The 144,179-nt window shown below is 36.1% G+C and overlaps 1 protein-coding gene and 1 pseudogene across 1 annotated transcript; both read left to right on the top strand.

Moving 5' to 3' along the window:
• Nucleotides 1-10,308, top strand: part of LOC147391310 (uncharacterized) — a 25,742-nt pseudogene extending 15,434 nt beyond the window's left edge.
• Nucleotides 10,309-47,980: 37,672 nt separating this feature from the next.
• Nucleotides 47,981-95,771, top strand: EMF2 (VEFS-Box of polycomb protein). Its single transcript, XM_086459047.1, has 25 exons — nt 47,981-48,123; nt 52,260-52,434; nt 59,014-59,182; nt 59,445-59,500; nt 64,940-65,054; nt 65,355-65,514; nt 65,609-65,680; nt 65,956-66,077; nt 66,378-66,537; nt 66,632-66,703; nt 73,690-73,829; nt 75,289-75,351; nt 75,486-75,595; nt 75,923-75,987; nt 79,988-80,040; nt 80,156-80,209; nt 80,301-80,360; nt 80,742-80,788; nt 80,900-81,123; nt 81,393-81,687; nt 83,345-83,393; nt 85,398-85,481; nt 91,960-92,039; nt 94,312-94,401; nt 95,265-95,771. The coding sequence occupies exons 2-25, from the start codon at nt 52,400-52,402 to the stop codon at nt 95,386-95,388; spliced, it is 2,499 nt and encodes an 832-aa protein (XP_086315173.1). The 5' UTR covers nt 47,981-48,123; nt 52,260-52,399; the 3' UTR covers nt 95,389-95,771.
• Nucleotides 95,772-144,179: the final 48,408 nt, after the last annotated feature.

Below are 144,179 nucleotides of genomic sequence, written 5' to 3'. Positions count from 1 at the left end.
ACTGCTTTGAAGAATATCAAAGACCCTGATGATCTTAATCTTGGATTAGGGGCAATGACCTTGTTTCCCATAGTCCGTCTGCCAGAGAAGTTCACAATGCCAGATATGGAGAAGTTTGACGGTATTGGATGTCCTAGGACTCACTTAAAATTATATGTCGGCATAATGCAATCTCAGGGTCTAAGTGAAGAACAGATAGCTCAACTTTTTCAAAGAACCCTAACAGGTCCTACACTACGCTAGTTAATGTCATTAGACTCATCTCGGGTAAGAACATGGCATGAATTGATGAAGGAATTTATTGGTCGATATTCATTCAACACGGATATTGAACTCACAAGAAGAGACCTAGAAACTACTAAACGAAAACCCGGAAAAACTTTCACTGAGTTCATTGCTCGATGGAGAGCTAAAGCCGCTCAATTGTGGGACCGACCTCAAGAGAAGGAACAAGTCAAGATTATCCTCAGGAATCTCACTCCAAATTATGCCAAGTACTTGATGCCTCAGTACCTTCCTACTTTTCAATCCCTCCTTGAGGCTGGAAATCAAGTTGAGGATGCCTACTCTTCGGGATTTTTTGGTAACCCGTCTGAGTCAAAACCCAAACATTTCAAACATAATGTCAATTCCTTACAAGTGGCCAACACCACCTTCGCACTATCTCCTCAAGCTACTCAGCCTTCACAAACTAAGCCTAGGAGACAGTTTGCCAATCTTGGAATATCTCTTAGTGTTGTTTATCAAAAATTGATGAAAAGAGGATTGCTGATACCTGGGCAATTCTGTGAATTCCATCAGATGCCTGGTCATGTTCTTGACAGGTGTATTACTCTCCGACATACTATCCAAGACCTTATTGAGCAAGGAAAAGTCACCATACCCACTCATACTACTCCCAATGTTAAGACTAACCCTTTGCATACTTTTCAAAATCATCCCCCTCCTACTCTGAACCTAATATCCATATCCAAACCCGAATCAATTGACCCAATTTTCTTCATTCACCCAATTGGTCTTAACAGTGCATTCGCTCCATGCCAGAATGAGCTCAACTACCCTAAGATAGTAACAGAACTGAAGAACAGAGAAATCATTGAAGCAACGGGTTGTCTCGCATATGACAAGCTTGAATCGGAATATGAAGAGATAGTAAAAGTAGGCAAGTTCAAGTCATCCATTGAAGATAACTGAAGTAGCATAGACTCTAAAATTATGTCCCTCCATTCAGAATGATGTCGTCTTTTAAGTCTTATTTTTTTAGTTTCAGTTGCGTCAATCTTTGAATTCAGTTAGTCATCTTTATTTTTGGGTTTTAGTAAGGTTTGTCAGTCTATGTTCTTTTCAATTCCAGTAAAATAAAGAAGCTTTTGATTATCATGTGTGCAATAATGATATGAATATAAAATCTAACATGAGAAATGACTTAAAGCTCACTAACCAAATTTGATAAATATTAGAATTAAAGAGTACACTCAAGAAGTGCAAATTGGTAATACGTTATCCTCAGGAGAACATGAGAGAATAGTAAACTTACTTGAGAAATTCAACAATGTTCTTGTATGGTCTCATAAGGATATATGGATGAATTACACAAAAACATATATCAAGTCAAGAGTGATTTCAAAGTCAAAGATTATCGGTCAAAAATGATATAGTTGAAAGCATCGACAAAGACGCTAAGACTTACAAGTGGATCTACCATGTTTCTCACTCAAAAGAGGAGGGTTTCAGTTATAAGAGAATAAAAGATTTTCTCGAAGTTTTAGAAGAGTTGAATAATCAGAAAACTCAATCATACTCGATTTCACAAAAGAAGACTGAAGAATATTCATTCTCAAAAGAAGACCTTACTCGACAGAGCAATCCAGATATCAAATTCCTGAAACTTTGACCAAGTCGAGCAGCATTCATCAAAGGAGGCCTCCTTTGGTCGAATCATTTTCCTATCTTACCAAGAAAAATACAACCTTCTAGCCCCTCGCAGCTTTTAAAAAATTAATAGCATCTTCTTTCTAAACCACACCAACCAACCTCGGGAGGGATATCTTAGCATGAACTACGTTCTGACCTGATCCCAAAAGGAAAAAAGAAATATTTGGGGTACATAGGCAACCTGAGAAGTTAATTCAGGTTCGGTCATTAAAAAAAATGTATTCTCTTAAGGAAGTGTCATCCAAAAGAAAAATCCCCTATTAAAAGGTTCAAAAAAAGACAATGTCAAACTAAAGGCATTAAAAAAAAGAATCAAAAGAATTGATAAAAAGAAAAGAATGTCAAACTAGAGGCATTTAGAAAAAATCAAAATAATTGATAGAAAAGAAAGAATATCAAACTAGGGGCATTTTGGGAAGTTGAGCCTTATATCTTTTCTTTCTAAACCATATCCTAAGCCCACCTATTAAGTCCTCTTGAATACTAATTGATTCGGTTAAGGTGCAGGGAACCAAGAAGTTGTCGAGTTGGTTATTCAAGATCATCAAGAAAAAAAGAGAAGCCCGTTAAGTCGAAAACCCAAAAAGATGACTTAGGCAAAATTTAGGGCATAGCCATAAAAAAGAAAGTCTGCTAGGTTGAAAACCTCAAAAGGCGACCTAGGCAAAAATCAAGGCATCTTCAGAAGAAAAAAAAAAACAAAGTCCGCTAGATTGAAAACCTGAAGAGACGATCTAGGTAAAAATTAGGACATCATCAAATAGGAGGAAAGGTTCTATCAAGAAAAAAAATTCAGAAGGAAGCTTGTGTAAAAACTAGAAAATACAGAACCATTCAAGCCACAATATTCATTTTTCAGCCAAGAGCTCATGTCCGACGAAGACAATGTTGAAGTCGAAAAAATCAGAAATCATCTTGAATATTGTAGTATCTTCAAAAGTATGTTTACTTGTTCAGGTGTTCACTAATGGAAGATGTAGAGTCATGAACCACTTTGAAGAGAAAGATCTTTTGTTCTAATATTTATCAAGATTTTTTAAGTCCAGCTCAAGCATTTTTCAAAAGAAATTCGAAAAATAATGATCAATTCTTTATTGCACATATGATAATCTTAAAAGTCTTAAATTTAAGAGAATGTCAGTTCTTCTATCTGTCATACATCAGAGTCCATATTTTTCAAGCGTAATCCATTCCATCAGTCTCGTAGTCAAGTTCCAGTTAAAGCCAACCTTGAAACTAGGGGTATTTTTGAGTTTTTGTTCTTAATCACATGATAAAAAGAAAATCTTACAAAAGCTTAAAAGTCCGGCGAAGCCCACTGATAATTATGAATCCAGACGCATGATAAGCCAATAAAGGCCTGATCTTTCAAATTTTGAGCTCGATTTTGAATTATAGAATGAATTAATAGGATTGTTTAAGTTCCTATAAATCTAAACCCGAGAAACGTGGCTTAGTAAGTTCGAGTCCAAGAAACGAGACTCCAACTTTTTGAATCATAGAATGAATAGGCTTTTTGAAGTGCCTACAAACCTAAGTTCGAGTCCAAGAAACGAGACTCCAACTTTTTGAATCATAGAATGAATAGGCTTTTTGAAGTGCCTACAAACCTAAGTTCGAGTCCGAGAAACGAGACTCCAACTTTTTGAATCATAGAATGAATAGGCTTTTTGAAGTACCTACACACCTAAGTTCGAGTCCGAGAAACGAGACTCCAACTTTTTGAATCATAGAATGAGTGGGCTTTTTGAAGTGCCTACAAACCTAAGTTCGAGTCCGAGAAACGAGACTCCAACTTTTTGAATAATAGAATGAGTGGGCTTTTTGAAGTGCCTACAAACCTAAGTTCGAGTCCAAGAAACGAGACTCCAACTTTTTGAATCATAGAATAAATAGACTTTTTAAAGTGCCTACAAACCTAAGTTCGAGTCCGAGAAACGGGACTCCAATTTTTTTAATCATAGAATGAATAGGCTTTTTGAAGTACCTACAAACCTAAGTTCGAGTCCGAGAAATGAGACTCCAACTTTTTGAATCATAGAATGAGTGGACTTTTTGAAGTGCCTACAAACCTAAGTTCGAGTCCGAGAAACGAGACTCCAACTTTTTGAATCATAGAATGAGTGGGCTTTTTGAAGTGCCTACAAACCTAAGTTCAAGTCCGAGAAACGAGACTCCAACTTTTTGAATTATAGAATGAGTAGGCTTTTTGAAGTGCCTATAAACCTAAGTTTGAGTCCGAGAAACGAGACTCCAACGTTTTGAATCATAAAATGAATAGGCTTTTTGAAGTGCCTACAAACTTAAGTTCGAGTCCGAAAAACGAGACTCCAACTTTTTGAATCATATAATGAATAGGCTTTTTGAAGTGCCTATAAACCTAAGTTTGAGTCCGAGAAACGAGACTCCAACTTTTTGAATCATAGGCTTTTTGAAGTGCCTACAAACCTTAGTTCGAGTCCGAGAAACAAGACTCCATATTTAATAAGATTGTTTATGTTCTTCTAAACCTTAGTCAGAGTCCGAGAAACGAGACTCTAGCTTTGCTTGAATCATATTGAATTAACATGATTGTTTAAGTTCTTTAGCCCAAGAAGCGTGGCTACAATAAGCTCGAGTCTGATAAACGAGACTCAAACTTTTTCGAACTCTAAAAAAGAATTTCAAATAGGATTTAACGAAGTTCCTACAATGTTATGACTCCAATTACCTCATTATTCAACCTTGTCATGATTGTTTTCGTTGCATAAGCGCATCTCAATTTTTGAATCGTTATTGTCAGCGAGAGAAAAACTCTAGGACCTGACACATTTTTACTCAGTAAGCATCACACCATTGCACACACGTGCACTTTTGCATTAGTCAAGGAGAATTTTTTAAAATTCGAGGATCTGACATCGTCAGTGAGAGTTCAAGCTCGAAGACCTGACAAACTTGTTCGGGGAGAGTTTTACCCTCAAGGATCCAAACGTCCCAACGAATTGCTAAATCAGGCTGCAAAATGAACTATCACTAGCTTTGCCATTCAGATATCGCACTATCTACCAAAATAGATTTGCTATCTACTTTGCTTCAACCCTCTGCCAAAGAGGGGCATCTGTAGACACCCCATTTTTGCACTCGCCTGATTAATCAACTCGTCAACCTGATCGCAAGGATTCCCAATGATAGATGTTTATTCCATTGCTTTATTTTGTTACCAGATATGTTTCAGAAATCCGGATGAGGTATCTTGAACTGAAAAAATCTTAGAAACCACGCTACGCTAGGAAAATATAATCCCAAAAACTTAGAAATCAACATTTTTCAAATAAAAAGAAGCTTCACGATAAAAATCACTAAAAATTGACCAAATTACCAAAATATCCCTAACATCAAAACAACCCTAGAGCTTATGTTACGTTTAGGAAAACCCTTTCAAACACATAAAATAACAAATCGAAATCAAATAAATCATTTCGCCAATTTTCATAGAATTTGACAAAATTACGAAAATGCCCCTCATAAAGTTCACGACCATTTCACACAAAAAATTTCATAAATGATAAAAACCAGCATTCCCATTGAATTCCTTACGAAAAATTATTTCTAAAACATCCTAAAACATAAAAAACTGACTTAAAACGAGAAAAGTTCTCTCCGGGGGCAAAACGGTAATTTCATAATTTTTATAATTAAAAATTTTGAAATTAATAAATAAAATATTAAATACTTAAAGTGAAACATTAATGAAATTAATTCAAAATTTTGAACTAAAAAAATCGATCAATCAGGTTCTCAGGCAAAATTGTTGAGGGTTCGCAAGATATTTCTTTAAGGACCCCTCCATTTGGGGGTCCAAAGAATTAAAGATATAATAGAAGGGGATTCTCCAAAAAAATTAAAGTCAATCAAGCAAGACTAAAGTCAAAGATATTACAGTCAATCAAATAAGACTAAAGTCAAAATTAAAGTCAATTAAATAAGACTAAAGTCAAGATATTAAAGTCAATCAATTAAGACTAAAGTCAAAATCTTAAAGTCAATCAAATAAGACCAAAAGTCAAGACCCTAATAGAGTTCTAATTAAATAATAACACTATTTAATAGAATTTTAACTCAAATATAACTCTACCTAAAATAATTCTAATTAAAATACAACTCTACCTAAAACAATTCTAACTAAAATACAACTCTAATTAAAAGAATTCTAATTAAACACTAATTCTATCTAAATCAACCCTTAAAAAAATCTATAAATAGGGGTCCTCACACCCTATTTTAATATCAAATCATAAACCCTAGGAAAAGTAGGTCAAGAACCTCCCCAACCTTCCCAAAACCCTAATTTTGAAGCCCTAACTCCTTACCTAACATCCATACCTCAACTTTAGCTCAAAAAACACCCAAAAATCCTTTCAAAACACCTTCAAATCCATAAGAAAAATCAGAAAACTCACAAATCTAAGAAGAAGATACCTCAACCTGGAGATCAGAAATCAAATCCGGTGACGGGTGAATAGCAAGGAAATACATACGTAGATACTCTTCGTTGGTGCTGAGGGAATAGTTGTAATCGGCAAAGTAACTTTCTTTTATATTTTTTTTATTATAATTATTTGTTATTTTTGGTCTATTTTACAATGTAACCGATTTTTGGGAAGAAGTAGAGACCGGCACTTGCCGGGCGGGGTTGGTGCCTAACACCTTCCAACCCAGTAACGTGATCTCCGGACCCGTATTTTCTTTCGTAGATTAGTTGTCTTTGTGTTTAGAGTCAGTATTCGATTCCTAGACTGTAATAACTAGGTGGCGACTTCCAAACCTCAAAGGTCAAAAGTGGATCCGCGCACCCCACGGATCGAGGGCGCTTTCAGCGCCACCTAATGCCTCGAGGTGACCTTGGAATTTGTGTTAGCGTTCGGTAGGGCGCCACACTGTCGAAGCCTCTTGGATTATCCCCTTGATTTTACATACAAATAATTCTCTGTATTTTCTGTTTGTTATTATTTACTGTATTTTCTTTTACTGTTCTATTTTCAGTTTCATTAAAAATCAAATTAGATTTAAAAAAAATTTAATCTAGGTTCGAGGCTTCCTAGTCGGGTAGTAAAGCTCACAGTTTGTGTTCAGTAAGACAAGTAGTAAATCCTTAACCAGCCACTAGACATAAAACATTTTAAAATCCTTATTTGATTTAAATGGAAATGATTTTAAAACCTTTTAAAAAAAAAATACAAATAGACAATACCTCTTCCCAAACATGACCAATAAGAACAATATCTATTAAACAAAATAATGAAATCTCATATGAAAATATAGAACAATCTATAAAAAAACTGGACTATTCCAAAAGTACCTACAAAAGAAATTTATAAAAATAAATTAAAATTAAAAAATGATTATATTATAAATACAATAGAACAATCTATGCATATTGCTACAAAATTAGAAAATATATCTTTACTTCCTCATGATCTTATAGAAAAACTTCAAAATAAAAAGTATAATTATATTCATTTTGGCCTAATTCAGGTAGCAAAAGTTTCTTTAACCAGAATAGGCGTAAACCTGTGTTCTTTAACTATTTCCCAAACTTTTATGTCTCTTTCACAGACCCAACCATATCAAAATCATTAACTTTAGGAGTACAAACAAAAGGGTTTAATATGCCAAATTTAGTAAATATTGCTATAATCTATAAAATCTACTATACATCTATGATGTCTCTAATATCAAATGTTGCTTATCAAAATCAAACCAAAGGTTTAACCACCCTATTTCTAACAAATTTTAGGAACACAGTTATAACACCAAAACAAATTCAATGAGATACCATTGATTTAAACAGCTCTTGGAAAATAGAAGAAGCCCAAAAATTAGTTCCAAAAGAAGAAGATCAAATAGAAAGCATAGTAGAGCATTCTGACAACACTGTTGAAATTAATTTTGACACCGTCAGTCAAAAGAATTATATGATCTTTAGACCATCTACGAGTTCATCAAGAAAATCATTTGATCAAATGTCAAATAAAACTTACAATACTATTCCAACTCATATATCTTATCCAATTTATACAAAACAAATGGAACCAGAAATAGAATACAATCCTACTGAATCTGATTTCAGAAGTCCACCTAGAGAAGTTAATACAATAAGTCTAGAAAACAATAATTTTATTATAGACAAATAACTATTAAGAGAAGAAATCTTGAAAAATCCTTTAAATAAATGATTTTTTAAGAATTTCTCTAATATAGAATAAAAAATAATATAAAAAAAATGGTTTTAATAAATGAATAAGAAACAAACCCATATTCCCTTATTTATATGGTTAAAAATACAAACAAATTCAAACCAAAAGATTTCAGTAAACATGTTAAAATAAAAAATACAAATATGAGAAACTACAAAAAATGAAAAAATTGAATCAACATTCCTCCATTTTAGAGCAATAAAAACCTTAGGATCTGTTGCGACTCCCCTTAAAGTAGAAATACAATTTCGAAAAAAATTTCATGTTCACAAAAGGATCTTTCTTATGTAATAGAACAAAATAATTATACAAACATCTATTGAAATCGCCTCGACCCATTTTCACTAAATAGTTTAAAGGAGTCCGATTGATAAATGAGGATTTTTGAAAAATGGGAGTCGCCACTTAATTTAGGTCTAGGAACCAAAAAAAACTCCAAATGGATATGAGTCGATCCACGGATCTGAGAGATGGGTAAGGGGTCAGGTTACGGGTTTCGAAAGGTGTTAGGCACCGAACCCGCCCGATTAACATGATCGATCTCTATTATGATCCAAAACTAACTTATGATCAACAGGAAAGACTACGATCAAGATTATGATCCAATCATCATCATCAATTTATATCAGATTTACCAAATGAATCCTATGGCTAAGATCCTTTAATTATTACATGATTGCTTAAATTTCGTAAAAAGTAGAAGGATTTGAAAAGCTTAATTTCGCTCCATGATCTAAAATCAATTAAGAAATTCACATGCAAATATTTGCCAAATCGTCCACAATAGAAACTCATGAGAATCTTCTAAATAGGAAGATTACAAATATAAAACTACCAAATTGGGACTTATGATATTTCCAAATTAGAAATATAAAATTTCCTAAATTAGAATTCGAAAAATATATAGTGAGCCCTTAAATTAGAAGTTTATAAACTAAATTCTCCCAAAATAGAAAGTTTCCAAAAAAAGATCAAATTTTCGAATTAGAAATTTCCAAATTTATGAACATGAACTTTTGAATGGAAAAATTCAAAATCTTATAAATTAGGAAATTGTCAAAACGTGAAATTTCTAAAGTAGAATTTTATAAATGTGTTTTCCCAAAATAGAAAATCATGCAATTCTTAGATTAGAACATTCCAAATATCGATTTTCCAAAATAAAATCATGAATAGGAGTTTTCGAATTAGAAAACTATGAAGTTATGACGAATCACCAAATTAGAAATTAACACAATAACAATGAAAAACTCCGCATCATTGTACTTGTCAAATTGGAGATCAACCAATACCAATGCATACAAAATTTTCAAGTCAAAGAAATTCATATAATTCTTAAATCGACCCGAACAAGCATGCATCAATAATTCTCAACTTTTCCAAAACAATTATCATTTAACGACATGCATGTCCATCAAGTTAGGGAATGCATTAACCCCATGGAATAATCTTAAAAGAACACGAAGAGCTTGAATAAATTTAATCCGAACGCAATGATCATAATATTTAAAATAAATCTCCTAATACTATTATCATGCAAAAAATAAACAAAAAAAACAAAATAAAAATAAAACAAAATAAAATAAACAAGATGCTCAAAAAATATTCTCCTAACTCTATCAATATACAAAACGAAATGTAAAGAAACCCCTAATCCTATCAATATACAAGAATGAATAAAAACATTAAAAAAAAAAAAAACTAAAATATATGTATATTCTCCTAACCCTATCGATATGCAAAAAAATAATAAAATAAAAAATGAATAAAACATAGAAAAGATTACACACAAAAATTATCCTAACCTTATCAATAATAAAAAAACCGTAAAAATCTATATAAAATAAAATAAAAACACCCTCCTAGTCCTACCTCTATAAAAAAATATAAAAATACATTAAAAAAAACTATTGGATCCTATGCGATATGCAAGAATAAATAAAAAATAAAAGTAAACTTACCTATTGAATTGAGAATAGTGGGTTGATTCCTTCATGTAGGACTCAAAGACCTGTGAATATTCATTGATGTGGAGATGGGAGAGACGAGGGCAGAGAGTGGTGCTTCTAGGCGTTTAGCAGAACGTAAGAGAGAAGAAGATGAGCTGAAAAGCATGGTTGGAAGAACAGGGCTCTGAGAGAGAAAGGAGGGCTGAAAGATGACTGTAACAGCTACGTTTGTTAGAGATGAGAGTCGTGAAAAAGAAGCTGAGAGGGAAGTTAGGCAGCAAGAGTTGTTAGGAAAGGTGCAGGGAGAATTTAGGACGTTGAGCAGAGAAGGATGTGTTATAGGCAAAGAGTGAGCGACCTTGGGTAGAGAGGAGTGGACTGAGAGTAAGAGAGAAAAAAAAAGTTGGTGGTGTGCTGTGGATACTGTAATAGAGATAAGGCAACAAGGGATGAGGACATTAAGTGGTGGGCTGGAGAAGGCTGCTGTTGTAGAGGATGAGGGTAGCAGTAATGGACGAGGAAAGCTGTTACAGGTAGAACGTGAAGAAAATAAGGGTTGAGGGTGAAAGAGGGTATGAAGTTGCAAGGATGTAAGGGAGGTTGGCTCAGCAAGGTTGGAAAGGAGATAGATTGCAGCAAGGCGTCCTTCTCTATTCTTTTCTCTTCTCTTTCTCTTTTTGTTTTATTGAGATATTGTAATGGAGATGTGATAGACATGAAGGAAATGAAGTCGAGCTCAGCCAAGAAGTCGAGAAAAGCCACGTTTTTAAAAGAAGAAGCCCCTCTTCACTTGGAGTAGCAAGAGGTTGGCTATTTTGCAGAATGTGAGGGCTGAGAGTTGGGGCGTTAATAGAGTGGACTGTGTTACAAGTAAGTGGAGGAGATGAAGTGTAGTGGAAGGGATGGAGTGCAGCAAAGAGAGAGGCAGTGAGGAGAAGACGTAGAGAGGAGAAGAGCAGGGGGAGAGATGTGATTTTTAGTCCAGCCAGCCCCAAGAAAGAGAGTGTTGTCTCTCTTTATATAGAGGCTATTTATATTTTGTTTTTCTCTTTCTAATTCTTTTGTTTTTTTTTTTTTTGAATTAACACATCTTTACTTTCTTACTTTTGATTCCCTTTTGGAGAATAATGGTAGGGATTCCACGCTAATCGTACTACGATAGCCCTTTATTGACGGAATGTGATTGGTAAGTTTAGTCTTGATTCTAACTAAGTTTGATTAATTTTTTCTATTTTGGTTTTTTATTGATTAAGTTTGTTTTGAATTTTATTAGTTTAAATTTGATTTTAATTTTTAGTTTGAGTTTTAATTGGTCATTTGATTTATATTTTGTTTTGTCGATCAATTTGAATTTGTGATTGAGTTTCATTTTCAATTTAATTGGTCTATGGGAATCTGATTTCAATTTTAATTTGCTGGTCGATTTCATTTTGATTGGTTGAATGATTTTTAATTTATTTTTTATTAAGCTTGATTGCTTGATTAAATTTTAATTGTTCGATTTTAATTTTTTTCTTAATTTGAATTGTTTCGTTTTAATCATTTGGAATTTTTAATTTGAATTTTATTTTTAGTTTAGATTCGATTTTTATCTGGATTTCGATTTTTATTACATTTTCCTAAGGATTGGGATCTCTAAGTTGAATTTGGATGTTGAAGGGCATTTCGGTTATTTTTATGATTTTTTCTAAATTTCTCTGTTTTCATCGATTTGGATTCCGTTAGACTCGAAATCCTATTATGAGTGCAATGGAAGTTCTTTCGAATTCTTTTGGAGGTCCGAAATTTATTAGAGGTATTTTTGTCATTTAGTCAATTTTTGTAGATTTTTACAAATTTTAGCGTGAGGTTTCTTTCGGTCCCAACGTGATTATTTCTAAGTTTCAAAGTCATGTTTTCCTAGCGTAGCGAGGTCTCTAAGTTATCGAACTGTGTAGCGAACCTAAAATGCACGGGCTTACTAAAATTGGATGTAACGTGTAGCAATCCTAAACATGTATAAATTTCTATGTCGACTCGCAATGAGTAGAGGAGGGTGGAAGGATTGGAAATGGGATAAGTCAGAAACAGTACTCACAAGCCTTTGAGTTCTTTGCGATCATCATTAGGAATTCACAGTAACCAGGTGACGAATTATCGAATTAGGTAGATGCAAAAATGGGGTGTCTACACCTATCTTCATCAATTAAGACATCAGATATGATCAATATCTAATAAGCCAAAAATAATGTAAACAGACCAACATCAATAAGTTCATCATCATCATCAATAACTATAAAAGTAAAAAAATCATTTTCATCTACAACACGAATTACCTCCTGTAGTAACAACATCTTCATTCTTAGAAGAAATAACAAAAAAATATAAGGAAATATAAAAATAAATGTCTTAACAGAAAATCCAAATATGAAAGACATAGAAAAAAGAGCTGAAAAAGAACAAGAATTTTCTGAAATATCTTTAAACAATTCAATAAACAACATAGAATCCCAATTTTTAAATCAAGAAAATCCTCAAATAAATAAAATTAAAAGATCTAAATATCCAAAAAAAAATTATTCTAGACCAAATTATTATAATAAAACAAAAAATTATTATAAAAGACCAACACCAGTTGATGTCCAATTTGAAAAAATGATAAATCCAACTAAACATTATAATGGAAATGAGTTCTATGAATGGAACATTGATGGACAAACAGACTATCAAATTATGAATACTCTATCTCAAATGATAGTTTTTGAAAATGCTTATACTCGATATAATCTATCAGTAAAACATATAACCAAGGCCGTGGTTGGTAGTTTCACTGGTCAATTATATGGTTGGTGGAATAATATGTTAAGCGAAACTGACCGAAATGATATATTAAAACGTATCAAACTAAACGAACAAGGTGAACCAAAATTAAATAAAGATGGAAAAGAACAACCAGATAGTTTTATAACTTTAATCTCAACAATTTGCCTCCATTTTAATGAAAGGATAGACGAATTAGGACAAAAAGATAGAGAAATATAAATGAATTTAAAATGTCCAACATTAACTGATTTTAGATGGTGTAAAGATGTATATTTGTCAAAACTATATTCGTTAATTACCGAATGTAATGATATATTTTGGAAAGAAGAATTTATATCTGGATTGCCAAAACTATTCCCAGACAAAGTAAGAAAAAGTCTCAAAGATAATGAAGATAACATAAACTATTATCAATATTCATTTGAAATGCTTATACAAAGAGTCAATATTGTAGGATTAAAGCTTTCTTAGAATTAAAACTCAAAAAATAATTAGAAAAATAAAAATCTTACAAAAAATTAGGAGATTTCTGTTATCAATTTGAAAAGAAATGTTTAGAGCACCTTCACAAAAAATAAATAGAAGACCTAAAAAACTCAATAAGTTTAAAAGAACTTCAACAAATGATCCTCCAAGATTTCAAAGAAAATTTTTAAAACAAAAAAGAGATTTAAATACCAAAGTTAACATAGAAACTGAATCTAAACCAATAATTTGTTACAAATGTGGAAAATCTGGACATACGACAAACAGATGTCATTTAAAATTTATTAAGAAAAAGATAATTGAATTAAAAATATTTTCTTCTGATGAAGCATGTACTTCTTCAAAAAATGTGTAATACCCCGGATTTTCAACTCATATCTCAAAGAAATCAAAGGGTGATATTTTGAGAAAAATGTCAAAGAAGGAAATTAAAGTAAAATACTCGACTATTGTTCCGATCATTTTTAATAAAAATTGACTTCGCCATTGAATTTAAAGAGGTCGAAATATATACTTTATCCTGTAAGCAAGTTCGAATTCGAGTTCGGATGAAAAAGTTATAAAATCCTCGAATTTCGTGTTAAGTAGGACCCAAAATAGTGAAATTTTGTTAGAGAGAGAATTAGAAAAATTTGACGTCACCATTAGGTCCGCAATGAAAATTATTCGAAATGAAATACTCATGTGTCATTTTTCGAGTTCGAATGGTCAGGATTTCGTCGAAAATAAAAATAAGTAGAAAATGTCAAAAATGCTTCCAGCCCTTATTAAAAAAAAGATAACTTTCTTTTATTTCATTTCTTCTTTTCTTCTCTAAAGAACTCAAATCAACCATTTTCTAAACCTAGGATTTCAACCCATTCTCATCAAGATCTATCCTAATCAAGTCTGAGTAGAACATCGATGAAGAAGGTAAAGTCGTCGGCTTTGTCGAGCTCTACGTGCTCACCCCATCCAACCTTTATTTCCTTTTCGTTCTCTTGAGTTCTCACCAAAAATCAGCAAAGGGATTTTGATTCTACCCTCTTAGAGACTCACCCATTTAGGAGAAGGGTCGTCCATCATCAAAAGAGGAGGAAGAACACCTTCATTGAAGGTTTCGCAACCAACCCGATTCGTTTGGCATTCATGTTCAACCAAATTCGATGTTCCGGACCACCGATCCTTGAGTTTCAAGCTAGTTTATCGTGTCCAACAACTACAAGAGTAAGGGACTCTCAATTCTTATTAATAACCATAGATTTCAAAAAATTGCATTTAGGGATATTTCTAAACTTGTGTATGTTTTAAATTTATAGAATGTCATTTAAATTACTTCAAATTCATGTTAGAAATCGTTATGTTTGATGTGTTTTATCGTAGTTTGAATATTTAATTCATGAGTGGGATAGTATAATCGAAAACGAGTGAAAAACTCAAAGAAAAATTGAAAAATTCACGAAATTGAAGTTTCTGTCGGTTCCACCGTGAGCCACCGTGCTCCAGTCACGGTGCCACCGTGAAAACCAAAAAGTGTCAGAAATTTTTTTTTTTGAATTCCTCGTGCTTTTAACATACCAAAACGACTACTTATGAGCCCTGTAATTCCTTCAAATGAGTCGGAAAAAAAAAATAAACAAAATTTCATCATAACAGGAATATTTCAATAATTCGTGGATATCTTTTGCATTACTTTGAATTAGGTTACAAAATTACATGGCCCTTTTTATGTTTCCGAGGGCCTTCATTTACAAAAACCCATTTTCAATTTCGACAAGTTTAAAAAATTGAGTTTCTAACACTTAGCCAAATTTTTATCAACTTTTTCCAATTTTAGCAGTTTGCCTTCGCATACCTATTGGGAATCCATTTTAACGAAAATTGGATAGTTTTTTTATCAAATTATCAAAGTGAATTTACAAGTTTGAAAAAAAAAGAAGTATTTAGTTGGAAAAGTTGAGAAGTAGAAACACGGTAAAATAAGAAAGGGATGAATCAGTAAAATGTCAGAATCATACAGAGGGGTGATGTTTGCATTTTACGTTGTATGTTATGTGTAGGTTGGTGAAGAGATATCTAGGGATAATGAAAGGATTGCATGTTTATTTAAATTTATGTTGGCGCAAAGGCTCCGAGTACTGTTATTTATTTTAGGCCAAGTGGCCACAGTTGCATGGTAGGAAACTGGATATCCATTCTCAACCTTGTTTTGTTAATTTCTCTTTTGTTTTGAAATAAAAATGATATATATATATATGGGTCGCGTTCGGGCGACAACTATTGATACTCACGTCGCGACAAACTATTTCAATCGTTCGATACGCGCTAGATCGACTACTCAGATCGTGTGTAGCGTCACAATCTATTGTAAAATAACGAAAATTTCATATTTGCAAGCGCCTCCCCGTAAACAAAAAAAAAAAAATAAATCGTCTTCTTCTTCACTCTCTGCCCCTGCAATCGAAGACACAGATCTGAGATCAGAGATCAGGGATCAGATCTCTTCTTCTTCTTTTTCACGTCTTCCTCTTTGACAGATCGATCTCCATCTTCGTCTTCTTCTTCCTCTTCTTCGTTTCTAACCTCATTTCAGCACAAATCGATCTCCATGTTCTTCTTTCCCTTCTCATTTCGATCTGTTGGAAATGCAGATAAAGACGAGTAGGAAGACAGTTCTTTATATCTCTCTCTCTCTCTAACTCGCATTCTCTCTCTCGATCGACAATAGACGGCGACTCACAGACTATTTGCGACGGCGACGAGCTAGCATTCCCTCTCTCTCTCTCTCAACAATTTGCGATGGCGACTCATTGAAGTGCGTTTTGGTGCTTTGGGAGATTTTTTAGGAAAAAAAGAAATAAGAGTTTTGGATTTTCAGGGGATGTTGAGAAATGTAAGGATTTTGAGAAAGGTGAGACATGGGTTGTAAAAAACATGGGTGTTTCTAGATCCAGATCTGTAGGTTGTTTCAGGGGTGGTTTTGATAATTCAGAAGATGGTTTTACTATATAAGATAGTGGTTTCAAGGGTATTAAAAAAGGTAGGTTTATTGACCTTGATGATGGTGGATTTACTGGTGTGGGGATTTAGGTTTTATTGATTTAAAACTTGATTCTTCCCCAGAATCAAAACCTGAGTTCTATAGTGTGAAACATGGTGATTTCTTAGAGTCAGAATCCGGTTTCAGAGTTTCCAAAGATAGTAATTTATCAGAACATGAATCTCAGGATGCCGCTCTCAAAGTCATCGATTTTGGCTCGTCTGTGTTTTACAAACCAGGTTGGTTGATGAGTCTCTTCCATTTTTCTCTGTTTTTAGTTCTTGATTTTACGTTCTGTTGAATTTTTATTTATTTATGTATTTATTTATCTTTTTGGTTTTGATGAGTTTTCATAATCTTTTTGTAGGAATTAGTTTTTGTTCATTTTGGTTTGATGATGCTTCCCATTCTTTGAATGGGGAGGTTTAGTGGGTAGAATCTTGAATCATAACAGTACTAAATTCGCAATTGATTTCAATGATTGTTTATATTGGCTTCCATCATCTGTTAATTCTTTTTTCTTGTGCCGCATTCTTTAATTACTTTGGAGTTTTTTGTGGAAATCTTTTAGCAGGAATTGATATTATTTTTTATGAGTCGACATTAGTAGAGTTCTGTTTTGGAGGAAATAGGATTGGTGATGCTTGAGATCTTGGTTTTCAAATTTAGAAGTTTAGTGCATTGAGTCTTGAATAAGAGTGTTATTTAGTGCACATGTAGGAAAAGATTATGTTAACAAGTGACCGAAAGATTGGTATATGCTGGCTCGTTTTATCACACAGAGGTTATTTAAAGGGGTTCTTTTTCGAAGACTTTGTGAGGAGATGGGACTGGGTCTGTAATCTTTCTGTGTAATTGTCTTTTGTTGTTCTTTTGTCATTCCTAGTTTGTTCTTGTTGTTTTGTTGTGGACATCTCAACCATTCTTTCTATTAATAAAGTTCAGTTATAAAAAAAAGAAAAATGGATTTGAGATATCAAGACCCTATGACCTTATCAAGCCATCTGAATGCAAAATCTTTGAACCCATAGAAAAGAAAATGTGTGTTTTATCTTCAAAGCTTACAGAATGCATGTACCCCATATTTTTTCAAAAACGCATCCATTTCTTTCTTTCTTTTTGAAATGGCTTAACTAATGGCTGAAAGAAATAATTTTCAAAGAGTCCCTCCTAGCTTAAGGAACTACTTCTCAAGCACAAAATGAAACCATTTGGTTGCAATGTTCTTTAAGTAGTCTTTGTTTTTCACATATTGAATTTAGTATGGTAAACTTTTATAAGCATGCTATTGAAACTCTCATTTCTCTTTATGTTTTAAGGTTGCTGATGAATTCATTTCATTTGCAATTAGGCTGATCGTAGTAGTAAATACATAGTTGGAAAGCGAAGAAGAAAAAGAAAACTCATTAATGGTTGAGAATGGCATAGAGTCTGTGTGGTGAACTGATGTGATCAATTGTAAAACTAATCTGAGCCTTGACAAAGGGATTTCAAGTAGAAACCAGGGGAAATTTTGGACTTATCATGCTTTCTATACCTCCTCTATGGTATTATAACATGCTAGCTACATTTCTTCTTGGTCACTATGCCTCATGAGTTCCTTAAGTGTGTGTGTGTGTTCTACAAGCTTAAGTGTGTGTATGTGGTCTTCTTGGTCACTATGCCTCATGCTAGCTGTATTCACAGTGATATTTTCTTGAATATCTCCAGATGGATATGGATATGGATTGCTGAATAATCCTTATATTCTTTCAATCACAGATTGCAGATTCTACTCCAATGATGACAGAAGTGGTGGCTGAGGTGTGTGACATTGTTGTAGAACGTGGGGGGTTGTCTTCCTGGAGCTGGCATAGTTGCTATTTTGAAGAAGCTAAGAAGAATTGATTCAAAGCAGAGAAGTGGGGTTTATCAATACTATCGATTTTTCAGAAACTATTTGCATAGCGGCGTATGGGAGATGCTTGGGAGTGACTTTCCTCCTTTCTAACTCACAGATCCGGTTCAGATTGGAGGTTCATACAACATATTTCAGTGTTGTGGGAAATGCCTTGGACTGGATATGCTACTTCTCTTCTTAGTATTTGTAACTAATTGGGGAATTTAACTCCTACATTTCGAGTGATGCATGAATGTGACATGTCAGATATAATGTGCTCTTTGCAGTAAGGCTTCTTGGTAGAAAACTAGTTGGTGAACTTGATTAATCACTCTTTGTTCAAGCTGAATGGTTTCATTTTTTGTAATTTTCTAGTCGTTCCAAAATCTGATTTATTAATAATCCTGCATAGATTTTTAAATATTTGATAGCATATTTGTTTAATTGGATGGAAGTGATAATACCCAAAGACATGCCCCTCAACTAATGATATGTCTCTTTATAGAGTTGAATTGTGAAATTCGATTTGTGTTGCTAAACCCAATGCGAAATTGGTTAACAGTGTTATATTGTCTTCTACAAGAATATTAGACTTTTGCTTAAAGAAAGAAGCATCAAGAACATAATGAAGAAGTCAAAAGAGATTAAGCACAACATAATATGTCTACAAATGCCACAAATCTAATGGATTGGGAGTATGTTATGGTAGGTCCTCCCTACAATGTGGTTTGATTGGCCCAAGATGAACCTATTGAATGTCCTCCACATTTTTTCCTAAATAATATTGCCTCCAAATAGTAAGACAATAAGATGGTGATCATCCAATCAGGTAAGATTTATCTAAAGAAATCAGGTAGGACCAGGATTGGTGGGTCCCACCCCCTAATCCAACTTATGTGCATCACTTAAGCACAAATTGACCAAATCAGATTCTTGTAACCACCTAGTCGTTCCTGCTTCATACAGACATTAATAAAAAATTACTCACATTCATTACCCAAATCGATCAAAATTATTTACTAATTCAAGCTCCATTTAATGACAAAAAAAAGGATATTATCCTTTTTACAAGTTCCAAGTTTTTCTCACATCACACACTTTTAAATGCTACCATACGACAATAAAATGATAAGACTACATACAAAATGCCACATTCCTATGTAATAAGGAGCCCCAAAAGATAAGGAGGTTCATATTATATTGGTCAGCTACATTAATTGTCTAGCTTTGTCCTTTGGTGGTCTTCTTTCCTTTTTTTTTTTTTTTCAATTGGGTAAGGCCAGCAACAATGATCTTCACATTGCAAATTCTTGCAGCCACCAACTCTGGGTCCGTACATGCTTTCATCAATTCCTTTTCCCTGTTTGTTGCTTCTAGCATGTGACTAAAGCCATACTGTTCATGCAAACCAATAACAAACCCCATTATAACGATATTAAGTGTCATATATACCAACATAAGACATGTATATTGAATAAAAAATAAAATAGAAATTACTTGGAAACACCTTGATTGGCCTCAAGATCACCCACTAGAAAGCTTACACCCTTTCCTTTGTATTGCTCAGCAACGTCATGGAATTTCGATTTCAAAGCATCAGCAAGATCACTGTTGAAGTTCAAAAACAGCATAGCCTATCCCAGTACGAAATTGCCATTACATAGAATATTTTTATCAGTAAAACCATTTAATGGGGGACTAGGACAAAATACATCCCAGAAATGCATCAATTGATCAATCAGCAAATACTAAATGTTACACGAGAACAAGTTTTAGCTTCCAGTGAAACCACAATGAAGACCTTGACATCAATGCAGCAATAAAAAACAGGAACATCTATTGGACCTTGCTCTAATGGTAATTCTTATATCCAAAAAGGGAACAATTAAAAAAAAATTTGAACCAGTGATGTTACTCACAGCCACTAAAGCCATTCAAATTTTTCTTTCTTCCTCATCCTGTTCCGCGTACTTCTCCTTTATCTTTTTCAGTTTTCCATGTTTCATCATGGCCAAGTTATTCACTTAGAGGTGTCAGCATATCACTATCACAATTGAACATAACATGAATGCTAAGTCAAGGCTCCATTATGCTAAGTCAAAATCTCTGTTCCAACCTAGGAAACATCAGTTAATACAATTCCTAAATTAGCAGTGGTTTATCTTAACCTTCTTCCAAATGCTACAATCACTGATGATAAGATAAAACATAAAATGAATTGAGGACAGAGCTTGAAGAATACCCATTGTCATAGAGGGAATCACAAGCATGCAGACACTCAGTAGCATAAGAAACTTGCAAGGTTACCTTTACAAACCTCACTTAGGTTGATGATCACTTTCTGCTCATTGGGGCAACTTGGGATTGCTGCAGTTATCTTGTATTATAAAGCTCACAACTGTTGCTAGAATTTTGGATGGAATCAATGTTGACCTTATTAATCCCACCATTTGGCTTCCACACAAACAATTGGACATATATCATACACTTACGATTTTGACTATTGCTAAGTATATGGTTTTCTGTTCACATTTCCTGTAAAAACCCCAACCCTTGGACAACATTCTATTTGTTTTTAGAAGATTTTTTTTTTCTTCCATTGCTGTTTTGTTATGTTTACAAGTGAGTGTTTTCCATAATTAATAGTAAAATCATCTTTATTTCCTCAAAGTGGCTAGGTCAACGGTGCTTTAAAGAAATTCACAACTATAATTCAGACGAATTGAAGTTCACAGATTCATACTACCATGTGAGATGCCCTATAATTTACCCATGCAACATCGTCAAATTTGATACTTCAAAATTAGGATCTGGATTCTGTGTTAGAAAACCATTGAAGTGAAGAACAAGTGAAAATAAAATATCACAAAAAATTGTACCTCATGCATATTTCTTAAGAATGGCTCTTCATTGAAATAATCTCTGTGAACAAAGACAAATGGTAACTTGTATGCTACCATTTGTCGACGCCGTCGCAAATCACTGAAATGGAGCAGATCGCCGTCGTAAATCGTTGATGAAGAAGACGCTGTCGAAGAGGAGCAGATTTGTCGACGCTGTCGTTGTCTTCGTCTTTGTTTTCAGAAGAGGAAAAGGAGTTTGTTTGTTTTGCACAGGAACGAGGAAGAAGAGTTCGTTTGTCTTTGTTTCTATCGAAGAGGAAGAGGAAGAGCAGTTCGTTTGAAACAAAGACGAAGAGTTTCGAAAATGGACAGATTAGTTCATACCTTGCGATACAGATGAAGTTGGAAACGAAGAGAAAGCAGTGATTTTTTCGCGTTCGGTATACACCCAAGTCTTGAAGAGAAACGAGGAAGGAAGAAGAAGTTGAGATCTGATTTCAGATCGATTTGTTCTTGTTTGTTCACGGGGAGGTGTTAGCAAATTTGAAAAAATCGTTTGTTTACAATCAATTATAAAGTTACAATAGATCTAAACCGCAGATCTAACGTTAATCGGACGGTCTTTACAATTTGTAGAGATATAAGTTGGTTTGTGTGTCTTCCGAACACAACCCTATATATATATATATATATATATATATATATATATACGTAGCTATTTTGTGAGCTGTTAAAGAGTCCGTGAATGCTTAAAGGGATATTGCATCATATCATCCGAAGTGGTGTACTATCCTAAGATGTACGGTGGGGACCACCAAGCTTATACGTGGTATGGGATTTACGGTAGGGACCACCAAGCTCATAGTGTATTCTCTATTTTCAAGTTTGATATTGAATTTATTCCTAGTTCTCAAAACAGTCTCCCTGATTTTTTAACTAGAGAATTTCTTCAAAAGTCACAATAAATTCTTCTAAAAGTCAAAAGGAAATGAGAAAATTCCTATCGATATTCAAATTTTTCTTTCTTATTTTTTTCCAATAACCCCAAAGTCTAAATACCTTTACAAAATAAGTCAAGTTCTATTTTCGTTATCTCAAAAGCAATTCGAATCTTTAACGATTCCTCAAATTCAAAAACAATTATTCCATGATGGTAATCTTTTCAATCCCAAACAACCAATTTATCCTCTAAATATTATGAAGTAATTCTTTCTCAATCTCAAAGTGTCATTATTTCTCATAATCTTAATCAAGATGGAGAAATAACATATTCCAAATTGAAAATTCAAAAAATCAACCCTTATCAAGAATGGGGTTCGTCTTTCTGGACCTTAAAATATATCAAATCTCCAACCAATCAGCAAATTTCATATACCTATTGGAACTAAAAAAATGCATGGGAATACGTTCTCTTAATTCAAAATACAAAAGAGTCTCATTCATGGTTTATCCAATTTTGCAAAAAGTTTAATAATCAAATTCCTTATTGATTCTTCAACCAATGATGACAAAATTATGGTTCTATCCCTCAAACTCTCCCTTGTGAACAAATTTCTCTTTTTGAGGAATTTGTAAACAGTAACAAATTTGAAATTGATGATTTAAATTATCAAAATATGTTGCCCTTTGCCCATTTAAGTTACCCTTGGATACTTAAGTGGAATCACTCAAAAGAATTATTGGACAACTTTCCCAATTTTTTCAAAAATACCTATGTTAAATGGTGGGATAAATATGATCACACAAAAGTGGGTCCTGAAGCATCTCAAAAGACACAAAAGACTTTTTCTCTTAACAATTTTTCAAAATTATCAAAAGTCTCAGCAAAATCTGTAAAATCTTATGCTCAAGAAGTTGCTTCAACAACTGCTACACCTATAACACCTCTTGTAAAAAAATTTACCCAAGACTTTGTATTAGCCATTGAACAAATGCAAAAGATATCCAAAGAACTCAAAAGCCTCAAAGATGCAATGTCAACTCAATGGTCTATCGCCAAAAAGTCATTATCATCAAACACTCTTCAAAATATTTCAGATAATGACGAAGAAGAACAGTTTTTATTCTAAAGATATATGAAAGTCTATAGAGTTGTCTGTAAAAATAAGTTTGTAAAAGAGTTTGTAAGTTTGTATATCTAAAATAGTCTATATAAGTATATTATGCAACAGTTCGATTTGTCAAAAAGTCGCGATTTAAATAATAGTAAAATACTATTTAAAAATGCATAGCAAAAGTCAAATAAAACAGTTAAACACTGTTGAAAAATGTCAAATTTACTATTTATCAAATAGTGTTTTAACCGTTAAGCCGTCAAAAGTCGTCAAGCCGTCAACACTCACTATAACAACCACATGTGTCACCACAACTATAGCAATGTCGGTCAAATAACAAGTTGGCACGTGTATACTTCACATGCTTCACATGCTCAAAAATGTCGGCAAAATCCCAACTGAACACGTGTCCCTTCTCAAACTTTTCCAAACATCAACCAAACACCTGTCCCTTCTACACCCTTCTGAAATCTTTATAAAAACCCAGGCTCTTTCATTTAGGAAGGCATTCAAAAATAAACACCTTTTCCCACCATTTTCTCCAATCAACCTCCGACCACTTTCTCATACCAACCTCCTATCAAAATAACTGTTCAAAAAGTTCAAAAGTTTTAAAATTTTACCTGATCCTGAAATTGGTATCAGAGCAACAATTTTTTACCAATGTTTCCTAAAAAAAATTTTTACCAATGTTTCCTAAAAAATTTTTATTTTTATTTGTAGTTTCAAGTTATTAATATCTTATTTTATCTTTTGAAAAAAAATTTCTTGATTTACAAAATCAAATTGTTTTCTTTAAATTGAATCAGGTTTATTAGTAATTCGACTTGTCCAAAAGTGGGAGGTGATATGAAGTTAAAGAGTACTTCAATATCTTCTATTTTGCAGAGGATTCCTTCTGGAGTCATTATGAATAGTTATATTTGATTTAGGAAAGGATTTCCTAAGATTGCTTTTTGTTGAAGATTAGGTACAATAAAGAAGGGAACAAGAATACATATTTTTTGTTTACAAACAAAAGCTTCTGTCAATTTATACTTAATGTACATACTTTTTTCATTTGTTGTCGTTAGAGAAATTTGAAAAATACTGAAACAAAAAATCTAAAAACTAGAAAAATAGATTTCAATCTAAGAACATAGAGAACAAATACCACTTTTTTATAATTATTTTTATTATTAACTCAACGGTTGAGAATGAATGTATTAGTAAGGTCAATTAATAAAAAAATCAATTATTAATCCAATTTTGTTTGAATTATGTTTCTCTCTAGAATTTGTTTGATATTGAATTTATGAATTTGACATTTTTTATTTCTTTTAGAAATGCAATTTTTTTATCGAGTATTAACCTTTTTATTTTTATGTATTAAAAATTGAATCACGGAACATTATTGTTGATTAATTTTTTCAAGTTGCTATAGAAATTCAAGTCATATTGGACCATCTGACTAGATGATTACCAATACTGTTTTAAATTTTGAAAAAGTTACCAAAACAACACACTCTACAATTTAATTCTGAAATTAATAATTTAAAATTTTGCCTATTAGCACTCCAATTATTTCTTATTACACACCAGTTTCTTAAATTATTTGTCACACCCTAATTAAAGATTATAACACGCTCTTCAAACGTTACAAGTTTAGCTGAAATTATAATCTCAACAATGCAACACAATATAACGCGTTTAAATTTAAGAAATTGAGGTGTGATAAATAAAAGTTGAAGTGTCTAAACAACTCTTAAATTTTATCCTTTGCGATCATGTTTTTTTACTTCACAAGGCCAGGTCAACGACTCTTAGTAAGATTCAAATCTTACTAAATTGGTAAGATTAGTCTTACTTCAAAAAAGTCAAAAATAATTTTGTGTGCGTCAACACGTCAACAAAATTGCACTTGATTTTGAATCGGTGTCCAACAAATAAATCTCAATTTAAACATGGCACTACACACATCAGTCCCTGCTTCTCCACTTTATTTTAAAATTTATCTAAAATCTCAATGTAAATTACTAAAATATCATTATCTTCAAATAACCACCAAAAATCCTTATTTCTTCTTCAGAATTTGTTTTAACACTCCAAAACCAGTCACAAAGCTCTTCAACCTTAATGTAAAGAGAGGAAATCTGAAAAATGAGTTTGAGTTTGATATTGAAATCGACATGATTGAGTAGATCTAATGCTTAGTAGATTTCTTAACTTTTTTATTAGTAGGTTTCTTAATTCTTTTTTTTTATTCTTTTTTTATTATAAAAAGTCAGCCATCTTATACCCTTTAGAAATTAGAATAAAGAAATAGCATTTCCAATCTTTTTTTTTTTTTTTTTTTTTGAAAATCAGCAATCTTCTACTCTTTAATTATAGTTTCCAACTTAATATAAGAATTTTTCAAAAAACAAAAAAAGATAAAAATCATCTTGTACTCTTGAATCATAGTCACAAGCTTAATAAGAAGCTATCATAAAAAAGGAAAGAAGATGAAGAAAAAAAAAATCATGTTAAATTTTGTTGTTGATGAACAAACTTACTTATTCTATTTGAAAATAAAATTTTAAAATAAAAATAAAAATATGAAATAAGAATAATAGGAAGAGATGTTGCTTCTTGAGTGTTACTACATCTTCATTGAACTGCTGATATGCGTTGGCCTCCAATTTGACATTGGCGGGATTGTGGCTGATGAGACGGGCATACCTGACTCAAGTAAAATCAAACGTGTTCAATGTCACATTTACTTGTTGAGTTGTTATGTGTTCGATTGTCATGGGATGCCGAATCAACTACAATGTTAGGCATTGTCGTGGTGCCACGTTTAGAGATTGATTGATGTCACCAATCCAACATCTGAGGCAAAAAAGGTAATATTAAAAAAATGTATTTTGTCATTTTCACCTATTTAAAGTCTAAAATATTTTATAATTGATGAAAAATATCTATAAAAATATAATTGAAAAAAATATTTAAAAAAAAAAGGATTTTGTCGTTTTCACATATCTAAAGTCTGATTTTTTTATAATATATACTAAAAAGAAAAAAAAAAGCAGGTGAAGTAGGTCGATAACAAGGAAAGGAAATTTGTCCTTTACGATTCTTACAGATATAAGGCATATATATAATATCTGGATCTTGACAAATCTAGGGATTAATCCATATCCAACCCTTATTCGAGTCAAATTAAAGGACATTAAACCATTTTTCTTTGATTATCTCTTGTTTTGTCTGTGAAATTTTAAAAAAAAAAACCATTTGTTTAAAGGATTTTTTTAAAATTTATTCTTTTAATAGTTCTTTGTTTATTATGAAGTTTTTATTTTCTAAACTAATCATATTGACTTGCCTAGGTGGGCTTCTGAAGTCAGATTCGATAGGGTTACATTCAGTTTCAGCTTATTTCTGTTTTATATGAATAGGGTAAAAAATATAAGTTGGAACAATATTATAAGTTTTGTTTGTCATTTGATCGAACAATTTTTTTGATGATGAACTCGTTGATGGTTAAATTATAACATAATTTTTTTGACTTACTGTATCAAAGTTGATTTCGATAGTACTATCTGAATCTTTGACGATACTTTCTATTTGATCTTTTTCTTTTGGAATCGATTCTTGGGCTTCTTCTATTTTTCATGAATTATTGAGATCAATAATGTCCCATTGAATTTGTTTTGGGGTTATAACAATGTTTCTAAAATTTGTAAGAAATAATGTTGTCAGCCCTTTGGTTTGACTTTGATAGGCAACGTTTGGTATTAGAGACATCATAGATTTATAATAAATCTTGTAGATTACTGTGATGTTATCTGAGTTTGGCATATTGAACCCTTTGGTTTGGACTCCTACGGTTAAGGATTTTGAAATTGTTGTGGTATGTTAATGAAATAGAGAAGTTTGAAAAATAATTAAAGAATACAAGACCATCATGTAATAGTGCCTAGATTATTCCTATTAACTAGTCAGAAAATGGAGGTATCTTTTATCTCTAACATGAGCCAAAGCAGATGTATTTAGGTCTATTCTGGTCAAGGGAACTATTGCTACCTGAATTAGGCCAAAATAGACATAATTGTATTTTTTATTTTGAAAATTTTCTAACAGATTATGATAGAGTAATGAGATATTTTCTAATTTTGTTGAAATAGACATTGATTGTTCTAATATATTTATGATGTAATCATTTTTTAATTTTGATTTATCTTTGTAGATTTCTTTTGTGAGAATTTTTGGAATAGTCCAATTTTTTATAGATTGTTCTACGTTTTCATAACAAATTTTATCATTTTGTTTAATTAATATTATTTTTTTAGGTCTATTTGATAAGAAGTATTGTCTATGTGTAATTTTCTTTTAAAATGTTTTAAAATTATTTCCATTTAAACTAAATTAGATTTTTTTAAATTTTTGCTTTCTAATGGCTGGTCAGGGATTTATTACTCCACTTACAAAACTCTAATTGTGAGTTTTACTACCTGAATAGGAAACTTCGAACCTAAATCTAAAAATTTAAAAAGCCGATTTGATTTTTATGAAAAATAAAAGTAAAACAATTAAAAGAAAAGTACAGTATGCAAGATTGTAAATAGAAGATTTAGAAATTCATAGAGCTCCAATAAAGTATTACAATCTGAAAACGTCCTCGATCCGCGGGGTGCGTGGATCCACTTTTGACCTTTGAGGTTTGGGAGTCGCCACCTAGTTATTTTGGTCTAGGAACCAAACATTGACTCGAAATGGATAAACAAAGAACTAATCTACTAAAAAATACTGAGTCCGGGAATCACATTACGGGGTTGGAAGGTGTTAGGCACCAACCCCACCCGGCAAACGCCGGTCTTTACTAATTCCCAAAAACGATTACATTGCTAAAAAGACCTAAAAAAATAAAAAAAAAATTTAACTTCATAAACGCAACGGTTTTATTCCCTCAGATTTGATAGAACAGCTTCTTGTACAAAACTCCTTACTTCGTTCTGTTACCGGATTCGCTTCAAATCTTCAAGACGAAATATCTCCTTCTTAGATCTGAATTTTTCTGGTTTGTTTATGAATTTCTATGATTTTTGAAGGATTTCAAGGTGTTTTTTGAGCTAAAGTTGGGGTATAGGTGTTAGGTAAGGAGTTAGGGTTTGAAAATTAGGGTTTATGAGAGGCTAGGGAAGTTTTTCAACCTACTTTTCTTAAAGTTTATTTTTTGATACGAAAATAGGTTGTAGGGACCCTTATTTATAGATTTTTTTACGTGTCTTTTAGATAGAGTAAGTGTTTAATTATAATTCTTTTATAGAGAGTTATTGTTAATTAAAATTGTTTTAAATGGAGTTAGTGTTTAATTAGAATTGTTTTAAATAGAGTTAGAGTTTGATTAAAATTGTTTAGATAGTTTTAGAGTTTGACTAGAATTCTTTTTATGGTTTTGACTTTTAGTCTCACTTGATTGACTTGACTTTAGGATTTTGACTTGAGTCTTACTTGATTAACTTGACTTAAAATTTTAATTTTAATCATGATTTCACTTTTCATTAATTAATTTTTTAATTATTAATTTCAAAAATTTTAATTATTAAAATTGTAAAATTATCGTTTTGCCATCGGAGATGACTTTTTGTGTTTTAAGTCATTTTTCAATGTTCCAGGATGTTTTGGAATCGATTTTTCATAAGGAATTCAATGGGAATATTGGTTTGTATCATTTATGAAATTTTTTGTACGAAATGGTTGTAAACTTTATTAGGGGCATTTTCGTAATTTTGTCAAATTTTGTGAAAATTAGCGAAATGATTTATTTGATTTTGATTTATTGTTTTATGTGTTTAAAAGTATTTTCCTAAGCGTAATGTAAGCCCTAGGGATGTTTTGAAATTAGGGGTATTTTGGTAATTTGATCATTTTTAGTGATTTTTATCATGAAGCTTCTTTTTGTCTGCAAGATGATGATTTATATGGTTTTGGGGTTATATTTTCCTAGCGTAGCGTGATTTCTACAGTTTTGTTTACTTGAGATACTTCATCTAAATTTCTGAAACACATCTAGTAACCAAATAGAGCATTGAAATAAACATCCATCATTAGGAACCGTTGCAATCGAGTTGACGAGTTGATTAATCAGGCGAGTGCAAAAATGGGGTGTCTACAGATGTCCCTCTTGGTAGAGGGTTGAAGCAAACTAGATAACAAATCTATTTTGGTAGATAGTGCGATATCAGAATGCCAAAGTTAGTGATAGTTCATTTTGCAGCCTGATTTAGCAATTCGTCGATACGTTCGGATCCTTGAGGGTAAAACTCTCCCCGAACAAAAGGTTGTCAGATCCTCGAGCGAGAGCTCTCAGTAACGATGTCAGATCCTTGAATTTTAGAAAATTCTCCCTGACTAAAATATGCAAGTGTGTGCACTTGAAATCTCAAAAGGTTTGAGCAAAATCTAAGTAAATCTGAGCAAAACATAAAATCTAGGAAAACTTGAAAAAAAATTTAACTTTAAATAAAACTTGAAAAAAAATTTGAGGTTTGAGAAAAATCTGAGCAAAAGTTGAGAAAAAGTTGAATGTTATACTCTACCTACCATGGGTGAAAGAGTAATTAACTTATTTTTTATGGGAGTCCTCCTATACCTGCTCGGGGTGAAAGAGTAATGAACTTCTTTTTCTAGGAGTCCTGCTCTACCTGCTCGGGGTGAAAGAGTAATGAACTAATTTTTTTGGGAAGTTCTAATCTACCTACTAGGAGTGAAAAAGTAATGAACTAATTTTTTCGGGAGTCCTACTCTACCTACTCAGGGTGAAAGAGTAATTAACTAATTATTTTTTGGAAGTTCTACTCTACCTGCTCGAAGTGAAAGAGTAATGAACTAATTTTTTTTGGGAAGTACTACTCTACCTACTTGAAGTGAAAGAGTAATGGACTAATTTTTTTTTGGGAAGTTCTACTCTACCTACTCGGAATGAAAGAGTAATGAAATAAGCTTTTTGGGAGTCCTACTCTACCTGCCCAGGGTGAAAGAGTAATGAACTAATTTTTTGGGAAGTTCTACTCTACCTACTCAGAATAAAGAAATAATGAACTAATTTTTTTTGGAGTCCTACTCTACCTACCCGGGGTGAAAAAGTAATGAACTAATTTTTTTTGGAAGTTCTACTCTACCTACTTAGAGTGAAAGAGTAATGAACTAAGCTTTTTGGGAGTCCTATTCTACCTGTCCAGAGTGAAAGAGTAATGAACTAATTTTTTGGGAATAAATGGGGGATTTACACCGCATTTGATTTTTTTTTTAAATAAAAAATGGATTTTATGAAAGTCCGGTAAACATTTTAACTCTCTTTGAATCTTAGGAGTTTTCAAAATTGCTATCAAGGGGGTAACCTTTAATTCAAAGTTAACCTTATCCTTTAGAGTTGAAATTGACTAGGCTTCAGAACCAAAATGCCCCTAGTTTGACAGGGAACATTGCACTGGGGATAATTGAACATAATTTGAAAACGAATGCCCCTAGTGTAAGGGGGAAAATTGTATTCTTTAGAAAATAAAGTGTCTTTGTCATGAAAGTTTGAAATCCTTGATTACCACAAGCGCAATAAAGGTTTAACTTTTAATTTTGACTTTTTATATCAAGATTTTGAATTAGGCTCAAAGAAATTGGAACAAAATATTTCTTTCTGAAATTCATCATAGAATTTGTTATTTCTCCCCGTCGATTCACTTAGGGACATGAAACTCTTCAGATCAATCATAGACAAGATATTTGTATCCACTGAGTCTATATTTCGTTCAAACTGGGTATTGAAACTTGATCATTCGGACTTCTGATGTTTCGGCTCGGACCATTTTTTCAGCTTCTCAACTCAACAGAGATTTTCTTTTATTTTTTGGTTGCTCTAAGTTTTGCCTAGATTGTCTTTCCAAATTTTCAATCTAGCGAGCATGCTCTAGCTTTTGCCTAAATCGCCTTTTTAGGTTTTCGATCTAGGGAGCTTACAATTTTTTCTCTTTTCTTTACTCTGATTGTTGTTAAGGTCATCCTATTAGATTTTCACCCTTAAGAGTTTGCCCTAATTTTTTCCTAAGTTTCCCTTTTGGGTTTTCAACCTAGCAAGCTTCATTTTTCTTTTTCTTCCATTTTGAACTTCTGAAGTGACTGTCTAATCATGTTATGCTACCTTCCTTAACTTTTTCGCACGGTACTTAGAAGGACTTTTATGGGTAGACTTATGACTGGGCATAAAAAGAAAGGAATTTTGAGGCTCAAAAACCCAAATGCCCCTTGTGTGGCATTTCCTTTTAAATTGTTTTCTTTTTCCTTGAATTTTCTTCCCCATTTTGAATAATATTTTTTCTCTTTAGATTTTTTATTTGCCGGGGAATCTATTTTTTTATTTTGATGTGGTCGAGCCTGAAGTAACTTCTCAGGTTGCCTACGTACCCCAAAATTTTAGGATTAGACCAAGATGTAGTTAGAATTTTCCCTACCCTAGGTTGGGTGATCTGGCTGAGAAAGAAAAATGCATTTCTTTTTTATTTTTTGAAAAAGGCTACAAAGGGCTGAGAAAGAAGATATTGAATTAGGTAGCAGGAAAATTAATTCGACCGAAGATGGCCTCCTTAAATGTAGTACCACTTGATCTGGTCAAGGTTGGTTGGTTCTGGTAATTCGATTCCATCATGATCTTGAAGTCTGACAGTTTTTTCAGATAGTATTTCTTTAATGATTGAATATTTCCAATTGAGTTCAAACTTTCTCCTATGACCGAGGAAGAGTGTTCAATTTTTTTGGTAGTCTGATGGTTAGATCCTTGACTTGTAAGTGTTGAACTTTGATTTTTTTGTCAAACATGCGAGTGACTCATCTCCGTTGACAGACCCAATCTATTTCTAACAATTGACTTCCATCAAGACCTTGAGATACAGGGTTTTTCATTTTAACTGGTAAAATTGCTTCCATATCATACACTAGAGTGACTCTAGTAGAAGACTGTATTGAAGTGTAATATATCCATAGCGCAAATGGTAACTTCTCTAGCCAATCCAAGTATGATGTGTGATTGACACATTTTCACGATGATTGTCTTGAGATTTTTATTGGCTGCTTCAACTATTCCATTGATTTGAAAATAGTAAACTTTTTAAAAGTCCAGCACTAATACATTTTGTAATCTCTCCTTTGACTATGTGAGTCTATTCTAGTTTGTACATGTGGTGTTCTCACAGGATGGGTATATATTTCATGTTAAACAACACTCCAAATTTAACCGACATATCCTCATAAGACCATGTAAACAAGTATTTTGAATTTTCTGAATAAATTCATCATCTCTTTGTGTTCCTCTGGGGATAAGTTAATTCTAATATGAATTTCTTAGGAATTATTTTTTGTTCTGAGGTCAATGTTCTTTACTTTCTTGATTAGAGGTTGAGCAAGACATTTATCTTCTCATTCAGGAGAGGGTTCTTTATTAGAGGAATTTCTCCTTGAAGCCGTTTATTAGTTAAATCGTTAATGCGCTCAAGGTATTCAGAAATTTCCTTTATTCAATTAAATTCAGATGGGGCGACTGACACCATTACAGACTCAACAAACTAATTTGACTAGAACAAAATAAGAAATAAAAAGACAGACTTGATTATTGAATTGATAGAAAGAACTGGACTCAAGACTCATAAACAACTAAAGACAATTACCCACAACGGGCTTGATTATAGACTGAGAACTCGAGAAACTGTTTCTAAGCGGTTGGACTAAGCCTTCTTCTTCAGATTCTTTGCATTTTTCAGACTTACTTCTTCTCTCTTGGCCAAGATTGCATTTGGTGGCGAAAACCTCATTAGGGACCGTCACTCTAGTAAGAGGGGTGCTAGGAGGTTTATGATTGAATGAACAGATGAGAAGGATTGGGTCAAATGAGAGTTGAGTATTGGATACCATGTTCAAAGTCTGAGGAGGTTGGTAAGTGGGAAGAGGGTTGGTGGTAACATTTGGGTGCTCAGGGGCAGGGACGGTAACTTTTTTGGCATGAATAAGGTTTTGAACTGTATGATGAAGAGCGACGCAACGTTCAGTAAGATGACTTGGATTTTGGTGAAACTCACAAAATAAGTTGGGATTGTGAGAAGTGAGGAGTGGATTTGGTAAAGGTCGAGGTAGGAAAAGTGCAATAAGCCCTTTACTTAATAATTTCTGAAAGACAATGCTTAATGGCATACCAAGATTGGTGAATTTCCTACGTGGTCGAGGTTGACTAAGGTTAACTTGGTTACTAGGCAGGATAGTAGATTAGACGGGTGTAGTAGACGTATTGGCTACATAGGCGTGATCAGCGCTAGACTTGGAATTGGTGAAAGGCTTTTTGAACTTGTTGTCAAAAGGATTGTAAAGGATTCTGGAAGCGAAAGCATCTTCCAATTGGCTACCAGCTTGCTATAGAGACTCGAATGTAGGAAGGTATTGGGAGACTAGATGTCAGGCATACCCTTGCGAGAGGTTTTTTAAGATAATAGCCACTTGTTTTTTTTCTGAAGTTCTATCCCACATTTGTGCAGTCTTGGCCCTCCAACGACCGATGAAATTAGTAAATGTTTCCCCATTCTTCTGTTTAGTTGATTCCAAGTCCCTTCTTGAAGTTTCAATTTTGGTACTGTATTTGTACTGATGCCAGAAAGCCTTTGACATATTCTCCCATGTACCTACTGTAGCTGGATCTTGAGACATCAGCCATCGTAGAGCTGATCCTGACAGAGTTCACTGAAATAGTAATGTCATATGTTCGTCGCTAAACCTCATAGTGCGCATGTTAGTGACATATACTTTGAAATGGGTTCTTGCACAACCCACTCCATTGAACTTATCCATTTCAGGCATCACAAATTTCTCCGGCAATTGAATCTTAGGGATACGATTCAAAGCTTCAATGCCTGCTGCAATTTTATCAATACCCTTTATAATCTTCAAAGCTGATTCTAATTGAGACATCCTGTTGGCTAACACAGGATTTTCATCAACAAAATTTTCATCTCCATCAAGTTCAAAGACCTCATGTGAACGTCTTGTTGCACTTTCTTCTACCTTCATTCATTTTGGATTTTCAAGGGGATTGCCGATTGATTCTGAAATCTGTTCTAAGGCTTCCATATTTCCTTCTATATTGTTGATATCATTGGCAAAGGCTGCCAAAATCTTACGAATTTCTACAAGCTCAGATTCTGAAGCCATTTCTACTGTTGACTTGGTATTGACGTTCGTTCTAACCGACTGGACTTACGACACCAACTAGGAGATGGACGTTTGAGTTTGGGTGCAATGATAACCTTGAAAACCCCATCAAAGGTGGATTACTAGTTACAGACCCTAGAGCAGACTTTTAACAAATAGAAGTTCCTCTTGATAGCATGGGTTAAGTTAACCCCTAAATTCAAAATCTCTAACCAATAAAATATTTCGATTAAGAAATATTACATGAAGATGATTTACTGATCTTGTTAAGTATGAAATATTCAGTTCATTGAATTAAACTGGCCAATGCAAGGTGATTGGGACTATGTACCCATTTGAGTTTGGGCCGGTTCGACCCAATGGATCTGAATATTCCACCTCCATCACTTCATCTAATATTTGTTAAGCCAATTAGTTCAACCGATCCATATGTTGATCCATTTACCAATTGGGCTAATTGGTTTAACTTGATATTGACCAGTATGTCTTATCAATTAAGTTTACTGGGTTGGATCGGTATTGCGGGTTGGATTGAAGTAGTGTGGACCGGTCCACCCATTTACCTATTGGTTGGATTGAATAGAGCAACCCGAGAACACCCATGATAAGTTCGAGTCGTGACCTATAGGGAGGTTTCTAGACTCTAGGTTTATTACGTGCAATGCAATTTATCTGGCCACCCTCGCCCAAGTGCACCTATATACCTCTCGAGCATACTCAATCAGACGGTACGTGGTAACTTGGTTTGATATACCGTATAGGTGATAATCTAAAACTTCAACTCACTTCTCTGAAGTCAAAAATAGCGAGTTTAATCCCAGACGCGCGATGCTTGAGCAAATGTACTCTTAAATCACCTCTTTTCTAGAATAGATGTAGTCTATCCTCCTAGTACCGTAGTACATCGGAGCAGGATCTCTCTTAGGTACTAGTTTTGACTAAGAAGTACAATTGATATACTTATATTATCTTTGATATAGCTATGGGTATGAGTCGATAGTTGTAGCTTTCATAAATGGTTTGGTATCCCACGAGGGGGCCAACCACGTACTAGTACTACGTTGGCAAACGGGACATGTAAATATGTGACTTACAATAGGTCAATATGTTCAGGTCACTCCGGCCTGGGTGCATCGATATACCTTTCAGAGTCACCTGATTAGACAGTACTGATGTCCCAGTTTGATATACCCTAAGGTACGTTGACTGGAGTTGTGGTTTTCATGAATGACATCGCATCTCCGAAGAGATCGGGCCACACACTAGTGTCACGTTGGCTATATTGGGACATGCAAGCGTGCAAAACAGTAAACGTGCAAGCGGTGTATGCAAATCAGGATGGGGTATGCTCGGGACCTTTTTCAAACCAATGGGCCTGATCATATCATTACAACATTGAAATATTAATCCCAATAATACACAAACCAATCACATCCCATCACATCAATACTAGGATCAAAATAAGTACACATATCTCAATTTATGGCATGTTAGATAAGCAATCACAATAGGACTAATAATTATAATCAATCATCGAAACAAGCACATAGTTTTTTTTTTTTTTTTTTTTAGTAATTTATTATTAATTCAATCAAAAATCGCTTTGGTGACCCTAAACACATCGAGATTCTCAAAGAATATTGAATTAAGGAGATAATGGTAATTGTTGGGATGGAGATTTTTCTTTAAAATCAAATAACCCTTTTTTTTTAATTTATTATTTTGTTTTTCAAACTAAAAAACTAAAAAAAATTTAAAAATTAAAATCCTAAAAAAAACATAACCAAAAAGTGAGTCGTTATTGCCATACCAACTTTTACCAATGTCACCCCAATGTAAATCACCAAGTAATTACTATAATTAAGGTAACATTAGAAAAATTAGTGTGCCAATAAAGAGACATCTCTTTGGCCACGAAGAGGGCAGCCAATAATTCTCTCATTTTTTATTATTATTTTATTTCTTATAAATGCCTTTTAATATCTAAAAATAGAAATTTATAAAAACTTCTATAAAAAATAAATCTAAATTCTCAAGAGTCCTCTTTTTTTTATTACCACGTGGTGAGGTCAATGACCATTAGCAAGATTTAAGATCTTACTAAATTTGTGAGATATCCTTCATTTTCCATGATCAAAGTACTTTGTCCATGTTGACTCCTTTCTGTTCTTCGATTTATCCAAAAATTTCATAGAAGAAAAGTGCCTTAGAGGACTTGTACTTGATGATAACAATGAATCAGATGCCCGAGTATTGCGAGAACTTTTGTCAAACAGTTTGTGGATAATTCTCTTCTCGAATTGTTTTCTTTGAGGATGTGGAGTAGAAAATCGCTTCTGATCAATCCGAGCTTCCTTGAATGCCTCTGAAAGGACAGTATCGGGTAGAGGGGATAAAGATCTTTGCTTGTTAATAATAGGATTTTGTTTAATCTGATTGTCAATCGATCGCAATCTATGATCACCCGTTGTCAATCCAGGCCTAGGATTTCGGAAAATTAGATTGTCAAACGATAGCAATCCATGATCACCCGTTGTCAACGCAGACCTAGACTTCAATTTAGAATCATCTCTAGGTTGAAGATTTGAAGTAACATGAGGAAATCTCGACAATGGAATCAATGGAAATCTCGATGAATCCAACCTCTGACAAATAGTATGAGAGAATTTTGCCCTTCTCGCCTAAGAATTGGCCTCTCCCTCCATTAATTCTCACCCACACCAAGCCTCTCAAACCTTAAAACTTATAATATGCAGAAAAAAAAAACTCACTTTTATTTGTTTCTCAGTTCAAAATCTAAACAACCATATTAAAAAAAACTCTAAAACAACAACAGAAATCCATATCCAAAGTTCCATCAAACCCATTAACAAGAAAACCTCTCAATCCCAAATTCCAAATCAAAATCCCTTAAAACCCAACAACACCCATTAACATGATGTAGACACCTCTTTCTGCACTCGCCTGATTAATCAACTCGTTAACCCGATTGCAACGGTTCCCAATGATGGATGATTATTCCAATGCTTTATTTTGTTACCAGATATATTTCAGAAATTCGGATGAGGTATCTCGAACTGACAAAACTATAGAAACCACGATACGCTAGGAAAATATAACCCCAAAAACATAGAAATCATCATCTTGCAGATAAAAAGAAGTTTTACGATAAAAATCACTAAAAAATGATCAAATTACCAAAATACCCCTAACCTCAAAACATCCCTAGAGCCTACATTACACTTAGAAAAATCCTTTCAAACACATAAAACAACAAATCGAAACCAAATAAATCATTTTGTCAATTTTCATAAAATTCGACAAAATTATGAAAATGCCCCTCATAAACTTCACTACTATTTCGCACAAAAAAATTCATAAAAGACACAAACCAATATTCCCATTGAATTCCTTATGAAAAATCGATTCCAAAATATCCTAGAACATCAAAAATTGACTTAAAACACAAAAAGTCTTCTCCGAGGGCAAAACGATAATTTTACAATTTTAATAATTAAAATTTTAAAATTAATAAATAAAACATTAAATAATGTAAGGTGAAATATTAATAAAATTAATTTAAAAATCTGAATAAAAAAATCGATCAATCAGGATCTTAGGCAAAATTGTTGATGGTTGCCCAGATATTTATTAAAGGACCCCTCCATCTGGGACCCGAAGAATTAAAGATATAATAAAGGGGGGGTTCTCCGAAAATATATTCTAAGTCAATTAAATAAGATTAAAGTCAATCAAGAAAGACTAAAGTCAAAATCTTAAAATCAATCAAATGAGACTAAAAGTCAAAATCCTAATCTAAACTAATCAAGTCAATCTCATAAGACTTAAGTCAAAACCCTAATCTAAACTAATCAAGTCAATCTCATAAGACTAAAGTCAAAACTATAATTAAAACCTTAATCAATTCAATCTCATAAGACTAAAGTTAAAACTCTAATTAAAACCCTAAAGGAAACCTAATTAAACACTAATTCTACCCAAAAAAAATTTATAAATAGGAGTCTCCACACCCTATTTTCGTATCAAATAATAAACCCTAAGTGAAGTAGGTCAAAAAGCTTCCCTAGTCTCCAATAAACCCTAATTTTGAAGCCCTAACTCCTTACCTAACACCCATACATCAATTTTAGCTCGAAAAATACTTAGAACCCCTTCAAAAACACCTAGAAAATCAATAAACAAATCCGAAGAATCCAGATCTAAGAAGAAGATACCTTACCTCAGAGATCAGAAATCAGATCTTGAGAAAAAACGAAGCAAAAAGTACTGTACAAGGAGTTACTCTATCAGATCTGAGGGAACAAGACCGTTGTCTTTAGAAAGGTATACAAATTTCTTATTTTTTTATATTATTACTTAGGTCTTTTAGCAATGTAGTTTATTGGAAATTAGTAGAGACAGGCGTTTGCCGGGTGGGGTTGATGCCTAACACCTTCCAACCTCGTAACGTGATCCCCGAACTTAGTATCTTTTGTAGATTAGTTGTTTTATCCATTTCGAGTCAATGTTCAGTTCCTACACCGTAATAATTAGGTGGCGACTCCCAAACCTCAAAGGTCAAAAGCGATTCCGGGTACCCCGAGGATCGATGGTGTTTTCACATGGTCATAACTCAAGCCCTGAGTTCATCTCCACCAAACCAAAATAGCTTCAGATCCATCAAATACCATTAAGAAACAAAGCTTTGAGTCCCGAATTTCAATCTCCAACAAACCTAATATCACCACCAACTCAAAGAACTAATCCTTTTAGCTTCAAAGTCAAACACCACCTTTGTCAACAGTCTCAACCGTATGTTCTTCACCTTCTCTTCTGTAAAACCCCGAGTTTTCAATTCGTATCTCGAGGAAAAATAAATAGTGAAATTTTAAGAAAATTTTAAAAATGGGACTTAGAGGTAAAACTTTAGGAGGTTTCTGATCATTTTTAATAGAATCTGACATCACCATTGGATTCAAAACGATCGAAAAACATACTTTAAATTGTAAGCACGCTTAAATGCAAGTCCGAATATAAAAGTTGCAAAATCCTCGATTATCGAGTCGGACCAGGCTAAAATAGTGACTTTTTACTAGAGCAAGAATTATTAAGATTCGATTACACCATTGGATTCGTAACAAAAAATTATTAAACATGGACTATTTATTTGTCATTTTTGGAGACTAGAAAGTCAAATTATCGTCAAAAATGAAAACGACATCAATTTTAGGGGTCACCTCAGGTCAAAAATGTAAATTTTTGTTAGAGACAGAATTTGAATTGATTACACCATTAGATCCGGAACAAAAAATTAGGCGAAATAAAGTATTCATTTGTTAGTTTTGGAGTCCGGATGGTCAAATTATCATTGATCAAAATAATTGGCAAAATACCGATTTTGTCCCAAAATTTTATATAAATAAAATTTTAATTTTTTTTCTTTTCACTTCGTCTTTTCCAACCCATCCAATAGCAATCCATTTTTTTTTAAAATTTTGTTTTTTTCTTCGATCTTCCACCTCAGATTCCTCATAAACGATTCGTCATCGACGACCGACGCAGAAGAGAGAAACATCCGCAGCCTCGACATCTACAAAACCTACCCAAATTCCTTCCGTTTTCTCGTCTCTTTCACCCCGTATCGTCAAAAATTAGTCGTACGTATATACGGAGATTTCAAAACTTCGACCTCGGATTTTATCTGTTTCGGAGTCAAACCGTCCTCCGCCGCATAAGGGAGAAAGGACGACGACATCAAGATCTTCAAAATCACCGGGCCGATTTCGAAAATCAACTGTCTCAAAGTATGAGTTACCTTGATTTCTGCATTGTTTGCCTCCATTTCTGTGCACGTATTTCAATTCCTTCGCATAGAGATTGTAAGGAACTCTCAATGTTTATTAGTAATCGTATATTGTGAAAATTGCATTTAGAATTTTATTAAAAATTTGTGGTGAGTTTCCAAAAATATAGAATTCAATTGGTTATTTCAAATTCACGTCAGAACTTGCATATTTTATATGTTTAATTGTATTTTATAACAAATTACACGTGGGTAGGATGTTTCATCGGGTTATTTCTGTCAGTTGGGTCATGTGCACCGCTCGGACCCCGTTTTAATATAAGTTTTGTACTTTTTCAAAGTTTTTGATAAAAATAAACTTCATAGTTAGAAAAATAATTTATTATTTAATTAACTCATATTGAGTTGATGAATATCAGAAAGTGGATATTTTGTTTGAGAAATTGAAAATTGAAAATTTTGAAAAAAAAAGGGAAAAAGGGTATGAAAACGATAAAATGTCAGAGTCACACCCGTGGGGTGATGTCTACATTTTACATTGTTGTGTTGTGTGTAAGTTGGTGAACGGATATCCAGGGATAATGTTACTGGTTGCATGTTTATTTACTTTCTGTTAGCGTGAGGCGCTGTTTATTTTTTCGTTCTATTATTTATTTTAGGTCGATTGGCCACACTTGCATGGTAGGAAACTGGATATCCATTCTCAACCTTGTATTGTTAATTCCTCTTTTATTTTCAAATGAAAGTAATATATATATGTAGCTATTTCTCTTTGATTCAGTATGTTTATTCGTTCATATTAGGAAAGGTTATTGACAAAAATTGTTTGCTTCCTTACTGGGTGACATTGTTACTCACCATTTCCTTCTCCATTTTTTTTAGTTTCAGATCCAAAGCTTGGCAAAACAGGTGTAGAAAATGAGTGAGAATTATCTGGTGGGTCAGATAGACAACTAGAGTCCGTCACTTTGTGAGTATTAGGGTTATAGCCCCTAGTGGTGTCAATTTGTCCAGGACTAGTATGAATTTTGTCTTGAATGCTAGGACTTCTGTTAGAGTGAGGATGTTTGTATAATTCTGTGTTTTCTTATCTTTCTGTACTCTGATCTATCGTTCCTTATTAGATGTATGTAGGCTTCCACTATTGTTATATTTTGTATATATATATGCAGGATTGTATGTCGTTTGTTAGGTGCAGGTTGAATCGCCTTGGAATGCTAACATAAACAGAGGAGACCATGCCGAAATTTTAAGGTGCCACCTAGTACCTCGAAATCTGACATGGGGATTTGTGTTAGCGTTTAGCGGGACGCCACATCTTCTCTTCTATCTCAAACTTTTTTTTTATAATTGATTTCAGGCTTTGCAACAGAGGAAGATTGCAAAACAGAGAGAAAGAGAAAGAGAGAGAAAGAGATAGAGGAAGGGGAGAGGAACGTTTTTTTTCTTGCTGTTTTTTTCATAGGAGAAGAAGATAGGAAGATGAATTTCCTTTTCTTGCCAGCAGCACACCACCCCTTTCTCTAAAACTCATTAAGGGTTTAGCGATTAAAGTCGAATTTTTACTAGGGGCACACCATTCTAAATCCAATTCAAAACGAGGAGTAATGCTGTCGACTAACAGCACCTTTAAAAAAAACCTTATTTTATTTTATTTTATTATTATTTTTTATATCATTTTCTTTCTTGCTGTTAGTACCACTTGCCTATTTAAAAGAATTGAACACATAAAAAAAAACAAATTAAAAAAGAAAATCTTTTGCTATCCCAAAAACAGATCGACATACACCTAAAAAACGAATAAAAAGGTAAAAAATCTTTTTTTTTAACAGTGTCCATGGTCCAATGTTCATTACACTATCCTCAATAAAATCAACCATCCTGAAACCCTGCATTATTTAGGGTCACCTTAAATGAACCTTGATTAAATCACATGAACAATATTCTAAAGTCAAATATTCAAAGTCCAAACACATGATCAATAATTAAACCAAAAATAACAAAAAAATAAAAATAAAAATACAAATAAAAAAATAAATAAACAGATAAATAAATAAAAATAAATAAAAACAATCTATGTCGTTTTAGCAATGCTCCCATATTTGGGATTTTTCAAGTTTGATCCTCAAAAGTCCCCAGCGGAGTCGCCAATGAAAACGCCATCGATCCGCGGGATGCGCGGATCCGTTTTTGACCTTTGAGGTTTGGGAGTCGCCACCTAGTTATTACAGTATAGGAACCAAACAGTGACTCGAAATGGATAAACAAATAACTAATCTACTAAAAAATATTGAGTCTGTGAATCACATTACGGGGTTGGAAGGTGTTAGGCACCAACCCCGCCCAGCAAACGCCGGTCTTTTCTAATTCTCAAAAATGATTACATTGTTAAAAAAACCTAAAAAAAATAAAAGAAATTTACCTTCACGAACGCAACGGTTTTGTTCCCTCAGATATGATAGAACAGCTCATCGTACAACACTCTTTACTTCGTTCTGTTACCGGATTCACTTCAAATCTCCAAGACGAAATATCTCCTTCTTAAATCTGAATTTTTTTGGTTTGTTTATGAATTTCTAGGTGTTTTTTGAAGGATTTTTAGGTGTTTTTTGAGCTAAAGTTGGGGTATGGATGTTAGGTAAGGAGTTAGGACTTCAAAATTAGGGTTTATGGGAGGCTAGAGAAGCTTTTTGACCTACTTTTCTTAGAGTTTATTTTTTGATACGAAAATAGGTTGTAGAGACCCTTATTTATAAATTTTTTTAAGTACCTTCTAGATATAGTAAGTGTTTAATTATAATTTTTTTAGAGAGAGTTATTGTTTAATTAGAATTGTTTTAAATAGAGTTAGTGTTTAATTAGAATTATTTTAAATGGAGTTAGTGTTTTATTAGAATTGTTTTAAATAGAGTTAGAGTTTGATTAGAATTGTTTAGATAGTTTTAGAGTTTGACTAGAATTCTTTTTAGGGTTTTGACTTGAGTCTTATTTGATTGACTTGACTTTAGGATTTTGACTTGAGTCTTACTTGATTGACTTGACTTAAAAAATTTAATTTTAATTAGGATTTCACTTTTCATTAATTAATATTTTAATTATTAATTTCGAAATTTTTAATTATTAAAATTGTAAAATTACCGTTTTACCATCGGATATAACTTTTTGTGTTTTAAGTCGTTTTTCAATGTTCTAGGATGTTTTGGAATCAATTTTTGTAAGGAATTCAATGGGAATATTGGTTTGTATCATTTATGAAATTTTTTATGTGAAATGGTCGTGAACTTTACGAGGGGCATTTTCGTAATTTTGTCAAATTTTGTGAAAATTGGCGAAATGGTTTATTTGGTTTTGATTTGTTGTTTTATGTTTTTAAAAGGATTTTCGTAAGCGTAATGTAGGCTCTAGGAATGTTTTGAGATTAGGGATATTTTGGTAATTTAGTCATTTTTTAGTGATTTTTATTGTGAAGCTTCTTTTTGTCTGCAAGATGATGATTTCTATGTTTTGGGGTTATATTTTCCTAGCGTAACGTGATTTCTACAGTTTTGTTTGCTTAAGATACTTCATCTGAATTTCTGAAACACATCTGGTAACCAAATAAAGTATTGGAATAAACATCCATCATTGGGAACCGTTGCAATCGGGTTGACGAGTTGATTAATTAGGCGAGTGCAAAAATGGGGTTTTTACACAATCAATAAGATATCCTATTCCCAACAAATAAGATCTTATTGATCGATTTACAAACGCAAATATTTTCTTAAAATTTGACCTAAAATCAAGATTTTGGCAAATCCAAATATAAGAAACTGATAAATACAAAACAACGTTTATAGTAAAAATATTAGATAAAATTTCAGATAAAGATCAACGTAACCAACATTTAATACAAATAATGAAAAATATAAAAAATCAAGACCAAAGTTATAAGTCTTCTATTGAAAAAATTCAAAATCTTTCTACCTCATCTCAAATATATTCTTTAAAAGATGTCTATTCTAAAATAAACAAAATCTCTTCAAAAAAATCAACTTCTTTAATGATTCTTTCAAATTTAAAACAACAAATTAATCAATTAAAAGAAGAAATTAAATCGTTAAAAGAACAAATAACAGAATTGCAATTAACCTCAACCCTTCCAGTCAATTTAGACAAATTTTCTGATACTACAGGACAAACAGAACAATTCCTTAACACCATAACTCAATATACTTATAAAATATGACATACTACTATAATAATAAAAAATAAAAAAATCTTTAAAAAATTTATTGCTCTTATTGATTCAGGAGCAGACCTAAACTGCATAAGAGAAAGATTAATACCTTTATCTCATTATAAAACAACACAAACATCACTAACAATGGCAAATGACAAAAACATATATATTAAATACAAACTAACAGACTCCTTTGTTTGCAAACAAAATGTCTATCTTCTACTTTCCTTATTTGTTGTACCAACTTTACAACAAGAGGCAATATTAGAAAACCCTTTCATTAAATCCAACCATTTTTAATGACACCAGAAGGAATCCAATGCAAATTAGAAGATCAAGAAGTTCTTTTTAACTTCATATCTTCTGCTACTTTTGGATAAGTTGATCTCTTGATAAACTTGATCTGATCAAAAGAAAAACAACTTGATTCTGTTACTCAAGAAAAAGAATTTCAAAAAATAAAATAAGATATTAATTATCCAAAATTACAAACAAAGGTAAAAAGTTTCGAAAAATAATTAATAATAAAAATATTGTTAAAACCTTCTTAGTGCATTCTGGCATAGGAAAACCCATCAAGTTGCTCTTCCTTATAGTCCTTCATTTAATGAAAAGTACATTCCAACAAAATCAAGACCTGTTCAAATGAACTTTATATATTTAGAGCTATGCCTAAAAGAAATTCAAGATTTTAATAAAAAGTTAATAAGAAAATCCAAATCCCCTTAGAATTGTGTAGTTTTTAATGTTGAAAACGCAGTAGAATTAAAAAGAGGAACTCCAAGACTTGTAATAAATTATAAATCCCTTAATAAAATATTACAATAAATAAGATATCCTGCTCCCAACAAATAAGATCTTATTGATCGACTCACAAACGTAAATATTTTCTTAAAATTTGACCTAAAATCAAGATTTTGGCAAATCCAAATATAAGAAGCTGATAAATATAAAACAACGTTTACAGTACCGTTTGTACATTATAAATGGAACATAATGCCTTTCGAACTAAAAAATACTCCGAGTGAATTCTAAAATATGATGAATGACATATTTTCAAACTACTCAAAATTCATTCTAGTCTATATAGACGATATCCTTATATTTTTTCAAAATCTATATGACTATATATATATATAGTAGTGTTCAATGGCTAACTTTTTGGCAAAACATTTTTCAAAACATGAGTTAGAAGTTTTGGAATGGGTTGATTTTTAGTGAGAATGATCTCTACGGTGAGGAGATCATCCTCATAAAAAATCAGCCCATTCCAAAACTTCTAACCCATGTTTACAAGTTGAAAAATTGTGGACCGTCCATTTTTTGTAAACTAGTTTTTATGGGGTTAGAAGTTTTGGAATGGGCTGATTTTTGGTGATGATGATCTCCTCACCGTAGAGATCATCCTCACCAAAACTCAGCCCATTCCAAAACCTCTAACCCATGTTTTGAAAAATGTTTTGCCAAAAAGTTAGCCATTGAACATGACCCATATATATATATATATATGGGTAGCGTTCAAGGGCAAACTTTTTGGCAAAACATTTTTCAAAACATGGGTTAGAGGTTTTGGAATGGGCTGATTTTTGGTGAGGATGATCTCTACGGTGAGTAGATCATCCTCATCAAAAATCAGCCCATTCCAAAACTTTTAACCCATGTTAACCAGTTGAAAAATCGTGGACCGTCTATTTTTTGTAAACTATTTTTGATGGTGTTAGAAGTTTTGGAATGAGCTGATTTTTGGTGAGGATGATCTCCTCACCGTAGAGATCATCCTCACCAAAAATCAGCCCATTCCGAAACTTCTAACTCATGTGTTTGAAAAATGTTTTGCCAAAAAGTTTGCTAAAAAGTTGCCATTGAACGCCCCCCTATATATATATATATATTCGAAAAGGCCATCCCACAAAATGGATTAATTTTGTCTCAAAGAAAAATTAAATTATTTCAAACAAAAATTCAATTTCTAGGTTTTTCCTTAGAAAATAAGACATACACTAGTAAATTGTGTTATTCAATTCGTTGACAAAATTCTAGACGAAATAACAGATAAAAAACAATTACAAAGATTTTTAGGATGCCTTAATTACATACTCAATTTTATAAAAAATCTCAAAGAAGAACACAAACTTCTTAAAAAAACCTAAGAAAAATAAAACAAAAAAGATATGGACCCAAAATCACAGTTAAGTAATTCAAAAAATCAAATAAGTAGTCAAAGGCCTACCTTGCTTGCATATTTAAAATCCAAAATTACTAAAAATAATTAAAATTGATGCATCAAAAATAGGATTACAAAAATTAGTAAAAGAAAAATAAATAATAAGATATATAACAAGAATTTAGAACCCATGTCAACAAAATTATTCAACAATCAAAAAAGAAATTTTAGTAATTGTTTTAACAGTTTTAAAATTTCAAAGTGACTTTTAAATCAAAAGTTTTTATTAAAATAGATTGCAAATCTGCAAAAAATATTTTTGAACAAGATGTCAAAAATCTTGAATCAAAATAAATTTTTGCTAGATGACAAGCATTACTTTCTATATTTGAATTTGATATTGAATTCATTCATGATCCTCAAAATAGTCTCTCTAATTTTTTAATTAGAGAATTCCTTAAAAAGCCACAATGAACTTTTCAAAAAGCCCAAATAAATTAAAAGGTAAGGAAAAAAATCCCTATTAATATTCAAATTTCACCTTCTCGTTTCTCTCCAATAGCTCCCAAATTAGAATACCTTCATAAAATAAACAAAGTCTTGTTTTCATTATCTCAAAAGCAATTCGAATTAATGACTATCTCGCAAATTCAAAATCAATTATTTCTTGCAAAAAATCTTTTTAATCCCAAACAACCGAACCTTTTCTCAAAGTTTTATGAAGCAATAGTATTCTAGTCTCAAAATGCCATCATTTCTGATAATTTTGATCATGGTGGAGAAATATCTTACTCTAAACTAAAAATTCAAAGAATCATTTCTTATCAAGAATGGAGGTACAACCTTTTGGGCTTCAAAATATGTCAAATCTCCAATCAATCAACAAATTCTCTATAATTATTGAGACTATCAAAATGTTTGGGAGTATGTATTTCTAATCCAAAACTTAAAAGGATCTCTCATTCATGATTTCTGCAATTTTGTCAAAAATTTAATAATTAAATCCCATACTGATTTTTAACCAATGGTGATAATTTTTTGGTGCCATCATTAAAATCCTCCCATATGAACAAATATCTCTATTTAAAGAATTTGTCAACGATAACAAATTCAAAATTGAAGACTTTAATTATCTATAAATTAATCCATAGCCAACCTGTATTTGAGTCAAATCAAAGGACATTAAATCATTTTTCATATATTTTTTAATTTGGATTTATTCCATGTATCCAAATCCACTAAATTAAATTTTCCGATGATTCGGATTTTGGGTCAAGCCCGACCCATTTTATGCTATGATTTTGATGATTATCTAGCCACGCCTTCTTTTCCGAATTTTTGTTAAGCTGGGCCCTAAAATTCCACGTGGCATTAAATGGATAAGTTGACTGGCGGACCCTGATTAATGGCAACATAAGTTGTATTAGAATACGAAGAGCGTCTTTGGGAATTTAAGCGGACATTTGCTTTGGCCGTTTTAGGCGGAGCGAGATTGGATTTTTAGCTCTGGAAGCTCCAGCTAGGGCTAATCGGTATATGAACTATATCTCTTCTCTATGATTTGCATCTCTTGCGTTTTATTTTTATTTTTTTGATTCGATCTACCCTTGCAACGATCTGGTTCTACAGTCGATCTCAACGCCTAATGTGTACAGATCTGTCTGCTTTGATGATTCTTTGCAGCGAGATCTGGTTCATCAGGTCCTTCGTGAAAGTTATAATTGTTTCAGATGTTTTTAATTTTTTATTTAGATTTTTGAATTTTTGTAGGGTTTCGTGATTTTATTTAGTCTATAGTTGTTAATATTGATGATTTTTTTGGTTATGTTTCAGTGATTTTTGAGCTGTTGTTGATGGATTCAGTTTGTTGGTGATTGTCATGAATTTATGGATTTTAGGGGGCTTAGAACAGCTGCTCATGATTTTAGTAGGATTTTGTGACATAGTTTTATTATTAAATTTTTTTTTTTGCGTTGGATACGAGATAGCTGAGAACTAAAAGAAATGAGCCAATAGTATTGATTTTTAGATGTATTAAGGTGTGAAATTGGGATATTCGTATGTTAAGTGGACTATTATAAAATTTAGCATCTCGGGATATCGAAATATGGCAAGCTTTCACTAGCCAATAGTTCAAAAATGAAAAAGTAGCTTCATATGCCATTTCCATATACAAAAAAAGGATATGGAAAATAGGTGTCCTTTTGGATTGGTCATGACCAAGACACTGCACCAATCCAATGATATTGAGTTTGATCATGTTGTGCTAAAATATTAATGTGAAATATATATACATGCACACACACTAGAGTTTGCCTAGGTTAAAGGGGTAAAAGAGAAAAAATAATAAAATTGGAGGGTGTATTATTAAAATATCGTTGGGGTTGAAGGCGTAAAAGATGAAAGAAAGTAAAGTTAGAGGGGTATTATTGAAAAATGGAAGGGGGTGGGGGTGGGGGAGGAGTATTATTGAACATTCTCTCTCGGGTTAAGGGGGTAAAAGTGTAAAAAATAACGTTGGAGAGATATTATTGAAATTTTTTAAGGTTAAAGGGGTAAAAGAGGAAATATAGGAAAGTTATAAAGGGGTGAAGTGTAAAGGAAATAAAGGGGATCTCACAAAACTATAACTTAATGGGAGGGTTAAAGGGGTAAAATTGAAAAAAATAAAGTTGAAAGGGTATTATTAAAGAATTTTGAGGTTAAATGTGTAAAAAATGAAAAGCAATAAAGGTAGGTTAAAATGGGTAAAAAAGGAAATATAGTAAAGATAGGAGTGATGAGTAAAGAAAATAAAATGGGACCTATCGTTGTTATTAATTTTTTTTTTTTTTTTTTGAGGTTAAGAAGTAGAAAATAAAAAAATACAATAAGAGAAGGTGCCCCGGGGTTAGTGTGTAAGATTGGCATCCACAAGGCTTATGACATGTGAATTGGAATTTCTTAAAGTATCTGATGTACCTCATGGGTTTTGGAGAAAAGTGGATTGGGTGGATAATGAGGTGTGTGTTAACCTCTTTTTCCATCCTTGTTAATGGGAGTCCAACTAGTCATTTAGGAGCTCGAGGGGGTTGAGACAAGAGGATCCCCTGTTCCCATTATTGTTTGTCCTTATGGATGAGGCCCCAAGTAGATTAATTAAGAGAATGACTTGTCTGGATCATTTAGTCGGTTTTTAGGCCATTAGTGGGGACACTCAGGTTACTCATCTCTGGTTTGTTGACGACACTCACGTCCTTTTGGGAGCTTCGACTGACCAAGTTAGAGTCCCTAGGGGTTTATTTTGTTGTTTTGAGATGATTTTAGGTTTGCGGATCAATTTCTGGAAAAGTAAATTTTTGCTGGTGGGTTCCGTTACTCGGATACATAGGTGGGCTGCCATGTTTGGGTGTCAAGTTGAGTCACTCTCATCTTCCTATTTAGGTCTTCCTTTAGGGGCGACTTGCAGAAGTAAGGCAATTTGGGATCTAGTTTTGGAAAGAATGGCAAATCGCTTGATTTATTGGAAATCAAGGTATTTGTCCAAAGGTGATAACGTTGATCCTCATCATAAGTATGTTGGAGAGTATCCCTGTCTACCATTTGTTTTTGTTCTCCATTCCTAAAAGTATCGAGTCAAAACTGGAAAGATTGGCCAGGGAGTTTTTGTGAAATGACAAAAAAGAGGAGAAAATATTATTTGGTCAATTAGAAAGCAGTGTGTCCTTTGAGAAAAAATGTAGTTTGGGTATAAAGTTTTTTAGAATGTCAAATAAGGCGTTGCTTGGTAAGTGGTTGCGACATTTTGGTGGGGAGAAAAATAGTTTGTGGAGCAAAGTTATTTAGGCCAAGTTTGGTGAAAGTAGGCTAGGGTGGGAAAGTGGCGAAGTGAAGTCTACGTATGGTTGCGGAGTGTGGAAAAGTATCACAAAAGGTTTTGACGAATTTAGGAAGTGGGTTGTGTTTAAAGTTGGTAGTGGGGATAACATTCGGTTTTGGGAAGATAAGTGGTGCACTAAGAGAACTGTATCCTCTCAATTTCCTTCGATCTATGAATTGTCCTAGAAAATGGATATGCCCATCGCTGCCTTCCTGAATCTCTCTGGTAGCGGTACCTCTTGGGACTTGGGCCTTAGAAGGAAGCTTAACAATTGGGAAGTTTGAGAGCTAGCTGACCTATCTTTGATTTTAGACCTTCACTATTTGGAGCCATCAGGAAGAGTTACATGGGAATGAAGTTGCAACAAGGACAAAAGATTTTCGGTAAGGTCTTTCTGGGCCACCCTTGAACCTCAATTTTCTCCTATCCCATTTGAAGTAATGTGGGGTTCCAATGTTCCATCTAAAATTTCTTTTTGCGCTTGGTTAGTAGTCTTGAACAAGTTATTGACTTTAGACCATCTCATTTTGAGGGGTTTCATTACTCCTAATTTTGTGGCTTATGTAGGACTAATGGGGAGTCTGTCGATCATTTGTTGCTTCATTGTCCTTTTGCTCTCAAAATTTGGTCCCACTTCTGAGGCTTGTTCAATTTGGATTTTGTTTTTCCTTGGTTTTCCTTTTCTGATTTTTGGAGCTTCGGTTAGAACGTTTTCACTGTTAGGAAAAGGATTCTTTGGGCTTCAATTCCTTTTTACTATTTGTTGGAGCATTTGGAAGAAGAGAAATAGGAGTATTTTCTTGGACCTTGAGAGTAATTTCGATGACATGATTTTGATGGTGCTGGGTTTGCTTTATTATCTTCTTTTAAAGGCGTTCTTTCTGAGGATTGCTTCCAAAAATTGGTCAACCATTTTTGGATTACTTAATATTAAGTTCACAATTCTTCTCTCCTGGCTCCCTTCCAGCATGCTTATCTCCAAACTGTTTATGTGAAGGACTATGTGCATATTTACATACATACTTGCATAATATCCATTACTTTTTCCTGTCTTTTTTTTTTCTTTTTCTTTCTTTAAGCCGTGGCTCCTTTTGTGATGCCCTGGACATGCAAAAAACCTATTGTAATCTTGCATTTTATGTCTTACATTTATTTCTTTCCTGGCTGTCTTTCATTTCTTCTCATTCGTGGTTTGTGTCTTCAATTTATGGTCAAATCCTGTTTTATGTCATGATACTGCTTTTTCCCACAAGTCACGGTCAATTCTTTTCTTATTGTTTTGTGAAATCAACATATGGTGGTATAAGTCAGTTTCAAGAGTTGTAATTTCTATATACTAGATGTAATGAAATAAGATCATAAGCATTGAGTAGGCAAACAATTACTAGGAAAATGATTTTTACCGGTGAACAACATCAAAAGGCGCAACCTAATGTGTGTTTGTTCTTGTTTCGACTGTGGACAGTGAAATTCATCAACATATTATTGGTGTTTTTTCATGTTGCCAAGTTATATATTCATGAATTTTGGCTAAATTGACCAAAAATTCAAATAATGCTAGTACCATTCTTGTAAACTTACTTTTTTATTTTATGTATCTATTATTAGGTTATGTCCAACCAATTGTGATTCCACTTCTTTTTTATGTTGAATGGTATTATTATCATATGGCGCATCCCATCACATAAACTTCCAATTGGCTAGTGTTTCCCAACTTTAACATTGGAGGAATAATTGTTGAATACTTTTGCTTTCTTGACACTGTTTGTCTAATCCCCTTGCTTGTATATGTTTGTTGGACTAAAGCAGCATTTGTACTCTGGAGTTTCCATTCAACTTGGAAAATTCCGAAAAGGGTCATTTGCAACAGGTCTGGAGTAGGTGAACTTATCCTGGGGAGGTTCAAAAAGCTATGAGGTTGCATTTTATTTGGACCTTGTTTAATCAAAATGCCAGGCTTACCTTTATTGGATCGTGAAACCACGTACGTTTACTCTTTCAAAGCTGGATGTTTTTTTGTTATTTATTGTCCTGATTCTTTCGAGTAATCTCTTTAACATGGTTACTGTAAACTGTGCAATGTGTCTCAAAGTTATTCACCTAAGCTATCTTTAGCTATTTTCAGCATTGATATTCTCTTATTCAACAAATTCCCATTAAGACTATATAATCTAAATTTAGTTGATGTGAAAAAAAAAATACTAGAAATAATTGTTTTTTGATGAATTAAAGTAGGGTATTAAAATGAATTTCTCAAAGAAAAGAAAAGGAAAGGAAATCCAAATCTATTTTGCTCAAGTAATTTAGTGCCAATTGAAAGGACATACAAAGACATTCTGTTACATTGGAAGATGTCAAGATGTTATACAGGGATCATCATTATATGTTTATTTTACCATGTCACCCAAGTAGTTATGTAATGGACAATTATTTACGCTTAAAAGAATGAAATGTCCGCCTGTTGCTGCATTGATTTTGAAGTTTACATGTAACATAGCCATGCTTTTCTTGGTTGTATATAGTTGGATGTCGTATGTGGACATAATCATTGTGATCATATGCAATTTTTGATCACATTTTCATGGCACTTGTGAAAATGTGGTCATTGGACTATATGTCATGCATACTGCAATATGCAGACAAAAATGTAGTATGGAATTGCATGTGTCCAACACAAGATATATCCCGGTCTCCCATTTGTCTTTCTTCTCAATTCTGAAAAGTGTCGAGTTAGAACTGGAAAGATTGGTCAAGGAGTTTTTGTGGAATGGCAAAGAAGGGATGAGAAAATATCATTTGATCAATTGGAAAGTGGTGTGTTCATTGAGAAAAAATGGTGGTTTGGGTATAAAAGGTTTTAGAATGTCAAATAAGGCGTTGCTTGGTAAGTGGTTGTGGCGTTTTTTTTTTTTTTTTTTGGGGGGGGGGTGGGTTAGAAAAATTGTTTGTGGAGGAATGTTATTAAGGCTAAGTTTGGTGAAAGAAGGCTAGGGTGGGAGAGTGGCGAAGTGAAGTCTACGTATGGTTGCGGAGTGTGGTAAGGTATCACAAAAGGTTTTGACGAATTTAGGAAGTGGATTGTGCTTTGAGTTGGTAGTGGGGATAGCATTTGGTTTTGGGAAGATAAGTGGTGTAGTGAGAGAACTGTAACCTCTCAATTTCTTTCGATCTATGAATTGTCCTAAAAAATGGATATGCTCATCGCTACTTTCCTGAATCTCTCTGGTAGCGGTACCTCTTGGGACCTGGGCCTTAGAAGGACGCTTAACGATTGGGAAGTTCAAGAGCTAGCTAACCTATCTTTGATTCTGGACCTTCACTTTTTGGAGCCATCAGGAAGAGATACATGGGAATGAAGTTGCAACAAGGACAAAAGATTTTCGGTAAGGTCTTTCTGGGCCACCCTTGGACCTCAATTTTCTCCTTTTTTCACATTAAAAATAGTGTGGGGTTCCAATGTTCCATCTAAAATTTCTTTCTGCGCTTGGTTAGTAGTCTCAGACAAGTTATTGACTTTAGACCATCTCATTTTGAGGGATTTCATTACTCCTAATTTTGTGACCTATGTAGGACTAATGGGGAGATTGTTGATCATTTGTTGCTTCATTGTCCTTTTGCTCTCAAAATTTGGTCCCACGTTTGAGGCTTTTTCAATTTGGATTTGGTTTTTCCTTGTTCCTCGATTTTGGAGCTTCAGTCGTAACGTTTTCATTGGTAGGAAATGGATTCTTTTGGCTTTGATTGCTTTTGCTATTTGCTGGAGCATTTGGAAGGAGAGAAATAGGAGAATTTTCTTGGACCATGGGAGTAATTTCGATGACATGATTTTGATGGTGCTGGGTTTGCTTTATTCTTGGTGCAAGTTTGATGCTTCTTTTAAAGGCGTTCTTTTTTAAGAATGTCTTTAAGTTGGACTCTCTATGCTCCTTGTAGTTTTTTTTTTTTGTTTTTTGTATTGGCTTCGGGCTTTGGCCATTTTTTGCTTTTGTTGTATTTGTGGTTGATCACCTTGACTTCCTTTTTAATATATTCTTTTACCTATAAAAATAGATAAATTGGTCATCCATTTTGGACTACTTAATATTAAGCTCACAATTCTTCGCTCCTGGCTTCCTTCCAACATGCCAATCAATCTAAGGAGAGCATTTTATAGAATGGCGGGAAAATTGATTAGGCTGTGTAGTACAGATCGAACAATCAACATGTTCATAGAATTAGCTTACCTGAGATGTCAACTTGAATAGGTGGAAAGCCTAAGAATAAAAATCAAGAATGTATGCATACGAAGAATTTCTTAATAATGCAATAGCATGTGGGAAATTCTATTGAAATGATTTAATCTATACAAGGAAGACAATTGTTGACACTTGCAAAGAGTGATGCGAAGACTGAAGTCTCTAAAAGGGTTTGGGAAACATGAATAAGGACATAGATTGAGTTTTTTATTAGGTGATTAAGTTAAGATTTATAATCAATCTAACCCCCTTGAACCCAATTTCATTTGCTAACTATTAATCCTATACCTATCACAAAAAGAAAAAGAAAAGATTTATAATCAATATACAATTAACCTAAGAGGTTGAGGTTGCCTACATAAGAACAAGATAATATTAGTCTTTGTCAACGCGGCAAGGACCATAGACGTGAATCTATTGTTTCTATCTTTCAACAATCAGATACCAATTGCGTGGATGTGTTTGAAAGGCTCTGTATTTCATTGAGTGCAATAAGATCTCAGTGATGTAGGACACCCTATGTTTGTTCGATTCTAAGTTAGTTCTACTTTGGGAATGCTGGTGGAAAGGCTAATTAGGTGGTGATGAAGAACAAAGAAAAATTATTGCTAGTTTCTTTTATTTATTATTTTCTTATTAAAGAAATAAAGTTTTGATGCTATATGTTGAAATAATAAATGCAAAGTTTTGCAATTATGATATTTTCAATGGGTTATTATAATTTGGTTTAGGGGTATGAAATGTGGTTAGGTAATAAAGTACGTGGTAGATTTGGAGAACATTTTGAAAAGTCTATCGAAAGTTTTCGCCTTTAGAACTCCTAAAGTGACCCGTTGGACTGCCGTTTACCAGAATTGAAAAGGAGGCCGTGGCAACACACTTCATTATCCACCCAATCCATATCTTACGGAACACGGATCTCAAAAAAATCCCAATTCACATGATCATACGCTTTATGCAAATCAATCTTACACACTAAATCGGTGACCCCCTCTCTCAGTCTCAAATCTATACACTCGTTTGCCACCAACACACCATCTAAGATTTGCTCTTCCCTTTGAAAAACGCCCATTGTTCCAAACCAACTACTCCCGAAATCATCTCTTTAAAACTTGGCACCAAGATTTTTGAAATTATCTTATAAGTGGAACTCACCAAGCTAATGGGCCAAAAATCCGCTAAGTCTATCGTCATTTCTTTCTTTGAAAGCTAAATCACAAATCTATTATTTGACCCAACGTCCAAATAATTCCTATTCAGAAGGTCCCTGACCACATTTAGAAGATCAGACCCAACTGTATCCCAACAACTTTTGAAGAATTCCATTGACTACCCATCAGGACCTAGAGATTACTCCCCTTTTGTTCCCTCAACTGCCTTATGAACCTCTTCGCTCTCAATTGGCCTTTCTAACCAGGCTTGTTGCGTGGGAGAAATTGACTCAAACTCCAAATTTGGGAGGGGACAATCATGGATATCTTCCGTGTAAAGCTTTTTATAAAATTCTACGATATCCTCCCTAATCCTTTCCTCTCCCTCAAAAGTCTCTTCATTAATTAGAATCGTTCTCAAGTTATTGCATTTGCTAGTTTATAGAAAAATTTGGTGGTGTTGTCCCCTTCAACCACTTCACCTTTGTTTTTTGCTTCAAACCAATTTCTTCCAAAAAAGACAACTTTTGAAATTCGGCTCAAAGATTAGTCCTTTCTACCTTTTCTTCGAAGTTTAGACTTTGCCCTTCTTTGTTTTTGTCCAGACTCGCAATTTTATCAAGAATGCTTTTTTTTTTTTTTTTTCAACTCAACCCTTCCTAAAACCGCCATGTTCCACACCTGTATTTTTTTCCTCAAGAGCTTTCAGTTTGTGCTTAAACACAAACCTAGGATTCTCTACAAACACAAAATCCTTCCACTACTCGTCAACCTTTAAAAAAAAAAAAAAAAAAAAAAAAGAAACTTTTTCAAAAAATCATCATGCAATAGTCACATATTTTCAAACCTAAATGGTCTAGGTCGATTGATTCACACACCAAACTATAAAGTAATTGGAACGTGGTCTGAAATTGGATTCGCCAAAGAGAATTGAGGTGAATACTTGAAATGGTCTCCCCTTGAAAATAAGAACCTAACCAACCTTGATGTCTTGGGATCTCCTTGATTGCTTGACCAAGTGAACTCTCTCCCCTCCAAAGGAATGTCCTCTAAAGCAAAATGATTGACAAAATCCCTAAAATCTCTCATTCCTTTGAATATGACATCACTTCCTTTTTTTTGCATGGGAGAACCTTACCACATTAAAATTACCTCCAAGACACCAAGGTTTGTCCCAAAAAACAATGACATCATTCAATTCCTACAAAAATTGCTTCTATCTTGACATCTATTTGGACCATACACCCTGAGAAAACCCATTGAAAATCTCTTCCTACTTCCTGACAAAGGATCGACATCGAAAAAGCCGCCAATAAGGACTTAACACCTTAATCCTATCTTTTTGCCACATTATTAGAATCCTTATTGACGCACTAAAAGCTTGAATCCAACTCCAACCCATATTTGCACCCCACAACTCTTTGATTACATCCTCGTTGCAATCCTTTAATTTTGTCTCTTGCAGCGTAACGAAAAGAGGATTATTTAACCGAATCACTACTTTCACAGAGGCCCTCTTCTTCTTGTTACCCAAACCTTTGACATTCCAAGAGAAGATCTGAATCATTGAGTAACTTTGGCCAATCCCTTGAGCTTTCTCTTGGACCATTCTACCAGCGGTGGGTGATCGCAAATATCCTTCACTCGAAACTCTACCTCATTCTCTAACCTGATTATTCATTTTGGGATTGACTCAACTAGTTGAGTAGCTAATTGTTTGCAGCTTTTGCCTTCCTCTTCCATACCCTCAAACTGTTTAAAATCTTGGCCTCCTTGGATTTGGGATTCTGAAGTAGGACCCTCTCTCCCTGCGTCATGAAGTTGATTTGAGGCAAGACTAGACAGATGTGACAAAAGCCAATCAAGCATATCTTGTTCCATCCAAGCTCTTGTTTCCTTATCTATGTCAACCCCCACATATTCCTTTGTTGTAAACTGGGAGACAACAACAGGTGACCCCCCTTTACCAGAATTTTCACCTTTATCTGACCTGCCTTAGATCTCCTCTGGACTTGATACCACTACCCTATCAATAGGAAGCACCCCACAACTCAGAAACTCAACGTCCGCAAACCTTTCTGCCACCAATAGACATAAATTTCCCGAACCTCCCACAAGATCTTGTTGGGAACAGTCCTCTTCAAGAGACTTTTCCCTGTACTTGGTAAAACTAACCAAAGACTCGACTATTGTAAATAGACTTGTAAAAAGGAAGAAAGTAGACATAGAGGGAAAAGGAGATCAAACACAAAGAAATCGAAGAGAACCAGAAGTTGAGCGAATCTTTAAAGGACAAAGTTGGGTACACATCTTCCAGAGGTAGAGACGCAAAGGGCCAATCTCATTCAACAACATACCAGACTTACAAGGAGGGAGATGTAGAGACTCCTTCGAGAAGAGAGATTCTTTAAGTCTTCTCCAAACAACTCGACCGGAATGAGAGCCCCACTTGAATCAAAACAGCCCAAAGATTTTGTCAAAATCACTTCATGAAAAAGAATTTAACCCATCGCCAAACTAAGCTTTCTTTTTTTTTTTTTGATAATTCAAAGATCTTTATTAATAGCATGGTCGAGGAGACCATGAAGCAAAGTACAAACAAAAGGGAAAGGAAAGCAAAAAAGACCCCCTTAGACTCGTCGAAAATCTTGCTCCACAAAAAGATTGACCCCAAAATGGAAAAATAATGTTTTGGACCAAGGATTCCTTTCCTTCAGAAGTCTTAAGATTTCTTTTATTGGACCCCGGAGAAACTCATTCGTTTTATTGTGGGCTTAGCCACGTAGCCCATCTTGAATGCACATGCCCAACACTCCCTTCCCACATGTCTTCTAGGATCAGCTCTTTTGTAGTTGTTTTTCCAAGAACTTTCACTTTTTGATGATTGCTTTGGTAGTCCAATTGCCACTTTGGTGGTGCCATTTGCTTCTATCTCACAATCGTATGTGATGCGTGCATATTTACAACACTTCAGAAAATTGTCTTGGATATATGAACAAGGCCTTATACAGTTATATGTATCCGTGGATTCTGTTTACATGTCAATAGAATAGTAGTGCTTTGCAGAATGTTAGTAAGACAATTCAAATTTCCTTCTCATATAGGCGTGCTTATTTACAGTATGATAATTGGAGTATAAATGGAAGTGTTTGCATCTTATTCAATTGCATGGCGCAGGAATCCTGGTTTTAATTGCCGCCAGTCAAGGACTGTAGATCAGATGTGTCGTCAAGATTCTCGGTCTCATTTGTCTGCAGAAGAGGTAATTGCGGCTGAAGAGAGTCTCTCTATATATTGCAAGCCTGTTGAACTCTATAATATCCTTCAACGCCGTGCCTTAGAAAATGTAAGTTATTGTATTTTTGAGTTCAATAAAATGTGCAGCCTTTTGTGGCAAAAGTTGTGTCCTTTCTACACTGTTCTTGTGGTTTATTAGGTCTCTCTCTCTCTCTCTCTCACTCTTTGATACGCAAGTGATTTTGTGGTTTTTGAACCCAGGCCTGAATTAACACTTGCAACTTTCTGTTTTTAACCATCCTAGCAAGCTGCCACCTTCTTTGGATATCGTTCTTGCACATGATTCTAACAATAAACTTTTTCTGCTGTAGCCTTCCTTCCTTCAGAGATGTTTGCACTACAAAATACAGGCAAAACGCAAAAGGAGGTAGCACACTTTCCATTTCAATTTATTGCTAGTAATTCTTTTCTTTACATTTTGTTTGCTTATGTGCTTTTGGGACTATTGTATGCTCCAATTCACTTTCTATGGATGTATATGGTTTACTATATTATTAGAATTTTGGAAAAATACCCATCTTTCACAGTTCTATCCCTTGAAGAGGAGAGTTTTGCAACTACTAGACTAGTGATGTTAGAGTTAGTAATATTACCCATGTCGGTCTAACTAGTGATGCTATTTATTTTTATGATAAGCAAATGCAGAATTTTATTAAGAATTGGTCGAGATGACCAACAAAAAGCAATAGGAAAACACAAAGACCACAGATTTACACTGGAGCAGTAGAACACACCCACTCCCATCTACCTGTGAAATCTCCTAAGCTCTTTAAAGATTTTACAAAAAAAGAACAAAAAACCCATAATTAAGACAAGGACATCCTCCAAGGGGAGGCCCTTTCCATCAATGACTCATCAATTCCTCTCCTTTCAAATGCCCCAATCGCAAGCTAACAGTAGAATAGACCATAATGTTCTCTTTGACAAGGCAAAAGAGGCCCCCAAAAAACTCTATGATTGTAAGAAAGCGTTCACCGTAAGAGGAAAGCAAGCTGAGATACCAAATGGACCCAATAAGGAAGCTCAGACCTAGTGAGTGAAAGAACAATGTAAAAGAACATGGTTAATCGATTCCTCTTCCCTCCTACACAAACAGCCAAAGTTTGGCGTATTTCAAGGAGATTGACTAGATCATTGACGAGGCCATTTTTGGACTATAGTTTATAAATCTGACTTTTGGAATTTATTTTGTATAAAAATAATATATTTAAAAAGGGTTTTGTTATTATTTTTACAAAGATGTATATATTTCTCCAATTGCAGTTCTAGTTCAAGTTTCTTCAATCATGGACTTTAGGCAGACATTTTTCTTTCCATGATTTTATAACTGTTAGAAGATTAGGGTTAAAGAGAGAAGAATGAAAATTAAGAGAATGAGTCGGTGACACCCAATAGGGTTCGATATCTCTTTTATATTAAAGACATGTGGTTGGTTGTGTGGGTTTAAGTATTGGGCTCACACGACTTGGTTGGTTGTGTGGGTTTAAGTATTGGGCCCACATGAAATAAGACATAAGTCGTGTGGGCTTAAGTATTGGGCCCGCTCGACATAAAATAAGAACTCTAATACTCCCCCTCAAGATGGAGCATGCAAATCTGACATCCCAACTTGGTACAAAAAGTAATAAAGGAACTCCTAGACAATGGTTTTGTGAGAACATTTCCCAATTGATTTTTTGACTTGATATAGGGAGTAAATATCTTCTTAGCCATCACCATATCACAAATAAAATGGCAATCGACCTCAATGTGTTTGGTTTTCTCGTGGAATACTAGATTACTAGCTATATAACTGGCAGCCTGGTTATCACAATAGATAGACATAGGAGTAGGAACTTTAATCCCCATCCCTATCCCCTTTCGAAGACTTTGAACCCAAAGCATCTCACATGCAGTATGTGCCATCGCTTTGAATTATTCTTCAACGCTAGAACAAGCTACAACTTGCTATTTTTTACTGTGCTAAGTGACCAAATTACCTTCCATGGAGGTACAATACCCAGAATAGATCTACGATCAGTCCGACTCTCTGCTCAATCAACATCTGAGAAGTCAGTAATGGATATAAGAGGTGAAAGTCTGTATAATAATCCTTTGCCTGGTGACCCTTTTAGATACTTTAGTATCCTAAATACAACATCCCAATGATTGTCGCGGAGCATGCATAAATTGGTTAACTACTCCCACAACAAAGGTAATATCTGGGCTAGTGATAGTCAGGTAGATTAGTTTGCCAACTAACCTATGGTAATGCTCTGCATCAGGATAAATATCCCCTTATTCAGCATCAAGCTTAGTAGTGCGATCCATCGGAGTATCAACAGATTTAGAATTTAAAATATTAGTCTCAGATAACAAATTTAGAACATACTTCCTCTGAGACAAACTAATACCTTCTTTGGAGCGAGCTACTTCAATACCCAAGAAGTAGCAAAGAAGACCCAAATCTTTAGTGTGAAACTATTTCGCTAGATGAGTCTTCAAATCATAGATATCACTAGGATCACTTCTAATGATGATGATATCATCCACATAAACTATCAACACGATAATTCTAGTAGGAGAGTGCCTCACAAATACTGAATGATTATAAGTAGATCTAGCAAATCCATTGGCGAGAACAACTGAGCTAAATTTATCAAACCAAGCTCTAGGCGATTGTTTCAACTCATAAATTGCCTTTTGTGGGCAATATACTAGTCTAGTCTTACCAGAGGCAACGTATCCAGGTGGTTGCTATTGAGTTTAGTTCTACATCACACACAAATTGCCTTGTCTCTCTCCTTATAAGTTCTTGGGCCTCTCCACTCATTGCCAATTGGTTTTGAGTTGGACCCCCAGATTTATCATACTCCATATATACCTCCACCTGCAAGTTTCTATGTAGAAAGGCATTTTTCATATCCAACTGATACAAATGGCCAAGCATAACACTGACAGAAATAAGATCACTAGAGGTAGATGTAGAAGGAGATGCTGGTGGATGTGGAGGAATCTCATGTGAAGCTGATGAAGGATCTAGGGTTGATAGAGAAGATGAAAGTGCTTGAAAATGAGTGCATTGATATACTTGAAGATGCACAGTGAAAGGGTCACTTGCAGGAAGAATTGGAAGCACAAGAGATGAGGAAACTTTAGGAGACAGTTCCCCTTGACGAGGAGGCACAATATCGAAGTCAAATCAGGCATCAACAAAAGCAAAATAAGATGTATACTCAAAGAATGTCACATCAGCACTTACATAGTAGCGTTAAGTGACAGGATAATAATGCCTATACCCTTTTTGTGTTCAAGAGTAACTTAGAAAGACATATTTGATGGATCTTAGAGAAAGTTTATCCAATCCAGGTTCAAATCAGTAAACAGAGCAAATACAACCAAAGTCTCTATGAGTAACAACAAAAGGATGAACTTGAGGCTAAACTAGAGAGAAAAGTGATTGACCATTTAAAACTTATGATAGCATGCGATTAATAAAATGACAAGCTGTGAGGACAACATCACCCCAATAAGGCTTAGGTACATGCATGTAAAACATAATGGTACGAGCAACATCAAGTAAATGATGATGTTTTCACTCACCAATCCAATTCTGTTGAAAAGTATGAATATGATTGGTTTGATGAATACTTTCATTATCTGAACAAAAAGACTAAATAGAAGATTGCATGTATTTTAAGGCATTATCAGAATGAATAATTTTCACAAGTTTGCCAAATTGGACAAAGTTTCTTTATAAAAAATAAGCAAAATATGAGGTAATTCAGTGTAATCTTTCAATAAGAAGGGCCATGTGATATGTGAATAAGCATCCACAAACACCACAAAGTAATGAAAATCATATAAACTTTTTATTTTTGACGAATCCCAAATATCTGTATGATTTATTTCAAAAAGACTAGAATGATAACTCTCAATAACTCTTAATACGACTAGGAAAAGAACTACGATGATGCTTACCTAGTTGGCAAGCTTCACATTCTAAAACTGACACCGAACTTAATTTAGGAATAACATGACGTAAATTAGACAAAGACACATGACCCAATCGATAGTGCCACTGAAAGGGTGAAATTGAAGCACTCAAGGTAGAAACGGGCTTTTCACGCATTAAATAGTATAATCCATTTTTCTCATGCCCCAAATCAATCATCTTCCTTATCTTAAGATCTTAAAAGACATAATAAGAAGGGGTGAAGGTTACGGAAAATTGCAATGATTTTGTAAGTTGACTAATAAAAAGTAGTTTTAAAGGAAGATCAAGAACCAAAAGAGTAAAAGATAAGGGAAGTGATAATTTGGAAAAACATCACTTTTCCCAACTACATGATGAGTGGATCCATCGGCTAGTACAATGTGAGTATTACGAGAATGAAAATTAGAAAAGAGACGAGATATACCAAACATATGGGCACTAGCTCTTGAATCGATGACCCAAGATGAGGGAGACTTGGTAGCCATAAATGTGGGATTACCTAAAGTAGTTATGTGTGGGAGTAAGTCTTGCAATCAAGGAAGTCAACTTTTGAAGAATCTCTTCCAAATGTGTGGTAAGATTGAAAAATGCAGCTCTAGATGTAGTTTGAGAAGTGAAATCAATGAAACTCTGAGGAGGTTCCTCTTGAGCTTGATTAGCCCAAGTAGGTTTATCCCATTTATCCCAACAAAATTGTTCAGTGTGGCTAGTGTAACCACAATAGGTACACTTCAAATCGCAATCACGGCCACCAACATGACCACCACGACCTCCTCTACCATGACCACCACGATCTCCTCTACCAACACTATTAGAAATCCTCAAATTTGCCATCCTAGGAGGTGTAAATTGAAAAATCCACATAGAGATTAAAAAAAATCTCAAAAAAATTATAGAGTATCCCTAGGGATATTCTATGATATGTGGCTATGGTTGAGAGACCAACAAAACAATGATCGGAATAAAATTGCAAAACTCAAAACCACTCAGAAAAAAACTAAGATCCGAGTAAAATTTCAAACTATTGATCGAGAAGTCGAAGAAGACAATTTTTGTGTAGAAAACACTTTTTACGAGCACTATTCATATAGAAACACTATTCACATATGTTTTTTCTTTTTAAAACTGAATTTTGAGGGTTCAAAACTATCCACTAATTCCCCAATCAATTGTCATAAGCACCTTAATCAAGAACAAACGAAGTCCTAGATAAACATCTAGGTGCAAACAAACAAACCTCGAACACCTAATCTCTTTTTGGAAACAAGGCCTTATGGTTTGGAAGTACTAGATTGAAGAAGGAAAAGAAAATGATTAAGAAAAGGGAAGAAAAGAGGAGAAATTAAGCAGATCTAATAGTAGAAGTGCTTTGATACTATGTTAGACGATTATGGTTAAAGTGAGAAGGAGGAAAATTGAGAAGAGAATGAGTCGGTGACATCCAATAGGGTTCGGCCTATCTTTTATATTAAAAACATGTGGTTGGTCGTGTGGGCTTAAGTATTGACGAGAAATAAGACAAGTTGTGTGGGCTTAAGTATTTGGCCTACACGACATTAAATAAGAAGTCTAACAATAACTATCTTTGAAATATAAAGCATTCCTGGTGTATTTGTCTGGAGGCTTCTATTGAGGTCTTCATGTGGGCTAATGTAGTTAGTAATTTGTTTGAGGAGTTCTCTTTATGTTTAGGTTCAATCTTCTTATCTCATATTGTGTCTACTTTTTTTTTTTCTGCGGGACTTCTCATTTATTGTCTTCATTGTCTTTATTGTTATATTACTTCAAATTCAAGGTCATTGACTAGGTCATCAATGATTGATTTTGTAGGATACAAATGACCATATCCCTCTCGGGAACTGTGAATAATGGAGTGCAAGCACAAAACATTTTACCTTTATATATATTGTTGGTGAGACCTGTTTCTGAGACTGCCGTTGCAGGGGTAAGAGAATTTCAAATAATGCATCATTTTCTTTATTCTAGTTTTTTCTTTTGATCAGGTCATACAAGCCCCAAAAGATAGCTTCTATCTGAACAAGATATTCCCATACAAAATTGTCTAATTATTATCGTTTGAATCCTTCTAATTTGGCAGATCAATAAGCATTGCAGCTTTAATATTTAAAACAAGGGCTGTATTGTTGCCTTCTAAGCTTAAAAATGCACTTACTCATCTCTTTATGCTATATTGGTAGTCACCTCCTATATTTATTGAGTCCACTCTGATGTGGTTCCACAACAGCATTCTGCAGCTTATTGGATCATTCGGGCATGCAGCCTAACTGCTTCCAGTGACTTTGGGAGGAGGGATCAAACTGAAGCAAATTTTATTCTCCCTGAGGTTAACAAATTGTTAGCTGAGGCCAAAGCTGGAAAGCTCACCATCTTGTTGGTCAGCTGTGGTAGACACTGATGCATCACTCTCTGATTGCTTACAAGAATTTATATATAGTTTTTTGAAGTGCTGTACTTGGTTATATTTGAATTTTCTTTCAGGGGAAAGAAAAAATTCGATATGTGATGAACGAAATCTACTCAATGACCATATGGATACAACATCTTTTACATGTGAGCTATCCCTTAGATGCTTTTGATTTGTAATTTGGTTTTCCTTAGCTTTTCATTGACTTATTTATTATTTAGTGCCTGTTGTATTCTTGGCACCTGCCTCTTCATCTTACTCTTTACAATTGGAAGGCTCTTGAAAGAGAATGATAAATCCAAATTGTAAGGATGACCACTTTTTTTTTTTTTCTGCGGGACTTCTCATTTATTGTCTTCATTGTCTTTATTGTTATATTACTTCAAATTCAAGGTCATTGACTAGGTCATCAATGATTGATTTTGTAGGATACAAATGACCATATCCCTCTCGGGAACTGTGAATAATGGAGTGCAAGCACAAAACATTTTACCTTTATATATATTGTTGGTGAGACCTGTTTCTGAGACTGCCGTTGCAGGGGTAAGAGAATTTCAAATAATGCATCATTTTCTTTATTCTAGTTTTTTCTTTTGATCAGGTCATACAAGCCCCAAAAGATAGCTTCTATCTGAACAAGATATTCCCATACAAAATTGTCTAATTATTATCGTTTGAATCCTTCTAATTTGGCAGATCAATAAGCATTGCAGCTTTAATATTTAAAACAAGGGCTGTATTGTTGCCTTCTAAGCTTAAAAATGCACTTACTCATCTCTTTATGCTATATTGGTAGTCACCTCCTATATTTATTGAGTCCACTCTGATGTGGTTCCACAACAGCATTCTGCAGCTTATTGGATCATTCGGGCATGCAGCCTAACTGCTTCCAGTGACTTTGGGAGGAGGGATCAAACTGAAGCAAATTTTATTCTCCCTGAGGTTAACAAATTGTTAGCTGAGGCCAAAGCTGGAAAGCTCACCATCTTGTTGGTCAGCTGTGGTAGACACTGATGCATCACTCTCTGATTGCTTACAAGAATTTATATATAGTTTTTTGAAGTGCTGTACTTGGTTATATTTGAATTTTCTTTCAGGGGAAAGAAAAAATTCGATATGTGATGAACGAAATCTACTCAATGACCATATGGATACAACATCTTTTACATGTGAGCTATCCCTTAGATGCTTTTGATTTGTAATTTGGTTTTCCTTAGCTTTTCATTGACTTATTTATTATTTAGTGCCTGTTGTATTCTTGGCACCTGCCTCTTCATCTTACTCTTTACAATTGGAAGGCTCTTGAAAGAGAATGATAAATCCAAATTGTAAGGATGACCACTTTTTTTTTTTTTTCTTTAATATAATTTTGTTTACCTATAAAAAAAAGGATGAAGCAGGTATTTATCGAAATGGCATAAAAAAAAAACATTGTTATTCTCTATATTGCTATGTTACAGGTGAATAAAGTTCAATCATAACAAATGGTACATATCATCATTCATCATCAAAGCCTAATCTCAAGGATTTGGGGGCTGGCTTGATGAATCCGGTTCTTCAATTCCACTCTGTCCATAGCTATACCTTCTATTATTGGAAATGTATCCGCAGCCACTTTCTCCATCTCAATCCATGTTTTTTGAGTGCTCATCTTGCTCTTTTAAAACCTTCACCTTGAATATTTTTTCTAATTGAGGCTGTAATAAGCCTTAATTGGACATCTTCAAACCATTTCAGTCAATTTTCTCTTAATTTGTTGCCTAGTGGATTTCCTCTTACATTTTCTCGATGTTTTCATTTATAATTTTATCTTTACTAGTCTTTCCATTCATCCATCCATCCCAACATCCTTGTATTTGCTACCCTCAATTTATTAGTATGATGCTTTTTGACCACCTAATATTCAACTCCATAAATTATAGCTTGTCCTACAATCATCTTAAATTTTCATTTTCATTTGGCTGGTGTGTATCAATCACATAGTACTCCAAAATCATTTCCACTTTAAACATCCACATTTGATCTTGTGGACAACATTTTCAATCTATAGACATTGGGTCTTGGTTCTACTTATTTTAAAGCCCTTGGGCTCCAAGACCTCTTTCCATTATTCTATTTTTTTTTTTTTTTTGGATGACTAACACTTTAGTCTCATCAACTAGTACTTCATTTCAAACTAGAATAAACAAAGATGGACTCAAAGCCGATCCCTGATGTAGACCACTTGTAATTGGGAATATATATATCTTGTATTCCTTTTAAGATATCAGTAGTTAATTAATTTGTAACTAGAACAAATAAAGATGAATTCAAAGGCAATCCTTAATGTTGACTGATTGTAATTGTGAATGTATATGGGGGCGGTTCGTGGGACAATAATTGTTATAAAATCTATGACGATGGTTTTTTTTTAAATCACTTTTGATGGGGTTAGAAGTTTCAGAATGGGATGATTTGTGTGGTTACTGGAGTAAGCCATAGTGCTTGGGGCAGCGGCCTTAATGTTATTAGATTCTCCTTTGAAAAGCTTGACGGGTCACGGTTAAGTTATCTTGAAAAATGAGAAAGCTTACTGATTGTCAATCATAATGAGTTGGTGGATATCCCTCCATGTGGGACTAGATTTACTTGGTCTAACAATCAGGAGGGGCTTATTTTGAATCAGTTGGATATGTTCCTTGTGTCTGGAGAATAGGAAGAACATTTCAAAGATATAGTTCATGAGTCCATTCCAAATCTAGCTTTTGATCATTGCTCAATTTCTCTATAGGTGTGTATGATTAAAAGAGGGCCGATTCCTTTTTGATTTGAAAATATGTGGCTCCATCACCTTAAATTTAAAGAGATGATTGAAGAGGTGGAATGTCGAGATATTTGGAAGGGACAACTTAAGGAAGAAAAAGATTGTCATGGAGGTGGAGCTCATTGACAAGAAAGAGGAAATTGGTTTGTTGATGGAGGAGGAGAGGGCGAGAAGAATTAACTTTAAGGAAAACTTTCAAAGGGTAACTTTAATGGAAAAGGTTAATTGAAGACAAAAGTCAGGTGAAGTGGTTGAAGGATGGAGATAATAACACTAAATCGTTCCATAGGAAGGTAAGTCATCACAGTTGTAGCAACCATATTTTTAGGTTGAGAATTTGTGTGGATTGGGTTGTTAGGGTGGAGAAGGTGGCTAATAAGATTGTACAATTCCATAAGAATCTATACACAGAAGTTCGTTGTTGTCGTCCAAAGCTAGATGATCTTTTTATATATATTAGATTTCAAGGGATTTGTGTTCCTGGTTGGAAAGGTTGTTTGAGGAGGAAGTGTTTGAGATTACTGCAAGTATGAGCAATGATAAAGCCCTAAGCCCTGACGGCTTTTTCGATGGTCGTCTTTAAAGTTTGTTGGGACTTAGTGAAATGCGACTTGATGAAGGAGGTGCAGGATGTTTATAACGAGGACTTCTTAAACGTTGGGTCCAATTGTTCCTTTGTGGCGTCAATTCCCAAAAAGGTATAAGTTAGAGGACATTGTGGACTTAAGACTATTTAGTTTGGTTGACTCGGTATACAAGATCATCTCCAAATTGCTGATGTTTACATTGAAATCAATGCTTTTAGTGGTCATTGGTCAGCACAAGATGTCTTCATTAAGAGGAGGAAAATTTTAGATGGGGTGCCCAACCTACTCCAGAAAAAAGTAATGGGTACTGGGTGTGATTTGTGAGATAGACCGGGCTTATGACCATGTCAGTTGGAGTAACCTCAGGTGTTTGCTAATGCTTATGGATCTTGGGGAAAAATGGATGCATTTGGTTATGATATTTGCTACTTCTGCCTCTCCATTTTGGTGAATGGATCCCTAGAAGGGTTTTTTAGAAGCTCCAGGGAGTTGAGGCAAGGGGATTCGTTGTCTCCATTATTCTTTATTGTTGCCGAGGCTCTGGGTAGGATGCTCAATAAGGTTGTGGAGACTGGTGATCTAGTAGGTTTCTTCTCGGGGTAGAGGTCCTTATGATATCACATCTTCAGTTCATAGATGATTTGTTGGTTTTTGTGGAGTTTAAGAGACAATTGGGGTTTCTAGGTGGAGTCCTTGGTTGTTTTGAGGCAATTTTAGGATTGTAGTGAATTTCCTAAAGACCAAAGTTTTTGCCATAGGCGAGGTTTCAAGGATTCAGTTGTTGGCAATTTGTTTGGGATGTTAGGTGGGTAATCTTTCTTCTGTCTGCTTAGGTGTACCTCTGGGAGTGCCCTATAATAGAAAAGCCATACCTCTGGGAGTGCCCTATAATAGAAAAGCCATGTGTGATATGATGATAGAGAAAGTAAGTAGAAGGTTGTTCTCGTGGAAGGCAATATATCTCTTTAAAGGGCCCCTGGGGGAGCTTACTTTCATCAAGAGGGTCTTGGCTTGCATGCTGGTGTATTTCTTGTCCCTGATTATTTTGCATATGAGTGTGGAAGTTAGGTTTGAGAAATGGTTTTGTGATTTTCTATGGCATAAAGAAGCGAAGAGGAAGTTCCACCTAATTAGTTGGACGAGGGTGTGATGTCCAAAGGCGGGGGGGTTACTTTCATCAAGAGTGTCTTGGCTTGCATACCGATGCATTTCTTGTCCCTGTTTATTTTGCATGGGTATGGAGGTTAGGTTTTAGGAATGGTTTTGGGATTTTCAATGGCATAAGGAAGCGAATAGGAAGTTCCACCTGATTAGTTGGAAGAGGGTGTGATGTCCAAAGGTGCATGGGGGGTTTTGCCATAGGACAACTTCGGGTTATGATTTTGGCTCTATTAGGTAAGTGGCTTTGGAGGTTTGGAGTTGAGGAGGTTAGTTTTTGGGTAATGGTTGTTGAAGCTAAGTTTGGAGTTGAATCCTTTGGGTGGAAAAGTAGGAGTTCTTGGTCTCTGTTGGGTGTGGTGTGTTTGGGAAGGGATTCTCTAGGTGCTAACTTTGCTTCAAATGAGAATTAGATTCAAGGTGATGTCTGGGAGGAGAGTTTGTTTTCTAGAGGATTTTTGGTTTGGGGAGCTCTTCATGGTTAAATTTTTAGAGCTCGTTGTCTTAAAAAGTAGGTCCCCCGGTTGCATTTGTCTTTAATAGGTATGGGGGGAGTCTGGTTGGGACCTTGGGTTCAGAAGAAATCTCAATGACTAGGAGGTGGACATGCAATGCTTTTGGCTTGTCTTGATGATGTTTTGTTGACAGTTGAAACAAGGGATGGGTGTACTTGGGTTGGATCACATGTCTTCTGATTAGTTTTTTGTATGATTAGTTGGTGACTCCTAATAGTCGCCGTAGTGTGTGGTCAAAAGGTTCCTTCTAAGGTAGCTTTCTTCACTTGGTTTGTGTTGTTGCGGAAGATTTTGATGTTGGATCTTATGCGACGTTTCAAAGGTCTTAATATCTGTTTGATGTGCATGTGGGATCAGGAGATGGAAGAGCACACGATTTTCCATTGTATCTTCTTTCGATAAGTTTGGGATTTGTTTTCGGGCTTGTTTCCCAACCTCAATTTGTTCACTTTCCTAGTCATGGGGGGAATGGGCCTCTTCCTTCTCGGACACAAAAAAGACTTAACTTTGGAGTTTTTCCCCTTTTGCGATATGCTTTGTTGGGGGGGGGGGGGGAGAGTGTAATGGTCAGTGCTTTGAAGAGAAAGATATGGCTGTATCGGATTTTTTGTTGTCTATTCTTTCTCGTCTTTTTTTTTTTTTTGTCTTGGTGTGAGGTAACTAAAGAATTTAGGGGTGTGTTTTTTGACGAATTTATGGATAGATGAGAGATGATTTATACTATCTTTGTTTCTTTCGTTTTCTTTTTTATCTTGTATTCTTATTTAACTTATCCTCTCGACCAATTTTTTTTTGGATAGGTATTGACCACTTTCTTAATAAAATTCTTTTACTTGTTAGAAAAAACAAAAATACTCCAAGATGGCTTCATACCATATCCAATCACTGTAGATATCTCAAGAAGATAGCTTTAAATTATTATTTTTATTTTATAAATTGTGTGAAATCAATTATAATAACCATAAATATAGGCTCTCACTTGTTATATTCAAACCCTAATCATAACATGACATAAATTTTGGTTATAAAAAAACTATGACTAAAATTTTACCCTTGTAAATCTTGATATGCAAGTCTCATGTATAACTGATACACCATCAGTATTTTGGTTATAACCTTCTCAAAACTCACTGGAATCGCGAAATTATGCACTTGTTGGACAAGTAACCGAAAAACCTTTCAAATGACATACAAATCAATCTAATATGACAAGTTTTGACCCCTCAAAATTAGATCTAGAGAAAAGTGTCGTGAGTAGATATCAAACTCAAATAAAACTCCTAAATTACTAAAAGACAACTCTAAATTAAAATATACTAAATTTAATTACTCTAAAACTAATCCCAACAAAATAAAAGTGATAGAAAATAATTCTAGATTATTGCAACAACCTAGATTATTGCAAAATTTCTATTGGAACCTATGACTGTTGGCTTCGTTGTGCCCCGCATTAGATTAGGCGATACCTCTAGTTGTAGGCATACTGAACCTACTGTCATTGCTATCATTTCCTCGGGGGGGACAGCTCATTGTGGATGATCTACTTGATTAAGGTATTCTCTGTCAAATCCTTCTATTCTCTCCTAGTGCAGATGTTTGGTCAACCAAAATTTTCAGTCCCTTCTTTTTGGAGTGAAAAATTTCTTCCGAGGTCATATTTTTAATTTGACTAGCAGTTGCAAATAAAATTCTTTTGATTGATAACCTTAGGTCTCACGGCTTTACCATGGTAACCTTTTGCGTCATGTGAAAATTGTCTAGACTGTCAATTAATCACATCCTAATCTATTCCAACATCTCATATGTTGTATGGTCTCATTTCATGTACTATATTTATCTGTTTGGTTGTTTTCCATCAATTTTTCTACTTTTTGAAAGTAGGCAAGTCTGGGCTTTCGAGGAAGAGAGTGAATTCTTTGACATTTGCTGCTCTTAGCTTTTGGTTGAGGTCTATGGAAACAGAAATTCTAGAGATTCATGGGAAGGAGCAATCGGTTTAGGATACCATAATTGTATCTTGGGTGTTATATCCCTTTTCTATAAGGTGTTTTGAGGAATATTTATATTGGAGTCAGTTTGTAAGCCAGTTCGCTAATTATGTCTGTTTTTCTTTTCGATGGCTAACCTGGCCGCTGACCATTTTATTAATATAAAATACCATTATAAAATCCGGGTACCAGAGGAGGTGGAACCGGGTACAATAAACTGACACCTACTGGCTTCCGCCCCAACCGCTATTCAGCAATGGGGGAATAGAACCAGCTATCCCATCTGGAAGATGAATTATGAAGAAAGGATTGCCACTCTCCTGTCGATGCCAGCTTCTATACGAATGTGTAGGGTTTGGTTCAGCAGATCATAAAGGGGAAGAGTATTTTTCTCTTTCTACTGTTTCTTTCTATGCTATGTAGGATTAAGTCAAGCATTTCCCTTCTCTGGACTGGCAGAAACAGGCTCCGACTTCATCATATCAAATATAGTTTTTGGGGGACTCACCTACTTGTACTTTTTGATTTCTGGCCTACCTTGTTATTCATTGAAGAGCTTGAGAAAGTACTGACAGATCTAATAGAATTTGACTAATCGAAAGGAGAGGTTTTAGCGATGGTGAGCCCCGGACAGGGCCAACTTAGTTAGGCTGATCTGGATGCATCTTTTGACAGGATAAGCCTTAATAGATTAATCTGTTTGATTAATTGAAAACCTCCATGTTAGAAAGATAAATGGATTAAGAGGAACAATCGAAAACTTTGAAATATAGTCATTGGTTTGTATTAGAGAAATAAAGGCGCAAATTAGTATTCGAAACTTTAATGAATAAATGATATTTTTGTTGTGTTTAGCATTAGTTAATACTTTCTGTTATTGCGGATGAATAATTTAAGTTTGGAAGACGTTAGGAACTGGTTCTTAAATCCCTATCCAAATCTGTTTTCTTTGTTGTTTCTTTTTCCCTAAATTTATTTTTAATTGGTTAACCAGTCATTGTTGTATTTATTACAATATTCTTACTTACTGGTCGCCCATACGATTATTGGTTAACTCGTGTGTTATTGGACACTGATTTTATTCTTTCTTTATGTACCTGATAGCAAGTGTTGGAGGATACTGCTTATGGGGCAAGATACCAATGGATTCACTCTCTTTGACATGGGAGAAGTGTGCAAGCTTGACTTCGGGGCATAGAGCTGAAATGTTGTCAACTGTTGATATGCATTCCTGCTTTTTGGAGGTGTGTGAATTATAAAAAGCCATTCGCCGAACTATCTTGCTAAACATCATTTTTGTTCCTATTGTTGCTGTTTGAGAATTTTTCATTCTCTTTTTTTTTGCTATTTTTATTGTTTTGGAAGACTAAATTGTTAAATGGTTATGCTGCTGCATATTAAAAGTGATTCCTTTCCAGTCCTTGTGTTGTTCTTATTTTTTTATTTATGACTCGGCTAAATTAGATTCCCTTTAATATTTTGGTGAATTTTATATTCAAAATCAAAACTTTGAAACGGCTAAGAACTGTTAGAAGGCCTTCTATTATTGTTCTTTCAACATTCATTTACTGATACATGATTTGGTGTTTGACATGGATATGGGGTGTTCAACACACCCTAACAGAAAAAATAAACCATATATGCCGAAATTTTTGTACGCTATTAGTAAATACTAATTTGTAGTATAGTTTAGAGGCTGATAATTGAGAATGTGTATGATAAAAATAAAATTTATTCCTTGTCTCATTTTTCCAAGAAAGTTTCCTTCCAAAAATAGAGAACGCTGAACCTTTCTTTTGCCTCATAGAGAGAGAACTACTGGAAGTAGCAATTGGGTATAAGAGGTAAATCTTTGGGGGGGGGGGGGGATCTGCTTTTCTTCAAATTTAACAACTCAAGCAGATCACTACACCCCATTAAATGAAGTTAATATAACTTGGGAATCTTAATAATGACAAAAATCCATATCTTGTATTTATGGATAAAATGAGCAAAGAAAGTCAATGCATTTTCCCCTCTTCATGCTCAGAAAGATGGAGATGAGTTTTTGTTTATTACCCCTCCTCGTCTGTTTTCAAAATCTCTTTACCTTTAGGTATAAGGGTAAAGGAGGAGTCTCGATCCTGAATCGATGGTATCGCCACTCACTGATTTATCAACTCCCTACGTTGGCACCTTCAGATAAAGCGTTTCAATTTTTCTTTTCTAAGAAAATTCAAACAATTGTTTTTTCAAAGGATACTGTTGCATGTTGTGGAATATTTCATGTTATGCCATGTTAATACACCTATTTGTGTTGGTAATTGGTATACTTCGGTACAAGAAGAAACCTTAAGATGTCTTGTGATTGTTACAAATTGTAGAACTAAACTTGTAATCTATGATAAATGCTGATAAATATCTTTAAGTACGAGGAAAAAAATCAGAATTGTGGCAGTAGAGCAGGAGTGGTGGAATTGAACACTTGTCCACACAGCTACTTCACCCTATTAAAAGTGTTGATTCAACATAGTAATGTGGTCTTGAATCTATCAATAGAAGGAAAGTTACCAAGAAAGGGGAAGAAATGGTGGTGTGTTAAATGATGTTTTGTTAAAATAATTCTCGAATGCATTGTGATTTTACGTATTCGCATTGTATAAGATTTCTTTGTTTTTGTGCATACATCATGTAAGATGTCTTTCGTCATCATTTTTCTTGCAGCCAAGCTGTTTGGATGTGGGCACTTGTTTATCATTTCAGATTCCAGATAATCCTGGGACAATGGTATGTTCATCCCTTGATTTCTTGTTTTTTCAACTATGTGAATCAACTTGTGTTGCTCAATTATGACTATGTAGACAGTCGATTTATCTGATGATGCGCCTTATTCTTTATTTTTCTGAGAGAGTTCATAACAGCAAGTGCAAGTTAACATTTTTGCACAAGAGGTTGGGGCAAAAGAGAGATCACCTTACCATTCATACACATATGACAATGTTCCTACTTCATCATTATCTCACATCATCAGGTAAATGTTTTCATTGTTTTCTTGGTCGCTTTATTTTTAATGTTATATCTTCATTTCTGGGAATATTTAAAATTTCTTTTTATACTTAATCTACAGTCACTGTATACACTTCCATCTAGTTCTTGTTCCTATTGCATCAGGCAAAAATAATAGAAAAGAAAAAAAGAAGAGTAATAATAAAAAAAAATGATCGTATCTTCAAACTTGTGTTTGTTAGTAGCCGTGTCCTCATATTCATTTTCTTCTTTATTCTCTTGAAAGCAACTTGTCTTTTTCTGTTTGAATGTATGGATATTCGTTGATAATTTTAAGTACTTGTATTTGTAGGTTAAGGACTGGAAATGTCATTTTCAACTATAAGTACTATAACAACATGCTACAAAAGACAGAAGGTATGCCATATCATTTCTTCCAGACTTATATTTTTGTAGGAAAATTGCATCTTCATATTATTAGTGTTGATAACATATTTTAGTTGAGCAAATATTTTGGCATGTTCTGTGAAGCATGTTTCTTCATGGTCTTGTTTTCTGATAATTACATCACGTGTGTCTCAATTTTTTTTTTTTTACTTAGGTCTAGGGTTTGATGTTCGGGGTTGTAAGTTGATTAGTGAGGGTAATTCAAAATTCAAATTGAAGAGTCTGCTTATCGAAGAGTAACACTGCCATAGCACAAAGGGGAAGTGGGAGTAAATCAAGGGCATACTTTTGTGTTAGACAATAAGAATATGCCTATGAGGTAGGATTTGGATGGGCTGGTGTCTGAGCTAGAAATTGTTTGGTGGAGATGGCCTTTGGGATTTCTAAAATATTTTGTAGCTTATCTTTTGAAAATAATAATTATGTTTTGGCTTCATTGCAAGGTATAGGGTTTGTATCTTTAAGATAAAGACATCGATTATTCTCGAACTACTTAGAGGTAGACCTCTGAGCAAGATCACCAATATAAATATACAATATAATTATATATTTCGTAGCATTTAAAGGGCTATGCAGTGTATGTTTTCAAAATTTTTACAAAAAAGAGGTATGGTTCTTTAATATCATTGTAACAGTTTAAACTGAAAAGCTTCTTGTTGTATACTCCTTTCGAGTGTGATAGTAGATTATTTGCTTGAGGCACAAGATGTGTATGTGGGTTTATGCAGGACGATGAGAGGAGATAAGAAAATGAAATTTGATTTAGGAAAAATAGGGGATTTAGAGTATTTGGGTATATAGTAGATTTGGTTTAGGAGATTAATGAAGTAATGGGTTAAAGAAAGTGGGGAAGGACTAAAAGGTAAAACAAAATGAGGTTTCTAAGTTTCAAGAATCAAGAAAGGGGTTTCAAGAAGATTCAAGGATCCAAGAAATCAAGAGTCAAGAATTCAAGATTTCTTGAAAAAAAATCAAGAAAACAAAATTTATGTGTTGAATTCTTGAAAGGATTGAAGGATTCTTGATGGTTTCTTAATTTCTCACAATTAAAAAAGAAGATAGATGATAAGAAGCAGATTAATGAAAAGAAAAGAAAATGATATTTATCTTGGAATCACCCCAATGATTTTCATGGCATCAACTATGTTGAATGCACCAACATTCAAAAGAAAATAGAAACTTCATGTTTATTTCATTCATTCTCTGTAAATAAACCCTAATACAATCTATACATAAAGAAAATCAACCAAGAGTCCTAATAAAACTAAAATACATAATTTTTGTTACTTTTGCTCTCTTAATTTTCAAACTCTAATAAACTTAAATAAAAGACAGTAAAGTTACTAAATTGCCATTAAATATTATACTAAGAACATGGGTCAACAAAACATGAAAATAAGCCCTAAAAACATAAAATTAAAGTCCTAAAACAGGAACCTAAATAAAAACTAAGTTCTACTCTTCAAAATCTGATGTCCTCATCAATTCTACTGGGAAGATTTTGCCATTGGCGAAATAAAATTGTAGTAATTCTCATCATCAGTTGAGTTCCGCATTATGGGTTCAATGGAAATTTTCCCCATTGGTTCACTCATGATCAATATATCCTCACCAACTTCTAGGCAGTCAGAAAATCCTAATCTTATAATAAAGGTTAATAAAAGATCTTGAACAACCTACTTCTCACCCTGAAGGCATTTTGAAGATCCTAAGAGATAATGGTTCCTAAAAATGTTAGGGTTATAGAAGTAATAGTGTCATTTGACTAAGTCCATTTTTCAAATTAATGTTTTTTGTTTTTCTTCTAAATAATTTGGATAATATCAAAGAAGACAAGCTAGTATACTAGTTTATTAAGTGATGACAAAGCATGAGTAAAAGTCATTGTACCCTTGGCTATGTTTCTGATGGTACCATCTATATGATTGTCGAATTTACTAAACAAGAAGATGAGAGTTGGTGTTTTGTTCAAACCTAATTTGAATTTATTTTGTGATAAGTATATAAGTAGAGAAAGATATATTTTAAACAACGTTCGTTGTTTTTCATCATGCAAATAATATCATACAATTTTCCTGTCATAATTTTGGTTGGTAGTTGTAATGCATCTGAATTGCTCAACTAATTCCATCTATATGGGTTCCACACTATTTCGGAAGGAAGTGTCCTTGCCAATTTATGTGAGCCATGCCTGCCATTGAAGTATCATTGTCATTGAAGTCATACCGCAAAAATTTGGTTCTTTGGAAAGATATGTCTTCTATAATTGCAAACATTCATAGTGTATCAAAACATTGGCTTTTAGTCAATATAATACGGTTTTTATCTATGAATAGGTTTAGAAATGCATCTTTTAAGTGTTTCAAATAACAAATGTAGGTTTGTTTTTGCGTTATTTAGTATCTAGTAGCTGTGACCTGCTGTTAATGTATGTTTCTTTTTTCCTTTGGTGGGGGAGGGTTTACAAACTAACAGTCTTCTCTAGACGTTGTGAAACATTTGAATTGTGGTAAAAACATTTTTGGTACTTATTCTATGTGGTTAAGCTTTAAATATACAGATACATTTGGAATTTCCAAAAAAATAGCAATATTTCGGGTATATTAAAAAGCCAGATTGTTTTGACCAAACCAAGTGAAACTCTGAGCATGGTTGCAAATGTGTTCATATGTGCTCTCAGTCCCTCAATCCAAGTTCTTTTGGGTCTTCCTCTTGTGCTTTTAGACCTTCAACGCCTATGTTCCATGTAATTGAAACTGCAATCAGCTGTTGCACATGACCAAACTGTCTCAATCAAGCTTTTCTTGGTTTATTACCTATTGGGACACTCCTACATTTTCATTAATGCACTATGGCTAATTTTATCTTTTCTTTTTAACGTGTTTACTGATAAAAAAAAATAAAAAAAACCCATATCATATTCCTCGTCTTTGTTACATTAAATTTGTTAATCTGTTACTTCTTGATCACCCATTGAGCTCCATAAAGCATACATGATATTAATGACTCATGAGGTTGATTCAGTTTTGCTGGTGTAGCAATCCTTGTTCAAGTAATCTGAGACAACCCTTGTATAATATGTTGGCAATATCACATATGAATTAAAACTATTCTTTAAGTATTTTAACTGGTGTTGTATTGTATACTATTTTTATATTTTGTTAATCTATATTTGCAAAGTACCCCTCAAAGACATTTATCAGTGCCACCAATTGAAGTATAAACCATGTCTTTTAATGTTAAACCAGTTGAATCGTAGGGCACAGCACTTTCTAAACTTTGGCATTAAAGTAACAGTCATAGGTATGTTTCCTACTAGGATTCTGAGGTGGATCCTAAAATAATTTCTAAACCGTATTGTTATAACTGTTATTATGGCCATTGTGATAGTGAGAATTTATTATATTTTAGTTCTCTGTTTTGAAATTTTAGTATATAATAGGTTTTTTTTATAGATTATATTTGAGAAATTATTACAATAATATTAAATTTTAGAACAGTTTTAGAATAAGGATATACTGGTTTGGTGGTTATTAACAGACATTATATTAGGGGTTCATTTATGTACAATGTGTATGACCTAAGACAATTACAACACAGGCCTGGTCTGGTTCGATTTGGGCTGGGCTTCCAAAAGTCAAGCCCTGAACTGGCCAGATACAGTCTTTTTTAAAGCACTCCTCCACTGTTTAGTTGGAGTATTTTGTAATATTTCTAAAAGCATGTCAATACGAAGTATGTGATGCTCAATTTAAGGGCTTTTTTTCACAAGCATATTTTTTTCTGAATTTATTTATGTAAGAGGCTAGTTTTTCTTAATTGAAGTATAATATTTCAGAATGTTTGTTTCTGTTTCCATTCCGTTTTTTAGAATTACCAAAATGAAACTTTGTTTTAAACCTTGAGGGAGGAGGGAGAAAAAGAACTAATAGTTTCTGGGACTAAACCAAAATATTCTCTCAACATGCAGTTACTGAAGACTTGTCCTGTCCTTTTTGCTTGGTACAATGTGCAAGCTTTAAGGTTGTATCTACTTCCAAATTTTACCTTTTTCCCCTTCTTTTGCTTCATTTGGTGGTAAATGAAGAGCTGATATTAAGATTTTTTTTTTTTGCCTTGAATTGATGGTGGTTTGTAGGGTCTAAGATATCACTTGTGCGCCTCTCATGATCTATTCAACTTTGAGTTTTGGGTTGGTAAACTTCAGGAATCTCCTATGATAGTCTGTTCATTAACTTCATGTGGATTACACAAACTGAATAATTTGTTTGCACATCTTGTAGGTAACTGAAGAGTACCAGGCAGTGAATGTCTCTGTGAAAACTGATTTTTGGAGATCTGAGGTCAGAATACTATTTCATGTGAAAAATAACATAGGAATATTATGTATGCATATTGAATTAGTCATTTTCTTTCAGACTTAGCATTGCAAAACAACCCCAACCCTTCACAATTATTTAATTTGGTTAAACATTGTTGACATTTTTTTTGAGAGCTTCTATTGCCAAACCAACTTTTGCTAATGCCACCCCAAGATGTGTGCTAATTCCTTGGTGCTTTACATATGAAGGGGTTGCATTAAGCAAAATTTGGTGTGGCAATAGAATCTCTTTTTAATTTTTCCATCCATAACTATCAACAGAATTTGGAAGTAGCATAAGCTTGAAAAACCATTGTATCTCCATACCCTTTCTCTAAAATTCTTCCTCATGTTTCTTATTTAGACTGTTGCTGATGGATTTGACCCAAAGCTACAAACATTTTTCTCGTGGTAAGTTCTAATTTCTGCCTGTGCTTCGAAGTTAACCTTCTTTGGGTAAAAATATTTTGTTGGTTAGAAGGAATGCCAAGAACTGAAAGGGTGAACTCAATTGTTTGTCAGCTCTAAGCCTCGAAAACGTCGAAGGTCAAAGAACCAATTTCAAAATGCAAAGAATGTTCATCCACATGTCTTGAAATCAGACTCTCATGAAATGGGAGGGGAAGGTTTTCTCAACTGTATTCTGCCAAAGGATGACGGTACAAGTTCCTTTCCCATGCCTACAACAACAATCCCAATGGACGCTGAGCCCTCGAATCAACTCTCTCGTCATAAATTTGGGACTGGTTGGTAACATGCATGCTGTGGAATATTCTCCGAATTATCTCTTCAAATAAACTTTCCTGTGTGTAATTGTAGCACACTTTCTGGGAAGTTGGGGATTTACATCTCATTTATTCCATTAAGTGGATTTGTGTGTGTGTGTGCGTGCGCACCATGTGACCACCAGAATAAGTGTAGATTGTATAGTCATCATTTGCCCGACTGGATTGCTTTTTTTTTTTAGTTGAATGCTCCTTCTATGAAAGACTAAGAGTTCAACTTCTTTATTCAGATGCTCGTTCCAGCAAAGAAAGGGACAAGCTTCCCAAGGGTTTTGTGAGAGAGAATGATTTGCAGAATGGGACGTGCAATACAGAAAGCATTTGTCTGGAGAATCCTTCTGTTCCGGAGTTTGTGGAGCGAATTGCATCCAGCCCTAATGTCACAGGTGTTTCAACTGGCACAGCTCAGTCTTCAGCAGGCCTTGAATGTGTTCAACCTGTACCTGGAAGCAATCTTGTTCCACCTGCCATGCTACAATTTGCAAAGACAAGAAAGTTATCGGCTGAACGATCTGACCCTAGAAAGTATGTTTACCAATCTGACTTTTCTTTGACATTCTAGCATGCATTCAAAAAGCTCTTTTACATCATTGTGGAAGAATGCATGCCTCCATGTTGACAGTTATTCATGCTAGACCTAAGTTAACAAATTTACTCCTATTCGGGACCGTGAATCAGTATGAATTGAATCATTTCAGTTCTTGTGGGATATAGTGAACCACATACAAATATATTTGCAAACCCAATCTTGGTGGTTCGCTGAATTTTTCCATTACGTTCGACGAACTCAATATAATATTCGGGTGACCTGAAATGTGATGATACAATGTACTATCTTGAGAAATTTAATTGTATTTTTTGGATGATATCTATTATTATTATTATTTTGTGTGTGTGCATGTGTGTTCTGTACCCAGGATTAAAAATGTAGTTCAAACAATCTGTTGGATTGTTTCAGAATGTTTTGTGAAACATATCATTGCTTACAAAAACATCTTGTACTGAAGTTTGGATGTTTCAGAACATTTCAGAGTGTTTCTGCAGTGTCTCGATAGAATAAATTAAACATCATACAAAATATTGAACTTCTAAGATTTTTTTTAATCGAATAGAATTACTTTTTCAACATTATTTATGCATCAAATGCAGTTCTAAAAGATGCCTGTGCTTATTTGGAACGTTTTGAATCATTTCAAATTAGTACTACTGAAAATATGTGGTTTTGATTCCAGCTTCTATTTTGAACACTTAAAAAACAGTACTCTATTTTTGAAATGTTTAAAATGGAAACAGGAATCAAAAACCACATTTTCATTAGTCCACAATTTTTGAAGTATCCAATTCTTTATATCACCAGAAAAGAACTGCAAGTAAAATTTCAAGAAAAAAAAAGGATTTCAGTTACGATATTCTTTCTAAATTGTGTCCTTTGTTACTATGAGTAGTCCACCATTCTTTTCTCCCCGTTTATAATTTTACCACCTTATGTGAGAAGAGTCAATGCTTCAACATATATCTTGATTGAGCTAGACTTTCTTAATTTGTTTAGAACAAATTTTTTTCTTTAATGCTAGGCCTTGTATGTGGTGCTAGTGAATCTAATTGGACATTTCAAGTGGTGGGTCACCTTCTGGGTAGGCATGCAAAATATTAAAAAAAAAAGGAAAAAGAAAAAAAAGAGCTTTACATAGACCCTAGTCTTTATTTTTGTCTTTGGAGTTTGTAAAAGGCACACAAATTGTCTCCTTGCTGCTAAACATCATACATGGCCTGCCTATGAATCAATCTGGATAGAGTATTTGGTTGGCCATCTCCTGGAGGGATCACTTAACAGGGTGAAAAAGGGGAATGATTGAATTTCTTGATCATCATTTAAGTTACAAATGAGCAAAAATTTGGGGATGATAAAAAGAAGTAGCTTAATGGTCGAAAGATAGGTCATTGCATTGGACAGTAAGAACTTGTTCATTATCTTGAATGTTACGAAATAGCCTACCGCTCAACTGGTCTGTATCAACTGATGGAGGATCATAGCGTAATATAGTATTTAAGGGGAAAAGAACTTGGTTTGTCCTTCATAAATGCAACACTTTCCCTTAATTGTTGATTTTTGTGAAATCCATATTGAATTGCGAGTGTATTTGCCTTGTCCAGTTTAACTGACCCTTTTCTTATTTTCCAGCCGTTTACTTCTGCAGAAGCGACAGTTCTTTCACTCTCATAGAGCTCAGGTGATAAGTCACTCTTTTGTGTGATCAATTGTTTTGCTGCTTTGTTTTTCTGTTACTAAATTACTGTGTGCATCATTGGCTTGTATGATTAATGTCACTGTTGTCTGTTATAGCTTCTGAAGTTTTTAGTGGTTACACTTGGATTCTTCAAATTCTAAGTTTTTTTTTTCCCTTTATTTTATTTTATTTTTGTTAATCGGGATCTGAATTGCTTTTTTGTTTCCAGCAGGATTGTGCTTTTGAGACATGCTTCTACAACCCACTTGAAGTTCAGCAGGGGGCTATTCTTTTTGTCTGGATGAGCTTTTCACCATGGAGATCATCCTCACAAAAAATATCAGCCCTCTCTGAAATTTCAAACCCTTTTTAAAATACTGGATTTAATATTTAGAAGGATGATATATATATTTTTTCAACTTGTAATTCAATTTTATTAAGGCTAAAAACGTCAGGATTTGGTTGTTTTTTTTTCCGGTTAAAATGATATTCTTGTTGGTACCATCCTCATAAAAATCAAACATCGATTCATCTCAAGTGGGCCTGATGTATATGCCAAGAAAGGTCATTTTATTCCTCCCCCTTATATTTCATATATGCATGTGTATAATGTATATTGATTATTTTCTATCAGAAATTACTTGAAACCAAGTTTTATCATTTTCTGTTTTGCTAGATCTGGTACCCTGTGAACTCAACCGATCTGGTTGGGTGTTTACTGTCTTTCCCATATAAATTGGTTCAGTGGTCTGTTGTTTGGATTCTAAGGTCTTTGTAGATTTCTGCTTCAGTTATGAAATCAAACTGGTCTTAATCTTAGGTGGCAGGGTGACTGGTCAAACCAGCCAGAGTAGTTCTGCTTTTAAAACATTGATTGGTACAGCATTAGCAAAAGAAAATGAAATGCACAATTTTTCATGACTACCATGGAAATTTTTTAACAAAGCTCTTTTCATTCTTTCAATGGTGATTCTGTTTTGATGATGGAAAATGGGAGAAAGTATGGCCATAATCGAATGGAATAAATGGAAACTACTAGTTGGAAAGTGCACAATGTCAGAATCACCTAAATCATAAATTTTCATGTGCTTTTTTTTATTAAATCAGATTTCAGTGTCGTCATCATCAATATCATCAGATCAACATTTGTTGTGTCAGACAGTTCAAGTCATGTTTAATGCTTGGAATAGTATTGCCAAATTTATTCAGAATCTTCTGTGTATGTAAATACTAGTTTTTGAACATAATAATCTTTTTTATAGTTCTGTTGAAAGTTTTTTCCCACCCAAGAGATGTTCAAGTTCATTTATTTCTAAGTGGGTAATTTTTTATGGTGGGCAAAGCTTTTGATCAAGGTTTAAAATTTCATTTCTGTGTAATGTTTTAGTCAAGGAAAAAACAGATAATTCGCTTATACAGATCAAAATATTCCGATACATTCCCAGTTTTCCGAAACATTCATCTAAAGCCAACATTTTGATGATTAAGTAAAAACAATACATTGTAATAGTACTCTTACTACTATTTATTTTCAGTATAACACATTTTTTCATTTTGATATGTGGTGTTAGATCCCAATATACTTATAATATACTCAGATTGCATTGAATTATGTTCAATGTTGCAACTTTCAATGAGCTATTAAATACCCATAGCCTAATGGATAATGCGTTTGATTTTTAATCAGAAGATTGTGGGTTCTTTCCTTGTGGATTTCATTTGAGAACGATTCCTTGAAATATAATTCTCTCTACAAAAAAACTTAGATTTGAAAGGCTGGAATATTTTGCAGAGATTACATTACTTTTTTTACTTTTAATTCTATGAATTTTTCGTAGCAAAATGTTGAAAAACCTATACAGTATGATATTTTGAATCATGGTTTTGATTATATTTTGTCTATTTCATTTGAACTCTTTTTCATCAATGTTATCAAAAAAAATGATTTGGTTATTTTGAACACTTACGTGACTTTGTTAATAAATGGGACATTTTTTGTGCTTGAAGCCGATGGTGATGGACCAAGTAATGTCAGATCAGGATAGTGAGGACGAAGTTGACGATGACATTGCGGATTTTGAAGACCGAAGGGTATGATCATATCTTTAATCAAATGTATTATTTTTATTTGTTTATTTAGTCTACTTAGAGCGGAGAAGGTGGCCCTATATTTTGGCATATTAATAAGAACTGGCCAAGTATTCTAAGGGTTGATTATGTCGTCCCAGTTAAGAACTACCATTGCCTGGTCTTGTCTAAATTTTGAATAAATCTGAGTGACCTATGGTCACAATTCTTTGATATTGCGAATAATGGTATATCTATAGCCGGTACTATTGATGGTTATCACTTAGAGAACGTGCATTCGGATATATAGGCTGCTACAAGGCACCTATGAAGAGGGGCCAAGGTCCATCATTCAACGGTTTCCTTCTAAAAAGATTTCCTATACCTAAAACCTAGAATCAGTATGATTGGATGATAGCAATGACCTGGTATAAACCTTTTTTGGATCTTCATGGTAGCGTAGTCAAGGGAGGTGCCTTGGTGAGCCTTAGAGACGTGCATGAAGGCGGGGTGGACCAGTCTTAAAACATCTGAGGCAGGGCAATGTAAGTGAGGCGTAGCAAGGTACACGCTTTGACTACACTTCAATCAAAGGGGAAGGGCGCGCACCTCCATCAAAGTTGAATAAAATAGATGTATATTGTTTCGATAAGACACCAATTTCATATTTGATTTAATAATCTTCGCATACAAAAAGGATTTATCTGGAAAGCACAATCTTTTGTTATTAAAAATGTTTAATTTTACATTGTCATTTTTATTCGGCTTGAGCCTATTATGGTCAGGTTAAGGCTTAGTCGACTTAGTCTCAGTAAGGGTATAGGGTTGATCTAAGGTAGAACCTACTTTTTTAGGCTGTCTGTTGTGTTGTAGAAGCAACAAACATATGTTTCTTGCCTTTACTTATTCTTCCCATTTTGTTTTTCTTCCTTTCTAATTTTTATGTCACTATTGATCATTTTTATTCTTCTTCTTCTTCTTGAAGCGTTGAATACTTTAACTTGTTTATAAAACTTATATTTATACATGTTATAATTGTAAAATATCTAGAATCCATATTTTACCTTTTAAGTTTTTGGATTTTTATTATGCAATGATTATATAGTAGTTTTACTGTGCCTTGCTTCAGTTAGGCGTATGCCTGACTTTGCACCTTGTGCATTAGATATTGGAAATAATGTAGTTTATTATGAGTTTTCTATTTATTTCTCTGTAAGGGGATTTATGTCCATTCACACATTATTATTATAAATATTTGCCAAGCTCTCATTATGAGGCTTGACAATTATCTTTCTACAATTTTTCTTGGTTTCAGAGCCTAGAGAAACCCATCGATCCCCTTTGGGTTCTTCTTTCTGGTTCGTGGGACCTTGAAGCCTCCTACATCATTTTTTCTTCTTCTTCCTTCCTCCAACAACCCTAGATTCTTGAGACCTAATAACCTAGCAGGGACTTCATTAGGTCTCCCTTTCAAGGGTTTTTTTTCTTCTTTTCTCATCTTCCCTTGATCGCATGTTGTGATAAGGATTCTATCTTTTTTTCACATGCTGTGATTCTGCGTTGTGATTTTTTTTGCCCTTCCATAGGGTTCTTTCTCTTACCCTTACTGCTATTCGATAGGGTTTTGTCCGTGACCTACGACAGCCACAGTGTGCTGTGTAGGTGGGTGCAACAACACCTTAGTAGTTTTCCTTTGGCATTTATGACAACAACAATCACCTAGGAGGTGTTATTGACCCACGACAACAGCAGAGTACTGCTTTTCTTGACCCATGATAGCAACAACTTGCTGTATTAGTATCCACGACAACAGTCAGCCTGATTTTGGGTCATACGACAGCAGCCAACATTGTTTGGGGACATACGACAGCAGTAGAAGAGTTCTGGGGCCTACTTGAAGCCCTATAACAACAGTAGATTGTTGTGTGAATATTTGCGACATTAATACAGGGTTCCTTGAAGCCTTACAACAGCAGTTCAGCCTGATTTGATGGCTTGTAACAACAGCAGATTGCTGTGTTGGTGTTTGTGACATCACAAAGTTGATGTGAAGCCCTTCAACAGCAGCCCAATTAACTTTTTGCCTGCGATAGCTGTTGTGTGGCCTGCAATAACAGCAGGGTGCTGTTAGGTGACCTGCGACAACAACCAATGCTGTGTGGATCTCTTCGATAGCCACTAGGGTGGTGTTTTGTGACCTGCGACAACAAGGTGCTGTTTGGTGACCTGCGACAACAACCAGTGCTGTGTGGAGGCCTTCAATCTGCTACTGGGTGGTTTGCTTTTTAGTGGCTGCTAGTTGGTGATCGACAGTGACAACTAGAGTTGTGTCAAGGACTATGACAACAACTTGACACTTTTTCTGCCCCCCATGCCTGCAACAAGGGAGCTTCTTTGTGGTAATTTCGACAAGATATCTCCCTTCAAGGCAAAGTCTCAAGTTTGGGTTCTCACACCTTAAGTGTATGTTAATTTGGTTATTGGTCTTCTTTTTATCCATTTTTCATTGAGATTTATGATATTGCATCAGTCTTGGTTATGTTCGTGAGACTATTTGGCAAGTAGAGGCAAATCTGGATGGTTTTTGAGTATTGTTACTACTCGTTGTGGCCGAGGGGGCCGTAGTCGAGGGAGTAGTTTTATTTGCAGTCTTTGTGGGAGGACAGTCTATGCGAAGATCTGATGCTTTCCGCTCAATCCTCATTTGTTGAGTTGTACTGCCACTCCTTCGTTGGGGCATTTTGCTCCCTGTGCTACCACTGGATTTTTCACTTATTCCAACCACTGTCTCCCCTGACACTATTGATTTATAGCAACTTCAAACCTATATTGCCACTTTTATTCGTAATTAGATCCGTACTCGCTCATCTTTGACTATGGCCTCAGGTATACCTTCTGCATGTCATGTCACCTACTTTGGTCCAGCTCCTCTGACATGGGTTATTGATTCTGGTGCCTCTAATCACATGACCGGTGAGTCTAGCCATTTCACTTAATCTATTTTTCCTGATACTTATAGGGAGGTTTGCCTTGCTGATGGGTCCCTTACGCCTATTCACAGCAAGGGTACCATCCCCTTATCATTTGGTATTTCTCTCGACTCTGTACTTCATGTTCCTCACCTATCTCTTAATCTTCTGTTTGTGAGTAGTCTTACCAAATCTTTAAATTACTTAGTGACTTTTTTTCCTACTCACTATACTTTCAGGACCCGACTTTGAGGTAGATTTTTGGCAAGGGGTATGAGAGGGATAAGTTGTACCTATTTGGATCTCTGCATACTATTGCTCTGGCTTCTGTGTTATCCTCTTCTGAGAGTCAGTACTTTTTCTTCTCAGTGCTAATTTTCAGTACTTACGTTCTTTATTTCCTGTTTTCGAAAATTCTTGTAGTGGGCATACGTTTCAGTGTTCTGTATGTGAGCTTTCCAAACATATTCGTACTTCATATATCCTTCGCATGCATTGGTTCAACACTATGTTTGATTTAGTTCATTTTGATATAGGGGGATTTTCCTTTTACTTCTTTTAATGGTCATCGGTATTATGTCACATTTATTGATGACTATTCTTGTTGTACTTGGGTTTACTTGTTGCGATCTAGGTCTAAAGTACTTATTTTTGTTAACTTTCTTAAAATGATTTAGACCCAATACAATATCATTGTTAAAGCTCTTCGATTTGATAATGGAGGTGAATATAATTCTGATGGGATTTGCTCACTTTTATGAGCATGATATACTTTCACCAGTTGACTTGTCCTTACACCCCTGAGTAGAACAGGGTGGTGGAACGAAAGAACCGCCACCTTATGAATATTGTCCGCTGCCTTTTTCGAGGTATGCATGTTTCGAAGTTATATTGGAACATGGCAGTCCTCACTGCGGCTTTTCTTCTTAATCGTTTTCTGAGTCGCATCTTAAAGGGACATGTGCCTCTTCATGTTCTTCGCCCTGATAACACCCTTTTTTCGATTACACCTAGAGTTTTTGGGTGCACTTACTTTGTTCAGGACCGCATTCCTCATCGTACGAAATTAGATGACAAAGTCATTCGGTGTGTTTTCTTGAGCTACTCATCCATGTCAAAGGGGTATCGTTGTTATGATTATATTTCTCATCATATTATACATTCTATGGATGTCATTTTAAAAAAAATATTCCCTACTTTCATGCCACATTTTATTTGTAGGACCTTTCTTATGCTCCTCCTATAGTGCTGTCTTTTTCGGTCATCAATCCAACTTCGCCAACACTCAAAGTTTACTCTTGTCGCCCTCGCTCCTTTCCAACTTTGCCAAACTTCTCCTTGGACTCAGGAATATTATCTCCTACCCTTGCTCTTATCCCATCTATTTCTAACTCTCATGTACCTATTGCACTTTGCAAAAGTAAGTGGGAGTTTGTTGTTGATCATCCTATTTTGTTTCCTATCAGGGACTTTCCTTATCATGCCTACCTTGCTGTTATTGCTTCTATTAGAGTTCCCTGATCTGTTTTAGAGATTTTACGAGATCCTTATTGGGTTGCAACCATAATTACTAAGATGGATGCTTTGTAGAAGAATCATCCTTGGGAACTTGTTCCCCTTCCCTCTGGGGAGCGGACAGTTGGTTGTAAATGGGTTTTCAATGTCAAGTATCTGGCGGATGGCATTGTTGATCGATACAAGGTTCGCCTAGTTGTTAAGGGATTCACAGGCTCTAGGAAAGGATTTTGGTGCTACATTTGCTCCTGTAGCTAAACTTTCTAATGTTCATCTTCTTATCTCTTTAGCTGCATGTCACTCGTGGCCTTTTCACCAACTTGATGTGAAGAATGTCTTTTCGAATGGTGATCTGATCGAGGTTATCTATATGGATCCCCCTCATGGGTTTTGTTTTCAAGAGGAGTATTTTGGGAAAGTATGTCGTCTTCTCAAATCTCTGTATGGCTTGAAGCAGTCTCTGCGAGCTTGGTTTCAACATTTCTCTAAGGTTATTTTATCTATGAAGTTCTCTAGTTTGTCGAGGATTCGATGGTCGTTGTGCTATTGTTCTGGTTTATGCAGATAATATTATCATGACTGGAGATGATACCTAGTGGATTGACAAGGTAACTGTGCTATTGGGTTGTGCCTTTGAGGTTAAAGATTTGGGTCCTCTCAAGTACTTTTTAGGGATAGAAGTGGCCCGTTCTTGTCGTGATATTTTCCTATTTCAGTGTAAATATACATTGGATCTTCTTCAGGACACTGGTATGCTTGGTTGTCGTTCTGTTTCATCTCCTATGGATTAGAATCATCGCCTTAATGCAAAATCTGTTGATCTATTATCTGATCTTTCTTATTAGAGACTTGTAGGCCGTCTGATTTATCTGACTAAGACTAGACTGGATTTGACTTTTGTGGTTAGTGTAGTTAGTTAGTTCATGCATGCTCCACCCATTTCTTATCTTGACATCGTTTATCGCATTCTTCGCTATTTCAAGTCGTGTCTCGATCTTGGGTTTTTCTCCTCTTCCATTGCTCAGCTTCATTTGTCATGCTTCACTGATACTGACTATGTTGGTTCTCTTACATCTAGGAGATCTACCTCTGGTTTATGTATTTTCTATGGTGGAAACTTGATTTCGTGGAAAAATAAGAAACCAAGTGTGGTTTCTTGTTCTTCTGCTGAAGCTGAGTATCGAGCTATGACCCTTGGCACGTGAGCTTATTTATTCTGCGATAAGTCTGCTGTCATGCTTGCTTCTAATTTTGTTCTTCATGAGAGAACTAAGCATATAGAGGTTGAAATTGAGTATTAAGTTATGACGCTTGGCACGTGAACTTATTTGTTCTGCGACAAGTTTGCTATCATGTTTGTTTCTAACTTTGTTCTTCACGAGAGAACTAAGCATATATAGGTTGATGTCCACTTTCTCAGGTTGGATTTTGTGCTCTTCAGACAGAATTTATGTTTTCTTCAGATCAGCTTGCTAACATGTTTACGAAGTCTATTGGTCCATCTGTCGCTAACTCTCACCTTGTCAAGTTGGGTTTGGTTGATATATTTGCCTCAACTTAAGGGGGAGTATTGGAAATAATGTAGTTTATTATGAGTTTTCTATTTATTTCTATGTAGGGGTATTTATGTCCATTCACACATTAATTATTATAAATATCTGCCAAGCTTTCATTATGAGACTTGATAATTATCTTTCTACAATTTTTCTTTAGGCATTAGGAGGGCTTTGTGCCTTTTTCCCTTAATTATACTGCTCTTTTTCTTTCTTAAGATTTTTCATGATATCGGATGGTTATGATCATCTTATCTAATAGAGTTGAAACTAGGAAATTTGTTGACCTGCAAAAGGGTGCACCCAACCCCAATGTTTGTCTGATGTGAGAATCGTTTATCTGAATGGTACTAATTTTTGTATAAATCAGACTTTAGTTCTAACTTTAAATATGAGATGTCTCTTTCGATTTCTTAATTTTATTGGCAGTAATAATGAATATTATTGAGCCCATATGCGTTGCAGATGCTTGATGATTTTGTTGATGTGACCAAAGATGAGAAGCAAATCATGCACCTTTGGAACTCATTTGTGAGGAAACAAAGGTAATATCTGATAACCCTTATCATCAGAATGAATTCTATAATTATTAGTATTATCATTATTATTGGCCAGGTATCATACTTGGCGGTTAGAATTTTCCTATGCTTGATGTGATGTGTCAATTGGGTTTTTATTGTAACAAAATGTAAATGAAGTGTCATTTTCTTTAGGGAATACTATGGGGCCTGTAATGTTCTACCTAATGAGGTCTCATGGATGATGTAGGTAGACTTGCCGACACTTATCTCAATGCCTATGAATGAGTTAAGATGTGTTGAAGAAATTAGCAACATTGATTAAGTCAAATAAGTCCATCGAGTCAACTCAGTTTGACCAATCGAGTCAACTTGGTCCAATCTTTGACTCGTCCACAAGACTTGGTCCAAGAATGTCTTTTATTGAGTTTTTATTTTTAAGTTGCTTAAGTAGTCCTAATTAGTCTTTATTTCAACTTTAGAAAGTTTCTATTTTGTCTAGTTTCTAATTTGTTTTATGTTTCTATTATTTTTTAATTTCGTTTCTATTCTTTAGGTTATAATTAGAAGTGCTTTTAGGTGTCCAAATTGAGTTATAATAGGATTAAAAAGTTTGTAAAATGTTGTAGGTAGATTAAAAAGTTACTTTTTACTATTTTAGAAGGTTTCTAAGTTACGAGGGACTTATCTATATAAAGGAGCTCCCAATAAACAAATTCAGTAGTTAGTTTTTTTGTAGATTGATTAATAAAAGAAAAGAAGAGATTTTTTTCTCATTTCTTTGTATTTATGAGCATAAGAACCAGATATTGGTTCTTAATTTTAGTGTTTGCTATTGATTTCCATCAATCTAGTTTTTAGTCTGTTTTACTCAACATTGATATTCTTCATTACTCCTAGTTATGGGCTTTCACCATAGAATCTGATTTTTAACTTAACTCTAGATTTGTATGTTCTTCCCTACATTAAAGAATCTTCATTCAGCCATCCCCAAATTGTTAGGATAAGGCTTTGATGATATTGATGATGATTGTTGAGTAGCTTTATTGTTTGACTATTTATCTTCCCATTGTTCTCCTTGTTTATAATGTACGTTCTATTGTGTTTGTACCATGTACAATCTTTAGAGATGCAAATGAGGTCTGTATGCAATTGTAAAGCGTGCATGAAACTAGGGCTGTCAACGGATGCTAATTGGTTCGTATGCCCCTACATCCAAATCCGAAAACATATATGATATCTGAATTCGAATCCGATTACCTTATCGGATATATCGGATTCGTTTTAAGTAGCAGAACGATCCCAGATTCCAGCAAAAACCCTTGATTTTCTGTCAAAATCGGTCTTCTTCAACAAAACTTATAATCTTCAACTCTAACCCTCTATCTCCTTCAACCTTCAAACCTCATAGCTTGATAGGATTTTTGGCAAAAAGTTTTTGTTTTTTGTTGAAGAATACCCTCATCTCAAAACAATATTTACCCCATTCATTGACATTCAATTTACTTAAAACCTTGAAAGATAAGATTTTGGGGGAAAGTAGAAGAAAAAAAATTAATTTTTGGATTTAAAAAATGGAGATTCTACAAAGGGGGGCTTAGGGTTTCAAGGGGAGGAGGAAATTTTAGCTTGAATCTAGATCAAGAGGAGGAGAGAGAGAGAACTTGAAAATAGAAATTGTCGTAGAAGATGACAAAACTCACTAAAAATCACCAAAGAAGATGATGGTTCGATGGAGATGGTAGCTTCCTCAAACCCTAAATGGAGTGGAGACCAAGTAGAAAGAAGGATTAAAGAGGGAAAAAAATCTTTTAAGATTTTAAATTTTATATCATTATAAAACAAATAAGATAATTTTTATATTTATATATTACTTTGGATCAAATATTATCGGATTCGATACATCAATATCCAATTTCGAATTTGATATCCGAAAATTTTAGATAATATCCGATTTTTTGAATTTGAATCGGATTTGGATTTGGATTTTCGACTATCCATTGACACCCCTACATGATACATTACTTGATTTAACCTGTGAACTAGTTGGCGCGCTTTCTTTACAATACCATGCTATAACCTAGATGGGCAACCAAAGGGGGGTGGTGGGTGTGCATGTGATAAAAATTATGAATTGTTATGTGTGGAGAGGCTTTTGTTGCTCATGCTCATCTTTTGATATTAGTAGCAGTGTCCTGGTGGCATGATCTTTAGGTTTTCCCTTGATTTTTTTTTGTTCTTATATCAGGAAAACCTCTTATTTTTTATATTTCCATAATTTTTATTTTTATTATGGCAGGGTGTTGGCAGATGGTCATATTCCATGGGCATGTGAGGTATTCTCAAGACTGCATGGACGAGACCTTGTTCAAGGCACTACACTAATTGGGTACTCTTCTCTTGCATTTTTAGTCACACAACGTGCACGCATGAGTTTTATCCCAACGATAAGCTTCTTCTTTACTGGTGGATACTCAGTTTGAAGGGTGTTTTTTTACCCAGTCTAAATACTTTTATGGGTAGGGCACCTGTTGGCTGGTAAACAGCCTAAAATCTTAAATTCTTAATGATTGGATGATCTTTAATCGTTCAATAAAAAGCTATGGTTTGGTGGGTTATGAAACATGGTTGATTTTCTGTTTTATATAACACATTATGTTTCTAAGTTGGTATTTTTTTCCCCTCTTTCAAATCATGATTACTTGTTTAGAAGCAAGTCCCATACATTAATGTTTTTTGTTTTCTTGGAGTAATTCCTTTAAAACAGCTAAGGTAGGATGAAGCAGTTTTGTGGTGGTTAACTCAAAACATTGGCAAATAATATCATATTAAAACACTTGATTGGTCCAGGGTTTGATGGGTTTTGTTTTTCAAATCTTATGGTCATTTACGTTTTGTATGAGTTCTTTTATATAATATATATAAAGCAATTTTGTAGTAATGGTGATAAAACAAATGGTTTTAACTGTTTAACGTCACAAAACATAAATGAAATTCTCTATAGAAGGTTAGATATTCTGTTGAATAGATGACTTGAATCAATTATAATTATTCTTGCCAAGATTGTTCTCTCAAATATGAATTTGCCACATTTTCATCTTAGAGTTATATTGTCTTATAAGGATAATATGATTTTTAACATCAACTGACTTCAAGTTCAATTTCTTATGTTGGCTGTCAAAACACAAGAAATTTAAGTATTTTTTATCACACGAGCTTCAATGCTCACTAATATCTTTTTGAACCTGGCAGGAGTTGGAAGTTATTTATGGTTAAACTGTGGAATCACAGTCTTCTTGATGCACATACAATGGATAACTGTAACAAAATTCTTGAAAGATACAAAAATGAGAGCAAGGATCCTAAGCAAACTTAAAGAGGTGATTATTTACTTTCAGCTCTGATAGGAATTGAGGAAAAGCTTCTTGTTTTACTAATCCCATGACACCGTACTAGGTATTTGTGCGGGTTTTTTCTCTTGTTTCAGGCTTCTATTATTATTTTTGGATATTGGGCGAGAAATGGGATTATTCTTTTACATTGATGTTACAAAAGGGAAAAAAAAATGATGCGGGGATTCCTTCACAAGCTTAAACTGTTTGTGGAATATGGTTTTCTCCACAATTGTGTAATTCAAATGAGATATATCAATTGATAATGTCAATTAAACAACTCAAGCGGTGTGTACTTTTGATAATTTGTCCCTTTTCTTTGTATCTTTGGGTAGAAGCCTCATCAATTTATTATTGCTTTTGATCATCAGTGTTGTTTCCTACTATTTGGAGTAATCTTGTTTCACCTGGATCTGTCCCCACCCCTACCCCCACCCCCACCGATATTGCACTAGATGTTTTTTACTACTAGTTGAGCTGTTTCAATTTGCTGAATTGTCCAGCGTGTTAGGATTCTTTAATATTTGAGTATGGAGGGGTAAGGCTAGCCTAACCAACTTAGTAAGATTTGAAATCTTATTAAGGGTTGTTGAGTTCACCTTGCGACATCCAAAAACATGATTGGATGCTTAAGGGATGTAGAGGAAAAAATTCTATGAACTTTGAAAAAAAAAGAGGAAAAAGAATTATTTTTTAGGTTAAATTTGGGAGTAAGGTCTGAATTTAGTAGCCGGCCATTTTAAAACCTTGGATGAAGCTCAAAATCATTATATTTTTTTGAATTTCTTTAGTTGGATCTGAGTTTTTCCATGAAATTTGAAAGGTTATCCTGAAGGGTTGCCATTTGGTAATCCATCCGAGTTCAAGGACTCTTAGTGAGATTTGAAATCTTACAAAATATGTTGGACTGCCATATGGTGAGAATTCAGTTGCTGCAAAGCTCACTGAGGCTGTTAGAAGATGTATAAGAGAGCCAAAACGCTGGACAGTTATTAAATTTGTTTTTGTAAATAATTTTTTTAATAATTAATTAATTTTTTTACTCTGTTTTAGTAATTTGCCAATTTTTTTGGGTTGTTTATATTAAATCAACATCTTGTTACATTTGATTATAGTAACCTTTCGTTAACTATATTCCTCTACACAAGTTCTAAAACTATCCCACTTCGCTCTGTGAACAAAGTGCAATCAGTTTCACACAGTTATTAAAACTGTACATTATAGTTTGTAACTTCTGTAACGTATGACACATTGATAAATAGATTCACACACAAGGTTTGTTGGCGTGTAGAGATGGCAAATTTCAAAGATTGTGCTTGTTATTGTTGAGTTTCTTCAGTTTATCAGAGTCATTTCAAGAGTTAACCCTTGGACGATCTTGCAAGTTTTTATTTAAGAAAAAACACGCAATGGGTTGAGCAAGTCATCTTCATCTTCATCCTCACAGCTCCTTGGAAGCATATCTCACCTTGTATCGGTTAAATTAGGTCATATCAATTACTCATTGTGGAAGACGCAGTTCCTTTGAATTCTCCGTAATAGTAACGATCTGATGGGTTACACCGATGGCAATGCTACATGCTCAGGCTCATTGCTACAATGAGTGAATCAGTGTTGACTCAAGTGCACTTCATGTGCTATCTGGATGATGCTAGAAAAGTTCTAGTCTCGTTGCAGAGCACGTATAAAGCAACTCAAACAACAATTACAATCAGTCAAGAAGGTTTCTCTCGATCTATGATTATTTATATCATATGAAAACCATTTCGGACAATCTCGCGGCTATTGGTTTTTCTGTTGATGAAGGTGTAGTATTGATGATCCTCAATGGACTTGGGCCTGAATATGCACTCGGTTCAGATTCAGTTATGGTCCCCTTATCAGTCAGGAGATCAGTCTTGAACAAGCATCACCGATAGATGTCGCCACCTTGACTACAATACTGCCTTTGTTGCTTATCGTGGCAACCAGCAACCTAGAGGTCATGGTTTCTATAGATCTACTGGTCGTGACTCACCTTATTACATCAAAACTGATGACAACTGCAAGCCTCGTATTACATGCCAAATTTGCAACCGAGTTGGCCACTCAGCCCTCGATTGCATTCATCTCCTTGATCATGCATATCAGGGCCATGGATCACCTGCATGATTTTAAAAATGGATCAAAACTGATCTCACGCCTCTTATTACATGCCAGATTTGCAACCGAGTTGGCCACTTGGTCCTTGATCAGGCATATCAAGGCTGTGGACCACCTCCATGGTTTTAAAACTTGATCAAAATTGATGACAACCACAAGCGTCATATTACAGGCTAGATTTGCAATTGAGTTGGCCACAGCCCTCAACTGCAATCATCGCATATCAAGGCTGTGGACCACCTCCATGGTTTTAAAACTTGATCAAAATTGATGACAACTGCAAGCCTTGTATTACATGCTAGATTTGCAATTTAGTTGGCCACATAGCCCGCTACTGCAATCATCGCCTTGATCATGCATATCAAGGCTGTGGACCACCTCCATGGTTTTAAAACTCATTTTGACGTCTCATCCATGAATGAGATCGAGTCGTCTTAGACAAGTTTTCCGATATGTTTGAGCTGTCTAGTTCAATAATGAGACAAATGAACCACGATTTCAAATCTCGTCCGATATGTTTGACTTATATATCCATCTCGTTGGTGGACGATATCGAGACGTATCAAACTAGTCATCTTGGTCTTGGACGAGATTTAAAACTATAACTACCTCGCCATCTCATAGCCATGCAATCTTACCTCACAGTGATAATAACCAATCCAATCCTCTCTTTCAATTGATTCAAATACCTTTCTTTTTAATGACATCTTACATGTGCCTCAAATTCATTCAACCCTACTTTTTGTTCAAAAGTTTTCAAAAGACAATAATTGCATATTTGAATTTGATGCTTTTGGTTTTTTTAGGGAAGGAACGACTCATGGTGGAAGACGCTCTTCCACGGAGAGATTAACGATGGACTTTATCGCATTCCAATTCGTAGTGCTCACATTAGGTCCTCTACTCCTCATTCATTTTTAGGTGATCATGTATCTTCCTTCCTACGGCATCGACAACTTGGGAATCCTTCTCAACTGTCTTTTGCTTCCTTGTTTCCCACAAGCGTATGTGCCTTGTGTAAACAGGGAAATAGTTGTCGTCTTCCATTTCTGTTATCATCTACTGTATCTCAATAGCCTCTTGAATTACTACACACTGATGTTTGGGGTTATTCTCCTGTTAAATCACTAAATGGTGCACGTTGGTATTTAATCATTGTCAATGATTTTTGTACATATAGGTGGTTGTATCTTACGAAATCTAAATCTCAAACTTACAATTTCTTTCTCTTTTAAATTGTTGGTTGAAAATATGCTCAATATTAAAATCAAATCTTTGCAATAAGATGGTGGAGGTGAATTCGCAAGTTGTCGGTTTCATATTCTTTTATCATCTAATGGTATCACTCATCGGTTGTCATATCCACACACTCCAGAACAAAAAGGAGTTGTAGAACGAAAACACTCCAGAACAAATGTGGTCGAAATCGATCTCTCCTTGCACAAGCATCAATGCACCTTACTCTTTGGATGGAGACCTTTACCATGGCTGTTTTTCTAATCAATAACCTTCTGTTAAAAAAATACTAGGACATGTTAGTCCATGGGAAAAATTATTTTGCAAGTCACCCAATTATTCCACACTCTGGATTTTTTATTCTAAATGTTATCCCTTTTTGCGACCCTACAATAATGCAAAAATGGAATTATGTACTTCTCCTTGCATCCTCATTGGATATAACCTTAATTACAAAAGGTTCAAGTGACTTGAACCAAATTTTGGACGAATGTACCTTCCTTGTCATGTGCCATTTGATGAAAGCCAATTCCCCTTCTCCACATCCCGAGATCCTTCACAAAAGTCTCCAACTTCAAATTCCTCGTTACCCATTTTTGTTCCATCATACTCCTATTCCTCACATTCATCTGGTGATAAGTTTAGCAGAACCGACATTACGGACATGCCAACATCAACATGGGTTATTGTTCCAACATGCAATGAAACAGAGAACTCCTCTCTCATCACCAATATTCAACCTACCCTAGACCTATACCCAACTTCACTCCTATCTACCTCAATTACAACTGTCACAATTCTATGCACAAAACCCAAGAAACCTAAATTACCACCTACTTGTCTAAATATACACCCCGTGGTTACACGAACCAAGTTTGGTACTTAACGCCCAAAGTTACCTTGTGCAAGCCGATTTCCACTTCCTATGGATTTATTGGCATCATGCATACCCATTGGTACTTAACGCCCAAAGTTACCTTGTGAACGTTCTATTAAAATTTAAGTGGTATTCACTTAATACTAGAATTCTACGATGGGTAGAATATCTAGTATCCTCTTTTATAAATAGGTGGTCGTCCTCCCCTCTCTACACACAGATTATTCTATTATTGAGATAGAGGTTCCCATCACTAAAAGTGTAGGCAGAGTTAGGGTAGTGCACATATTCTTCGCAGATCAAGATCAAAGTATTCTTCGCGGATAATCGGAAAAGCGAATCCAGGTATTTTGCAATTATTACTTTTCGATTCGATTATTCTATTGTTTGTTCAGGTTCAAATCCTAGATTCATGTCTATTATGTTCACAGTATTTTTGACAAACTATTGGTATCAGAGCCGTTTTGAATTTGTTCTTGTTCAAAACTATTGATTAAATTTGAGTTGAATAGATTTAATTTTGAAATAAATATTTTTTATTTTATTTATTTATTTAAAGTCAATTTATCCGAAAATAAAATCTGTGTTTTTGTTTTCCAAATCAAGAACACAATGGACTTCTGTAAATCCATTAAAAATAGAAAACAATATTGTAATCTCGTTCGGTCAAATCCAGCTCTAGAAGAACATTAAAAAACCCTTGTTCAAATTTTTTTTTTATGGAAGAATTTAATGGGTGACTTCGATTCTATCAAGAAATCGATCAAAGAAACAAACAAATAATTTCTGATCAAGTTCGCATCTCTACGTTGATTGGCCGGCACGTTCATGGGTAAACCCATTGAAACGACAATAAGGTTCAAAATTTTCGTTTCTTTCATTATTTATTTAAAGTAAATTTGCAAAGAAAAGATTTTGATTGATTTTTCCGAAGGTTTATCTTCACATGGTTGGAATCCATATCATATAAACCGAATAAGTAAGTTCAAAACTCTTCGATTCTCAAATAATAAATAAATAAATAAATAAATAAATAAATAAATAAATAAATAAATAAATAAATAAATAAATAAATAAATAAATAAATAAATAAATAAATAAATAAATAAATAAATAACAGTTGTGATCATAGGTGTCGCCTGATGCCGTTGAACAGACCTGTCAACCGGCGAATGGGTGGCTGCAGTTGTGATAGCGGCGATTAGGGTTTCAGTCGTTCTGTTTCTTGAGGAAGAAGAGGATCGATTGGGTTTTCGTTTTGGGCCAACTGGATTAAGTTTCGGTTGGGCTAAGCCCATTATAATTGTTCGGTTGTGCCAAGCCCGTTTCTTTATTTAATTGGGCTTTAAGTTTCAATTGGGCCAAGCCCGTTTGCTATTTAGTTGGGCTGAGCCTGATTCAAATAGAGACTTATAACTTTAAGTTTCTGATTGGGTTAAACCCGTTTCAAACCCGAACCGACCTATGTTACCCGACCCGTTTGGATTAACCTTTGACCCGATTCGAGTCAACCTGGTTCAATCAAACCGGTTCAGTTGTTTCAAGCATGAACCAGACCATTAAAAAAATTGATTTTCTTTTAAAAACTTTGAAAAATCATAACTAATTTATTTTAACTCCGATTTGGACAAAACAATAGTCCATTTTGAATATTTTTTCGAGATCTATTTAATAAAATTATTAAAATAATTCTTTGACAGTAACATATAACAATCAAGTTCAGATTAAGTTGTACCCTTTCAGAGAATATATCTATAATTGCTTTCTTTTATATTGAAAATTTAGTTATTGTAATTATCACAAACTATTGTAGTCACATTCAAATCAAGAACAATTAGAAAGTAAATTTATATATATTAGGGTATAGGTCTTGTCTATAGGAGTTTAAGAAAACATTTTGAGTGATCGTTCTAGGAACGTGATGGAAATATAATAGTAGTCTGCCTAAAGGTGACCATTTTATAGAAGTTACGGGTCCTTGAATTCTGAGACTTAGTGTTTCACTAAGATTACTTTATGACACTCTTTTGCATGAAATCACTAACTTCTGTCTAAAGGTGATTTAGGGATTTTTGTGTAGATCGAGTGAATAGAATAGTCACAAGTGTGAAAGAGAGAAAATGATAACCCTTTTGCCTAAAGGTGTGGATAGTGTTTGGATTAAATTGGAACATGAGTGGCTAGGTCTATGTGCATACTTCAACACAATTTTAGGGAACATACAACATATTGAGATCTCAGCCCAAAGGCGAGTCTTGATGATGCGACTTATTTGTACCTGCAGAGTAGAAAGTTTCACCCTTAATAAAACACTCTGAAACAATTCGACCAAAACCCCTGGTAAGAATTGAATCCAACTATGGATGGGTCATTGATTCAAAAGAGTCTAGTAGGAATTGAGCCTCTTAATGATTCTAATTACTCATCTTGGAGGATGAATATTGACATTTTGTTGAGATGCATGGATTTTGTTTTTGTTCTCTTTGAGGCATGTCACCAACTCCACTTCCAGATTCTACGGAGTTGGTGAGGACCCATTTTGCTAAATGAGAAAAGGCTAATAGATTGTCTATGATGATCATTCGAGCATCTATTAGTGAGACTCTTCGAGGTGGTATTCAGACTACAAATACAGCTAAAGAACTGTTACAGATCATCAAGAAATAGTTTATGGGAACAAGAGATCTGTTCAGTATGAGTATTTAGGTTAGTTAATGAATCTAAAATATGATGATAATGGAAATGTGCAGGAACACATACTTAAGATTTCAAGAATCAAAAAATAATTAAGGAAAAGATAAAGGCTGGGAAATAGATAGTGAAGATTGTTGGTTTTGCAAGAAGAAGGGACACATGAAGAGGGATTGCTTTGCGTATAAGAACTAGTTGCAAAAGAATCCAGGAAGGATTTGTTAGCAGAAGACACCCCAAACCAGAGGATAGATTTTTTTTTGGGAATGCAGAGGTATTGCAGGTTGAGGTTGTTGGAACTTATTGCCTCATTCTCGATACAGGATAGTCTTTAATTTTAGAGGATACATTTTTTACATCTCGTCTTTTAGATGGAATATTATTTCTATTTCTAAATTGGACATTGTTGGTTATGCTTTTTTACTTTTCGCGACAGTAGGATGCACGTTTTTTATCATGATAACGTTGTTGAACATGGTTTTTTATTGGATGGTTTTTATTAGTTATCTTTGGATAGTTTGTTTGTTTCTTCTTTTTTATGTTTATTTGTTGATTTGCATGTTATGGGGTATAAGTGTCCTAGTTTATCAGAAAACTCTTCTATAGTATGGCATCTAAAATTAAGTCACATTTATAATGAAGATTAGAATCCTAAGTTAAGAAATGAATTCTAGGTCCTCTATGCAGCTATGTGGTTTTCGTCGTTAGGACGGCCACATCTACGATGATTTGGAGTCGCCACCACTCAGGTTGGAAGTGGGTGTGAATGGTTACCCGATGGACATTTTCAAAAAATGGCATTTTTGGCATTTTAGTGACTCACGATGGATAAGGATAATCAAACCTTGAGATTCGGGTAAGCGACTCGGTTGGAGAAAAGGGAAGGTGTTAGGCACCCTTTTCTCCCTGCCAAGTGGCGGTAACCTCAAAGAACTCGGTCATCTTGATTTTAAATAAAAACGAAAAATAAAATGCTGCGTGTCGTGTATTTGTACCCTAGACAAGGATTCATTTTCGGCTTGATCATAAGGTCATTTCATTAATGGAAATGACCTTTATGAACCTTTAGCCTTGGGGTCCACTCATTTAAAAAATGAAAGAGAAGGAGGGGATGTTAGAAGAGGGAGAATGAGAGGATAAAGAGAGAGAGAGAGGGGGGGGGTGTGTGCTTCGAACCCACCTTGGATCTTTGATCTCCTTTTCTTCTTCTCCTTCTTCTTCTTCTTTTTCTCTTGAGTCCTTAATGAAATATGAGAATGAACTTTTTTTTTAAGAAGATGATATGAGAGTAGTGGAGTAGAGAAAAGAGGAGTAGAGATTATATTTTTTCTAAGACTTGGTAAACATTTTTGGGAGGAGGGGAGGGGTATTTATAGTTGTTTGGAGGATGTTTAGGGGTATAATGGGGTGAAGAGTTAGGAGAATGGCTAATGGCATTGATTTTAGAGGTGAAGGGTATGAAATTTAGAATGGAAGTGGGGGTAATTGTGTAATGAGTGAAAATGGGTAGTGTTTAGATCCAAATGGTTTGGATCTTACCCATACCATTTGGTTTGAGTGTTTGGTAAGTGAGATGATGGGTGTTTAAGAGGGTGGTTGGTTGATTGAGTGGTGTTTGATTTTAAAAGAATGGAGAGTGTAAGAGGGTGGTTGGGAGGGTGAGGGAGATGGTGACATGTGGCATGATGTGTGGATGTTTAATTGATGGGAGAAATTGAGTGTTTGATTTGAGAGGATGGGTGCAGGTTTAGGTTGTTGAGATGGGTTTATAGGAAATGATGATGGTAGATTAGGGAGAGGTATGATGATGGTAGGTTAGGGGGAGGTGTGGGTTGATGTGTTTGATTAGGGAGTTATGAGGGTAGGTTAGGGGAGTGTGGGTTGATGGTGTTTGATTTGAGAGAATAGGGATTAGGGAGTTATGAGGGTAGGTTAGGGGAGTGTGGGTTGATGTGATTTTTTAGAGAAAAGGTGATGTGGGTAGTTAATTTTTTGGAGAAAAGTGATGGGTGGTTGGTTTGATGAGGGAGGTGAGAGGGGATGATGACATGTGTCACCTTTTGATGGTGAAAGAGTGATTGGTTGATGTGGGTTGTGGTTTATGGGTTAGGGTTGTGGGTTGGATAATTGGATATGGATAGTATGATGTTTTGTGGGCTTTTAGTGTTGGGCTTTGGGTTGTAGGTTATTTTGGATTAGGTAGGGCTAGTTTTTGGATTGTATTTTGAGGATGGGTAGGTTTTAGGGTTTAGGTAATATGGGGTTAATTTTAGGTTAAGGTGTCAAGTGAGAAATTGTTTTAGGAGAGAGGTAAGTGTTTATGGGCCTTGCATGGGCTTAAGGTGCTTGGGGATTTCGAGGTGGAGGGTGGATGATGGGTTGGCATCCCAAGTCTCACATTTTTTAATTTTTTAATTTTTTGAGATTTTTGTAATAGTTGGTTCGGTCAAAAATGCCGCGTGTTGGCGAATCGGGCTTTTTGGGCCCGTTGAAGGATTTCATCGATTTTTTGGATGTAAGCGTGGAACGGTGAAGGTTGGGTCATCATGGGATGGATCCGATCCCTTTGGTGGGTCCCTTAGACCATTGGGTGGTCTTGGGGGCCTCCATTCGATCAAAATGTCACTTTTTAGTGATTCGGGCCTTTGAGGCCTGTTGGCTCATTTATTTGGAAAATCGATATTTTTGCCTTTCGAGCGTGGGCCCGTTCAAATTGGGGTGTCTACAGTTGCCCTTCTTTGCAGGAATTGCGTGCAAAGAACTGCAAAGAATAGACTAAACCCCTATTTGCACGGGCCAGAGAACTTTATAAAACACGACTTTGAATTATCGGTTAAATTGATGACTTTTGTAGAAAATGGCTACTCAAGCACAGGGTCTGACCGAGTTTTGCCTTATTAATTCCTTGATCTCGATGGCGTGGAGCTCGTGTGAGATCTTGGATTTGATGAAAGTTTGATGAGTTTTGAAATTGGGATATATTTTTTTTGTCGTGTTTTAACAAATCGGAGTTGAATGCAACTCGAAAGGATTTTTGAAATTCTTTTGATTTTTTTGTTTTGTTTTTGTTTTTGTTTTTATTTTTTATTTTTTATTATTATTATTTTTTATTTTTACTCTATTTCTAGCATACGTTAACCCTCCCAATTCATGCATTGTCCCTTATAATGACGCCTTTGATCCTTTCAACTATGCAAGCGATAAGGTTGTTAACAGTTGCCACCGGTCCAATAGAGTTTTGCTGCTGGGCCACAAGTTAGTTTTCTCAATTCATGCATTGTCCCTTGTAGTAGTGTCTTTGATCCTTTCAATGATGTAAGCAATATGGTTGTTAACAGCTGTCACAGATCCAAGAGAGGGTTTTGCTGTTGGAGTCGAATCCACCAAGATCTGAAGGTAGGAAGGCTACATAGTCTGAGTCGCCTCCATTTATAACACATTTATTGCGACAATATCAATAGGTGCATAAGTTGCGAATGAGTCTATTGCATCGGTACTATTCTCTTGCAATATCAACATACTCTTTCGCCCTTCTTGATTCATTATCACACCAATATCTCTAGCTTGCATGTCACTAGCCATAACACTCGCAAGGCGTTCGCACTGTGGATCTAAGGTAGCAACCCATTGCTCCAAATCCAAGGTCAGAGTTAACCAGTGTTCTGTGCATATTATGAACTGTTTTGTTATCCACTTCTACATGTTCGACCCATATAACCTTGGAGTGACCATTTGGCATTTCTTGGATTACCAGCCTAATGGCCTTCTTCGACATCTCAATATCGGGCTGGGACGCAAATGATCCAAGGAAACATTGACCACCATCCAAATCCCCTCGGCATGTTGTTCACAAGAAACTCTCTCAAGTCGGAACCAGAGGTGAAAGGACTTGAAATTCTGCCATCATCACTTGAAGGGCTCCATTGTAGTTTTCTGCTATGCTTAGTGAGTCGTGATACTTTGGATGCTGAGGTGGTGATGAGCCAGGCTACCCGAATTCATGCTTTGGAAGAACGCCTTGACTCATTTTTCATTTCTTACAATGATGCTTGATCGACTGCGTTTTGTCCCCCTTTTTTGTATGTTCTTGTCATTATCTGAATGTATGCAAAATATTGAGAGATTAATGCAAAGAAAATAAGTTTTGTATTTACTTGGCCTCAGGTATATCTAATGATTTGAAAACTTGAAGTTTTAATAAGTCCTAGATTTTTCATCATCGGCCAAAATAATAGTTTTTTTTTGAAATTTTTTTTGAAATTTTATGAAATGTCTTTATCAAATGAGTACGATAAATTCAGGATTTGTAAAATCTTTGGTTGTGACGATCTTGGTGTTTTTGCCAACCACAGAGGATATAAACGTCAATTTCTCTTTAGGTTCCTTTAGAGTCATCCCCAATGCCCTGGTATTGGAAGACTATTATCTGTTTGGGTCTTAAGATTTTGGAAAGATTTCGCCGTTCACAGTTTATACTTTTGCGGGCCTGGAATTTTTTATTTATTTATTATTTTTTATTTTTTAACTCTTATTGCCCCTGGTGCCAATTAAGATTTTCACCAGATCCGGTTTCCACATTTTTGCGCATCGACGTCCTTTTTGAGATTTTCATCGTGTCGGTGGCTTTGATCTTGCCATAGTCCGATTCTTTTACTCATAGCGCCATTTCGGGTTTTCACTATGCCCTTTCAGAGTATGCTTATATCTTTAGATTTTTACATTACAATTCTGTTCGGAGTCTCTGTGTCTCTGTGGCTTGGTGACTCAAGTTGAGCTGCGAGATCGGCGACTCTACTCTTGTAGTGGCACTCTTTCTTGAGTAATCGATCTGGATTCCCCTCTCGAGTTTGCTGACGACTATTCGTGGTTTGGCAACTCAAGTTGAGCCACAAGATCGACTACTCTACACTTCGAGTACTCTTTTTTTTCGAATATCCGACCTGGATTCCCCTCTCGAGTCTTCCAACGACTAATAAGACTTTAGAGGTCCGGACCAAGTCGCAAGATCATTGATGCTGCTATTCTCATTGTGTTGCCCTAGGACGTTCCCTGATCAAAAATGACTTTTGTTGGGACGAAACGTTGACTTAAGCTAATGGTGGTGGAAGGTTACAAACAAGATTAAGGTCTGGATATATTAGAGTGGTTTAGACATGGGGCTCGTCTACTTTTGTTTCGAAAAGGTGATCTGTATCTCCTCCTAGCGTCTCTTGAACTTGTTTAGGCTGGAGATTTGGGTCGAGCTCAGATCAAGTGTCCGAGTTTTTGACTTTTTTGATTTTTTTGTATTTTTAGTCGTTCACAGTTTATCCTCATGCAGGCTAGGAGTATCTTGATGTTTTCTTCTTGATTTTTCTTTTCTTCTATTTCTCTTGTTGTTGTTGTTTTTTTTTTGTTTGTATTATTTTGTAGTTGTTGACTCGCCCCAGTCTTAGGTTATGAAATGAACGTGATGCCTCAAAAAGACTGACTAGGGTTGGATAGTTTGTTTGGGTTAGCAAAGATGGCCTTTCGTCATCTCAGGGTCAGATCTCAAGCGTAGTATTTTTTGACAGTGTCAGCATTGATCGGTTGCGGGAATACTTGTCCGTCCATCTCTGTAAGGATCAGAGCTCCTCCCGTCATTACCTTCTTCACGATAAATGGGCCCTCGTAGTTTGGTCTGAACTTTCCTCTGGCGTCCTCTTGTATTGACAGAATCTTCTTCAGTACAAGGTCTTCTGGTGAGAAATTTCTAGGCTTGACTTTCTTGTTGTAGGCACGAGCTATTCGTCTCTGATAAATTTGCCCATGGCAGATGGCTGCAAGCCACTTTTCTTTGATTAGATTTAACTGGTCGAACCGAGCTTGAATCCATTCAGTTTCATCTAATTATGCTTCTTTTAAGATTCGAAGGGAGGGAATCTCAACCTTTACGGGTAAGACTGCTTCCATTCCGTAGACCAATGAATATGGAGTTGCCCCAATCGAGGTTCTGAACAAGGTTCGATAGGCGTGGAGTGCAAAAGGCAACATGTCGTGCCAGTCTTTGTATGTAATTGCCATCTTCTCGATAATTTTCTTAATATTCTTGTTGGCTGCCTCGACTGCTTCGTTCATTTTAGGTCTGTAGGGTACATAGTTGTGATGAGTGATCTGAAAGTTCGCACATCTTGACCATATCCCTGTTCTTGAAGTTCTTAGCATTATCAGTCACTAGCCCGCTGGGAAGCCCATATCTGCAGACAATGTTGTTTTTGACAAACTTCAGGACATTGCTTTTAGTGATGTTGGCATATGAATCAGCTTCTACCCACTTGGTGAAGTAATCGATAGCTACTAAGATGAAGCAATGCCCATTTGCAGCTTTAGGTAAGATTGGCCTGATGACATCCATTCCCCAAAGTGAAAAAGGCCAAGGCGTAGTCATGTTATGTAGCTCTGAAGGTGGAGCATTGATCTTGTTGGCATAGATCTGGCACAGATGGCATTTGCGAACATGCTGATAGCAGTCACTTTCCATTGTCGACCAATAGTACCCCATCCTCATGATCTTCTTGGCTAGCATATGACCATTCATGTGAGGCCCACAGACTCCACCGTGGACGGTCTCAATTAATCGTTTTGCTTCTGCTTCTGCCACGCATCGGAGCAAGACCTCGTGGTGTGATTTCTTGTATAGGATGCCATTGCTAATGAATAATTGCCTTGCCAATTTCTGGATAGTTCTGCGATCATCGTTGCATCTGAGGGAAGGGTTCAATCTTCGAGATATGCCCTGATGTCCGAGTACCAAGGCTTTTCTTCAGATTCTTTTACTTCAACGGGTAGACAATAGGCTGGCTCATCCTGAATTCCAATCTCAATTGGGTCGATGACCAGATCTTCTGTAATACTAATCATGGAAGTAAGTGTAGCTAGTACATCAGCGAACTGGTTCTTAGCTCTTGGCATGTAGGTGAATGAGATCCGGTCAAAATGTGATCTTAGTTCCTTTAGATACTCGTGGTAAGGGACTAGTCTCTATTCCCGAGTCTTCCATTCTCCAGTCGTCTGATAGACTACTAAGCTTGAATCTCCGAAAATGTCGATCTCATCTACCTCGAGATCTAGTGGTGCTTTCAGCCCTACTATGCATGCTTCATATTCAGCCTAATTATTAGAGCATTGGAATTTCAATCTAATGGCGATCGGTACATGGGACCCATCTGGTTTGATCAAGACTGCCCCTATCCCGTTTCCTTTCTGATTAGCTGCTCCATCGAAGTACATTTTCCAGCCTGGTTATTCGTCATCATTATCGTTTTCAATTTCGGTAAATAGTATGGCTTCATCCGAAAAGTTAGTTTTTAGAGGCTCGTAATCCGGTAAAGGGTGATCAGCGAGGTGGTCAGCGATGACTTGCCCTTTGATAGCTTTTTGAGTGACATAAGTGATGTCAAACTCAGATAACAACAACTGCCATTTCGCTGTGCGGCCTGTTAGTGCTGGTTTTTCGAATAGGTACTTCAGGGGGTCCATCCTGGCGATATGCATAGTCGAATAGCTGAGCAAATAATGACGTAGTCGTTGAGATGCCCAGACCAATGCACAGCAAGTCTTCTCGAGTGTCGAATATTTCACTTCGTAATCGATAAATTTCTTGCTGAGATAGTAGATGGCCTGTTCCTTCCATCCTGATTCATCGTGTTGCCCTAGCACACACCCCATAGATGTTTCTTGCACTGAGATGTACATCAGCAGAGGTCATCCTGGCGTAGGAGGGACTAAGATTGGTGGATTGAGGAGATATTGCTTGATTTTGTCGAATGCTTCCTGACAGTCTTTGTTCCACTTCTTCGGCGTATCTTTCCTTAATAGCTTGAAGACCGGCTCACAGATAGGCGTGAGTTGAGCTATAAATCGACTGATATACTGTATTCTCCCCAAAAAGCCCCGAACGTCCTTTTCTGAAACTAGTGCTTTTATTTCAAGGATATACTTAGTTTTTGCCGGATCTATCTCGATGTCCCTCCTGTTGACGATGAATCCCAGTAGCTTGCCTGATGTCGCCCCGAATACACACTTTGCCGGATTTAACCTTAAGTTGTACTTTCTGAGTCTGTCGAACAACTTCTTCAGGTTTACCAGATGATCCTCTTCTATGCCGGATTTAGCGATCATGTCGTCTACGTAGACCTCCATTTCCTTATGGATCATGTTGTGGAATAAAGCGGTCATTGCCCGTTGGTAAGTCGTCCCTGCATTTTTCAGCTCGAATGGCATAACCTTGTAATGGAAAGTAACCCATAGTGTGATGAACGCTGTCTTTTCTTGGTCTTCTTCTACCATTTTTATCTGGTTATAGCCCGAGAAGCCATCCATGAATGAGAACATGCCATGCCCTGCTGTACTATCGACTAGAGTGTAGATGTGTGGAAACGAAAAATCATCCTTAGGACTGGCTTTGTTCAAGTCTTGGTAGTCAACGCACATGCGTACTTTTCCGTCTTTCTTAGGTATTGGGACGGCGTTAGCCAACCATTCCGGGTACGTAGAAACTACAAGAAATCCGGCTTCGAACTGTTTCATGACCTCGTCTTTGACCTTGAGGGTCCATTCTGGCTTCAGTCTTCTCAGTTTTTGCTTGATTGGCTTACTTCAGGAAGCAATGGGCAGTTTGTGGACGACTAGATCTGTGTCTAACCCAGGCATATCTCTGTACGACCATCCGAAGACATCTTGATACTCTCGTAAGAATTCAACCATTTTCTCCTTTTGTTGCGACGTCAATGAGGCTCCGATCTTGACGATTCGTGGGTCCTCTTTGGTACCAAGATTGATTGAATTGTATCCTCAATGTTTGGCTGAACACCTCTCTCGTGACGTTCTACCAAGTCTTTAATTTCTTTGGGTGGGTATTCCATTTCGTCCTCAGACTCTTCTTCTATCCCCATGAGGTCAAAGTCGAGCTCAAGGTCGAAATCATACTCGTCCCTTTCAAATTCTGTTTTATCCAAGTGCTCATTTGATGGAGACAGATTCCTTGAAAACTCTTTTTTTTGTTTTTGAAAATATCTATTTTTTTACAATTTTGAAAGCTTTTTAATTTTTTTGATTTTTGAGAAATATTTGTTTTTTTGTGATTTTCTGGATACCTGAAATAAGAAGAACAATCATGCAAATTCGTTAATAAAGATAGGGAGCCCTTAAAACAGTCTTTACCCAAGGACGAGGGCTCGTTATGATCCTCGGGCAAATTGATGTCGCCTAACGGCATTTTTTTTGGAGGCCTTAACAGCCTCAAGTGTTAATGGGAATTCCTCCTAGTTGTGCAATGTCTCCCCTTCTCTGAGGGGGCGGATGAGATGAGCGAGTGATTTGTTGGATGATTTGATTGGTGGTTCGGAGATGACCATGATCTCCGATTGGTGGTCCGATTAGGGCACAGTCCCTCCCAAACTTGGTGGGATGATGACTGATGCCCAGTCAATGCCTGATGAAAATGGTGAGTTGTTCTCTTGGTTGGTAGTGACCCCCACTTTAGTGGATTTTGGAGCAGTCTCTGATGGACTTTCATCGGAATCCCCATTGAGTAGAATATCAATGCCTTCTTCGAAGGATGATTGGGACTCTACGATTGGGTCTTCTTGAATATGCACTGGTTTGGAGTTTACCCTTTTTGGTTTTTTTGCTGATGGTGGTTCTGATAAGCTGTCGGGTCTGGCATGTGATCTTGGGAAGTTAACACTGATGTGAGGAACTCTACTCAAATTTCAGATGTTCGGTTCACGATTTTGCCTTCTCGCTAGTCGAAGCTCTTTTTTCTTATCATTAATTTCTGCAATATCCCTTTTTGTGGGCCTAAACCCCAGACCAAAATAGGGAGTATGCTTTCTCGCTTCGATCGGTGTAGCTCTTCCTCTTCCTCCCGGTCCCAACCCTTGCTTGGGTCGATAGCCTGCCCTTTTCATGACCCGATCGATCATCAGACTTGTTCTTGATAGCCTTGCCTTTATTTTCTCATTTCCTTTCTCGATGTGATTAACAGCAGCGAATTGGTACGAATGGTAGAGTGCCTTGTCCTTTGTCATTTCGATATCGATGAATGGCACGTCTGGAGCTCTGCCAACTGGGATCAAGTTTTCAGCCAGTATCGATATCATTCTCTACCCCATGATGAATTTGACTCTCTGGTGTAGAGAAGAAGGTACAGCCCCTGCTATATGAATCCATGGCCTGCCCAGCAGCAAATTGAAGGTTGTTGATATCTCCATGACTTCAAACGTCACTTCAAAGGTGCAAGGTCCTATTGTGATCAGTAGGTCTACTTCTCCCAGCGAATCCCTTCTTGAGCTATCAAAACCTCGAACAACCTTGTTGTTGGGTTTCACATACGACCAATCGGCGTTGAGTTTCCGGAAGGTTTCAAGCGGACAGACATTAAGTGCTGAGCCATTATCAATCAGCACTCTGGCAACTATCATGCCCTTGCATATGACCATAATGTTTAGTGGTTCGACGTACCCTGTTCCCTCAGGCGTAAATTCATTCTCTGTGAAAATAATAGGATTGGGGGCCATGATCTGGCTGATTGTTTGTTCCAACTGTGCTGGTGTTGTGGTCGAAGGTACATGTGATTTCCCCAGAACTCTCAGCAGTGCCTCCTGGTGCTCTTCTGATTTTTGCATAAGTCCCAGGATACTGATTTGAGCTGGCTGTTTGTTCAATCTGTCCACTATATTATGCTCACTCTTGAGAATGAGCTTAACGAAGTCTGCAGCTTCCTTGTCTGTGACTTTCACCTTTTCTTTCGTCTTCTCCTCCTTATACAACTTAGCTTTTCCCTTAGCTTGCCTTTTTTCTTCGTCTATCCCCTCTTTTGTTGTCTCTCTTGTTTCTTTCCCGATGTTTTCCCCATTTTCTGGTAATTTTTGGCATTTTCCTACCTTTGTCATATGGTCGATATCAGCCACTATTGTTTCTTTCACTGTTTCGACCCCCGAGGTTGTGGTGATAGTGGTCTCATAGCTCCAGGGAACTGTCTGTTTGGAGCTATAGGGGAATGGTTTAGGTGAGCGTATGATCATGGGGGGTGGATCGGATTTCATATTGAGGATGAGGGGTGGTGGCGGCGATTTGAAGGTAGTGGTGGTGTATGGAATGACAAGTGGTGGACGTGGGGATGGAGCGTATGGTACGTGAAGGGGGGGTCGAGTTGATCCTTGAGAATATGGTGGTGTGCATGGTATAACAAGGGGAGGTTGGGTTGAACTTTGATGGTTGGATGATCCGTAAGGTATGACTAGAGGTGGTCGGGTAGCAGCATTTTGATGAGTGGGATGGATGGTGAGGTCGGCCAATCTAAGTGGTGGCAGTGAACTTTGGGATGCGTTGGTTGTGTAGTGGTTGACTGTATTAACCGTTGATGCCTTGGATTCCTGGGTTAGGTGGACCCTGACTTTGGCGCCAATAGGTGCTATCAGATCCGAATGATTAAAATCGAGTTCTCTACAAACGACATTTACCCTATGCCCATTCCCCTCTCCGTTGTGAGTAGGTAGGGGATTTTGGTTGATGTTCTGCTGTTGGGGCGGGTTGGCAAGCCCATCTAGGATGAGAGCCTTTTTATCAATTAGGTTCTGTACTTGATGCTTGAGCTGCGAGCATTGGTCTGTAGAGTGTCCTGGCGCCCCCATGTGGAATTCACAGAATAAATTGGGATTGTACCCTGGCCCTTTGGCAGCCTCCGAATTTGGCGGGCGTTTTACAAGATACTCTCCCCTGAGTAAGAGTGGCAGTAATTTTGATAATGTCATGGGTAACCTGGTAAACACTTTATTCATTCTGTTGGATCGTGCCTGTTGGTTCTGCCCGTATAGTGGTGCCTGCTGTGCAACTGGTGAAGGATTTGCCCTGAATTGGTTTTGAGGAGGAGGGTTCCATGTTGGTGGTGCTAGTGCCCATGAAGTTGTCGGTGTTGGTGGTCTTGGTGCTGGTGAAGGGATGAAGAGGGGTCGATTTGGCTGTACGTTATTGACCTGAGTCTCTTCCCTCTTTTTTCTTGGGGCACTGGCTTTCTCTGAGAAGGGATTCCCGTTGTTGCCCCTAGACTCGTGAAATCGAAGATCAGACCGGTTCGGATCCCGTCCTCGACCCTATCTGCCACTTGTACCAGATTCGAGAATGTGCTTGTGGTGTGCCCTACCAGATGAGTATAGAAGGCGTGCCCTAGTGTCGAGATGAACGTGGTGTTCATTTCTTGTTTGGTCATCGCAGGCCTTACTTGTGGAGCTGACTCTTGCCACCTCTGTGCATACTCTTTCACCGTCTCCCTTTGCTTTCGTGTCATTTTGGCCATGTCGTTCCGATCTAGACCAACATCCGTATTGAATCGGTAATTATGCCAGAACATTTCTGCCAGGTCCTGCCAATTCTTAATAAGAGTGTGGTCCAACCTAGAAAACCATTTGAGTGCCGACCTCGTTAAGCTTCTTTGGAACAACTGCACTAGTAATCTGTCATCCTCGCCATATTGGCACATAGATCCACAATATAGTTTTAGGTGTGACAGAGGACATCTCACCCCACTGTACTTCTCAAACTCCGGACATTTGAACTTGACCGGCAACTGTGCATTTGGGTAAAAGTAAAGGTCCTTAAACCGAGTCCCACTCATAGTATTGAGGCCTTTCATCCTCCTCATTTCTTCTTGTAAAGACTCGATTTGTTGAGCCAATTTTTCATCTGTTGTGCTTTTGGCTTCTGTAGCCCTATATTCACATTCATCATCGGGAATGACCACAGGGGGTGGTCGATTCTGTGGGATATAGAGCGGAGGCCCCTGGTATTCTGGTACTGCAGGTGGCATTGTGGTCTGTGGTCCTTGTGGAAGTTGCTCGAGTAACTCTTGATTCGACCCTGATGCATGCTGCTGTATCGTTTGAGCTTGTAGGATGCTGGCATTGGCTAACACAGTACTTACTATCTTTTCTTGCCTCTCAATTATCTTTAATAGTGCTGTTATTTGCGGGTCGATACCTGACGCTTCGGTTATTGGAGGTTGTGCTGGTTCAGAAGAACTCATGGTAACGGTAGACGATCTGAAGAAATAGGGAGGCACTTCTGGCTACTTGTATTTCCTTCGTTTGGCCACCTGTGGGTACCGAAGACCAAGCGTTACTATCTTGTTTACAAAAAGTGAAGATGCATGATGTTTTATTAGATCAGGTAAAGTTGTTTATTGTGAGTTTTATTGGAAAAATAATTTCTCGGCGCAGAGCCGGCATAAACGCGGAGTTGGTAAAATATTTTACAAAAGAATTACATCAGCACGTAGCTGGCATCGACACGGAGTTGGCATCGACACAGAGTCGGTAAGATATTTTAGGAAAGGTAATTTCATCAGCATGGAGCTGGCATCGTCATAGAGTCGGGAAAATATTTTGAAAGTAGAATTATCTCAACACAGAGCTGGCATAGACACGGAGTCGGCATCAACACAGAGTTGGCATCAGCACGGAACTGGCATCGACATAGGGTCGGGAAAATATTTTGAAAAAATAATTTCATCAGCACGGAGTTGGCATCGACATGGAGTCGGGAAAATATTTTGAAAAGTAATTTCATCAGCACGGAGCTGGCATCGACGCGGAGTCAGGAAAATATTTTGAAAAGTAATTTCATCAGCACGGAGCTGGCATCGACGTGGAGTCGAAAAAATAGTTTGAAAAGTAATTTCATCAGCACGGAGCTGGCATCGATGCGGAGTCGAAAAAATATTTTGAAAAGTAATTTCATCAGCACGGAGCTAGCATCGACATGGAGTCGGGAAAATATTTTGAAAAGGTAGTTTCATCAGCACGGAGCTGGCATCGACACGGAGTCGGGAAAATATTTTGAAAAGGTAGTTTCATCAGCACGGGGCTGGCATCGACACGGAGTCGAGAAAATTAAAAAGATTTCATCAGCACGGAGCTGGCATCGACACGGAGTCGGTAAAATTTAAAGACGATTTCATCAGCACGGAGCTGGCATCGACACGGAGTCGGTAAAATTTTAAAAATGATTTCATCAGCACGGAGCTGGCATCGACACGGAGTCAGTAAAATTAAAAATGATTACATCAGCACGGAGCTGGCATCGACACGGAGTCGGTAAAATTAAAAATGATTACATCAGCACGGAGCTGGCATCGACACGGAGCCGATAAAAGAGATTTTGAAAAAGAGTTACATCAGTCGGAGCTGGCATCGACACGGAGTCGATAAAATTAAAAAGATTTCATTAGCACGGAGCTGGCATCGACACGGAATCGGTAAAATTTAAAAATGATTTCATCAGCACGGAGCTGGCATCGACACGGAGTCGGTAAAATTTGAAAACGATTTCATCAGCACGGAGCTGGCATCGACATGGAGTCAATAAAATTTAAAGACGATTTCATCAGCACGGAGCTGGCATCGACACGGAGTCGCTAAGACATTTTAAAAATGAAGATTACATTTTGAATTTTGTACACCAATCCATTAAACAATTCATTTATGCCCTGATTATCCACAAAGAAACTAAAAGAAATTTTATTTGAACTATTAAAAATTGCTTGACAGATAAGATTTTCCTTGAATAACAATTTTCAATAACTCTGTCTTACATTCTTTTACATGGACGCTTGGATTTGTTTTGATCGTCATCAGGATTGCTGGGACAATTAGGCTTGCTTCTTTTGATTTTAACGACTGACTCTTTGAACTCTGCTGGTCTATCTGGATATCTTAAGATGCGTTTTTTCCAAGTCTTCTCAATGAGATGCACTAACTTTTCAGTTAATGGTTCGGAAAAAAAGAATTGTTTGTGTTGAGGTAGCGAAAACTCTATAGGTACTCCGTACTGTTCTGGGATCAAAGTAGGTTGGTAAAAAGATGTCTCCTCCAGTCCAATCAAACGGACGTAATAGGATCCTTTAGTACCTAAAATAGGGTAGTCTGTCATCCACCAAGGGCATCTCAAACCAATATGACAGGCAAGGCAAGAATCCAACAATTTGCTCCAAGCCTTAACTGAGTTGTGACGCACTAATATGTTTATCTTGGAAAAGTGCTCTGGCCTATACTCGAGGGTTGAAGGAATGTCCACAATTTTAAGACGATCGCAAAACCACATATAAAGTAGGTGAGGGCTTCCTTTGAAATTCCTTCCCTTACAATTTTTTATGGCATCCAAACCTGAGAAGGTTTCAGCTAGAATAAGAGGTACGAGATTGGCTTTTCTAGAGAGCTGGGAAGCTATGTCTATGAAAGACTCAGGAACAATTTGACCTTCACTTTTGGAGGTCAGTATGTATTGGGCTAAGATTCCTAAACACAATTGATAGTCTCTAGTGGCTCTCCAAGCTTCTGGCTTTACATTGATGGGATGACTACGAGAGTGGTATGGACTCAATAAGGGTACTAAATCCAATCTCTCGTTACGGACTAAGGCCTTGGCTTCTTCCTTTGAAATGTTTAGGCTTGTGGCGAGGTCACCCGAATATCCTATCTTCAATGAAGGCCTGACTAGAGGACTTAAAGTAGATATCCCCATGATGCCACAATAGTCTTCATGAGTAGGACACAAGTGCATATGTCCAATGTGGAAGATGTGAAGATAAGGGTTCCAACGCTTAGCCATAGCGCGCAAAAGATTCGAATCTATCTCAAACTCGTGAAAGAACAAGGCGCATCTCAACATGAATTTTGTAAAGTTGAATTTCTCTACGGTGTGCATCCCCGTGATGGTTGTTTTGACCAATTGGTCGATTGGGTTATTGCCTGCAGCCAGCATCCTGAGTTGACACAAGAGAATAGTTCAGTACATTTCCAAGGTCCCTATAAAATTACTTTTCTTTTGAAAATCTTTGTTCTTATGGAAAACACCTTCTTGAAAACACTTTTCTTTTTTGAAAACATTTTTTTTTCCTAGAGAACACTCCTTTTGGAAAACCTACTTTCTGGAAAATATTTTACTTTTGTAAACCACTTTTCTTTTTTGAAAATTTGATTTTCATTTTGATTTAAATGGCCCGGCCTATCATGATTATTGGATCGAGATGGACTGGGTCATTATTGAATTTTTGTAAGAAATAGATTCTTTATTGGGTCAGTGCACCCATTTTAATTTCTGAAAACAAAATTTTGATCCTTAAGGACAATCATAAACTCTGATCTCATCATTCATATCATTCACATACATCAATCATCAGGTTCCATTCAATGAACAACCCATGAACACCCATGATAAGCTCGAGTCGTGACTTACAAGGAAGGTTTCTAGACTATAAGCTTACTACGTGCAATGCATTTTTATCTGGCTACCCTTGCCCAAGTACACCTATATACCTCTCAAGCGTACTCAATCAGACGGTACGTGGTGACTTGGTTTGATATACCGTATAGGTGATAATCTAAAACTTCAATTCACTTCTCTGAAGCCAAAAACAGCCAGTTTGATCCCCAGTTGAGAGGTGGCGCACGATGCTGAGCAAGGGCCCACTTAAGTACCTCTCGTCTAGAATAGACGTAGTCTATCCCCCTCGTACAGTAGGGTACAACGGGGTAGGATTTTGCTTAGGAACTGGTTTTGACCAAGAAGTGCAATTGATGTACTTGGATTATCTTTTATATACCTACAGGTACGAGTCAGGAGTTGTAGCTTTTATAAATGGTTTTCGCATCCCGCGAGGGGACCGACCACGTACTAGTACTACGTTGACAATCGGGACATGTGACCGTGCGGCTTACAATAGGACAAAGGCTCAGGTCGCTCCAACATGGGTGTATCAATATACCTATCAGAATCACCTGATCAAATGGTATTGATGCCCCAGTTTTATATACCTTACGGTACGTGATTGGAGTTGTGATTTTCATGAATGACGTCGCATCTCCGAGGAGACCGGGCCACGCACTAGTGCCACGTTGGCTATTAGGGACATGCACGCGTGCAATACAATAAAGTAAACATGCTAGTAGTGTGTGCAAATAGGATAGGGTGTGCCCGGGGCATTTTTCAGATGAGTAGGCCCGTTGGCCAGATCAAAGAGACCCTAGCTGTTTAGATAATTAGTCTATAAGGATTGCACATTCATAGTTAAGCATCAACCAATCGATTTTTTATTTTTATTTTTTTCTTTCATCATTTTTTTTTCAATTTTACGAATGAACTAATCATAAAAGGACTTCACTTTTTATTTTTATTTTTTTATGGTCCAACCGATGATCACTTTAAATTTTCATTTTGATCAATCAAAAAGTGGCGAGCGGTACGCCTTGAGTTTAAAAAAGATAATCCGTTTGATCTTTTGAAGCTTTAAAACTTAAAACAAAAATAAATTTCAAGAGGAAAGTTTCAAAGACTGATGTAAGGAACAAGTTGAGCAAATTTTTTTTTTTAATTAATTAATTATTTTTTTAATTAATTTTTGTGTGTGCTCATTTTGAGGTACATTGCCTCTGGTTTTTGGATTGGGCCAAATTTTTTTTTCTTTTTTATGCTCATTTTTCCTACTCATTTTGTATCGCGACGAGACGTCAAACAGAAATACTAGCGTAAACAATAGTAAATGAGCTCAAAAATCGATTCTGACTTGTTAAAATGTTACTGACTTTTGTCACATTTGTTAGAAAATTTTGTTCTACCCCAAATCGATATGCACTAATAGCTAATAGGAGATCGGATGAGAAAGTTACAATCAGTTTAAGTTCGACTATCCATTCGGCCAAAAAAGAAGAAAAACGACTTTTTTTTTATTTTTTTATACCCATTTTGAGGCACATTGCCTCTGGTTTTTGGCTTGGGCCAAAAAAGAATTTTTTTTTTCATTTGTTTGATGATATGCATGCTTAAAATGACATAATTGGATAAATAAAGTAAAAACTAGATTTTTTTTTATTTTTTTTTCAAGTGAGTAAATAAATAAAAGAAACCTACCTAAAAAATAAATACAACAAATACAACAAGTATTATTAGCTTGCAAATAAATAAATAAAAAGTTTGAAACCTTTCTTTTTTTTTTTCAAAATAACCGAGTTGACATGAGGGTAGAGCCTTTACTCCCCAGTGGAGTCGCCAAGCTGTAGCTATGTGATTTTCGTCGTTAGGACAGCCACATCTACGATGATTTGGATTCGCCACCATTCAAGTTGGAAGTGGGTGTGAATGGTCACCTGATGGATATTTTCAAAAAATGGCATTTTTGGCATTTTTAGTGCTCACGATGGATAAGGGTAATCAAACCTTGAGATTCGGGTAAGCGGCTCGGTTAGAGAAAAGGGAAGGTGTTAGGCACCCTTTTCTCCCCGCCAAGTGGCGGTAACCTCAAAGAACTCGGTCATCTTAATTTTAAATAAAAACGAAAAATAAAATGCCGCATGTCGTGTATTTGTACCCTAGACAGGGATTCATTTTCGGCTTGATCATAGGGTCATTTCATTGATGGAAATGACCCTTATGAACCTTTAGCCTTGGGGTCCACTCATTTAAAAAATGAAAGAGAAGGAGGGGATGTTAGAAGAGGGAGAATGAGAGGATAAAGAGAGAGAGAGGGGGGTGCTTCGAACCCACCTTGTATCTTTGATCTCCTTTTCTTCTTCTCCTTCTTCTTCTTTTTCTTCATCTCTTGAGTCCTTAATGAAATATGAGAATGAACTCTTTTTTTTAAAAGATGATATGAGAGTAGTGGAGTAGAGGAAAGAGGAGTAGAGATTATATATTTTTTCTAAGACTTGGTAAACATTTTTGGGAGGAGGGGATGGGTATTTATAGTTGTTTGGAGGATGTTTAGGGGTATAATGGGGTGAAGAGTTAGGAGAATGGCTAATGGCATTGATTTTAGAGGTGAAGGGTATGAAATTTAGAATGGAAGTGGGGGTAATTGTGTAATGAGTGGAAATGGGTAGTGTTTAGATCCAAATGATTTGGATCTTACCCAAACCATTTGGGTTAAGTGTTTTGTGAAGTGAGATGATAGGTGTTTAAGAGGGTGGTTTGTTGATTGAGTGGTGTTTGATTTTAAAATAATGGAGGGTGTAAGAGGGTGGTTGGGAGGGTGAGGGAGATGGTGACATGTGGCATGATGTGTGGATGTTTAATTGATGGGAGAAGTTGAGTGTTTGATTTGAGAGGATGGGTGCAGGTTTAGGTTGTAGAGATGGGTTTATAGGAAATGATGATGGTAGATTAGGGAGAGGTATGATGATGGTAGGTTAGGGGGAGGTGTGGGTTGATGTGTTTGATTTGGGAGTTATGAGGGTAGGTTAGGGGAGTGTGGGTTGATGGTGTTTGATTTGAGAGAATAAGGATTAGGGAGTTATGAGGGTAGGTTAGGGGAGTGTGGGTTGATGTGATTTTTTAGAGAAAAGGTGATGTGGGTAGTTAATTTTTTGGAGAAAAGTGATGAGTGGTTGGTTTGATGAGGGAGGTGTGAGGGGATGATGACATGTGTCACCTTTTGATGGTAAAAGAGTGATTGGTTGATGTGGGTTGTGGTTATGGGTTAGGGTTGTGGGTTGGATAATTGGATATGGATAGTATGATGTCTTGTGGGCTTTTAGTGTTGGGCTTTGGGTTGTAGGTTATTTTGGATTGGGTTGGGCTAGTTTTTGGATTGTCTTTTGAGGATGGGTAGGTTTTAGGGTTTAGGTAATATGGGGTTAATTTTAGGTTAAGGTGTCAAGTGAGAAATTGGTTTAGGAGAGAGGTAAGTGTTTATGGGCCTTGCATGGGCTTAAGGTGCTTGGGGATTTCGAGGTGGAGGGTGGATGATGGGTTGGCATCCCAAGTTTCACATTTTTTAATTTTTTAAGTTTTTGAGATTTTTGTAATAGTTGGTTCGGTCAAAAATGCCGCGTGTTGGCGAATCGGACTTTTTGGGCCCATTGAAGGATTTCATCGATTTTTTTGGATGTAAGCGTGGAGCGGTGAAGGTTGGGTCATCATGGGATGGGTCCGCTCCCTTTGGTGGGTCCCTTAGAACATTGGGTGGTCTTGGGGGCCTTGATTTGATCAAAATGTCACTTTTTAGTTATTCGGGCCTTTGAGGCCCGTTGGCTCATTTATTTGGAAAATCGATATTTTTGCCTTTTGAGTGTGGGCCTGTTCAAATTGGGGTGTCTACACTATAGATTTTTCAAATTTTGATGTCTGTGTGGATTACTTTAAAAATAAAAATAAAAATAAATAAGATGATTAAGCAACGAAAACTTGAAGCTACTAGAGTTACTGATTTTCTAGGTTTCTTGAATATGGTTAAAACAAGGGGAGTGAAAAGTGAATAAATGTTATGGTTGAAAAAAAACGTAGTGATCCACCAATATATTTTATTCCACAACCAATCATTCCTATTAAGAGATATACCCGAGAATGTTGACCCGCTATTATAGATGATTATGAGGTGTACTTTCAGGAATGAGATATTATCAAAGGCGATGTAGATGATTCTTCTACATTCAAAGAAGTAATAGACTCAAATAAATCTCAATTCTGACAGGAAACAATGAAAGAAGAATTGAGATCTATGAAAAATAATGAAGTATGGGAACTTAATGACGCTTCCAGAAGATTGTAAGATAATAGAATGCAAATGGATTTTCAAAACTAAAAGGGATTCATAAGGTCGAGAGGTTCAAAGCAAGACTTGTAATGAAGAGTTTCAAGTAAAAGCTAGGTTGACTTCAGTGAAACTTATTCTCCAATTTTTTCTAAAGATTCACTAAGGATCATCTTAGCGATAGTGGCATACTATGATTTAGATTTACATCAGATGGATGTAAAAACTACTTTTTTGAATGGTTGGATGAGGAGATTTACATGGCACAACCTAATGGTTTTAAAATTGATAAAAGAGAACATCTTGTCTGCAAGCTGAAAAGATCAATTTATGGATTGAAACAAGCATCTAGACAGTGGTACTTAAAATTTGATCAAGTGGTGACCGGATACGGATTTAAAGAAAATGTCATCGACAAGTGCATATATCTCAAGATGAGTGAGAGTTGATTCATCATTCTTGTACTTTATGTTGATGATATATTACTGGCAAGCAATGATATTCATCTCTTGTATGATACAAAGTCCTTTCTGTCAAAAAGTTTTGACATGAAAGATATGGGGGATGCTCAATATGTTCTAGGGATTAAAAATTCACAGAGATAGATAAATTGGGTTTTTGAGTTTGTCACAAAAAGCATACATTGAAAGGTGCTCAAAAGATTTGGCATGGATAAATGTGCTCCGGGTGAGACTCATGTGGTAAAAGGAGATCTTTTCAGCCAATATCAGTGTCCCAAGAGCAAGTTTGAGAAGATGGAGGTCGATGCATCAGAATATTCTTCAGCAGTCGGCAGTCTTATGTATGCAATGATTTGCATACGACCAGATATCAATTACATTGTTGGTATGTTTGGGAGATATCAGCAGACCGGCATTGCTCATTGAAGAGCAGTAAAGAAAGTACTTCGGTATTTACAGAGAACAAAAGATTTTATGTTAGTGTACAGAAGATCGAGTGAGCTTCAAGTTATTGGTTATTCTAATACAGATCATGCTAGATGTCGTGATAGTTTGAAATCTACTTCAGGATATATTTTTATGCTTGGGCATGGGGCTATTTCATGGAGAAACTCAAACCAAACCATTTTGACAGATTCGACAATATATTCAGAGTTTATTGGATGTTATGAAGCAACTCGTCAAGCAATTTGGTTGAAGAATTTTATCAGTGAATTAAAGATTGTGGATTCTATTGATAGACATATTGTTATCTATTGTGATAGCAAGGCTGTTACTGATTTTGTAAAGAATGAAGGTGTGACTAGAGGAAACAAGCACATCGAAATAAAGTATCTTTTAGTATGTGAAAAGGTTCGTGAAGGATTGATTGAGATTGCCAAGATAAATTCTAGCAATATGATATCTGACCCTCTCACAAAAAGGACTCCCACCAAAGTTTTTGAAGGAACATGTAACTCGTATGGGAGTTATTATGTTATTTGCTCATGTTATTTGAGTATTGAGTTTATTTTATACTTGTTTTGATTTATTGGTACTCTTGATAAACTATTTATTGCTGCATAAAGAAAATGATTATGACTAGTCATCATTTATGCATTATTGTGTATGTAGACACCTCAATTTGAACGGACCACTACTCGAAAGGGCCCAAAAATATCGATTTTCCAAATAAATGGGCCGACGGGCCTTAAGGGCCCAAGACATTGAAAAGTGACATTTTGACCAAACTGAGGCCCCTAAGACCTCTCAATGGTTTAGGAGGCCCACCAAAAGGACTCGACCTACTTTACGTTTTCCCAATATTCACCGCACCATTCCCAAAATCGAAAATAATGAATTCTCAATAAAATTTACCGACGGGCCTTAAAAAGCCCGATTTGCCAACACGTGACATCTTTGGTCAAACCAATGATTTCAAAAATCACAAAAAAATAAATAAAATTAAAAAAATGAGACTTTGGACATCTAGCACTTCTTCTACCTTCACCGCTCCATCTCCGAATTTAAAAAAACCTAAGCCCACCTAAGACCCATAAACCCTCAATTCTTCAAAATCTATCTTCCTCATCTTAGCCCTAACCTAAACCTAATCCCACACCACCTAAAATTTAAAACCAACCTACACCCTCAAAATCCATTCCAAAATAAACCCTCAACCAATCCTTAAAACCCAAAGCCATTTCTAAAATCCAAGCCCAACACTACAAAGCCCATAAATCATTAATCATATCCAATTCATTATCTAACCCACAACCCTAACCCATAAACCAAAACCCACATCAACCAATCACTCTTTTATCATTAAAAGATGACACATGTCATCACCCCATCTCATCTCCCTCATCCAACTACCTACCCCATTAAACCTCATCTACCCACACATCAACCCATCACCTTTTCTCTCAAATCAAACACATCTACCCACACCCCTAACCTACCCACATCAACCCATCACCCTTTTTCTAAAAAACTAATCTACCACACCCCCTAACCTATACCTCCCCCTAATCTACTCTCATCATTCCCTAGAAATTCCACATCTACAACCCAAACCTACACCCATCCTCTCAAGTCAAACACTCACCTCTCCCATCAACTCATCCAAACCCTTAATTTCCACCCACTTTGACACATAACATCATCTCCCTCACCCTCCCAAAATATCATCAACCATCCTCTTAAATCCTTCATTTTCTTAAACCAAACACCACTTATCACAACCACCAATTAATTACCTCCTCACACAATCTCATCTTCTCAACCACTCTCATCAATTCTCTTCCATCAAACACTCAACCCAAATGGGTTGAAAGATCCAACCCATTTGGGTTGTAAACAACCCATTTAACCTCCTTTCCCTAAATACCCTCTTATCTCTCCCAAATTACACCCACTCCTCTCTCAAACTCATAACCATTTATCCTTTTTCTTCACTTCACCCCATTATATCCGTAAAATAACTCCTCAACATCTATAAATACCCTCATCCTCTTCCTAAAAATTCCCCCAACTTTTACTATAAAAAATCTTCCCCAACTCTCACTACTAACAACTATCACCATTCTCACTAAGAAAAATCTTATCATTTCTCTCTCACTAATCCTCCCCAAGTCTCATACAAAAAATCACATACTACACTCATCTCTCTCATATCTCTTCTCTACTCTCCTACTCATTCAACCATACAAGAGTTGTATTTTCTTAAAATACTAAGGACTCAAGAAGACTCAAAGAAGAAGAAGAAAGAAAAGAAAGAAGATACAAGGTGGGTGCAATAAAAAGAACCCCCTTCTCTTCTACACCCTCTCCTCTCTCCCTCTTCTATCATCCCCCTCATTTCACTTTTTTCAAATAGATTGGGATGAATGGACCTCAAGGCAAATGATCCATTAGGATCATCTCTTTCAATGAGATGATCCTATGATCGAGCCGAAAGTAAATTTCTATTTAGGATACAAATGCACACACGTGGCACTTTATTTTTCGCATTTTCTTAAAATCAAATGGCCGAGTTGAGTTGAGGTTACCACTATTTCCCTTTTCTCCAACCGAGCCGTTTACCCCGAATCTCAAGATTCAATTAGTTCTTATCCACCGAGAGTCACTAAATGCCAAAAATGTCAGTTTTTAAAAAAAATGCACATCGGGTGACCATTTACACCCACTTATAATATGAATGGTGGCGACTCCTAACCTTAGTAGATGTGGTCATCGTAATGATGAAACCATGTGTCTACAGCTTGGCGACTCCGCTGGGGAGTAAAGGCTCTACCCTCGTGTCAACTCGGTCATTTTGAAAAAAAAAGAAAGTTTCAAAAATTTTATTTATTTGCAAGCTAATATTACTTGTTGCATTTGTTGTATTTATTTTTTAGGTAGGTTTCTTTTTATTTATTTACTCACTTGAAAAAAAAACCTGATTTTTACTTTCTTTATACGATTATATGTCCTTTTAAGCATGCATATCATCAAAAAATGAATTTTTTTTTGGCACAAGCCAAAAATCAGAGACAATGTGCCTCAAAATGGGTATAAAAAAATAAAAAAAAATAAAAAAAAAGTCATTTTTCTTTTTTTTTGGTCGAATGGATAGTCGGACTTAAATTGATTGTAACTTTCTCGTCCGATCTCCGATTAGCTGTTAGTGCATATCGATTTAGGGTAGAACAAAATTTTCTTCCCAATGTGACCAAGTCAGCAACATTTTGTCAAGTCAAAATCGATTTTTGAACTCGTTTACTATCGTTTACGCTAGCATTTCTGTTTGACGTCTCGTCGCGATACAAAGTGAGTAGGAAAAAAGAGCATAAAAAAAAAAATTTGGCCCAAGCCAAAAACTAGAGGCAATGTGCCTCAAAATGAGCAAAAAAATAAAATTAATTAAAAAAAAAATTAATTAAATTTTTTTTTTTGGTCAGCTTGTTCCTTACGTCAGTCTTGGAAACTTTCCTCTTGAAATTTATTTTTATTTTAAGTTTTAAAGTTTTAAAAGATCAAACAGATCATTTTTTTTAAACTCAAGGCGTACCGCTCGCCACTATTTGATTGATCAAAAGGAAAATTCAAAGCGATCGTCGATTGGACCATAAAAAAATATAAAAATAAAAAGAGAAGTCCTTTTGTTATTAGTTCATTCGTTAAAAAAAAATTAAAAAAAAATGATGAAAAAAAAAATCGATTGGTTGATGCGTAACCATGAATGTGCTATCCTTGTGGACTGATTATCTAAAAGGTCATGGTCTCTATAGGTATATTTTAATGTGCCTACATGATTGTAATGTGAATGTAATAGATTTGGTACTCTTTGAGCTATGTGGTATCCATGTAGAAATGATTTGATCTGGACAACAAGCCCACTTATCTGGAAAATGCCCCGGGCACACCCTATCCTATTTGCACACACCACTAGCACGTTTACTTTACTGCATTGCACGCTTGCATGTCCCTAATAGCCAATGTGGCACTAGTGCGTGGCCCGGTCTCCTCGGAGATGCGACGTCATTAATGAAAATCACAACTCCAATCACGTACCGTAAGGTACATAAAACTGGAGCATCAATACCATTTGATCGGGTGATTCTGAAAGGTATATTGATACACCCATGTTGGAGCGACCTAAGCCTTTGTCCTATTGTAAGCTGCACGGTCACATGTCCCGATTGCCAACGTAGTACTAATACGTGGTCGGTCCCCTCGCGGGGTGCGAAAACCATCTATGAAAGCTACAACTCTTGACTCGTACCCGTATGTATATAAAAGATAATCCAAGTACATCAATTGCACTTCTTGGTCAAAACCAGTGCCTAAGCAAGATCCTGCCCCGCTGTACCCTACTGTACGAGGGGGATAGACTACGTCTATTCTAGATGAGAGGTATTTAAGTGGCCCCTATTCAACATCGTGCGCCACCTCTCAACTGGGGATCAAACTGGCTATTTTTGACTTCAGAGAAGTGGGTTGAAGTTTTAGATTATCACCTATACGGTATATCAAACCAAGTCACCACGTACCGTCTGATTGAGTACACTTGAGAGGTATATAGGTGTGCTTGGGCAAGGGTGGCTAGATAAAAATGCATTGCACATAGTAAGCTTAGAGTCTAGAAACCTTCCCTTTAGGTCACGACTTGAACTTATCGTGGGTGTTCCCGGATTGTTCATTGAATGGAACCTGATGATTGATGTATGTGAATGATGTGAATGATGAGATCAGAGTTTATGATTGTCCTCAAGGATCAAAATTTTGTTTTCAAAAATTAAAATGGGTGCACCAACCCAATAGAGAATCCATTTCTTACAAAAATTCAATAATGACCTAGTCCATCTCGATCCAATAATCATGATAGGCTGGGCCATTTAAATCAAAATGGAAATCAAATTTTCAAAAAAAGAAAAGTGGTTTACAAAAGAAAAATATTTTCTAGAAAGTAGGTTTTCCAAAAGGAGTATTCTCTAGGAAAAAATATTTTCAAAAAAAAAATGTTTTCAAGAAGGTGTTTTCCATAAGAACAAAATGTTTCAAAAGAAAAGTAATTTTACATGGACCTTGGAAATGTACTGAACTATTCTTTTGTGTCAACTCAGGATGCTAGCTGCAGGCAATAACCCAATCGACCAGTTGGTCAAAACAACCATCACGGGGATGCACACCGTAGAGAAATTCAACTTTGAAAAATTCATGTTGAGAGGCGCCCTGTACTTCCATGAGTTTGAGATAGATTGGAACCTTTTGCGCGCTATGGCTAAGCGTTGGAACCCTTATCTTCACATCTTCCACATTGGACATATGCACTTGTGTCCTACTCATGAAGACTATTGTGGCATCATGGGGATATCTACTTCTGGTCCTCTAGTCAGGCCTTCATTAAAGACAGGATATTCTGGTGACCTCGCCACAGGCCTAAACATTTCAAAGGAAGAAGCCAAGGCCTTAGTCCGTAACGGGAATTGGATTTAGTACCTTTATTGAGTCCATACCACTCTCGTAGTCATCCCATCAATGTAAAACCAGAAGCTTGGAGAGCCACTAGAGACTATCGATTGTGTTTAGGAATCTTAGCCCAATACATACTGACCTCCAAAAGTGAGGGTCAAACTGTTCCTGAGTCTTTCATAGACATAGCTTCCCGGCTCTTTAGAAAAGCCAACCCTGTACCTCTTATTCTAGCTGAAACCTTCTCAGGTTTGGATGCCATAAAAATGGTGAGGGAAGGGATTTCAAAGGAAGCCCTCATCTACTTTATATGTGGCTTTGCGATCATCTTAAAATTGTGGACATTCCTTCAACTCTCGAGTATACGCCATAGCACTTTTCCAAGAGAAACATGTTAGTGCGTCACAACTCAATTAAGGCTTGGAGCAAATGGTTAGATTCTCGCCTTGCCCGTCATATTGGTTTGAGATGCCTTTGGTGGATGACGGACTACCTTGTTTTAGGTACTAAAGGATCCTATTATGTCCGTTTGATTGGACTGGAGGAGACATCTTTTTACCAACCTGCTTTGATCCCAGAACAGTACGGAGTACCTATATAGTTTTCGCTACCTCAACACAAACAATTCTTTTCTCCCAAACCATTGACTGAAAAGTTAGTGCATCTCATTGAGAAGGCTTGGAACAAGCGCACCTTAGGGTATCCAGATGGACCAGCAGAGTTCAAAGAGCTAGTTGTTAGAACCAAGAGAAGCAAGCCTAATTGTCCTAGCAATCCTGATGACGATCAAAACAAATCTAAGCGTCCATGTAAAAAAGTCTAAGTCAGAGTTATTGAAAGCTGTTATTCAATGAAAATTCTATTTGTCAAACAATTTTCAATAGTTCAATAAAATTTCTTTTAGTTTCTTTATGGATAATCATTGCATAAATGAATTGTTTAATGGGTTGGTGTACAAAATTCAAAATGTAATCTTCCTTTTCAAAATGTCTTACCGACTCCATGTCGATGCCAGCCCCGTGCTGATGAAATTTCTTTTTCAAAATATTTTACCGACTCCGTGTCGATGCCAGCTCCGTACTGATGAAATTGTTTTTAAATTTTACCGACTCCGTGTCGATGCCAGCTCCGTACTGATGAAATCGTTTTTAAATTTTAGTGACTCCGTGTCGATGCTAGCTCCGTGCTGATGAAATCATTTTTTTAATTTTTACCGACTCTGTGTCGATGCCAGCTCCATGCTGATGAAATCATTTTTAAATTTTACCGACTCCGTGTCGATGCCAGCTCCGTGCTGATGAAATCGTTTTTAAATTTTATCGACTCCGTGTCGATGCCAGCTCTAGCTGATGTAATTCTTTTTAAAAATCTCTTTTACCGGTTCCGTGTCGATGCCAGCTCCGTGTTGATGTAATCATTTTTAATTTTACTGACTCCGTGTCGATTCCAGCTCCGTGCTGATGAAATCATTTTTAAAATTTTACCGACTCCGTGTCGATGCCAGCTCCATGCTGATGAAATCGTCTTTAAATTTTACCGACTCCGTGTCGATGCCAGCTCCGGCTGATGTAATTCTTTTTTAAGATGTTTTGCCAGTCTCGTGTTGATGCCAACTTCGCGTTAATGTCGGCTCTGAGCTGAATGACTCTTTTTTTTTAAAATTGTTTACTTTAAAATAAATAACTTTACCCGACTTAATAAAATGTCATGCATTTTTTTTTATAAAAAAGATAGTAATGCTTGATCTTCTGTACCCAAAGGTGGCCAAACGAAAGAAATATAAGCAACTAGAGGAACCTCCGTATTTTCTCAGATCTTCCACCGTCATCATGAGTTCTTCCGAACCAGCACAACCCCCAGTAGTTGAAACGTCAGGTATTGATCCACAAATAGTAGCACTATTGAAAATAATTGAGAGGCAAGAAAAAATGGTAAGTGCCGTGTTAGCCAACGCCAGCATCATGCAAGCCCAAACAATACAGCAACATGCGTCCGGATCAAATCAGGATTTACCCAAACAACCTCCACAGGGACCACAGACCACTATGCCTCCTGCAGTGCCTGAATACCATGGGCCCCCGCTCTATATTCCACAGAATCGACCACCTCCTGTAGTCATTCCTGATGACGAATGCGAGTATAGGGCCACAGAGGCTTAGAGTGCCACAGATGAAAAACTGGCTCAGCAAATCGAGTCTCTGTAAGAAGAAATGAGGAGGATGAAAGGTATCAACACTATGAGTGGAACTCGGTTCAAGGACCTCTGTCTCTATCCCAATGCTCAATTACCGGCCAAGTTCAAATGTCCAGAATTTGGAAAATACAATGGGGTAGGGTGTCCGCTGTCACATCTAAAGTTGTATTGTGGGTCTATGTGCCAATATGGCGAGGATGACAGGCTGTTGGTACAATTATTCCAAAGGAGTTTAACAGGGCCCGCCCTCAAGTGGTTCTCCGGATTGGACCATACACTCATCAAGAATTGGCAGGACCTAGGTAAGAAGTTCTGGCACAACTATCTGTTCAATACGGATGTGGGACTAGATCGAAACGACATGGCTGAGATGGTGAGAAAATAGAGGGAAACAGTAAAAGAGTACGCCCAGACATGACGGGAGTCTGCTTCACAAGTGAGGCCTGCAATGACTGAATAAGAGATGAACACCACATTCATCTCAACACTAGGGCATGCCTTTTATACTCATGTGGTTGGACACACCACAGGCACCTTCTCAAATTTAGTTCAAGTGTGAGATCGAGTCGAGGACGGGATACGAACTGGTTTAATATTTGATTTCACAGCCTTAAGTATAGCAGTAGGGACATCGGCACAGAAGAAGTTAGTGCCTTTTGTCAAAAAGAAAGAGGAAACTCAAATCAATAATGTACAACCCAGCCAACCTCTTTTCATCCAGGCACCAGTTCAGAGGCCGTAGGCACCACAAGTCTTTTGTGCGCCAGTACGTTGAGCTACTTGGGTTCCAGCACCGCAGAATCCCTTTCAGATAGTTCCTCCGCAAGCACAACCAACACCACAGTATGGGCAAAATCAACAAGCACGGCCCAACAGGGTAAACAGAGTATTGACCAGATTGCCTATGACGCTGACATAATTACTTCCGTTCTTGCTTAGGGGAGAGTACCTCACAAAACGACCACCAAATCCAGAGGCTGCGAAAGGACCAGGGTATAACCCCAGCTTATTTTGTGAATTTCATATAAGTGCACCGGGACACTCCACAGATCAATGCTGATAACTCAAACATCAAGTACAAATTTTGATCGATAAGAAAGCCCTCATCCTGGATGGACCTGCCAACCCGCCCCAACAACAGAATATCAATCAAAATCCCCTACCTACTCACAATGGAGAGGGGAATGGGCATAGGGTAAATGTTGTCTATGGAGAACTCGACTTCAATCCCTCAGATTTAATAGCGCCTATCGGAGCAAAAATCAGGGTCCACTTAACAAAGGAATCAAAAGTACCTGTGGTTAACACAATCAACCACCATACAACAAACTCATCCCAAAATTCACTACCACCTCTCAGATTGTCTGACCTCACCATCCACCCCACTCATCAAAATATTACAACTCGACCACCTTTAGTTATACCTTACGGACCACCAAACCATCAAAATTCGACCCGACTTCCTCTTATTATACCCTACACACTATCAACTTCTCAGGGATCAATCCGACCCCCCTTCATATACCATACACTTCACTCTCATGTCCACCGCTCATCATTCCTTACACATCATCAACTCCTCACGCAACTCTTCCTATCATCACCATATCCAAATCATTACCACCACCCCTCATTCTTAGTGTAAAACTTGACCCACATCCAATGACCATCCGCTCACCTAAACCATTCTCCTATAGCTCCGACCAGGCAGTTCCCTAGAGTTATGAGACCACCATCACCACAACCTCAGGAGTTGAGACCATGAAGAAAGCGATGGTAGCTGATATCAGTCATATGACAAGGGCAGGACGATACAAAAAAATATCAAAAAAGGGGGTAAGCATCAGGGAAGAGACAGAAGAAACAACAAAAGACATGACAGATGAAGAGAAAAGAAAAGTAAAAGGAAAGGACAAAATGAGCGAGAGTGACCAGAAAGAAGATAAGGTGAAGGTGTCAGATAAGGAGGCTGCAGATTTCATTAAGCTCGTTCGAAAGAGTGAGCATAATATAGTAGACAAATTAAACAAACAGCCAGCTCAAATCAGTATTCTGGGTCTGATGTAGTAGGCAGAAGAACACCAAGAGGCATTACTGAGAGTTTTGGGAAAATCGCATGTACTTGTAACCACTTCGCCAGCACAGTTAGAACAGATAGTTGGCCAGTTAATGGCCCTCAATCCCATTATTTTCACTGAAAATGAATTTGTGTCGGAAGGAACGGGACATGTCGAGCCACTAAACATCATGGTCATATGCAAGGGCATGATGGTTGCCAGGGTGCTGATTGATAATAGCTCAGCGCTTAATGTTTGTTCACTTGAGACCTTCCGGAAACTCAACGCTGATTGGTCACATGTCAAGCCAAACAACAAGGTTGTTCGAGGCTTCGACAGTTCAAGAAGAGATTCCTTGGGAGAAGTGGATTTACTGATCACAATAGGTCTTTGCACCTTTGAAGTAACATTTGAGGTCATGGAGATACCGACAACCTTCAATTTATTACTGGGCAGGCCATGGATCCATATAGCAGGGGCTGTACCATCTTCGTTGCACCAAAGAGTCAAATTCATTATGGGGTAGAGAATGATATCGGTACTGGCAGAAAATCTTATCCCAACTAGGAGAGCTCCAGATGTGCCATTCATCGACATTGAGATGACGAAGGATAAGGCGATGTACCACTCTTATCAATTCGCTGCTGTCAATCATATTGAGAAGGGAAAAGAGAAGGTAAGGGCAAAGCTATCGAGCACAAATCTGATGGTTGGTCGGGTTATGAAAAAATAGGTTACCGACCCAGGCAAGGGTTGGGGCCGGAGGAAGAGGGAGAGCTACACCGGTCGAAGCGAAAAAGCACGATCCTTATTTTGGTCTGGGATTTAGGCCCACAAAAAGGGATATTGCAGAAATGAATGACAAGAAAAAAGAGCTTCGACTAGCGAGAAGGCAAAACCGTGAATCGAATGTCTAGAATCTAGGCAGAGTTCCACATATCAGTGTTAGCTTCCCAAAATCACATATCAGACCCGACAACTTATTAGAACCATCATCAGCAAAAAAGCCAAAAATGGTAAATTTCGCACCGGTGCACATTTATGAAGACTCAGTTGTTGAGTCTCAATCATCCTTCGTAAAAAGCATTGATGTTTTATTCAATGGGGATTCCGATGAAAGTCTATTAGAAACGGCTCCAGAATCCACCAACGTGGAAACCACCACGAGCCAAGAGAAAAAATCACCATTCCCCACTGGCATCGACTGGGCATCAGTCGTCATCCCACCAAGCTTGGGAGGGACTATGCCCCAATCTGACAACAATCAATCGGAGATCATGGTCATCTCCAAATCAACAATCAAATCATCCAATGAATCACCTTCACATCTCATCCACCCCCTCAGAGAAGGGGAAGTTCTGAACAATTGGGAAGAATTCCCGTTAACCCTTGAGGCTGTTAAGGCCTCAAAAAAAAAAACGTCGTTGAACGAATCTAGTTTGCCCGAGGATCATAACGAGCCCTCGTCCTCGGGTAAAGACTATTTGAGGGCTCCCTATCTTTATTAATGAATTTGCATGATTGTTCTTCTTATTTCAGGTATTCGAAAAGCAATAAAAAAATAAATATTCCTCAAAAAACAAAAAATCAAAAATTTTTCAAAAGACAAAAAAATCAAAAAGTTTTCAAAATTACAAAAAGATAGATATTTTTCAAAAGCCAAAAAAAGAATTTTCAAGGGATCTATCTCAATCGAATAAGTATCTAGATAGAACAGAATTTAAAAGGGACGAGTATGACTTCGATCTTGAACTCAACTTTGACCTCATGGGGATCGAAGAAGAGTCTGAGGACGAAATGGAATATCCGCCTAAAGAAATCAAAGACTTAGTAGAACGTCACGAGAAAGGTGTTCAGCCAAATATTGAGGATACAGATTCAATCAATCTTGGTACCGAAGAGGACCCACGAATTGTCAAGATCGGAGCCTTATTAACGTCGCAACAGAAAGAAGAAATGGTCGTACTCTTACGAAACTATCAAGACGTTTTCGCATGGTCGTACAGGGATATGCCAGGATTGGACACAGATCTTGTTGTGCACAAGCTACCAATTGCCTCCAGAAGCAAGCCGATCAAGCAGAAATTGAGAAGATTAAAGCCAGAATGGACCCTCAAGGTCAAGGACGAGGTCATGAAACAGTTCGAAGTCGGATTTCTTGCAGTCTCTACGTACCTTGAGTGGTTGGCTAATGTCGTCCCAGTACCCAAGAAAGATGGGAAGGTATGCATGTGTGTTGACTATCGGGACCTGAACAAGGCCAGTCCTAAGGATGATTTCTCATTTCCACACATCGACACTTTAGTCGATAGTACAGTAGGGCACGGTATGTTCTCGTTCATGGACGGCTTTTCAGGCTATAACCAGATAAAAATGGCGGAAGAAGACCAGGAAAAGACTGCATTTATCACACCATGGGGTACTTTCCACTACAAAGTCATGCCATTCGGACTGAAGAACGTAGGGGCTACTTACCAACGGGCAATGACCACACTATTCCACGATATGATCTATAAGGAAATGGAGGTCTACGTAGACGACATGATTGCTAAATCCGGCATTGAAGAAGATCATTTGGTGAATCTAAAGAAGTTGTTCGACAAGCTGAGGAAGTATAGTTTAAGGCTAAATCCTGCAAAATGTGTATTCGAGGCAACATCGGGCAAACTACTGGGTTTCATCGTCAGTAGAAGAGGCATCGAGATAGATCCGACAAAAATCAAGTATATCCTCGAGATGAAAGCACCCGTTTCAGAGAAAGATGTTCGGGCATTCTTGGGGAGAATACAGTATATTAGCCGTTTCATTGCTCAACTTACGCCTATCTGTGAGCTAGTTTTCAAACTACTCAGGAAAGACACACAAAAAAAGTGGAACGAAGACTGTTAGGAAGCATTCGATAAGATCAAGCAATATCTGCTCAATCCACCAGTCCTAGTCCCTCCTACTCCAGGACGACCTCTACTTATGTATATCTTAGTGCAAGAAACGTCAATGGGATGTATACTGGGACAACACGATGAATCGGGACGGAAGGAACATGTCATTTACTATTTCAGCAAGAAATTTATCGAGTATGAAGCAAAATATTCGACACTTGAGAAGACTTGCTGTGCATTAGTCTGGGCATCTCAACGACTACGTCACTATTTGCTTAGTTACTCAACTATGCTTATTGCCAGAATTGACACCCTGAAGTACCTTTTTGAGAAACCGGCATTAACAGGTCGTACGGCGAAGTGGCAATTATTATTATCTGAGTTTGACATCACCTATGTCACTCAGAAGGCCATCAAAGGGCAAGCTATCACCGATCACCTCGCCGAGCACCCATTGCTTGATTACGAGCCATTAAAAACAAACTTCCCCGATGAAGCCATACTGATCACTGAGGTTGAAGACGATAATGAGGAGCCAGGCTGGAAAATGTATTTCGACGGAGTAGCCAATTAGAAAGAAAACGGAATAGGGGCAGTTCTGATCAAGCTAGATAGATCCCACGTGCCAATCGTAATCAAACTAAAATTTCAATGTTCTAACAATGAGGCTGAATATGAAGCATGCATAGCAGGGTTGAAGCCAGCACTAGATCTCGAGGTAGATAAGATTGATGTTTTCGGAGATTCAAGCTTAGTAGTCTATCAGACGATTGGAGAATGGAAAACCCGAGAGCAGTATCTGGAAGAACTAAGCTCGCACTTCGATAGGATTTCATTCACGTACATGCCGAGACCTAAGAATCAGTTTGCAGATGCACTAGCTACGCTTGCCTCTATGATCAACATCTCGGAAGACTTAATCATCGACCCTATTGAGATTGGAATTCAAGATGAGCCAGCCTATTGCTTACCCATTGAAGTAGAAGAATCTGAAGAAAAGCCATGGTATTATGACATCAAGGCATATCTTGAAGATCGAACGCTCCCCACAGATGCAACGCCAAATGATAGAAGGACCATTCAGAAGCTAGTAGGACAATTTTTCTTGAGCAACGGTATTCTGTACAAGAAATCGCACCATGAGATCTTACTTATGTGTATAGTAGAAATAGAAGCGAAATGACTAATTGAGACTGTACATGGGGGAGTCTGTGGGCCCCACATGAATGGTCAGATGCTGGCCAAGAGGATCATGAGGATGAGATACTATTGGTCGACAAAGGAGAGTGACTACTATCAGCACATCCGCAAATGCCATCTATGTCAGATCTATGCCAACAAGATTAATGCCCCACCTTCAGAACTACATAATATGACCACTCCTTGGCCTTTCTCACTCTGGGGCATGGACGTTATTGGCCAGATCTCGCCAAAAGCTGTAAACGGGCATCGTTTCATCCTTGTCGCTATCGATTACTTCACGAAATGGGTAGAAGCTGCATCATATGCCTATGTCACCAAAAGCAATGTCATGAAATTTGTCAAGAACAACATCATTTGCAAGTATGAACTTCCAAGCGGATTGGTAACTGACAATGCCAAGAACTTCAAGAACAAAGATATGATCAAAATGTGCGAAGACTTCCAGATCACTCATTACAACTCTGTACTCTACAAATCTAAGATGAATGGAGCAGTCGAGGTAGCCAACAAGAACATCAAGAAAATAATCGAGAAGATGGTAGTTACATACAAAGATTGGCATGACATGTTGCCATTTGCACTACACGCCTACCGAACCTCGTTCAGAACTTCGACTGGGGTAACTCCGTATTCATTGGTCTACGGAATGGAAGCAGTCTTACCCGTACAGGTTGAGATTCCCTCCCTCCGAATCTTAAAAGAAGCAGAGTTAGATGAAACTGAATGGATTCAAGCTTGATTTGATCAGTTGAATCTGATTGAAGAGAAACGCCTTGCAGCCATTTGCCACGGTCAGATCTAGCAGCGACGAATAGCTCGTGCCTATAACAAGAAAGTTAAGCCTAGGGATTTCTCGCCAGGAGACCTGGTCTTGAAGAAGATTCTGCCAATCTAAGAAGACGCCAGAGGAAAGTTCAGACTAAACTATGAGGGACCATTCATCGTGCAGAAGGTAATGACGGGAGGAGCTTTGATTCTTACAGAAATGGACGGGCAAGTCTTCCAGTAATCGATCAATGCTGACACTGTTAAGAAATATTACGCTTAAAATCTGACCCTGAGATGACGAAAGACCATCTTTGCTATCCCAAACAAACTATCACACCCTAGTCAACCCTTTTGAGCCATCACGTTCATTTCTTAACCTAAGACTGGGACAAGTCAACAACTACAAAACGAAAAAAAAAGATCAGAAAGAAATAGAAAAATCAAAAGCATCAAAAGTACTCCTGGCCCGCATGAGGATAAACTGTGAACGGCTAAAAATACAAAAAAATCAAAAAAGTCAAAAATTCGAACACTTGATCTAAGCTCGACCCAAATCTCCAGCCTAAACAAGTTCGAGAGACGCTGGGAGGAGACATAGATCACCTTTTCGAAACAAAATAGACGAACCCCATGTCTATCTCACTTTAGATAAACTAATATCCACACCTTAAACCTTTCGTATCCTTCCACTACCATTAGTCCGAGCCAACGTTTCGTCCCACCAAAAGTCCTTTTTGATCAGGGAATGTTCTAGGGCAACATAATGACAGTGGCAGCACCAATGATCTTGCGACTTGGTCAGGATCTCAAAGTCTCATTAATCGTTGGAAGACTTGAGAGGGGAATCCAGGTCGGATATTCGAAAAAAAAAGGAGTACTCGAAGTGTAGAGTAGCCGATCTCGCAGCTCAACTTGTGTTGCCAAACCATGAATAGTCGTCAGCAAACTCGAGAGGGGGATCTAGATCTATTACTCAAGAAAGAGTGCCATTACAAAAGTAGATTCGCCGATCTCGCAGCTCAACTTAAGTTACCAAGTCACAGAGACACAAAGACTCCGAGCAGAATTGTAATGAAAAAAAATAAAAATAAAAATACAAGCATGGTCTTAAAGGGCATAGTGAAAACTTGAAAGGGCGCTATGAGTAAAAGAATCAGACTATGACAAGATCAAAGCCACTGGTACGATGAAAATCCCAAAAAGGACGTCGATGCGTAAAAATGTGAAAACCGGGTCTGATGAAAATTGTAATTGGCATCAGGGGCAATAAATGTTAAAAAAAAAAAAAAAAACTCCTGGCCAGCAAGAGTATAAATTGTGAACGGCAAAATCTTTCCAAAATCCCGAGAGCCAAACAGATAATAGTCTTCCAATACCAGGGCACTGGGAATGACTCTAAAGGAATCAAAAGAGCAATTGACATTTATATCCTCTATGGTTGGCAAAAACACCGAGATCATCGCAACCAAAGATTTTACAAGCTCTGAATTTATCGTACTCATTTGATAAAGTTATTTCATAAAATTTCAAAAAGAAAAACTACTATTTTGGCCGATGATGAAGATTCTAGCACTTATTCAAACTTCAAGTTTTCAAAGCATTAGATACACCTGAGGCCAAGTAAGTACAAAACCTATTTTTTTTGCATTAACCTTTCAACATTTTGTATACATTCAAATAAAAAAAAAATATAAAAAGAGTAAAAGAGTCCTCCAAAGAACGGATCCAGGCAGCCTGACTCAGCATCCGAAGCATCACGACTTACTAGACAAGACGTGAAGGCATCAAAGTAGGGACCCCGAGCAAGCCCCTCCGGGCATCACTCTCCGGGCCTACTATGGTAGATAAACCATTGATCATCGAACTCGTATTTGCAGCAATGGAAGAGTTTATAAGAATGGCCCAACTAGGAAAATCGTTGTGAGTGCATAGTCTTGATCATGCTTATCAGATTCTAAGTGAAGATGAGTACATGCAAACATTCCCGAGGGGAATTGGATCAAAACCATTTGGATTGAAGCTTCTCGAGAAACTACCATTGTTATCATGAATCACATTAATCTTGTTTAGATCCTTATGGATGTGAATCAGTGGTCCACTGTGTTTTCTAGCATTATTTCAAAAGCAACGACTCTTGAGGTCGTATCAACAGGCTAGCAGAAAATTATAAAGGAGCCCTTCAAGTGATGACAGCAGAGTTTCAAGTCCCACCAAAGAGAGTTTTCAATTTCCTTCGCGATGAAAACTTTAGAAGTGAGTGGGACATTCTTTCTAATGGCGGTGTTGTTGAAGAAATAACACATATTACTAATGGCAGAGATCTTTGTAATGTGTCTCTCTACTACGAGTTAATACTCCAAATTCCAACCAGAGCAACATGTTGATATTACAAAAGAGTAGCACCGATACAACGTGCTCTTTTGTAATCTATGCTCCTGTTGATATTGTTGCAACGAATATGGTTCTAAATGGGGGAGACCCAGACTGTGTAGCACTCCTTCTCCTTGGTTTTGCTATACTCCCCGATGGGCTAACAGTAAATAGAGGTAGAATTATTGAAGCTGGGTCTGGTGGATCTTTATTGACTGTCGCATTCCAGATCTTGGTCGATTCGGTTCCAACTACAAAACTCTCTCTTGGATTTGTGGCGACTATTAAAACAACCTCAGTGCTTACACCGTTGAAAGGATCAAATGTATCATTACAAGGGACAATGCATGAATTGGGAAGGTTAACTTATGAAAGAGCAAAATCAACAAAAGAAGGCAATGAAGAGGGATTAAAAAAAAAAAAAAACTTTAAAAACCTTTCGAGTTTTACTCAATTCCAATTTGTTAAAACGCGACTGAAAAAATATCTGAATTTCTAAACTCATCAAAATCTAAGATCTCACACGAGCTCCGCGCCATCGAGATCAAGGAATTAATAAGGCAAAACTCTATCAGACCCCGTGCTTGAGTAGCCATTTTTCACAAAAATCTTCAATACAATCGATAATTCAAGATCGCGTTTTTATAGAATTCTTCTGGCCCGTACAAATAGGGGTTTAGTCTATTCTTCGCATGTAATTCCTGCAAAGAAGGGCAGCTGCAGACACCTCAATTTGAACGGGCCACTACTCGAAAGGGCCCAAAAATATCAATTTTCCAAATAAATGGGCCGACGGGCTTAAGGGCCCAAGACATTGAAAAGTGACATTTTGACCAAACTCAGACCTCTCAATGGTTTAGGAGGCCCACCAAAAGGACTTGACCTACCTTACGTTTTCCCAATATTCACCGCACCATTCCCAAAATCGAAAATAATGAATTCTCAATAAAATTTACCGACGGGCCTTAAAAAGCTCGATTTGCCAACACGTGACATCTTTGATCAAACCAATAATTTCAAAAATCACAAAAAAATACATAAAATTAAAAAAACGAGACTTGGGACATCTAGCACTTCATCTACCTTCACCGCTCCATCTCCTAATTCGAAAAAACCTAAGTCCACCTAAGGCCCATAAACCCTCAATTCTTTAGAAATCTATCTTCCTCATCTTAACCCTAACCTAAACCTAATCCCACATCACCTAAAATCTAAAACCAACCTACACCCTCAAAATCCATTCCAAAATAGACCCTCAACCAATCCTTAAAACCCAAAGCCATTTCTAAAATCCAAGTCCAACACTACAAAGCCCACAAATCATTAACCATATCCAATTCATTATCTAAGCCACAACCCTAACCCATAAACCAAAACCCACATCAATCAATCATTCTTTTATCATCAAAAGATGACATATGTCATCACCACATCTCACTTCCCTCATCTAACTACCTACCTGTAGACACCCCATTTTTGCATCCGCCTGATTGATATACTCGTCAACCCGATCGCAATGATTCCCAATGATGGATGTGTATTTCATTGCTTTATTTTATTACCAGATGTGTTTCAGAAATCCGGATGAGGTATCTCAAACAGACAAAACCTTAGAAATCACGCTACACTAGGAAAATACGACCCCAGAAACATAGAAATCATCATCTTGCAGACCAAAAAGAAGCTTCAAGGTAAAAATCACTAAAAATTGATCAAATTATCAAAATACCCCAAACCTCAAAATAACCATAGAGCCTACGTTACGATTAGGAAAACTCTTTCGAACACATAAAACAACAAATCGAAATCAAATAAATCATTTTACCAATTTTAACAGAATTCGACAAAATTACGAAAATGCCCCTCATAAAGTTTACAACCATTTCACACAAAAAATTTCATAAATGACACAAAATAATATTTTCATTGAATTCCTTACGAAAAATCAATTCTAAAACATCCTAGAACATTAAAAACCGACTTAAAACGTGAAAAGTCAACTCCGGGGGTAAAACGGTAATTTCATAATTTTCATAATTAAAAATTTCAAAATTAATAAATTAAACATTAAATAATTAAAGTAAAATATTGATGAAATTAATTTAAAAATTTGAATTAAAAAAATCGATCAATTGGGCTTTCAAGTAAAATTGTTGAGAGTTCGTGGGATATTTCTTTAAGGACCCCTCCATTTGGGGGTCCAAAGAATTAAAGAAATAATGGAGGAGGGGTCTCCAAAAATTAAAAGTAAATCAAGCAAGACTAAATTCAAGGTATTAAAGTCAATCAAGTGAGACTAAAGTCAAAATTAAAGTCAATTAAGCAAGACTGAAGTCAAGATATTAAAAGTCAATCAATTAAGACTAAAGTCAAAATATTAAAAGTCAATCAAATAAGACCAAAAGTCATAATAGAGTTCTAATTAAATAATAATTATATCTAATAGAGTTCTAACTAAAATACAATTCTACCTAAAATAATTCTAATTAAAACACAATTCTACCTAAAACAATTCTAACTAAAACACAACTCTAACTAAAAGAACTCGAATTAAATACTAACTCTATCCAAATCAACCCTTAAAAAATTCTATAAATAGAGGTCCCCACACCCTATTTTGGTATCAAGTCATAAACCATAAGAGAAGTAGGTCTAAAAGCCCCCCTAGCCTCCCATAAACCCTAGTTTTGGAGTCCCAACTCCTTACCTAACATCCATCCTTCGATTTTAGCCTAGAAAACACCTAAAAGTCCTCCAAAAACACCCCAAAATCTATTAACAAACTCGAAGAATTCAGATCCAAGAAAGAAGAGATACCTCGCCTCGAAGATCGAAAATCAAATCCGGAGATAGAACGAAGCAAGAAGTATGGTACAAGGAGCAATTTTTTGTCGGATCTGAGGGAATAAAGTTTGCTATTGGAAATGTATAACCTTTTTTATTTTTTTATTTATTATTATCTAGGTTGTTAGCAATGTAATTTATTTGGGAAGTTAGTAGAGACCGGCTTTGGCCGGGCGGGGTTGGTGCCTAACACCTTCCAACCCCGTAACATGATCCCCGAATTCAGCTTTGTTGGTTCTAGATTAGTTTTTTTATCCGTTTAGAGTCATTGATCAGTTCCTAGACCGTAATAACTAGGTGGCGACTCCCAAACTTCAAGGGTCAAAAGTGGATCCGCACACCCCCGCGGATCGAGGGCGCTTTCAGTGGCGACTCCACTGGGGACATTGAGTATCAAACTTGAAATACCCCAAGTATTGGAGCATCGCTAAAATAACCTAGAATGTTTTTCATTTATTTATTTTGTTCTTGTTTATTTGTTTATTCATGATTATATTTGCATCTTCGTTTGTTTTAATTCGATTATTGAGCATGTGTTTTGATTTTGAATATTTGATGTCTTGGCATATTATTTTTA

This window comes from Akebia trifoliata, chromosome 11 (assembly GCF_017979445.1).
Source record: "Akebia trifoliata isolate Shusen 1 chromosome 11, ASM1797944v1, whole genome shotgun sequence".
Lineage (NCBI taxonomy): Eukaryota > Viridiplantae > Streptophyta > Magnoliopsida > Ranunculales > Lardizabalaceae > Akebia > Akebia trifoliata.
The sequence above is the reverse complement of the archived record's forward strand: the minus strand, read 5'-3'. Positions and strand labels throughout refer to the sequence as shown.

Bases quoted from the DNA above. Each gene is read 5' to 3' on its own strand.
- EMF2 (XM_086459047.1), top strand. From the start codon at position 52,400: ATGCCAGGCTTACCTTTATTGGATCGTGAAACCAC. The intron at 52,435-59,013 runs GTACGTTTACTC...TGCATGGCGCAG, and splicing joins TTATTGGATCGTGAAACCAC to GAATCCTGGTTTTAATTGCC. The intron at 75,596-75,922 runs GTAAATGTTTTC...TTGTATTTGTAG, and splicing joins TCATTATCTCACATCATCAG to GTTAAGGACTGGAAATGTCA.